General features: G+C 43.5%; 1 protein-coding gene and 1 long non-coding RNA gene across 2 annotated transcripts; both read right to left on the reverse strand.

The window, feature by feature from the left end:
* Positions 1-594: 594 nt before the first annotated feature.
* slc24a3 (solute carrier family 24 member 3) lies at positions 595-99473 on the reverse strand. The gene is made up of 17 exons (XM_042323571.1): positions 98975-99473; positions 45027-45155; positions 10165-10241; positions 9251-9325; positions 9009-9093; positions 6718-6821; positions 6505-6579; positions 5969-5994; positions 5807-5860; positions 5560-5687; positions 5310-5470; positions 3982-4255; positions 3583-3749; positions 3309-3423; positions 2684-2796; positions 1818-1883; positions 595-1674 (listed from the first exon to the last, which is right to left on the reverse strand). Exons 1-17 carry the CDS (start codon positions 99165-99167, stop codon positions 1525-1527), a joined length of 1992 nt encoding a protein of 663 aa, XP_042179505.1. The 5' UTR covers positions 99168-99473; the 3' UTR covers positions 595-1524.
* Positions 99474-115924: 16451 nt separating this feature from the next.
* On the reverse strand, positions 115925-118854 carry LOC112253422. The gene is made up of 3 exons (XR_002954009.2): positions 118629-118854; positions 116743-117018; positions 115925-116649 (listed from the first exon to the last, which is right to left on the reverse strand). It is a non-coding gene; the product is annotated as an uncharacterized LOC112253422 (long non-coding RNA).
* Between the last annotated feature and the right edge of the window lie 25325 nt (positions 118855-144179).

Raw genomic sequence — 144179 nt, forward strand, 5'->3', positions numbered from 1 at the left:
TAAACAGGAAGTCCTTCCAGGCAATGTACATTTGGTAAAAGTTACTTTGAATAGGAGAAAGTCTGTAGGAATCCAATAGTGTGCTGTTGTTCATGGTTGTGCCCCTAGGTAGCAGCACATCTCATTCTCTTGAGCTACATGAGTGGGAAAAAAGGAGTTCACTCTTTTTCACAATCGCTTGCTTCATTTTACCAGGAGATTGTCCTAACAATCAGCAAGTAGGGACACTCATGGCCATTGAAACAGAGTCTCCCACCTTGGATAGGTACCACAAATAATATACCTCAGTGTAAATAAATTCTCACTGAAGAGGTTTGACTTGCTAAGGAACAATACATTTTCTTCCATAAATTGTTACCATCTCAATTAAGTCCATCACAAAGTAAATGTTCAGAATAACTTAAGTAGAAATTCCTCACTTGCAAGAGTCAAAAGAGTGTTGAAAGGATGTTTTTCCTAAAAGTGACTTTTGACTTGAGTCTCACAACATGCCAAGAAGTATTGGTGTCACTAAGCTCTGCAGACAGTATCTCCAAAAAGAACTAATCTTTGAGACCAATATGGGTTGGTTTGGATTTAAAATGCAGACCCCCCTCCAAATATGCATAAATAATGTTCAATAAGTTAATAAATAAAATATCTGTCGTCTGGGTGTATTTACAAAGGGTAAGAATGTACAAAAGCCCTAATTCAACACATTTCATTATATTTTAGAGATATCTTTCACTTTCCAACAGTATAGCATATCTGACCTCATATTGCTGTTGCCTATTCCAACCAAATGCACTCCATTTATCCTGTCCTCTCCTGAAATCGACCCTATACATTAAATCAAAAGGGACAGAATCAATAAAAGCTGCTTAAGCGATGTTAAAAAGTATCTTTGTGTACATACTGCTGCTCAACAACAGTGTCTGTGTGTGTGTGTAGATTGGGGGGGGGGGTAATGCCCACAGATCATGATGAGAAGTCTGGGGTGTCATCCAGCTAAATGTCCTCTGTCAACTATTTACATCAAGTCACCTGGCACTTTCACCTTAAATGATTTCCATTGACATGATCAACCATGAGAATCATTGCTAATATTGTTCAAAGAACAACACTATTCCAGTAGACTATCAATTTTCTTCAGGCCGGCTATCCTCTAAGCCAGTTAGCAGCTATTAAACACATTACATTCTAAAATATAATCAAGATCACACTGTAGAATATAACGCAGTTTCAATCACCTTTACAAAAAAAAATCCCAAACAAAAACAATCTTCACATCAAAGCAGGCAGTAGTCGACGAGTCCTCGTGAGAGCTTTTTACAAGTCAGTTTGTGCTCCCGCATGTGTGTGCCCAATCATCTCCTCTCCTGTTTAAAAACAACCCCACACACCAGGGCTGCTCCATATTACACTGACCATAAAGAAAAGAGACGAAATTCAAAAACGAATGCTTTGAACAATAAAAAAAAAAAGATCTGAGCCGCAGACAGACAGGGGGCGACAGAGAGGAGAAAGAGGAGAGAAAAGCGAGCCTCAGCGGTCTCTGCAGGTGGGCAGGTTGACGAAAGTGAAGATGTTGTACTCTATGAGGATGGAGAAGCAGAGAAAGATGGAGTACATGAACAGACACACCAGGCCCAGACGACGGTCCAGTTTCCACCCGTTCAGATGTACCCCCAGGACCTGAGAGAGAGAGAGAGAGTTGGGAAGAGATGAAGAAATTATATCTATAGTTGCTCAATTTAAATTCAATTGTGCATAAACTGTATAAAATACAAAACACAAGTACATTTGAGTGTTTTAAAAAGTACTAAAAGGTCACTCACCGTGAGGAACACAGACCCCAACAGAAGTCCCACAGAGAAGATGAGCCCTTTGCTGTTCAGTTGAATCTAAGAGAAGAACGGGTTAAACAGAAGAGGATAGACCACGGGGTTGGGAACTGATTTACAACACTTTTGCACCAGTGTAAAGTGTACACCTGCTATTTCCAAAAGAGAATAACAGTTTGAAAACCAACACCAACTTTACACGACCAAACTGATGCATTAGAAGGACGCCATCTCTTTTGAATTCGAGCCCTTCTGAAATGAATACAGTACATCAGCTGTTCTCTGTGTATCCTCTTCTACACCCTCAATACACAGCTCGATTCTTTAACACACAGTCAAAGCCTTCATTCAGAATAATCATGTCACACTCCAAAAGCAGCAAAGCTGTATGTAGGCATTCCTTCACAGCACCCCCACGTGTGTTTGATCTAGTGGGGTTATGGGCTGCAGGTGCACTCAGCTCTATATTTGACTTGAACTGCCGGCAGCTACTTTTCTCCTCCCTCTTTCAGCTGTTAGGACCATCTCCCTCCCATGCCAAGCTGGAAGATATGTTTATCTACAGAGATCACAAATAACACATGCTCCAATGGCTATGTTAGCATGACATGACTAATATTGTATATAAACCTACATACCATTGGTACCATGTGACATGAGCAGAGAGGGCTCTGGACAGAAGATCAATTGTGTCATCTCTCACATGATAAAGCAACATCAAAATGACCTTTTCAGAATAGGCCGAGCATGTCTAAGTGTCATAGGGGTTGTACATGCCAGTTTTGATTGTGTATTGCTAGTAGAGGTTTACTAAAGACCGTACACAGTCAGGGTTAGGAGAAATGGTGTTTGCTACTTACGTAGGAGCCGTAGTTGATGGCTAGGGTCTGCAGGGCCCAGGGTAGTCCCAGTCCAATAAGGATATCAAACACATTACTGCCTATAGAGTTAGACACAGCCATGTCCCCGAGACCTGAGAGAGAGAGAAAGAGAGAGATGAGTCATAGGCCGAGAAATATAAATCAAAAGACAGAAGGAGGGAGAGGGAGGCAGAGAGAGAGAGAGAGATGTTGGTAAACATCTGTAACATCAATAAAGAATTCCAACTTGCTGAGGTATTCAGGTTGCCACAAACAACAAACACAACAACAACAAACAGACTGTCAGGGAATGTGGTTCCCATTTCCCCCTCTCAGACAGACTGATGAATATTTGACAGGGGGAGTGGGAATTAACACAGATTTAAAAAATGGAGGAAGGAACCACACTGTGTTTTCTTCTGTCACTGCCACACGACTCTGTCACAGAGGTTGGGAGGGGACCTGGGTGACACCCAGACTGCCTCATCCCTTCTCTCTTTCCCCTCTCTCTGTTGACCAGGTACACAGACCGTATGGAGCTGTTTGATTCCTGGGTGTTGGTTCATGGGGCAGGTGAGCAGCAATGCAAACAGCCTGGTAGAGAAAGTACTCTGTGCGTCCTCACCTTGCCGTGCCACTATAAGACTGGCCATGCAATCAGGGACGCTGGTGCCAGCTGCCAGGAAGGTGATTCCCATGATAACATCAGGGATACCCAGAGTAAACCCGATCACTGTCACCTGAAGGGAATAGACACACATCAGTCTGTCTGTCTGTCTGTCTGTCTGTCTGTCTGTCTGTCTGTCTGTCTGTCTGTCTGTCTGTCTGTCTGTCTGTCTGTCTGTCTGTCTGTCTGTCTGTCTGTCTGTCTGTGTCTGTGTCTGTGTCTGTGTCCTCACCATCCAGACCATGACATAGGAAAAGCCAGCAATCCAGAGGGTGGAGTTGACGAAGGAGACCATGAACCATCTCTCCCAGCGAGGGGTGGCACAGTTAGGCACCGTGAAGAACAAGAGCAGGCACAGAGGCCAGGCCAACAGCCACTTGATCTTATTACAGCACCCAGCTAGAGAGAGAGAGAGAGAGAGAGAGAGAGAGAGAGAGAGAAAGATAGAGAAAGGAAGAAGAGATGTAGTTTCAATGTGTTCTTTGCTTAGATTACATTGTGTGATGCTTTTATTGAGGAAATGTAAAAATACCTGTAGGTGGGTGTGAATGTGGCTGACCAACATAATAAAGAGAGCTCAGAGAGACTGAAAATGGTTTGAAACCCTTTAATGTTATTTAAAAAATTATACCTGGGGCATGAAAGGGTACGAAAGGTCCCTCCCCTTCTTCCTCCTCCTCCTCTTCGTCATCATTCTCATTATTCTCATTGTCTTCGTTCTCGTTTTCCGTCTCGTTGCCAGACTCCACCCCTCCCCTGTCGTCCTCTCCATGGTGACCACGGCGACCATTGACGCCCCTTTCGGGCCCGCCCAGTCCATTCTCCAGGCCCCGCCTACCGCCGACTTTCACCGTGACCTCCGAGTCTCCGTTCGTGAACGGCCGTGTGCTAATCAGACGCTGTCTCTGCACAAATGCATGCACACGTCATAGCTAAGGCCCTGTGTTTTGGTTAATCATGTCACATGACCTGGATTTTAAACTTTATTTAAATCTTTTTCATCAAACTATCCCCTTTTCTTTTAATGTCAGATAGCACCACCAGCACCACCCTCAGAAAATTGCTTTCAGTTTTTGGTCTAATTCCCATTTCTGGAAAAGGCTTAAAATAATTGTTAAAATCCATGTCATATGACATGACTTACCAAAAAACAGGTCTCTAGTCATAGCCTATACTGTACAAACACATGCCATTTTCTGAACATGTTTGTACAGCACAAGTATGCTGTAAGAATATCATTTCTTCATACCCACACAGCAAATAGAAATACCCACGTGTGCAGAAGGCCATGGGAAAGTGTGTGTGTGTGTGTGTTTGTGTCTGTGTGGTCCTACCTCAGTGATGAGCATGCATGAGGCCATGGTGAGGTGTGTGTGTGTGTGTGTGGTCCTACCTCAGTGATGAGCATGCATGAGGCCATGGTGAGGTGTGTTTGTGTGTGTGTGTGTGTGTGTTCCTACCTCAGTGATGAGCATGTGAGGCCATGGTGAGGCGGGTGTGTGTGTGTGTGGTCCTACCTCAGTGATGAGCATACATGAGGCCATGGTGAGGTGTGTGTGTGTGTGTGTGTGTGTGTGTGGTCCTACCTCAGTGATGAGCATACATGAGGCCATGGTGAGGTGTGTGTGTGTGTGTGTGTGTGTGTGTGTGGTCCTACCTCAGTGATGAGCATGCATGAGGCCATGGTGAGGTGTGCTTGTGTTTATGTGTGTGTGTGTGTGTGTGTGTCTGTGTGGTCCTACCTCAGTGATGAGCATGCATGAGGCCATGGTGAGGTGTGTGTGTGTGTGTGTGTGTGTGTGTGGTCCTACCTCAGTGATGAGCATGCATGAGGCCAAGGTGAGGTGTGTGTGTGTGTGTGTGTGGTCCTACCTCAGTGATGAGCATGCATGAGGCCATGGTGTGGTGTGCTTGTGTTTATGTGTGTGTGTGTGTGTGTGTGTGTCTGTGTGGTCCTACCTCAGTGATGAGCATGCGTGAGGCCATGGTGAGGCGGGTGCGAGGGGAGAAGTGGCTGGTGATCATGATCCTCATGCCGGCATCAGAGAAGGACAGCTGGTGGGGGTAGGCTGATAGCAACTCATCTACCATCAACACTGACTGCTTTCTGTGTAAGTTAGCTACAAGAGAGCGTGAGAGAAAGAGAGAGAGAGACATGATGCAAACACACACACACAGACACACGTATGACAGAACAGGCAGACCATACCTTTCTTCAGCAGGACAGAGCTGGCATCACAGTTGTCATCCAGGTCGGCGTTACTGGCTGTGCCGTTCCCCAGGCTGGACGAGTTCTTCTTCCGCCTCTCCAGGAAGCGCACAATGTTCGAGTTAAACCTATACACAGAAACGAACAACGCAACAGTTAAACCTAGACAAAGAGGGACAGAACAAGGACGTGGATCCGACTTCATTGTTTTGAAGTGTGCACCGATGGTTTCAGACACAAGACTTACTTCATTATCAAAATGTAGCCGAAATACATCAGAACCAGTGTCAGAGACTCCCACCTGGAACAAACATCAAGAGGGATTCAATTGAAGCAGATTTTTAACAGCTATACAATACAACACATAACATATGTACTGTATACACAAGAAAGGGAAAGCAATATTTACCACGAAACCTTTTCATCATATATGAACTGTAAGGAGAAAAAGAAGAATGATACTGAACACTTGGAAGAATGCCTGGAAGTACGGTAAAAAAACATTGTGGTTCACCATTCTCTGATGTAAACAGCACTGTATGGATCCACTGTAGTTGCACCCTCTGATCAACAGGATGCAACATACTAAAATCCAAATCCTACTCTGGGATTGCGACCCGGAGGCTCCGTATGGAGGGTATGACACAATTACGGAGCCTCTGGAGGCCCAATTGAGCTCCGTACCGCATTGCCGTGCACCTCCCAAATTTTGTAACAATGCGGAGGGCTCCATATAGTTCCGCATTGACATGATTGGTTGATGGTAGGTGGGGGCGGGATGTCCTGTGTAAACATAAACTCGCTTCCTTGACAACTTCCTTCACAACAGCTCTGCTCTACGAAGCGCAAGGAGTAGGAATGGTCTGACTTCTGCAGATGTCGGATTGACCATGCAGAGCCATGAAGGCTCACTTCACTGGTTTGCAATGGTCAGGCACCACTCACCACTATGAGAGCAGCGATGGACAGGGTGTAGTACACGGAGTCTCTCAGAAGAGACCAACGAGACAGATGCACCGCCTGAGAGTGGGAAAGAGAGAGAGAGAAAAAAGATAAAGAGAATGGGAGAGAGTGGAATAGACAACATTTTAACCCGGGGTATTCATCCCTTCCAGTGTATGTGTGTATACCTGAGCAAGTCAAGGTACAGAAACCTACCTGGCCAGCAAATATTCCACACACTCCGATAATGCAGAGGATATTGAAGACGGCGGAGCCCACAATCGTGCCCACCCCCACATCCCCTTTAGTGATAAACACACCTGCACAGGGACAGAAAGAAAGAGAACAGAAGTTATACAATGGTTGGTAATGGAGTATAAAAATGGAGTGTTACAAGCTTGTACATGTAAAGTATTGACATGGCCAACATAGTGTCCCTTGACTTTTTCTATATTTTGTTACGTTACAGCCTTATTCTAAAATGGATTAAATAAAACAATTTGCAATCAGCAATCTACACACAATGACCCACAATGACAAAGCGAAAACAGATTTTTAGACATTTTGGAAAAATGTATTCAAAACAAAAAAACAGAAATACCTTATTTACATAAGTATTCAGAACCATTGCTATGGGACTTGAAATTCAGCTAAGGTGCACCCTGTTTCCATTGATCATCCTTTTTTTAATACTACTTTTCGCTGCAACTCCCGTACAGACTCGGGAGAGGCTAAGGTCGAGAGCCACGCAGCCTCTGAAACATGACCCTGCCAAGCCACACTGCTTCTTGACACACTGCTCTCTTAACCCGGAAGCCAGGCACACCAATTTGTCAGAGGAAACACCGTCCAACTGATGACGGTGTCAGCGTGCATGTGCCCGGCCCGCCACAGGGACAAGGACATCCCGGCCGGCCAAACCCTCCCCTAACCCGGATGACGCTGGGCCAATTGTGCACCGCCTGATCGTCTCCCAGTCGCGGCCGGTTGCGACACAGCCCGGGCTCAAACCCAGATCTGTAGTGATGCCTCTAGCACTGTGATGCAGTGCCTTAGACCGCTGTGCCCCTCGGGAGGCCCTTCCATTGATCATCCTTGAGATGTTTCTACAACTTGATTGGAGTCCATCTGTGGTAAATTCAATTAATTGGACATGATTTGGAAAGGCACACACCTGTCCATATAAGGTCCCACAGTTGACAGTGCATGTCAGAGCAAAAACCAAGACATGAGGATGAAGGAATTGTCCGTAGAGCTCCGACACAGGATTGTGTCGAGGCAGAGATCTGGGGAAGGGTACCAAAACATGTCTGCAACATTGAAGGTCCCAAAGAACACAGTGGCCTCCATCATTCTTAAATTAAAGAAGTTTGGAACCACCAACACCCTTCCTAGAGCTGTCCGCCCGGCCAAACTGAGCAATCAGGGGAGAAGGGCCTTGGTCAGGGAGGTGACCAAGAACCCGATGGTCACTGACAGAGCTCTAGAGTTCCTCTGTTGAAATGGGAGAACAACCATCTATGCAGCACTGCACCAATTAGGCCTTTATGGTAGAGTGGCCAGACGGAAGCCACTCCTCAGTAAAAGGCACATGACAACCCACTTGGAGTTTACCAAAAGGCACCTAAAGACTCTCAGACCATGAGAAACAAGATTCTCTGGTCTGATGAAACAAAGATTGAACTCTTTGGCCTGAATGCCAAGCGTCACGTCTGGAGGAAACCTGGCACCATCCCTACGGTGAAGCATGGGGGTGGTAGATGTGGGGATGTTTTTCAGCGGCAGGGACTAGGAGACTAGTCAGGATCGAGGGAAATATGAACAGAGCAAAGTACAGAGAGATCCTTGATGAAAACCTTCTCCAGAACGCTCAGGACCTCAGACTGGGGTGAAGTTTCACCTTCCAACAGGACAACAACCCTAAGCACACAGCCAAGACAATGCAGGAGTGGCTTCGGGACAAGTCTCTGAATGTCCTTGAGTGGCCCAGCCAGAGCCCGGAATTGAACCCGATCGAACATCTCTGGAGAGACTTGAAAATAGCTGTGCAGCGACGCTCCCCATCCAACCTCACAGAGCTCGAAAGGATCTGCAGAGAAACACCCCAAACACAGGTGTGCCAAGCTTGTAGCGTCATACCCAAGAAGAATCAAGGCTGTAATTGCTGTCAAAGGTGCTTCAACAAAGTACTGCGTAAAGAGTCTGAATACTTATGTAAATGTGATATTTCAGGTTTTTGTAATAAAATAAATTAGCAGAAAAAAAGTCATTATGGGATATTGTGTTCGAGATGGATGAGATTTTTTAGAAATCAATTTTAGAATAAGGCTGTGATCTAATAAAATGTAGAAAAAGTTAAGGGTTCTGAATACTTTCCTGAAGGTACTGCATATCACTATCACTCTTTAAAACATACTGGGACTGCTGATAAAGTAAAACATAAAAAAAGTATGTGTGTGTCCAATGAAAGATGTGGATGTGTCCATCTACGTGTCTGTACGTCTCACCGATGACAGAGGTGAAGAGTTCAGGAGCTGAGCTGCCGGCCGCCATGAAGGTTGCACCTGCCACATCCTCACTAAGATGAAGACGCTGAGATAGCCAGAGCGACAGAGGCAGAGAGAGATAGAGAGAGAGAAAGAGAGTGAGTATAGGGGGAGTAGAAAGCACATCTTGAATTGTGTGCTTAAAATTAATTCCAGTTGAATTGACCCCGACCCTGTTACAGAATAGTGTGTTACATTCTTACCTCGCATATCTTCTCCAGAGACGGAACAAAGTAGTCATCACACACTAGGGCCAGTGCATAGAACATGTACATTGCCTATAGAGGAATTACACATAACAAATCGTCAGAACATGCATGCACATATAAGAACAAACAAATCTCAGCAGTGTTCTGGAACCTTTCAGATCCCCATGTGATGCAGTGATAGTGTCCCAATGTGTCAGTTTTTTCTGAGGAGGTATCCTAAGCTGAGACTCTCTGTGCCAGTGGCCTCATATGCCAGCTAAGTCTCTATACAACATCTGGCACCCAAGACTGCCAGAGAGACGCTGCCCTCTTTATGATGGCTAGGCAACTTTGCCGTGGTGTAAATGATTTAAGCACAAATACTTTAAAGTACTACTTAAGTCGTTTTTTGGTGTATCTTTTACTAAAGACAATTATGTACTTTTTTACTCCATACATTTTTCCTTACACCCAAAAGTACTAGTTACATTTCGAATGCTTAGCAGGACAAAACATTTGTCCAATTCACACACTTATCAAGAGAACGTCCCTGGTCATCCATACTGTCACTGATCTGGCGGACTCACTAAACACGAATGCTTCGTTTAAAAATGATGTCCGAGTGTTGGAGTGTTGGAGTGTGCCCGTGGCTATCCATATAATAATAAAACAAGAAAATAGTGACGTCTGTTTTGCTTAATATAAGGAATGTTAAATTATTTATACTTTTACTTTTGATACTTAAGTATATTTTCCTTAAGTAGTATTTTACTGGGTGACTCACTTTTACTTGAGTCAATTTTTATTAAGGTATCTTTACTTTTATGACAACTGGGTATGTTTTCCACCTCTGCAACTGTGTTAAAGACGCAATCCTGCTTGTCAATGCATTGCATCACACGGTCAATGGCAGGGGGGGTTACACTCACAAATAGGACATGTAAGGCCACCGCTCCCTCAGTGCGCTCCTTGTTGGTGAACAGGTCTGTGGGGAACTCATGTAGTGCTGGAGAGAAAACACACACAATATTACTGTGAAAACACTGTCTCATTTAATGCAGCAGAAACTTGTGCAGTGGCACTATCATACACAGTCCATTTGAGTGACAGGACCTAAAAATAGCATTGCCATGAGTGTGTGTGTACACGCACACATGCCAGGGCGTGTTTGTTTGTGTGTATTTGTAAGGAGAGCCGTGTGTGTGAATGTATGTGCGTGTTGATGGCTGCACAATGTGCAGTGACATTCTCCCTCTGAACACCCAAGAGGTTGTGTGAGTCAGCGAGCTTCAGCCTGCCCTCAGTGCCCGAACAAAACCATTTCAGCTCATAAGAACTGACAAGGCCCGAAAGAGAGAGAGAGAGAGAGAGAGAGAGAGAGAGAGAGAGAGAGAGAAAAGAAGGGGTGAGGATGTGTGAATTGTGTAGGGTTGTAAGACACATCGTTGTGTTCGATTTTAATGACCTCGTCCCTTAGAAAGTGTATAATATCTATCTCCCTACCTCCTTCCAATTTTACATTCCCATTTTAATCATTTAACAGATACTATTGTCCAGAGTGGCTTTCAAATAGTGTGTTCCAGTAAGCTGAATCAACTACATAGTACGATCATGGTTAGAAAACCTGGCTTCAAAACCCTCAATCCATCCCTTCCTCCCACCATCCTTTTAGTACAGTACAGAGATATTCTCCCAGTAGGCACTACTGTACCATTCAGTTGGCAGGTCAGCAACACACTGGAATGTATTTCACACTGTGGCTCTGCAGCCAAAGCAACCAGTGGTAGGGCTAGTGCCCACTCTGTGCCCAGTGCTGCCCACTCTCATACAGGGCAATCACTCAGGGAGCCACTCACCCAACCAACCCTGCTGCCAACAGCGCAACTAGCAAGTATGGCTTCACTAAACAAAGCTCCACACACAGGCACACACACGGTGCGAATAATTACAAATACCTCAACCAGACTCCAACCAACAACAAACAAATAAAGACATCAACAAACACCAAAACAACAGTTGGCTAGACACGTAGGTAAAGAAGATGGCTCCCTTACCCAATTTTGTGTTGGAGTTCACTTCAGCTTAGTTCAGTGATTCTTGGTAAAAAATAAAATACAATTATTGGTCACATACACATTAAGCTGATGTAATTGCGAAATGCTTGTGTTTCTATCTCTAACAGTGCAGTAATATCTAACAATACACACAAATCTGAAATAAATGAATAGAATTAAGAATATATAAATATTTGGACGCGCAATGTCGGAGTGGCATAGACTAAAATACAGTAGAATAGAATACAGTATATACATATGAGATGAGTAATTCAAAATATGTAAACATTACTAAAGTGGCCAGTGATTTCAAGTCTATGTATATAGGGCAGCAGCCTCTAGGGTCTAGTGATGGCTATTTAACTGTCTGATGGCCTTGAGATTGAAACACAGCTTCTGTCTCTCGATCCCAGCTTTAATGCATCTGTAGTGACCTCGCCTTCTGGATGATAGCGGGGTGAACAGGCAGTGGCTCGGGGGGTTGTTGTCCTTGATGATCCTTTTGGCCTTCCTGTGACATTGGGTGCTGTAGGTGTCCTGGAGGACAGGTAGTGTGCCCCTGTGATGCATTGGTCAAACCGCACCACCCTCTGGATAGTCCTACGGTTGCGGGCGGTGCAGTTGCCGTTCCAGGCGGTGATACAATTGTGCATCTATAGAAGTTTGTGAGGGTTTTAGGTGCCAATCCAAATTTCTTCAGCCTCCTGAGGTTGAAGAGGCGCTTCTTCACCACACTGTCTGTGTGGGTGGACTATTTCAGTTTGTCTGTGATGTGTACTCAGAGAAACTTGAAGCTTTCCACCTTCTCCACTGCGGTCCCGTCAATGTGGATAGGGGCGTGCTCCCTCTGCTGTTTCCTGAAGTCCACGATCAGCTCCTTTGTTTTGTTTACATTGAGTGAGAGGTTATTTTCCTGTGACCACACTCCCAGGGCCCTCACCTCCTCCCTGTAGGCTGCCTCGTCATTATTGTTAATCATGCCTACTACTGTTGTGTCCTCTGCAAACTTGTTGATTGAGTTGGAGGTGTGTGCGTGGCCACGCAGTCATGGGTGAACAGGGAGTACAGTGTTGAGGATCAGTGAAGTGGAGGTTTTGTTTCCTACCTCCACCACCCAGGGGGGGCCTGTAAGGAAGTTCAGGACCCAGTTGCACAGGGCGGGGTTCAGACCTAGAGCCCCGAGCTTAACGATGAGCTTGGAGGGTACTTTGGTGTTGAATGCTGAACTGTAGTCAATGAACAGCATTCTTACATAGGTATTCCTCTTGTCCAGATGGGATAGGGCAGTGTACAGTGCAATGGCGATTGCATCATCTGTGAATCAATTAGGGTGGTAAGCAAATTGAAATGGGTCTAGGGTGTCAGGTAAGGTAGAGCTGCTATGATCCTTGACTAGTCTCTCAAAGCACTTCATGATGTCAGAAGTGAGTGCTACAGGGCGATAGGCATTTAGTTCAATTACCTTTGCTTTCTTGGGTACAGGAACAATGGCAGACATCTTGAAGCATTTGGGTACAGCAGACTGGGATACGGAGAGATTGAATATGTCCATAACACACCAGCCAGCTGGTCTGCACATGCTCTGGGGAAGCGGCTAGGGATACAGTCTGGACCTTCGAGGGTTAACACTGTCATGACGTTGGCCCGGGGGTAGGTTTATGACAGTCATAAATACCTCTTCCCCCTTTTCCCTCTCTCTACCCTACTGATGTGAAATTTGAAAACCCCTTGGTTAACATAGAGATTCTGGGAACATCAGAAGGTGGGGGGAAATGAACTATATTCTGGTAATCCGACCAATTGAACATATGCGGTGGTACTTAATGAATATGATGTCAGTTCGGTTGTCCTCTGAGAAATTCTTCTCAAAGATAAGATGTCATAAACTCTACAGTGGAAAGTCTGCACATTATAGTTATCGGATTCACATGGAATTGTTGTTCAATTTAAATGTTTGAATATAAAATTATTGGTGAAGAGATGAAATGTAATTTTAGCTTCCAAATGAGAGATTTGGGTTTTCATAAGGTTAGGGCTCTGCTCAATCAGTGGCCCGCCCCTGTGAAGAGACATGGGCTGTAGACTGTGAAACACGCCCTTCTCCCTCCACTATATAAGCCCTTGACGACAATATAATCTCCCGTTCCAAGTACGTGAGGTCTGCAGTCTCTGCGTTAAAAGGACTAACATGTCAACTACAGAACTAAGCCAACCTCAGCGTGCGCTTTGGTTGCGAATGGTATAAACTTTGAACTCTTATTCACTACAGAAGTGATGATACCTCCTAGCCGTTGAGTTAGCAACAGTAGCTGCAAATGTGGTCTAGGAAAGAACAGACAGAGTAGCCCATCTATCACACAACGACGTTACTACAGAGTATCCAATTGACCACCAGAGACATTCTTTAAAGGACAAAGGACTCGGTTTGGCAACAAGGCCTTCCATCTACCACCAACCTACCGAAGCGCAGCTCAGAGTAAATATTTATTGCATTTTCCTTTTCCAAATGGGCGGTAATTTAGAATGCATAAGATACTGTATTTACAATAGCACAGCTTCTCCCTTTGTCTCTTAGTCTTTCCACTCTTTCACTCAAACCCAGCCCCTTTTCTTTTGTGTAACCAGCTGTCACATCTGTTCCACCCGCCAGGGACGTTTTCCTTTATGACGTTATTTGTAATCAAGGTATGATTCATTCTTTGTATATGTAATTCTGTATGATTAGTTAGGTATTTAGTAAATAAATAATTGAACCCAATTTTGCATTGCTGATTCAACTTGTTAGCCAGGGTTCGTGAAGATAACCAAGAATTGACATCTTTCAGATGAGACTGAATTAAGGTGACGATTAATATTGACTGCTATTGATGTAAAATATTACTAGGTCTTTAAGAGTTTATTCGGAAGATAACAGCTCTATAAATATTATTTTGTGGTGCCCCGACTCTCTAGTTAATTACATTTACATAATTAGCTCAATCAGGTAATATTAATTACAGAGAAAGGATTTTATAGAATAGCATGTCATATCACTTAATCCGGCATAGCCAAAGACACGACAACACACTTAAATGTCTTAATCACGTCAGCCATGGAGAAGGAGAGCCCACAGTCCTTGGTAGCTGGCCGCGTCGGTGGCACTGTTTTATCCTCAAGGTGGGGCGAAAAAGGTGTTTAGCTTATCTGGAAGCAAGATGTCGGTTTCTGTGACGTGCCTGGTTTTCCTGTCTGTAGACCCTGCCACATACATCTCATGTCTGAGCCGTTGAATTGCGACTCCACTTTGTCTCTGTATTGACGTTTTGCCTTTTTGATTGCCTTACGGAGGGAATAACTACACTGTTTGTATTTGGCATTATCTCCAGTCACCTTGCCATGGTTAAATGTGGTGGTAGTGGCCAGGGTTAGGGTCAATTCTGTCCATGAATCAACTGAATAAATCCCTCATTGAAAAGAGATAGCCCAGACAGATTGTACCATGTTTTGGGGCATCTTTGACCTTAATTCTCCCTAGTCTTACCACTCCATACAGAGGATCTTTGCACTTTATTTTGAAGCCGTATGAAAGCATACGCATACATATTTTACACACAAGGTTTGAGTCCTAAATTAAAAATCACATAGAACCAATACATTTTTATTTCCATAAAACTTACGCATCCGTTTCCCAGTTAGGATTAAGCCCTAAGCGGTGTGAGGGTGCAGGGCTGGAGAAGAGAGCGCGTGTGGAGGGCTGGAGAGGAGAGGGGGCTAGTCTGACAGGTCATGCCCACAGAGACTCATCTCTGCTCAGCCTGGCACCGGGAAAGAACACCCCTGCAGGAAGGACAAAGCTCCACATACATTACAGTAACCGCTGACCGAGACCCCACCCCATGTAGAAAAAGTTATTGTTACCATGGAGATGAGGCATCTCATACACACACCCCGCGAGTAATCTCATCATAGATTCTGTAAATATTCTGATGCCACAGTAATAGCTTTCAGTGTCCTGGCCCTTATTTAGACATCCTCGAGTTTAAATCCCTACGCTAAAGTCTACTCAATGTCCTGTCTGACGGCTCAAAACAATATGCTTTCGGCTGCATTAACCATTGCTGGAAATACATAACCGATTCTATTGTACCTACTGCAACAGTCTGGCTAAGTGCGTAGTGCCATACTGGAAAAAGCTTGATCCTCTGGTATGGCTAGGGAGAATGACATGGTATTAGGACAACACAAAGTGCTGTAAGGGGTGATAGAGGAGCTACGGCTGTTGTATCTGCTCTTAAAAACCGTCAGAGAGGTAAGATACGATTTGGTTTTACTCGAAAGCACGTTACACATAGTAGCTAGCACGAGATAAACGCACACGCTCCACAGACTCTCTCATACAACATGATGGTTACTATAACCAAGGGTCAAAGAGCAATCGATTCCAATGTTAAAAGTCATCTGGAAAGCTTTTTCATTTGGACACATAATTCCAATCCAATACATTAAGGCTTCAGAGGTGGTTGTAGTTATTGTATAGTTTAAGACTGTTGAACACCTCTTTGGTTTATTGCATTGTCAAGCTAGAAGTCAAACCTTTCAGCTCCTCAATCGATTTCTTCTGAAGGTTTCAGGCATGGTTAAATATATACTGAACAAAAATATAAAACGGAACATTTCAAAGATTTTACTGAGTTACAGTTCATATGAGGAAATCAGTCAATTGAAATCATTTCATTAGGCCCCAGTCTATGGATTTCACATGACTGGGAAAATGGATATGCATCATTTGGTCACAGATACCTTAAAAGAAATGGGCCTCACAATGGGCATCAGGATCTCGTCACGGTATTTCTGTGCATTCAAATTGCCATCAATTACAATGCAATTGTTTTCGTTGTCCATAGCTTATGCCTGCCCATACCATAACCCCACCGCCACCATGGGGCACTCTGTTCACAACGTTAACATCAGCAAACTGCTCGCCCACATGACCCCATTTACATTGTCTGCGGTTGTGAGGCAATTGGATGTACAGCCAATTTCTCTAAAACGATTTTGGAGGCGGCTTATGGTAGAGAAATTAACATTAAAGTCTCTGGCAACAGCTCTGGAGGACATTCCTGCAGTCAGCATTCCAATTGCACGCTCCCTCAAAATATGAGACATCTGTGGCATTGTGTTGTGTGATAAAACTGCACATTTTAGAGTGGCCTTTTACTGTCCCCAGCACAAGGTGCACCTGTGTCAGCTTCTTGATATGCCACACCTGTCAGGTGGATGGATTGTCTTGGCAAAAGAGAAATGCTCACTAAGAGGGATTTAAACAAATTTGTGCACATAATTTGAGAGAAATAAGCCTTCTGTGCTTATGGAACATTTTGGGGATCTTTTAGTTCAGCTCATGAAACATGGGACCAACACTTTATATGTTGCGTTTATATTTTTGTTCAGTGTAAGTAAAAAAAAAAGAAGCCAACACCTCTGATAGGGCTTTGTGGTTTGTTGTGTGAGAGGGGTTTTAAATCAGTGATAACTTTGCTCCATGGGACAGTATGTGAAGTTAAGATAACCTGTCACTTCTGTGTGGCATCACAGTGTGGATGGTGCGCACACACACACACACACACACACACACACACACACACACACACACACACACACACACACACACACACACACACACCTCAAATCCCTGACTTTGAAATCTGGACTGGATCAGGCAGGATTGAACTGAGCTGTGAGCTGTGATGGCTTGCTGGGGGCAGAGGGCTGCTGAGGAACAACAGAGACTTCACTACTCTCTCTCTCTTCTTACATAAGCATCACAATCATTACATAAGGCGGTGTGTTGGAGAGAGATAGAGAGACGAGTCCTCCAAATTCTCTGCATCATTACAGAGATCTCAGGAGGTTTGAACAGTAGAAAAGACCACATTGAAGGTTTTCACCTGGTGGTGTGGTTTGTTTACTTTCGCGATGGGAATATAGAGGTGCATTGTTAGAGAGAGAACAGAGCTAGCTGTCTTCCGTGTCACACAGAACGCATACACACCTATTTATAGTTTATATCCTTTGGGGGAAGCACATTGGATTGCACATGCTTTGTTTTAAATGTGCTATATGAATACAGATTGTGCCTGCAAGCCCAAATTACTCACACACACACGTGCCAGTGTACGGTGGATCAGGTGTATGCATATGTGTGCATGTTGTATTAGCGGTGTCATGCAGTGTTGTATGTGGCTTTTGAAGTTCATCTTTAATATGAATTTTAAAAATCCAGCAGCTTTAGAAGCACAAATCCAGCACTCATCTATGAAACACTATTGTTTCTGACCTCTATGGACACCCACTGAGTGCTGTGTGGTCCTTATGCTCCCAGATGGGACAAAAGCGACCACCAATAAAGAAATAGCCAAGGTAGTTGAACTAAGGCAGCCGTGCCATACACACCTAAATGAACAGTCACCCTCGAAAAGGGATCAAAGCCTCCCACCTTTTGCATTTTCCATCTCTCCATAGCGCTCCTGAAAACATGTGTACACGGAAACATGTGGTTGCATTTCATTTTCACCACGTGCTTCAAAACAACTGGGTGGCATTACCTAATGTGTCGGACATTCATCTAATTGTGCAGAAACGGGAAGAGGATGGGGGGGAAAGAAAAAGGGGAAAGAGTGAGTGAGTTTAGTGATGGTATGCTTTCCAGTTGTGACATTAGGATTTGAGTCTGATCATCCCTCAGGAATGGAAAGGAATTAAATGAGAGTAAAGGGTAGAGGAGAGGGTCAGCCACACAGGTTGAATATCCCCCGGCTCTACCACTCTGCAAAGTGCTCCTATGAATGTCTCCAGCTATGAGCTGCAATTAGCACCAGGGGTGGCTCTGAGAGAGGGTGAGATGGGTCATCTTAGCCCAGCTCTGAGCTCCTCTGGCTGGGTTATTGACCTCGCACAGCCCTGCTCACTAACTCAGACATCCAGAGCCCCAGATCATGCCAAAACCACCACTCCTCAATTAGCTCCTGTCAATCATTTAGTCACTCATTAAATGGAGTGGGCACGAAAGTGTGAAACAATGGATGGTCATCTCTCGTGTGAGATTTTCAAATAATATAACCCATGTTTTCCTGGAACTAATTAAAGCAAGTGTGATTCAATGGATTAGTTTTTCTATTAATTGTTTTGTTTTGTTTGCATATGCTTCAACATGTATTTCCTCATTGAGGTTAATACCATTCGTGATCTAATATAATGTATGCCAGGCTCAACAACATATTTATCTAACGTTCCACACTCATTATGATTCACTTCTCCACGTCTCCCTTAATGGAACAACTAACATCTAAATTAGAGTATTGCGTCATACGACTTGTAACGCAACCATACCCCGAGAGTTCAATCTCTGTCAATTATCAGCGTATCCGTGGCGACAGGTTTAAGGCTCCAGCCCGCTCCTGCGCCACAGCCTGAAATAGGCACTTCTCCTCGTCGGAAGTTACAGCGTTCCGGTCTCCAAGGAGGCTTGTTCCCTAGAGACGTCATATTCATGGAAACGCGTCTATTTCCGACTCAGAGAAGAGAGAACATAAATCATGCAACACAAGGATCAGGTCAGCAGCAGCGCATCAGGAGGGTGTGTGTGTGTGTGCGTGCGTGTATGAGGAGCAAGAGAGTGTGAGGGAGCGAGAGAGAGCAAGAGGGCGAGTGTGAGACACCGACAGATAGTCAGAGAGAGAAAGAGAGAGAGAGAAAGGGATTGAGTCTGTATCTGTGTGCACGGGCTTGTGTGCGTGAGGAAACAGGTCGACTGTGTGAGGGAAAGAAACGCGTTTGGTCAGGGGGACCAGCAACCAACGAAAGGTTACATGGTAATGCTGCCATTTAACCAGAGCGCCAGCCAACGTGCGCAGAAAGAAATCATGGTGCTGAGATCGCGCCACTGACCTAGGCCACAGGAACACAGTAGAAGAGTACAGTTTCACAAAGAAAGTCACTGCTAAATGCATTGTTCCCAGGCAGGGCACACAGGCCCCTGACAAAACATTCTAGGACGCAAACACTATAGATTTTCGAGTGCTAATTGCAGGATTGTATTGTCCTTATTAGGATACATTGCTTGTGGTTTACTGCAGGTGAGTGACGTCACCAGCTCACTCGTGGTCTCTCTTGTCTAAGTAATGATAGAGGAAACGCTGCTCTATGATCTAACTATCTAAATTCAGATTACATCCCACGGTGTTATGCCACAATGTAGGATCAAGATGTAGGATCAAGGGTGTCTAAATGAAAGTGTGTAAATTATGAACAGATGACATGAATCCCTCTGTAAACCAGTAAGCCCTATACAGCTCTAGTAACTCTCAGAAGAGTGCAGCTTATAAGAGAATACAAAAATGCCGTTGTGGTGAATAATATAACATAAAAGATTACAAGAGCCATCCTATGAAAAACGGCTTACCCTGAAAGTACAATTAAAATATAGTAAGTTTGCATAGCTATTTGATTGATACAACAGAAATATATCACAGAGCTGGAAATCAGAAGCCAAATCCTAACCATAACTGGTGGGAAAAACACAAATCTTCAATAGCCTACTCCTAAATTGCTCCCCCTAAAGGCCCCAGTGGAGTGTAGGGACTTTTAAGGGGACACAGATTTTGGGTGGGGATATGCTACTTTACTGTACTGTGTCTGAGTTGTTTTGAGGGATTGGAGGAATCACGTGACAGTCCTAGTGCTTAATTGCAAACACATTTAAGGAAGTAGAATGCTTGTAAAGAAAAGGTTATGTGCCAGAGTGGTATGTGGAGAGAGAGAGCGAGAGAGAGAGAGAGAGAGAGAGAGAGAGAGAGAGAGAGAAACAGACAGGCAGAGGGAGAGAAACATGTACCATTATGCGTCTGTAGCAGAGTTGTTATTCTGATGAGATTGTGTGTTGCGCTAACTTCTATAAATGAGCATCAGAAAACATCCAACAATACACACAAACATCTTAGCAAATTTCAGCCTGGTCTCATAGACTAGACATAACATAGGAAATGAAAATCAGGGACACTCAAATTAGTATGATATGCTAAGTTTGGTATAGCTACATAAAACAGATCGTTACTTTAGGCAAAAGCGTAAAAGGAGGGTTGTTGGTTGGGGTGGGCATATAATGTGAATCACATCACGGGCAACTTTTGTATTTTAGCACCTTTGCAACTATTACTACTTTTTAGCTACTTTGCAACTACTTAACATGGTTAGTTAAATGGTTAGGGACTAATCATTAAATGGTTAACCCTAATCTTAACCCTAACCTCCAGCGTTGCTAACGTTAGCCACCTTGCTAACGTTAGCCACCTTGCTAACGTTAGCCACCTTGCACTCTCAATACAGTGCCACTGACACGGCCTGCAACGAAAACATGCGGTCTCTCCTTCACTGCAGCCGAAGTGAGTAAGACATTTAAACGTGTTAACCCTCGCAAGGCTGCAGGCCCAGACGGCATCCCCAGCCGCGCCCTCAGAGCATGCGCAGACCAGCTGGCCGGTGTGTTTACGGACATATTCAATCAATCCCTATACCAGTCTGCTGTTCCCACATGCTTCAAGAGGGCCACCATTGTTCCTGTTCCCAAGAAAGCTAAGGTAACTGAGCTAAACGACTACCGCCCGTAGCACTCACATCCGTCATCATGAAGTGCTTTGAGAGACTAGTCAAGGACCATATCACCTCCACCCTACCTGACACCCTTGACCCACTCCAATTTGCTTACCGCCCAAATAGGTCCACAGACGATGCAATCTCAACCACACTGCACACTGCCCTAACCCATCTGGACAAGAGGAATACCTATGTGAGAATGCTGTTCATCGACTACAGCTCGGCATTCAACACCATAGTACCCTCCAAGCTCGTCATCAAGCTCGAGACCCTGGGTCTCGACCCCGCCCTGTGCAACTGGGTACTGGACTTCCTGACGGGCCGCCCCCAGGTGGTGAGGGTAGGCAACAACATCTCCTCCCCGCTGATCCTCAACACTGGGGCCCCACAAGGGTGCGTTCTGAGCCCTCTCCTGTACTCCCTGTTCACCGACGACTGCGTGGCCATGCACGCCTCCAACTCAATCATCAAGTTTGCGGACGACACAACAGTGGTAGGCTTGATTACCAACAACGACGAGACGGCCTACAGGGAGGAGGTGAGGGCCCTCGGAGTGTGGTGTCAGGAAAATAACCTCACACTCAACGTCAACAAAACTAAGGAGATGATTGTGGACTTCAGGAAACAGCAGAGGGAACACCCCCCCATCCACATCGATGGAACAGTAGTGGAGAGGGTAGCAAGTTTTAAGCTCCTCGGCATACACATCACAGACAAACTGAATTGGTCCACTCACACAGACAGCATCGTGAGGAAGGCGCAGCAGCGCCTCTTCAACCTCAGGAAGAAATTCGGCTTGTCACCAAAAGCACTCACAAACTTCTACAGATGCACAATCGAGAGCATCCTGGCGGGCTGTATCACCGCCTGGTATGGCAACTGCACCGCCCTCAACCGTAAGGCTCTCCAGAGGGTAGTGAGGTCTGCACAACGCATTACCGGGGGCAAACTACCTGCCCACCAGGACACCTACACCACCCGATGCTACAGGAAGGCCATAAAGATCATCAAGGACATCAACCACCCAAGCCACTGCCTGTTCACCCCGCTGTCATCCAGAAGGCGAGGTCAGTACAGGTGCATCAAAGCTGGGACCGAGAGACTCAAAAACAGCTTCTATCTCAAGGCCATCAGACTGTTAAACAGCCACCACTAACATTGAGTGGCTACTGCCAACACACTGTCAATGACACTGACTCTACTCCAGCCACTTTAATCATGGGAATTGATGGGAAATGATGTAAATATATCACTAGCCACTTTAAACAATGCTACCTTATATAATGTTACTTACCCTACATTATTCATCTCATATGCATACGTAGATACTGTACCCTATATCATCGACTGCATCCTTATGTAATACATGTATCACTAGCCACTTTAACTATGCCACTTGGTTTACATACTCATCTCATATGTATATACTGTACTCGATATCATCTACTGTATCTTGCCTATGCTGCTCTGTACCATCACTCATTCATATATCCTTATGTACATATTCCTTATCCCCTTACACTGTGTATAAGACAGTAGTTTTTTTGGAATTGTTAGTTAGATTACTTGTTCGTTATTACTGCATTGTCGGAACTAGAAGCACAAGCATTTCGCTACACTCGCATTAACATCTGCTAACCATGTGTATGTGACAAATAAAATTTGATTTTGATTTGATTTGATTTAACGTTAGCCACCTTGCTAACGTTAGCCACCTTGCTAACGTTAGCCACCTTGCTAACGTTAGCCACCTTGCTAACGTTAGCCACCTTGCTAACGTTAGCCACCTTGCTAACGTTAGCCACCTTGCTAACCAAGACCAACTGAAATTTGTAACATATCATACGTATTGCAAATTCGTTACACATTGTATTTCGTAACATATCATACAAATTGTAATTAACATTATCATACGAAATGGATGATGGACATCCACAAATGAATACATACCATACTAAATGCAACATATCACACTGGATATTGATTGACTATGTTATGTCTACACCTGAGTCCACGTTGCATATTTCCTGTGAGAGAGTAACTAATAGAAATCTCTCACTGTCTCCTGACCTCTTCTATTTTCTCTCAACCAGGTGGCCCATTAGAGAGAGGTGGGAGCATCAATGAGGAAAACAACAAGATCAATCCCTGCAGTTTAAACATAGCACGCATAGCCTGTCGTAAAATTAGCAACACATGTATGCATGCACACACACTCATGACATGATGTAATCAGCTCAAAATTGGTCTGGCTTGTTTGAAAGCCACTTAAGAGCATTACATGTCATTTTTTTATTAAGAGGCTGTAGTTCCCTTCTGGGCAAGGGGCATGGGTCGTGGAGAGCTATGTTGGTTTTCACAGGGACATTTCCAACGGATGGATAGATGTTAGACACACACATACGTAACAGCATGCATGGCACATAACGCTGAGCTATTAACCAAAATGTATTTTATTTTTTAAAATGTTATTAACAACTAATTGACAGACGTCTGTTCAATTACTTGAATTCCATTCAGTTCATTTTTTTGTGAGCCCAACACTCCACTTCTCTGGAGAGAAATCAGATCATTCATGAGCGAAATCAAGTCAACTGTGGGACGTTGGGCTGAAGGGAGTTGTAGTTTTCATTAAGTAAATGTTCAACAAGGTTCAGCACAGAAACATGGTAATGAAATATAATGACCAATAATCCATTGCGCCTGTTCATTCTAGCTCAGACAGAAATGGATACACTTTTGCGCCTGCTACATTAGGTTAGAAACACACAGACCGCATGAAAGAGGAATGCACACAACACAATGGATGAGAGAGAGGGATAGCGACAGTTCGTGAAAGTATGCCTCATCTACTTTGAAGAACTAGCAAAATTATTTTTTCAGATAGCTCTACAGCATACTTAAGCAGCAGTGGTCGGAGATGTTTAAGATGAGGGAGGACAATCTTTTTTTTAATGAGTGGCCATATTTATATTACAGCATATTGGATGACTGTCATTCATATTCCATTCACCCAATTCAATGTAATATCGATAGGTTTAGACTACTACAAGACACTCACATTTTTCCTATACCCATCATGAGGTTGCTACAACCTAGCCTATTAGTGAAAGTTTAAAAGTAGGTGCACAGGTTGAGAAAAAATGTGAGTAATCAAGGTGACAGTAACACATTCAATACTGCCTTGCACACTTTTGCCTGTATCTAGCTGATCTAGGATGCCATCATTAGTCCAACAGTTGTAAACAAGAGTTTCTATTGGACAAATTCGGGTATGTTTATCCCCGTTTTGTTCTGTTTAATAAATGGTTTTCAACAGACTTGGTGGCATGAATACACCCCTGATCACACGCAAACACAGTTCACTTTCATAGCAGCCACATACAAACAGCATCATCACTTTGCTTGTTGCATACTTTGTTCTACTCACTCTCCTCCTCTCACCTTTCCCCTTTGCTTGTGGACTTTAGAGCATAACACATCAGCTGTCCGTGACCAGGCAAAAAAAAACTTTCCAAACCTTCATACCATAACCGCTAACCGCTACACACAGCCTACATTGGTGTCACCATATAAGCTAACATCATAGCTACTAGAATTAACACGTTAGTAAACCTGCTACAATCATGCAGTAGTTTAGCAGTTTAGCACTTACACCAGCCCACTGGCGGCAATAAATTAATAAAACCAAAATCTTACCTTGACTTGGAAGAGTTCCAGTGCTGGATAGCTATAGCCAGCTAGCTTACATAGCATCCTGCTCTGTTTCAGCCATGTGTTTGAGTAGGCTAAACTAACTAGTTGCATTTTTTAAAGAAATTAATATGTTCAAAACTGTTCAACTACTGTCTTTCGAGTCAACTACTCACCACATTGTATAAACTGCAGTGCTAGCTAGCTTATGCTTATGCTTTTCTGATCCTTTTAATACGTGGACAATGTCAGTTCATTGTCAGTTCAAGAGCTCTGATAGGTTGGAGGACGTCCTCTGGAAGTTGTCAATTACTGTGTAAGTCTATGGAAGGGGGTGAGAACCATGAGCCTCCTAGGTTTTGTATTGAAGTCAATGTACCCAGAGGAGGACTGAAACTAGCTGTCCTTCAGCTACAACATGGTGCTACCCTACAGTGTGCTGTTGAGGCTACTGTAACCTTCATTGCAAAACAGTGTGTTTTAATCAAATATTTGGTGACGTGAATATGTTTAATATAGTTTGATCTAAAAAGGATAACTTTAATATTTCATTATTTTTATTTTTATGAAATTCACTGAGGTGGATGGTCCTCCCCTTCCTCCTCTGAGGAGCCTCCACTGTTAAGCTGGCTAGCCTAACTAAAGCTAGGATGACTAACGACAGTACAGTATGGGGAGCATAGAGATAACGTTGTCTGGCTGGCTGCTCAAATCAAAGTTTATTTGTCACGTGCGCCGAATACAACAGGTGTAAACCTTACAGTGAAATGCTTACTTACAGGCTCTAACCAATGGTGCGAAAAAAAGGTGTGTGTGTGTGTGTGTGTAGGTAAGTAAAGAAATAAAACAACAGTAAAAAGACATTTGAAAATAACAGTAGCAAGGCTATATACAGACACCTGTTAGTCAGGCTTATTGAGGTAGTATGTACATGTAAGTATTGTTAAAGCGACTATGCATATATGATGAACAGAGAGTAGCAGAAGCGTAAAAAGAGAGGTTGGCGGGTGGTGGGACACAATGCAGATACCCCGGTTAGCCAATGTGCGGGAGCACTAGTTGGTCGGGCCAATTTAGGTTTTATGTACATGAATGTATAGTTAAAGTGACTATGCATATAAGATAAACAGAGAGAAGCAGCACATAAAAGAGGGGTGGGGGGGGGTACACAATGCAAAACTGTTGAGAAGCCTTTTTGTCCTAGACTTGGCGCTCTGGTACCGCTTGCCATGCGGTAGTAGAGAGAACAGTATGACTGGGGTGGCTGGGGTCTTTGACAATTTTTAGGGCCTTCCTCTGACTCCGCCTGGTGTAGAGGTCCTGGATGGCAGGCAGCTTTGCCCCAGTGATGTACTGGGCCGTACGCACTACTCTTTGTAGTGCCTTGCGGTCAGAGGCCGAGCAATTGCCGTACCAGGCAGTGATGCAACCGGTCAGGATGCTCTCGATGTTGCAGCTGTAGAAACTTTTGAGGATCTCAGGACCCATGCCAAATCTTTTTGGTTTCCTGAGGGGGAATAGGCTTTGTCGTGCCCTCTTCACGACTGTCTTATTGTGTTTGGACCAATCTAGTTTGTTGTTGATGTGGACACCAAGGAATTTGAAGCTCTCAACCTGCTCCACTACAGCCCCGTCGATGAGAATGGGGACGTGCTCGGTGCTCCCTTTCCTGTAGTCCACAATCATCTCCTTAGTCTTGGTTACGTTGAGGGATAGGTTGTTATTCTGGCACCACCTCGCCAGGTCTCTGACCCCCTCCCTATAGGCTGTCTCGTCGTTGTCGGTGATCAGACCAGTTTGAGGGTACTATGTGTCGTCAGCAAACTTAATGATGGTGTTGGAGTTCTGCCTGGCCATGCAGTCGTGGGTGAACAGGGAGTACAGGAGGGAACTGAGCACGCACCCCGGGGGATCTCCAGTGTTGAGGATCAGGAAGTCCAGGATCCAGTTGCAGAGGGAGGTGTTTAGTCCCAGGATCCTTAGCTTGGTGATGAGCTTTGCGGGTACTATGGTGTTGAACGCTGCGCTGTAGTCAATTAACAGCATTCTCACATAGGTGTTCCTTTTGTCCAGGTGGGAAAGGGCAGTGTGGAGTGAAATGCCATACAACTCTCCTTCCGTGGCCTCCAACTGCTCTTATACGCAAGTAAAACTAAATGCATGCTATTCAATCGATCACTGCCCGCACCTGCTCGCCCATCCAGCATCACTACTCTGGACGGCTCTGACTTAGAATATGTGGACAACTACAAATACCTGGGTGTCTGGTTAGACTGCAAACTCTCCTTCCAGACTCACATTAAGCATCTCCAATCCAAAATTAAATCTAGAATCGGCTTCCTATATCGCAACAAAGCATCCTTCACTCATGCTGCCAAACATACCCTCGTAAAACTGACCATCTTACTGATCCTCGACTTCGGTGATGTCATCTATAAAATAGCCTCCAACACTCTACTCAACAAACTGGATGCAGTCTATCACAGTGCATCTGTTTTGTCACCAAAGCCCCATACACTACCCACAATTGCGACCTGTACGCTCTCGTTGGTTGGCCCTCGCTTCATACTCGTCACCAAATCCACTGGCTACAGGTTATCTACAAGTCTCTGCTAGGTAAAGCCCCGCCTTATCTCAGCTCACTGGTCACCATAGCAGCACCCACTCGTAGCACGCGCTCCAGCAGGTATATCTCACTGGTCACCCCCAAAGCCAATTCCTCCTTTGGTCGTCTTTCCTTCCAGTTCTCTACTGCCCATGACCAGAACGAATTGCAAAAATCTCTGAAGCTGGAGACTCACATCTCCCTCACTAGCTTTAAGCACCAACTGTCAGAGCGGCTTACAGATCACTGCACCTGTACATAGCCCATCTGTTAACAGCCCATCTATCTACCTACCTCATCCCCATACTGGTATTTATTTATTTTGCTCCTTTGCACCCCAGTATCTCCACCTGCACATTCATCTTCTGCCGATCTACCATTCCAGTGTTAATTGCTATATTGTAATTACTTCGCCACCATGGCCTATTTATTTCCTTAACTTACCTCATTGCACTCACTGTACATAAACTTTTTGTTTTCTTTTGTTTTACTGTATTATTGACTGTATGTTTTGTTTATTCCATGTGTAACTCTGTGTTGTTGTATGTGTCGAATTGCTACGCTTTATCTTGGCCAGGTGGCAGTTGCAAATGAGAACTTGTTCTCAACTAGCCTACCTAGTTAAATAAAGGTGAAATAAAAAATAAATAAAAATAGAGATGGCATCATCTGTGGATCTGTTTGGGCGGTATGCAAATTGAAGTGGGTCTAGGGATAATTTCTGGGATAATGGTGTTGATGTGAGCCATTACCAGCCTTTCAAAGCACTTCATGGCTACGGACATGAGTGCTACGGGTCTGTAGTCATTTAGTCAGGTTGCCTTTGTGTTCTTGGGCACAGGGACTATGGTGGTCTGCTTTATACATGTTGGTATTACAGACTCAATCAGGGACATGTTGAAAATGTCAGTGAAGACACCTGCCAGTTGGTCAGCACATGCCCGGAGCAAACGTCCTGTTTAAAGGTCTTACTCACATCGGCTACAGAGAGCGTGATCACACATTTGTCCAGAACAGCTGATGCTCTCATGCGTGCCTCAGTGTTGCTTGCCTCGAAGCGAGCATAGAAGTGATTTAGCTCATCTGGTAGGCTCGTGTAATAGTTTGCAAGTCCTGCCACATCCGATGAGCGTCTTAGCCCTGTATTGACGCTTTGCCTGTTTGATGGTTCGTCGCAGGGCATAGCGGGATTTCTTGTAAGCTTCCGGGTTAGATAGAGTCCCTCACCTTGAAAGCGGCAGCTCTACCCTTTAGCTCAGTGCGAATGTTGCCTATAATCCATGGCTTCCGGTTGGGGTATGTACGTACAGTCACTGTGGGGACGACGTCCTCAATGCACTTATTGATAAAGCCAGTGACTGATGTGGTGTATTCCTCAATGCCATCGGAAGAATCTCGGAACATGTTCCAGTCTGTGATAGCAAAGCAGTCCTGTAGTTTAACATCTGCTTCATCTGACCACTTTTTTATAGACCGAGTCACTGGTGCTTCCTGCTTTAATTTTAGCTTCTAAGCAGGAATCAGGAGGATAGAGTTGTGGTCGGATTTACCAAATGGAGGACGAGGTAGAGCTTTGTACGCGTCTCTGTGTGTGGAGTACAGGTTATCTAGAATTTTTTCCCCTCTGGTTGCACATTTAACATGTTGATAGAGAAATGGTAGCACTGATTTAAGTTTCCCTGCATTAAAGTCTCCGGCTACTAGGAGCGCCGCCTCTGGGTGAGTGGTTTCCTGTTTGCTTATTTCCTTATACAGCTGACCGAGTGCGGTCTTAGTGCCAGCATCTGTCTGTGGTTGTAAATAAACAGCCACGTAAAGTATAGCTGAGAACTCTCTAGGTAAGTAGTGTGGCCTGCAGTTTATCAGAATATACTCAACTTCAGGCGAGCAAAATCTAGAGACTTCCTTAGATTTCGTGCACCAGGTGTTGTTTACAATATGCACAGACCGCCCCCCCCCCTCGTCTTACCGGAGTGTGCTGTTCTATCCTGCCGGTGCAGCGTGTATCCCGCTAGCTGAATATCTATGTCGTCATTCAGCCACGATTCCGTGAAGCATAGGAAATTACAGTTTTTGATGTCCCGTTGGTAGGATATTCGTGATCTTACCTCGTCTAGTTTATTGTCCAATGATTGCAAGTTGGCGAGTAATATTGACGGTAACGGCAGCTTTCCTAGTTGTCTTCTGAGGGTCCGGACGAGGCATCCGGCTCTTCGTCCTCTGCGTCGCTTCCTTTGGCAAATAATTGGGATGTCTGCCCTGTGGGGTGTTTGGAGAATATCGTGTGAGTCCTGCTTGCTGCTGTTGTTGTTGTTGTTGAAGAAATCTTTGTCTAATCCGAGGTGAGTGATCACTGTCCTGATATCCAGAAGCTCTTTTCTTCCATAAGATACGGTTGCAGAAACCTTATGTACAAAATCATTTACAAATAACGCAAAAAACACCACATAATAGCACAATTGGTTAGGAGACCGTAAAACGGCGGCCATCTCCTCCGGCGCCATTTTGTATGGCCTGGGCAGAGATGAGATGACTATATAAGAACTGAAAATGAATAAAGCCATCAAATAAAAAGTAATATACACAACTGAAATATTTTTTCATAGTAATTTCATATGTTTTATTGATGTTTACCCAATGTGAAACGAGACAAGTGAATATTTTAAATGTTTTGGCAATTGAATGTTCACTGTTTTGGGCTTGGAATTTCCATTAAAAAGCCAAAAAATATATTTTTCAATTAATTTTTAAAACAATTATCAAAACCAAAATCAATTTTGTATAATCGAACATGAACCGGACCGAACTCAAAAAGCACTAATCACTCAGCACTAGCTAGCACAGAGTAAAGCACACGCACACACGCAAGCACACACAAACACACACACAAACACACACACACACACACACACACACACACACACACACACACACACACACACACACACACACACACACACACACACACACACACACACGGGAAGCAGAAAGAAGTGTCCTCATAAGACTCAGTTCATAATTCAGAGAAGTGTTAATAATTAAGCAGTGTTCTCGTTTTAAATCATGTAGCTACAGTCCAACACTCCACTACACCTGAGCCCTTGCAGCTCTCACCATACTGGCAAGAGAGATCATTATGTGCTATGCAGAGTCAGCCCATGAAGTGTGTGTGTGTGTGTGTGCAAAAGAGCCATCATCACTGTGCGTGCGTGTGTGTGCGTGTGCGTGTGTGTGTTTGCGCGTGTGTGTGCGAGCGTGTGTGAGCGTGTGTGTGAGCGCGTGTGTGCTTGCGTGAGCGTGTCTGTGTGTGCGTGTGCGAGCGTGTGTGTGCATGTGTGTGAGCGTGTGTGTGCTTGCGTGAGCGTGTGTGTGAGTGCGTGCGTGTGTGAGCGTGTGTGTGCTTGCGTGCGTGTGCATGTGTGTGTGTGTGAGTGTGTGTGCGTGTGTGAGTGCATGTGCGTGTGTGTGTGAGTGTGCGTGCCTGCCAAAAAAAGTGCAAAGTAGCTGGCAAGGTATTGCTCTGTGTCAGCTGCTGAAGAAAACGTATCTCTATGAACTCTGTTTTCAGTTTCCAGACATCAGTAACTTTTTAAATATTTGCTTCTTTTCTCACTTACATGTGTGTGTGCGCACCCTATAGCATTTTCACTCATACATTTCACAAGTGTGTAGTTACATTAGATCTATATTGTCAGATAAACATATACATAAAACTAAATCAAAGGGGCACCCGAGTGGCTCAAGTCTATGGCACTGCATATCAGTTCTAGAGGCATCATTAGAGACCCTGGTTCAATCCCGGGCTGTATCATAACCAGCCGTGATTGGGAGTCCCCATGGGGTGGCGCACAATTGGCCCAGCGTTGTCCGGGACAGAGGAGGGTTTAGCCGGAGTAGGCCATCATTGTAAAATAAGAATTTGTTCTTAACTGACTTGCCTAGTTAAATAAAGGTTCAATTTAAAACATATATACATCTAATATGCCTTTTATTCCATAGGATTAGATTACCTTCCAGTCCCTCTTTACTCCTCTGTCCTCGCTCTCAATGATGACATCATCCCTAGCGTGTGTTGCGTAATCACAGTGATCTGATCAGACTGCTAGGCACAGACTGCTCAAACAGAGCTGCAATCATGATGACATCTTACCAGAACTGGTTGTCTTGGTAACATACATTCAATGAATGAACGCACTGGCGATTTTGAGGATGGAATCTTATAAGGGCGACTGAAGGCTACATTTGCTACTTTAAGTTTGGCTTGGGGGAGAGTGAGAGAGCGGGAGAGAGAAAGGGTGGGAGACAGAAAGAGGAGAGAGCAAGAGCGAGACTAATACAGAGAGTACAGCATAAGAGTACAGTCTTCAAATGCTCAGATCCCTTTTCCTTTTTTCTTGGGTCCTCTACCCTCTCCAGTTCTACCTCCCTTCTGCCGTTGTGAGTTGCTGAAAGGAAAACATCCCCTGCGGGCCAGCATGGAGGTGGAATGTAGAGAGGAGAGGCCCGGCAAGAGGTAGTGAATGCCTGGGTGCATGAGTATCACAGCTGGCACACTGCAGTGGTGTGAGGGTCATGTCCGTTAACTTATGTGCCAGCGCACACGTGCATGAGCACACGCACATGCACACATGCACGCATAAACACACACACACACATCCTGGCAGGAGACAAGGGACATGGCAGGTTGCCATGGTAACTGGAGGGGCACTGAGGGGTTGTTCAGTGCATCGGCCAGGCTGCCCGTGTGCATACCTTAGATCAGTCACATATACAGACCAATAATTAAAAAACTCAAGTCCTCAAAAGAGAGAGAGGGAGAGAGGAGGAGAAAAAAGAGAGTGTAGGTCATCCTGTCAAGAACATGAGGTGTTAAAGTTCAACAGAAAGAAATCCTGACTGAGTGTGGAGAGATGCAGAAGAATGGATTAGCAGGGAGACGTAATGTTCCTCAGTGCAGGAACAGGTGTGTGTGTGTGTGTGTGTGTGTGTGTGTGTGTGTGTGTGCGCGCGCGCGCTGTGGCGGTCATGACATTTTGTCAGCCAGAAACTGTCAAGCAAATTACTGCCGGTCTCACGGTAATTGACCGTTAATTAACATAAACATGTTTAGCATCTCCTGGCTTCCACGCATAGCCTATAAGCTACTGATGTGGACCTTTGGAACATCTACATTTTAAAAAGTCTAATGAATCCATTTAAAGGGTAACTCTCAACCCCAAATTCAGCCTTTGCCCAACCCCCCTGTAGTTGTACCTGATCCCAAACCCTTTCTCACTAAAGCATACTTACCCGCTCTGACAATAAAATTGTGTGCATCGCAAGCACACAATATACTCTTATAACCTCCCCCCGGCCGATTATAAGAGTATATTTAGCCTGGTTCCTCTCTAGGTTTCTTCCTAGGTTCCTGCCTTTCTAGGGAGCCACCGTGCTTCTACTTCTGCATTGCTTGGATTTCTGTATAAGCACTTTGTTGATGTAAAAAGGGATTTAAAAATACATTTGATTGATTGATTGATTGAAATATGGCTCTGGACAGTTCGCTCACAGTGGCGCCAAGTTCCTGACATCTATTGACACTTGCAGTACCCGTGGAAAAAGAGCTACTGCGTAAATACTTCAATGTGGGTTGGATTGAATTGAGCTCCTAATCTTCATTTTCAAGGTGATGATTGCACTTTTCTTCCCAACACATTACCGATGTGTGTGAAACTGTAAGCAACTTTGAATTTGGTCTATGTAGAAATGTGCCTTAAAGCCTTTTGAATTTTGTGGAACGTCAGGTGTTTAGTCAAGGAAGCATCATCCAAAATATAATGGCACACTCCTCGTACTAAGACCATTGCCAAATAAGGTGCGCTATCTCCTGATTTAATAGTAAGCCTTGAGGTGGTACGACACAGCACATCTAGAAGGGAGTGAATTCTCCATTGAGATGATGTAGAGGGACCTTCTCAAAGTGCCTCTACATCAACATTTCAATGACTGCGTTGAATCTCTAGGTGCAAAAAGTGCTAGATTTACTACTAAAAGACCAAAATATATACATTTTGCAACGAAGTGTCAAAATAAAGATCAGAATTGACGTGTTTGACTATAACTAAGCCTAAAACATCCGGTTTTCATTTTTATTTTCATGATTACTCTTTACTATAAACGGTGGTTAGAGACCTGAATTCTGATTGTGTGACAGCTGTACTATATCAGACCATATACCACGGGTATGACAAACCGTTTATTTTTACTGCTCTAATTACATTGGTAACCAGATTATAATAGCAATTAGGCACCTCGGGAGTTTGTGGTATATGGCCAATAAACCATGGCTAAGGCCGGTATTCAGGCACTCAGGGTTGCGTCGTGCGTAAGAACAGTCCTTAGCAGTGGTATATTGGCCATATTTATTTATTTAACCATTTACCACATCTCCTCGTACCTTACTGCTTTAATGTAGCCTACACCATCATAATAAAGCCATTGTTTATTTTAGGCAGGTCTAATCTTGTTTTTACATATCCTAAATAATATGTATGAAATTAGTTTTGATTTAGAATGGGACATTATCACCCACATGTCGGAACAGGGCCAGGGGAAAAAATACGTCATCCGTATGTATGCATGCACTTGAATAGCGAATGGAGGACCCTTTTCCCGCGGTTCATTTTCATGTCAGGCAGGTAGGCTACTCCGGCTGTAAAGCGAAGCAATGTGCTTAATATATGGAGAGTTTATCAATAAATATAGTAGGCCTAGCCTATAGAAAGCTGATGGGATCCTCTTTTTTAAGAGGCCATCTAAACTCTTGCATAGCCTAGGCTATATAAAAATGTTGCGCAACATAGGCTTGCTTTTCGGAACACATTTCATTACATGCATCAACCAGCTATGAGGAGCTGGCTCTCACTGCGCAACAGGTGATCCTATTCCGCTCAAACTGAATGTCAGGGATCTCATGATGTGTTCGATTTGATTTTCAATTACATTTGCCTTGATGCCAGAGTGATTAGAGGGACAACTGAGCGCTTAGAGGGACAATGGAGCGCTGAGTACAAGCCCTTTAGCGACTTGCATTTAGCAAGTTTGGTAGGCTACTAATGACCATCAGAGGCATCACACTGTTTAGTGTGTTTTGCACCTGACGGAGCTGTTTCGGTTGTTTCTTTTGTTCCTTGTTGTATTTAGTGTTCAGTTTATTAAAATAATGATGAACACTTACCACGCTGCATCTTGGTCCTCACCTTCTTCCACCAACGGTCGTTACAGTTCATTTAAGGTGTGGTGAGGTGTGTTGGGATGTCAATCAGTGTTTTTGGTTGTTTATACTCGTTTTATAAGCTCAAGGCAAGGAAAAACAATATGTATTTTTTTTTACCTGTACCTGAATGTATTTTTTTCTGTTCTGTGTTTATTTGTTGCAATAAAACACACACACACTAGCTAGCTAGCTGCTGCTACCGAGTGGCCCAGCCCCGAAGCTAGCCTTGAGCCAGGCCCATCTCCCGGCCTGCTCAGTGGACCCAATGGACCCAATGATCACTCGGCTACACAGTTGATGCCTCTCTTCACTAACACGACTAGAAGCCACTACATCACCAGATTCCTGCCGTAAGCTCTGGACCTTTGCATCGGATCATCGCTGCTAGCTAGCTGCTACCGAGTGGCTATAGTGGCTAACACCCTTGTCACAAAGCTAGCACCAGTTAGCCTCAAGCCAGGCGCATCTCCCGGCTAGCAAACAAAATTACTCCATCTACAATACCTCTTTTGCCAATTGGCCTGGACCCTTTCTCAACACGGAGCCCCGCCGGTCCGTCACGACTGGTCTGCCGACGTAATTCTGTTCGATGTGCCCTTAACCGGCCTTTGCCGGATGTCGGTGAAGATGCGTCTGCTAGTCCCGTCCTGCTAACTTTATGAACGCCGTGTCTCCCGCTTGCTAGCGTACTAACGACTTCCTAACGGCTTCTCTGTTTCATCTATTGCTGTTCACTGGACCCTATGATCACTTGGCAACATAGCTGATGCCTGCTGGAGTGTTCATTAATCACGGTACTCCATTTGATTTATTTAGTTTATCTGTCGGCCCCAGCCTCGAACTCAGGCCCTGTGTGTAATTAACTGACCCTCTTTGCACATTCATCGTCATTTTACCTGTTGTTGTTGTCTTAGCTGTTGTTGTCTTACCCTTTGTTGACTTAGCTAGCTCTCCCAATCGACACCTGTGATTGCTTTATGTCTCTCTCTAATGTCAATATGCATTGTATACTGTTGTTTAGGATAGCTATCATTGTTTTAGTTTACTGTGGAGGCCCTAGTCCCACTCAACATGCCTCAGATAGCTCTTTTGTCCCACCTCCCACACATGCGGTGCACTCACCTAGCATAACTAGTGCCTCCAGAGATGCAACCTCTCTTATCGTCAATCAATGCCTAGGTTTACCTCCACTGTACCCGCACCCTACCATACCCCTGTCTGTACATTATGCCCTGAATCTATCCTACCACGCCCAGAAATCTGCTCCTTTTATTCTCTGTCCCCAACACACTGAACAGTTTTGATAGCCTTTAGCCGTACCCTCATCCTACTCCTCTTCTGTTCCTCGGGTGATGTAGAGGTTAACCCAGGCCGTGTGTGTCCCCAGGTGCTCTCATTTGTTGACTTCTGTAACCGTAAAAGCCTTTGTTTCACGCATGTTAACATCAGAAGCCTCCTCCCTAAGTTTGTTTTACTCACTGATTTAGCACACTCCGCCAACCCTGATGTCCTTACCGTGTCTGAATCCTGGCTTAGTAAGGCACAACATTTTCCGTCAAGATAGAACTGCCAATGTCACGCCCTGACATTAGACAGCCTTTTTATTTCTCTATTTGGTTAGGTCGGGTGTGATTTGGGTGGGCATTCTAGTTTTTCTATTTCTTTGATGGCCGGGTATGGTTCCCAATCAGAGGCAGCTGTCTATCGTTGTCTCTGATTGGGGATCATACTTAGGCAGCCTTTTTTCCACCTTTAGCTTGTGGGATTTTGCTTGTGTGTAGTTGCTTTCTGCACTGCATGTAGCTTTACGTTCGTGTTTGTATTTTGGTGTTTTTTCGGTGTCATTTAAAAGAAAAGAAAAATGTACGCCTACCATGCTGCACCTTGGTCCAATCCATCTTTAACTTCTTCGAGATAGGGGGCGCTCTTTTAATTTTTGGATAAAAAACGTTCCCGTTTTAAACAAGATATTTTGTCACGAAAAGATGCTCGACTATGCATGTAATTGACAGCTTTGGAAAGAAAAAACTCTGACGTTATCAAAACTGCAAAGATATTATCTGTGAGTGCCCCAGAACTAATGCTACAGGCGAAACCAAGATGAAATTTCATACAGGAAATGGTCCAGATTTTGAATGCCCTGTGTTCCAATGTCTCCTTATATGGCTGTGAATGCGCCAGGAATGAGCCTGCACTTTCTGTCATTTCCCCAAGGTGTCTGCAGCATTGTGACGTATTTGTAGGCATATCATTGGAAGAATGACCATAAGAGACTACATTTACCAGGTGTCCGCCCGGTGTCCTCCGTCGAAATTATTGCGTAATCTCCAGCTCCATGCGCGTTCCATTTTCTTCAAAGGAGAAAGTCAACTGCCACGAATGATTTATCATCGATAGATATGTGAAAAACACCTTGAGGATTGATTCTAAACAACGTTTGCCATGTTTCTGTCGATATTATGGAGTTAATTTGGAAAAAAGTTTGCGTTGTAATGACTTAATTTTCGTTTTTTTCTTACCCAAACGTGATGAATAAAACGGAGCGATTTGTCCTACACAAATTAGCTTTTTGAAAAACTGAACATTTGCTATCTAACTGAGAGTTTCCTCATTGAAAAAATCTGAAGTTCTTCAAAGGTAAATGATTTTATTTGAATGCTTTTCTTGTTTTTGTGAAAATGTTGCATGCTGAATGCTAGGCTTAATGGTATGCTAGCTATCAATACTCTTTCACAAATGCTTGTTTAGCTATGGTTGAAAAGCATATTTTGAAAATCTGAGATGACAGTGTTGTTAACAAAAGGCTAAGCTTGAGAGCTAATATATTTATTTCATTTGCGATTTTCATGAATAGTTAACGTTGCGTTATGGTAATGAGCTTGAGGCTATAAATAGGATCCCGGATACGGGATTGCTCGTCGCAACAGGTTAAGCCAGGCTTCAGACCAGAGGCTACTCCCCGCACTTGCTTTAAGGAGCGTGTGACCGTTCAGGCACCATGTTATGCGGTGATACGCACTGTATCTCCTGTGCGCATTCACAGCCGCTGCGCTTGGTGCCAGCTCCTCGCACTTGCCGTGCGAAAGTGAGCATACCGCCAGGACGGGTTGTGCTGGCTCAGCGCTCCTGGTCTCCAGTACGCCTCCTCGGTCCAGGATATCCTGCGCCGGCTCTACACACTGTGTCGCCAGTGCACCTTCACAACTCAGTGTGTCCTGTGTCAGCGCCCCGCACTTGCCGGGCTAAAGTGAGTATCTATCCAGGACGCGTTGTGCCAGCTCTACGCTCCAGACCTCCAGTGCGCCTCCTCGGTCCAGGATATCCTGCGTCGGCTCTATGCACTGTGTCGCCAGTGCGCCTTCGCAGCCCAGTGCATCCTGTGCCAGCGCCCCGCACTTGCCGGGTTAAAGTGAACATCCAGCCAGGACGCGTTGTGCCAGCTCTACGCTCCAGACCTCCAGTGCGCCTCCACGGTCCAGGATATCCTGCGCCGGCTCTACGCACTGTCGCCAGTGAGCCTTCACAGCCCAGTATGTCCTGTGCCAGCGCCGCGCACTTGCCGGGCTAAAGTGAGCACCCAGCCAGGACTCGTTGTGCCAGCTCTATGCTCCAGACCTCTAGTGCGCCTCCAAGGTCCAGTATATCCTGTGCCTGCTCCACGCCGAAGCCTCCAGTGATGTTCCATGGCCCGAAGCCTCCAGTGATGTTCCATGGCCCGAAGCCTCCAGTGATGATCCATGGCCCGGAGCCTCCAGTGATGATCCATGGCCCGAAGCCTCCAGTGATGATCCATGGCCCGGAGCCTCCAGTGATGATCCATGGCCCAGAGCCTCCAGTGATGATTCATTGCCTAAAGCCTCCAGAGACGTTCCAAGGTCCAGAGTCTCTAGCGTTGGTCTGCGGTCCAGAGTCTCCAGCGACGGTCTGCGGTCCAGAGTCTCCAGCGACAGTCTGCGGTCCAGAGTCTCCAGCGACAGTCTGCGGTCCAGAGTCTCCAGCGACGGTCTGCGGTCCAGAGTCTCCAGCGACGGTCTGCGGTCCAGAGTCTCCAGTGACAGTCTGCGGTCCAGAGTCTCCAGCGACAGTCTGCGGTCCAGAGTCTCCAAATCAAATCAAATCAAATCAAATTTATTTATATAGCCCTTCGTACATCAGCTGATATCTCAAAGTGCTGTACAGAAACCCAGCCTAAAACCCCAAACAGCAAGCAATGCAGGTGTAGAAGCACGGTGGCTAGGAAAACTCCCTAGAAAGGCCAAAACCTAGGAAGAAACCTAGAGAGGAACCAGGCTATGTGGGGTGGCCAGTCCTCTTCTGGCTGTGCCGGGTGGAGATTATAACAGAACATGGCCAAGATGTTCATAAATGACCAGCATGGTCGAATAATAATAAGGCAGAACAGTTGAAACTGGAGCAGCAGCACAGTCAGGTGGAAGTTGAAACTGGAGCAGCAGCAGTCCAGCGACAGTCTGCGGTCCAGAGTCTCCAGCGACGGTCTGCGGTCCAGAGCCTCCAGCGACGGTCAGCGGGCTCCGGTCTGCGGTCCAGAGCCTCCAGCGACGGTCGGCGGGCTCCGGTCTGCGGGCTCCGGTCTGCGGTCCAGAGCCTCCTGCGTGGGTTCCCAGTCTAGAGCCTCCAGCGACGGTCGGCGGGCTCCGGTCTGCGGTCCAGAGCCTCCGGCGACGATCTACAGTCCGGAGTCCCCGACGACGATCTACGGCCTAATAAGTCTCTCACTGTTGCCGCCTGTTATAGACCGCCCTCAGCTCCCAGCTGTGCTCTGGACATCATATGTGAATTGGTTGCCCCCATCTATCTTCAGAGTTCATTCTGTTAGGTGACCTAAACTGGGATATGGCTAACACCCCGGCCCTCCTACAATCTAAACTAGGTGACCTCAATCTCACACCAATTATCAAGGAACCCACCAGGTACAACCCTCAATCCGTAAACATGGGCACCCTCATAGATATTATCCTGACCAACTTGCCCTCCAAATACACCTCTGCTGTTTTCAATCAGGATTTCAACGATCACTGCCTCATTGACTGCATCCGTTATGGGTCCCCGGTCAAACGACCACACACGACCATCACTGTCAAACGCTCTCTAAAACACCTCTACAAGCAGGCCTTTCTAATCGACCTGGCCCGGGTATCCTGAAAGGATATTGACCTCATCCCGTCAGTAGAGGATGCCTGGTTGTTCTTTAAAAGTAATTTCTCACCATCTTAAATAGGCATGTCCCTTTCAAAAAATGTAGAACTAAGAAGATATAGCCAGCCCTTGGTTCACTCCAGACCTGCCTGCCTTCGACCAGCACAAAAACATCCTGTGGCGTACAGCACTAGCATTGAATAGTCCCCGCGATATGCAACTTTTCAGGGAAGTCAGGAACCAATACACACAGTCAGTTAAGAAAGCAAAGGCTAGCTTTTTCAAACAGAAATTTGCATTCTGTAGCTCTAACTCCAAAACGTTTTGGGACACTGTAAAGTCCAAGGAAAATAAGAGCACCTCCTCCCAGCTGCCCACTGCACTGAGGCTAGGAACCACTGTTACTACTGCTAAATCCACGATAATCGAGAATTTTAATAACATTTCTCTACGGCTGTCCATGCTTTCCTCCTGGCTACCCCAACCCGGCTAACAGCTCCGCAACCCCCCCAGCTACTTGCCCAAGCCTTCCCAGCTTCTCCTTCACCCAAATCCAGATAGCAGATGTTCTGAAAGAGCTGCAAAACCTGGACTAGTACAAATCAGCTGGGCTAGACAATCAGCTGGGCGACCCTCTCTTTCTAAAATTATCCGCCCCTATTATTGCAACCCCTATTACTAGTCTGTTCAACCTCTCTTTTGTATCATTCAAGATTCCTAAAGATTGGAAAGCTGCCGTGTCATATCGGAGGGCCTGTTGTCCGGTCCTCTGGCAGTCTCTATGGGGGTACCACAGGGTTAAATTCTCTGGCCGACTCTCGTCTATATATATATATATCAACGATGTCGCTCTTGCTGCGGGTGATTCCTTGATCCACCTCTATGCAGACGACACCATTCTGTATACTTTTGGCCCTTCTTTGAACACTGTGTTAACAAAGCTCTAAACAAGCTTCAATGCCATACAACACTCCTTCCTTGGCCTCCAAATGCTCTTAGACACTAGTAAAACTAATGGCGTGCTTTTTAACTGATCGCTGCCTGCACCCGCCGCCCGACTAGCACTACTCTGGACGGTTCTGACTTAGAATATGTGGACAACTACAAATACCTAGGTGTCTGGCTAGACTGCAAACTCTCCTTCCAGACTCATATTAAACATCTCCAATCCAAAATAAAATCTAGAATCGGCTTCCTATTTCGCAACAAATCTCCTTCACTCATGCTGCCAAACATACCCTCATAAAACTGACTATACTATCGATCCTCGACTTCGGCAATGTAATTTACAAAATAGCCTCCAACACTGTACTTAGCAAACTGGATGCAATCTATCACAGTGCCATCTGTTTTGTCACCAAAGCCCCATATACCACCCACCACTGTGACTGGCATGCTCTCGTCGGCTGGCCCTCGCTACATATTCGTCACCAGACCCACTGGCTCCAGGTCATCTATAAGTCTTCGCTAGGTAAAGCTCCACCTTATCTCAGCTCACTGGTCACCATAACAACACCCACCCGTAGCACGTGCTCCAGCAGGTATACAGCAGGTATATTTCACTGGTCATCCCCAAAGCCAACACCTCCTTCCAGTTCTCTGCTGCCAATGACTGGAACAAATTGCAAAAATCACTCAAGTTGGAGACTTATATCTCCCTCACTAACTTTAAGCATCAGCTATCTGAGCAGCTTACTTATCGCTGCAGCTGTACACAGCCCATCTGTAAATAGCCCATCCAACTACCTACCTCATCCCCATATTGATTTTATTTACTTTTTTTTGCTCTTTTGCTCACCATTATTTCACTCCAGTATCTATCACTCCAGTGTTAATTTGCTAAATTGTAATTACTTCGCTACTATGGCCTATTTATTGCCTTACCCCCTTACGCCATTTGCACACACTGTATATAGATTTTTCTATTGTGTTAATGACTGTACTTTTGTTTATCCCATGTGTAACTCTGTGTTGTTGTTGTTTGTCGCACTGCTTTGCTTTATCTTGGCCAGGTCGCAGTTTTAAATGAGAACTTGTTCACTACTGGCCTACCTGGTTAAATAAAGGTGATTTAAAAAAAAATAAAACACACACACACCCCTCAGATGCTAATGAAGTGATACATCTCATGATAGTTAGCGTTGCTTCCCGTCACTGTGCTGAGTAATATGACATTTAAGCCTCCTGTCTGTTGTTGACATGCAGCTGATTTGAAACAGATGAGTCCCTATGAATATTGAATTAATTTTCGCAACAGGAATACAGCTGACACCTAATTTTTTTTTGCCACTTTTAGTTTGCTGAGTGACAGTGTCATGAAGCAAATACACCAGAAATGCTGACAAAATCCCTGATTATAACACTGAAAATAAACCCAAATTCTGAATCAGGTGCAGAGTAACACAAATCTCCCTGTAATCCTTCTTGTCCACATGGGTCAATAGAAACAAGACCTGAATGATTAGCAGGTTCAATTCCCCAGTCAGCATGGACACAGCTGACCCACAGGTTAAACTCACACACGGGCAGTCATGCAGGCAGGCAGAGTGTGCATAAGTGTGTTTGTATGTGTGTTACTGCACATTGTGTCATTTTGTGTCCTTCTGCTCCATTCATCTTAGCCTCGATCCTGACTAGTGTCCCAGTCCCTGCCGCTGAAAAACACCCCCACAGCATGCTACCATGACCATGCTTCAAAGTAGGGATGGTGCCAGGTTTCCTCCAGATATGACGCTTGGCATTCAGGGCAAAGAGTTCAATCTTGGATTCATCAGACAAGAGAATCTTGATTCTCATGGTCTGCGAGTATTTAGGTGCCTTTTGGCAAACTCCAAGTGGGCTGTCATGTGCCTTTTACTGAGGACAGGCTGGCCACTTTACCATAAAGGCCTGATTGGTGGAGTGCTGCAGAGATGGTTGTCCTCCTGGAAGGTTCTCCCATCTCTACAGAGGAACTCTGGAGCTCCGTCAGAGTGACCATCGGATTCCTGGTCACCTCCCTGACCAAGAAACCCCCGACTCCCCCGATTGCTTAATTTGGTCAGGTGGCCAGCTGTGTAGATTGCTGAGGAATTGTTATTATTTAATCCATTTTAGAATAAGGCTGTAACGTAACAAAATGTGGAAAAGGTCAAGGGGTCTTAGTACTTTATGAAGGCACTGTAGCCTGGTCTACTGGCCCAAGTTGAGAGATGTGCAAGGAAGTTGGATTGGAGGAGGAGTGGAAAGGAGAGAGAGAGAGCAATAGAGAGAAAAGGGGGGAAGGGGGAGAACGATCAAGAGGGAGTGAGAGATGAGACAGGCTCTTGTGCAGAAAAGCAGGAATAATCCCCATTAAAATAATTACAGCGTTTCAGGAGGCAAAGCGATTAAGCGGAAAACAGGCTATTAAGTATTTCTGTCTAAATATAACTCCCATATAACTCACTCAGAGAGGGCAGGGTTTGGGAGCAGGCAATACACTCCTAGAAAAGAAACGTGCCAACTAGAACTTAAAAGGGTTCTTCAGCTGTCCCCATAGGATAACCCTTTCCCCAGAGGTTCTACATGGAACCCAAAATAGTTCTTCCTGGAACCAAAAAGGGCCCTTCAAAGGGTTATCCTATGGGGACAGCCGAAGAACCCGTTGGAAGCCTTTTTATCTCAGAGTGTAGGGTAAAGAGTTGCGTATGCGCATCTGTGTGAGTGAGTGATTGAGTGTGTTTGACTTAGGTGTGTGTTTGGTTGGTGTCTGTGTGTGTGTTGCTTCTAGGACAGGGGCGAGATTTGGGAGGTGGTGTGTTAACAGTGAGATCAAGAGAATGCTTGGCAGGAACGCAGTCTCGTTAAACCCCAGGATTCCACATGGAAAACCCTCACACACAAGGGCCCAGAAAAACACACAAGTGCCCAGAAAAACACACACGCCCACGGAAAAAACACACACGCCAACTCACCCACGGGCAATGCAAACACACCAAGTGCCATTAAAGCTCAAACAGCAATAATATTGATAGAATAATGTGTAAAAATAGGGAAGGCAGAATTATCGTTTAAATCGTATAACTGTCAATTATGGACAATAATCAAACTAAAAAAATTGAATAGTCAATCATCTTCATACATTCAGGTTAGGAGAAATGGGGATTCAACATTATATTCAAGTAGATATAGTTTACCCTTACCCTATAGTATTTTTGCTTTACATGAAGTGGGAAAAGTTTATGAGCAGAACGACAGTCAGCTTCATTTCCAAAAGTGGTCAAATCTATTGTTTAAGATTGGGGTGTCACCCCTGTGTTGTAGCTAATATTTAAATATGCATTAGAATTGTAACGTCTGCTTCCAGCTCACACTCCCAAACACATAGATCCCCTGAACGCAGCTCACGCTCCAGATCCCAATCACGTGAATTCTGATCACCTGTTCATACACCTGTATGTCATTATCACACACTATTTAGTTCAGTTCTTTGCACCCCATCATTGTGAGGTATTGTTTGTTTTGTGACACACTTCTAGTCGGAGTGCTGGGTTTCCTGTAATTTAATCCTCCCATGTATGATAGTTTTGCCTGCCTCACTAATGATGTCTTTTGCCTATTCTCTCCCTGTACTTTAGCCTATCGGATTTCCTGTTATCAACCTATTACCTGATCTCCCAGACGACGTTACTAGCCTTTTCCCTGCCTGTACTGTTGCCTTTTTGGACCCCCTGTTTATGACCTTCTGCCTGCCCCTGGACCCAGCTACCTGCCTCCTCCTGTGGTCCTTTACAAATAAACACCTGCTGCGCCCTGCGTGTGAAAACAGCTCTCTCTCCCATCGTGTTTATTACAATATTGCATTACAAGCTCAAACATTTTTCCAACATTACAATTATGACATTAACCATGGTAATTTGCATGACAATGAATCATTACCAAACATTCCCTAATCACAGCACTACCTAAAACACTATCCCCGTCTGCCATGTGTATCTGAATTCTCAACTGGTACTTTCTTTTCTTTCATCTGTACTCCAGTCTTCCCTACAGTATATCCTCCAGGAATCCCTCCGGTCTTCCCCATAGGAGTGCCATGTACACTCATTCTGAAGCTTCAATTTGAATCTTCAACAGAATCTCTCACTTCCTGCTATCTGAGCAATTGGTTTTACAGAGACGGGGAAAACGACACCAAACACATTTCAGCCACTGCAGGAAAACACAGGTTGCAATATAGCAGGCATGTCTGTAAACATACACTTTGTAATTGTGGGAATAGGAGATGTGTGTGTTGTGTGTGTGTGTGTATCAGACTTCCCCACCGTATTAGGTTTTAGGACAAGACCTACCTGGAATCTTACCTGTTGGCTAAATAGTTACACCAATCTGGCAAAAAAACATGAATCTCAACTTCCAAATCGAGGCCTGACCTACCTGGCTCAGTGCAGTTTTTGGACGGGGGGCCCAACAGAGGGTCTGTCTCGTTGTCCCAGGATTCCTGTAGTAGCCTTCGAGTCGCCCACCCGGCACCCTCCTCAGTAGTAATGCTTGAGAGGTCATATCCTGGGATGGAACAAGAGAATATTGTTAAGAGTTAAAATCACACTCTGTTAGGTGCGTATACCATAAAAGAGTGGGCCACCAACAAAAAATGTTAACAGTGGAGCGAATACATCCCATAATATTCACATACTGTACAAATATATTTTGACTTCCATGACATATATGTGGATATATCTGTCGGTCGTGTGAGGCTAGATTGTAGCTAGCAGTGCAGAGTTCATGGAATGTGTTCTTCAGAATGTAAGAATGTCACATAGGATGCAGAGCTCAGCCCCATTCCCATTATTAGATACCAGCGCTCCGAAAATCTGGTAAGTCGGAATAAGATGAGATCATTAGGAGCATCCCTACGGCAACACGGTCTGCGGTGGCGTGCTCCGGAGGCCCTGGGGTGATCATTCTGGCGGCTCAGTCATCTGGGTCACCATGTCCTCAGGCCACCGCCTCCAACTCAATGCAGCTCCCAAGATGCAACAGGGCCTGACATTAGGATTTGGCAATGCCTGCTAATAATAGCCCTTACTATATTTATCAAAACAGGGATTAAAAACAAATCACAGCTTCGCTCGCCTGTCCACATGTTGAGGAGCAGGCAGATAGGATGATAACATGTGGACGCTGACCCGAGAACCAAGAATGGGTCCATGTTGTGTGACTGTAATCATAGACATTAATACAGATCCTTGAAATAAATAGAATGTCTGTCCTTGTGTTTGTTTGTGCAACCTGCACAAGACTGCAGACAATTTTGTCTTGTCTTTGTAGGACAATCTTCTATTTATGATCTGAAGTGTTTATTTCAACCTTGGTGTATCAGAAAGGCCAACTGTGTGTGTCTTTCTCCCCCCCATACCAAAACACTGGAGTGGCTCTCTCTGGGGCTCTCTGATGACGCGTGTCCCAGGCAGGTAGCCTAGCAGTTAGAGCGTTGGGACAGTAACCGAAAGGTTGCTTGTTTGAATCCCCGAGCTAGCAAGGTGGAAAAAAATCTGTCATTCTGAAAATGAACCCCCACAACAACTGCTCCCCGGGCGACGTTGACGTTGATTAAGGCAGCCCCCCGCACCTCTCTGATTCAGAGAGGGTTAAATGTGTAAGACAGATGCAATGCATTCAGCTGTGCAACTGACTAGGTATCCCCTTTCCTTCTCATTAAGCTGTGGGAGCACTGAGCAGACTCTACATGTTAGGGGACAGAGGCCTTCTCCATGCAGGGCCGGCGCCAGAACAAATTCGTTGGATTGGCCATTGATTACCATAGGCAGGCAAATCTTTTCATAGGATCTCCTATGCATTCATTTTTTATGGGTGTTATAGTAAAGACCATAGGCAGCTCATGAGTTTCAAGTTTGGGGAAGCTTACAACTTATCCTACCATTTCTACCGATCTGTGTGCCAGTTGATTATTTTTATTTGATTATTTAGTGGAACAGTTTTATTTCAATAATATCATTTAGGTTTCTCAAAATTATTGTCACATTGGGCTTCCGGTGACACAACTTAGGAAATGGCTGCCTAGTTTTTCATACTGCACATCGGTTGGGTATTTCACCCCCTAAATTCAAGTATTTACTCTGAGCATTATAATAACTTTCGCAAAATGGAAAAGGTCACGGAGCTACAACAACAGCCCGTAACAAGACAGCAGAAGATATAATCGTCGACGAACCAGAAATGGCTAATGCTAGCGCAAATAAGATAGCAGCAGCAAAAGAACCCTCATTTCATGAGGTGATGAAGGAGGAATTGCGCGAGGCGCTCACAGGCTTATGAGAGGAACTTCAAGAAGATGTAAGAAAATAACTAAATGAGTTCAAGAAGGACATTAACCAGAACCTGGAAGAAAACTAATTAGAACTTCACAGCAAGAATGGGGGACGCAGAACAGCACATTGGGGAAACGGACACATGGATCTCCGCAGTCAAGGAAATACTTGAACAGTCACTGAAAAGCCAACACGCACTACAGACAAAAGTGACAGAACTCGAAGGTTTCTCACGTCGAAACAACATTAGACTTTATAACGTAGTAGAGGGCGCAGAAAAAGACTCTATGCCCAACTTCGTGGAGGGTCTATTCAAGGGCATACTTGAAGACGACACTGACCTGGGAATCGAGAGAGCACACCGAGCTCTGGCCTCAAAACCCTCCAGCGGCGCCCCACCAAGATCCATAGTAGTACAGTTCCTAAAATTCTCAGTCAAAGAGAAAGTCTTACATGCAACCTGGAAAAAGCCTGTTAACCTCCAAGGCCAACAAGTGTTCTTTGATCATGACTACGCGGGAGAGATACCGAAAAGAAGGAAAGAATACACCCCTAACTCTACACCTTGAAAGCACTTAAAGAGAAGGGTATTCGCTTCCAAACACCATACCCGGCAAAAATGCAGGTATTTCTGGAAAATGGCCCGGTTACATACGAGCATGCAGACGAGGCGGCTGAGGACCTGAAGTCAAGGGGCTTCCCAGTGGAGTACACCGCCAGGAGAAAGGTGACATCACCAATGGAAAGACTCGAGCAGGCTCTCCCATGGATCATTGTTGACAAGCAGGGTCATGGAGAAAGAGGGAAACCCTCTCGGCGAGAGGACGTTCACATCCGAGAGAGACTCAGGCATTTCCAACGGGAAGATGTAAGACACTGAATCGGATTTAACAGAATTAATAGTTACCGCGAGCTGTTAAGACTTTGGGTTGTTACGGTTGACATTGCAATAGGTAAAATATCTCCCCTATTTTCCCCCAATGCTGAAGAAGGGTGAGTAGCCAAAAGCATGTGTTCTTTACGAACACACTAAGTAGTGTCACGTTAATAGCATATATATTATCTAAGGATTAATGACACATTGACAACGGGGCGACAGAAGGGCATATCGAGGGGAGGATTCATGATATGCAAGCATGACCGATATAGTTTTCACTTGTAATTAACCGATGTGTATAAGCGACGAAATAGGCGCCCTTATTATTTTCGGTTCAACCAGGTCTTGTTTATGACTACGTCACGCATTTTCATATCTGAGCGAGGGGCCCATCCTGCGGACAGGCTCATCCCCTCAAACCCCAGAGGCAAGAGACAGTCCTCTGACATGGGAGTCCAAATACCAAAGTATTTTCCCACTTTGGTTTACTTTATTATCGTTCTTGATTTTTCGTTCATTTTTAGGTTCATGATAAGCAGGCAGATATGGTGCACAGGGTTTTTTATTTATATCGATGCATCATGGGGAATTTAAGGTCAGAAGTGTCAATGTAAACGGACTGGGGAGTGCCATCAAGAGAAGTAAGGTCATCAGTCTCAATGTAAACGGACTGGGGAGTGCCATCAAGAGAAGTAAGGTCATAAGTCTCAATGTAAACAGACTGGGGAGTGCCATCAAGAGAAGTAAGGTCATAAGTCTCAATGTAAACGGACTGGGGAGTGCCATCAAGAGAAGTAAGGTCATAAGTCTCAATGTAAACGGACTGGGGAGTGCCATCAAGAGAAGTAAGGTCATAAGTCTCAATGTAAACGGACTGGGGAGTGCCATCAAGAGAAGTAAGGTCATCAGTCTCAATGTAAACGGACTGGGGAGTGCCATCAAGAGAAGTAAGGTCATCAGTCTCAATGTAAACGGACTGGGGAGTGCCATCAAGAGAAGTAAGGTCATAAGTCTCAATGTAAACGGACTGGGGAGTGCCATCAAGAGAAGTAAGGTCATAAGTCTCAATGTAAACGGACTGGGGAGTGCCATCAAGAGAAGTAAGGTCATCAGTCTCAATGTAAACGGACTGGGGAGTGACATCAAGAGAAGTAAGGTAATAGCAAAGATGAAACGGGAGAGAGTTGACATACTATTCTGGAAGGAAACTCACTTATCCACACCTGAACACGAGAAACTCACTTATCCACACCTGAACACGAGAAACTCACTTATCCACACCTGAACACGAGAAACTCAAGATAATGGGATATAGGAATACTTTTTTTTCTTCTTACAAAATGGGTAGAAGGGGAGTTGCAATATTGATCCCAAATTCAGTTAATTTTGAGTTTATGTCAGAAATAAAAGACAAGGAGGGTAGATTTATACTTGTTAAATGTAAACTGGATAACAAGGAAGTTACATTATTTAATGTATACGCACCCCCAGGGAGTGACATGGTCTTCTACAGGAAGGTGTTTGATTTAATTGCCACAGAAACCACTGGCACTCTTATCTGTGGAGGGGACTTTAACACAATTCTAAACTCAAAATTGGACAGCACAAACCAAAATAGGAAAATGAGCCTAGTTGCCAAAAAGATGAATAGGATATTGCCGAATCTAGGACTGCTCGATGTATGGCGTGACACCCACAGGACCGATAAGGAATATACTTTTTACTCAGCCCGCCACACTGAATACTCCAGGTTAGACTACTTTTTACTCAGCCCGCCACACTGAATACTCCAAGTTAGACTACTTTTTACTCAGCCCGCCACACTGAATACTCCATGTTAGACTACTTTTTACTCAGCCCGCCACACTGAATACTCCAGGTTAGACTACTTTTTACTCAGCCCGCCACACTGAATACTCCAGGTTAGACTACTTTTTACTCAGCCCGCCACACTGAATACTCCAGGTTAGACTACTTTTTACTCAGCCCGCCACACTGAATACTCCAGGTTAGACTACTTGTTACTCAGCCCGCCACACTGAATACTCCAGGTTAGACTACTTTTTACTCAGCCCGCCACACTGAATACTCCAGGTTAGACTACTTTTTACTCAGCCCGCCACACTGGATACTCCAGGTTAGACTACGTTTTACTCAGCCCGCCACACTGGATACTCCAGGTTAGACTACTTTTTACTCAGCCCGCCACACTGAATACTCCAGATTAGACTACTTTTTACTCAGCCCGCCACACTGAATACTCCAGGTTAGACTACTTTTTTATGTACAGTGCAGATAGACACAGGCTTAAGGATTGTAGGATCGGGCAGAGCGACTTATCAGATCATAATGGAGTTTACCTAACTCTACACCTTGATAGCAAACCAAGAAATACCATATGGAGACTTAATACAAGCAGACTGAATGATCCAGCATTCAAGGAATCAATAAAGACAGAATTGAACATCTATCTGCAGAATAATAATAATGGGGAAGTATCTCCTGCTATATTGTGGGATGCAGCTAAGGCGGTTATTAGAGGGAAGATCATAGCCACATCATCTCTCAAGAAAAATATTAAAGCACAGAAACTGCTGAAATTACAGGAAACCCTAAGAAACTTAGAACGATCTCATAGTCAATACAGAGACGCTCTTATATTACGAGAGATTCAAAAGGTAAAACAGGAAATTGACCAGATTAATAGAGAAGAAGTAGAGAAAAAGCTTAGGTTCCTGAAACAACGATATTATGAAGCAGGCTTAAAGGCAACCAAATTACTAGCATGGAGACTCAGGAAACAACAAGCACAGAATACCATTTTCAAAATAAAAGACACCAAAACAAAAAAGATCACATGCAAATTAGATGAAATACAGAATGCATTTGAATCATATTACACAAATCTGTACAAGCAACCAGAGAAGGCAGATGCACAGACAATAGAGCACTTTTTGAACTCACTTGATCTCCCCTCAATTGGGACAGAGCAAAATGATAGACTAACTTCAGAAATATCCACCGAAGAAATTAATAAAGCAATATCTCAACAAAAAGTCAACAAGTCTCCCGGCACTGATGGCTTCCCTTCAGAATGGTTCAAGACCTTCAGAGAACAACTAACACCTCTACTTAAGGCCTGTTTTAACTGGACTCTGAGGGAGGGGATCTCCCACCGTCATGGAGAGAGGCCATCATATCAGTAATCCCAGAAGAGTGTAAAGATAAGAAAGAATGCAGTTCATATAGACCTATCGCAATTCTTAACACAGATTATAAACTATATGCATCAATAATAGTCAAAAGAATGGAGAACATAATCCCAGAATTGATTGACGGAGATCAAACTGGTTTCATACAAAATACAAAATAGGCAGACACAGGACAATATAGAGCAGAAAAAGCATTTGATTCAGTGTGATGGGATTACTACATTTGTTTCACAGTGATCAAAACATTACTCGCTAGAATAAAGAATAAGACAAGTGCAATATTAATCAGCCTAGATGCAGAAAAAGCATTTGAATGGGATAAACGGATATCAAGGTTTTCTCGAACAGTAAGAGACCAAGAACTAGATATACAACATTACAGTTACCAAAAACTGTGGGGGTATGGCCATTAAATACCAAACCTAAAAGATTTATTATGACCTGGACAGGTGGAATTCACTTCCCTTAGATCTTAGTAGTAGAATTGAAACAATCAAAAGAACATCCTGCCAAGGTTACTGTATTTGTTCCAATCACTGCCCTTAGAAACACCGCCTAAACAGTTTAGGGAATGGGATAAACGGATATCAAGGTTTATCTCGAACAGTAAGAGACCAAGAACTAGATATACATTACAGTTACCAAAAACTGTGGGATACCAAACCTAAAAGATTATTAGTCACCTCTGGTGTGTTGGTGCAATTCAGAATACGAATCCAAATGGAAAGACATCGAGACTACTTTGACAGAGATACCCATACAGTCAGTTTAGGGATATAAGTACATGGTAAAAGAAATATACAATAGACAAAATCAGTGGATTTATTTCTCTCTGAAAACATGGTTTAGGGGAGTTAATTAAGCAAAATAATTTAGACAGAGAGATCAAACTGCTGAGTTGGCCTGCATACGACCCCAGCTTCATCTCTGCAATTCAGGACAGCAGGACGCAGAAAGGCATCACATCATTCAGTACAATTATAAGGAATGGGAACCTAGATAACTTCCAGGACCTAAGTGAAAAACATGGCTTGGATAAACAAGATTTCTACAGATACCTACAAGTTCGACACTATTTCTTAAGGGAGATAAAAGTGACTGACCCTCGAGCATCTCCAAAATTAATCAAAGTATTCACTAACGCATACAACTTGGGGAGTAACAAAAAAACTATTTCAAATCTCTACTTGGGTATTCAATACTCAAAGAAACATTCTACAAACTATATTAAAAAGAAATGGGAGGAGGAACTTAACATTGAAATAACTGATGAAACATGGTTGAACATATTAGAGACTCAACAAAGCTCCACCAATTCAAGGTCATGGAGAGAATTCTGTTGGAAGAATGTTATACGTTTCAGTCAAAACAGACTGGCTCACTACACCCTTTTTGGAGAGAATGCGGTCTATTGAGGGCGGACCACTCTCATATCTTTTGGCCCCGCAATCGAAACTTACTGGGGAGAAATAAGATCTAACATTGGAAAAATAATGGGATTTGACATAGGACAAAAATTCATTTCTTTGTACATGGGTGAAATACCTGATAACTTACACAATAGAGAAAAGTACCTCTTGAAGGTCCTACTGGCAGCCAGTAAAAAGGCTATCACTAGGAAATGGCTACATAAAGACCCTCCCACAGTGACACAATGGATAGACATTGTAGAAGAAATACACCACATGGAGGGTATGACCTTTGCTTTAAGAACTCAACAGGAGAGAGGTCAAGAATACTGGGAAAAATGGGTTTCGTACTTGGAAAAGGTCTAATTCAAAGATGTCAATGTAACTAATATGATGATATGATGATGAAGGTATGAAGTACACTGTAACTGACAGATCTTTTTTGTTGTTGTTCTTTTATTTGACTTTATTTGTACTTTCTTTGTGTTCCTACAATAAAAACAAAGTATAAAAAAATATATATATATTGTCACATTGTTAATCATAAAAATCTGAAGTAAAATGATACAAATTGAAAAGTTAAAATTCAATGAAGTCGAGAGCACCAGCCTCTGCCACATTGACACATTGATAAACAGATCCATTGGTGGCTAAAGAAATGAGCCAATACAGCAGTAAGCCTACAACTTAATCTTCAATAAAGTAAAATACATTGGTCTAAAGCCAGGAAAAAAACTGTTCAAAATATCCTGATGAAAATTCTGGTTCTTTCAATCACATTCATCTCTATACTCTGCCTGTCTGCCTCCCTTTCTATCTCTTGACTTGAGCTATTGTCGGTGAAGTGCACCATTGTATCAAATAATTAACTGGATTCAGCCTGAAGCCGTCGCTATAGAGTACCACAGTATGAGTAATAATAATCATAAAACCTAGAGGTCAAATAGGGAAATAGTTCAAATTGTTTTTCCACCATTCATTTTTCCCATAGGGGATTTTAGAAACACATATTAAGGGCTGTGTTTGGTGTAGGTTTACCCTGGTGTGACGTTTCCATAACCATGTAAATCTCTCTTAAGACAAGGTGACTTTGATCAATATATTTGCCTGTATTTACCCCCCTAAAATGAAATACTAAATTTGCTGCTAATGTGGATATCATAAAGAACTACAAATGCCACAATCCTGACGAGACTGCCAAATCGAGGCAAAGGAAAGAATCTCAGGATTAACTATCTAATGTTAGCTAAATATAGTAATGAATACATTGGAAAATGTGTTTAAGTTGACAATTCTGTGAACCGTCTTGTGCAAGTTTTAAATTGACAATACCTGTTAGCAAAGGTGTCAGCTAGATGTGCAGAGGCTTGCAGGGATTTGTAGTTTTGCAGGATGTCTAGTTTCATTCTAATTAGCATTTTCAAATCAGAGTAAATACAGGCAAATATATTGATAAAGTCACCTTGTCCTAGAGAGATTTACATGGTCATCAAAACGTTATGTCAGGGTAAACCTACACCAAACACAGCCCTTATTTTAAGTGTTTCTAAAATCCCCTATGGGAAAAATTAATGGTGGAAAAACGATTGGAACCGTTTCCCCGTTTGACCGCTACTGTAGGTTTTATGACACCTCCACTGTGGGGCCCTATAGCGAACTTGCAACATTTTCTGAACTAGCCTATTCCGGGCCCTCTGAGTTTCCCTTGCCAGTGAGCTTGGGACAGACCGCTGTATATGAGTTATGACAATCAGAAATGACTCTTATTTATTTATTTTTGCACGCAGCAGACCAGGTAGGCCTACTTCTGTGCGTGCTCAGGTGTGCTCCCGCAATGTTGTCAGGACAAAGAAACCAGACACATGCTCATTGTGCACATGGAGCACACAAAACAAAAAACATTGCATTTTTAATGGTTATGAAACTAACCAAAACTTGTTTCTCACAAGTGTAGCAGGTTGTGAACTCCGCAAACAATGAAACGGAAAACGGAACGGCTTGTGGACTGTGGTGATTGGTGAATTCCCTCTTCTTTCCCCGTGTGCAAAGATCCCTAATAAACTTCCCCTTTGCGTGCCTGTTTTGTTACTGAACTTGGTGACATGGAATCCCCACACCCTTGATCTTGCTACACTATACTCACAACACATTATCTTCACACATATTTTAAATGCTTATCACTGACAACCGCAACTCAATCAGCTAGAACTAGTGCCACGAGCACTACTCAAATTGTGCGCTTCCAAATAGGCATACTATAGGCCTACACAATTGTGATTTGAAACAATCCACAGCAAAAAAAGAAGCTAATTATGCTCTGTGGCTAAGTCATGCTCCCTGGTGAAGTATTTTGAATGAGACCCATGAGGCGACGCACAATTGGCCCAGCGTGGTCCGAGTTAGGGGAGGGTTTGGCTGGCTGGAATGCCTTTGTCCAATCGCGCTGTAGTGACTCCTGTGGCAGGCCAGGCACATGCACGCTGACACGGTCACCAGGTGTATGGTGCTTCCTCTGACACAAAATGTTTTTTTTTTGTGGATGGGTACAATCGTATGTATAAAATGTATAATAGTACTATTGTTTTTTATATATAATGATTTATTTATTTATTTATTGAATATTCAAAACATACACTATACTTGCAGTGAAGCCGCTCAACAACTACATCATACCAGTCATCCAACAGATTCCCATTCAGAGCGACACACAGAAGCATCCTGATCTACCACCAGGCCAAAAACGTGAACCCGAACCCTCCAAGAACCCCCCATAGTTCCCCAATAGCTTTCTCTTAACCATTCGAGACCTCTCCCACAGTCCCACCCAGGAAGAAAAATAAAAATAGAATCAATTCCATTCCCCCAAGAACCCCCCAATGCACCAACAACCAAGAGAATGAACTAAAGAGAAAAAAGGAAAAGACTGAAGAAAACAGCAAACAATTTAAAAATAATAAAAAGACATTTAAACAAATGACATCAAGGACAATTAAAATCATAACAGCAATGCCAACTGTATATGTTTGTGTGCATGTCTGGCACTATTGCATGTATGTGTGTGTTCTTGTATGTGTTTATTTGAATATTTAAAATTACTAAATCGGGTAATTTTGTATACACTCATTTAAATTTACATCGGGCCGCTTCTTCGGGGATTCTGGTAAGATGCCGGCAAAGTCGGCTGAATTCCGTTAGACGGAAACGGCCCAATGTACTTGGGACGATTATGGGCAGTCATTCATTTTGATTCCGGGCCGAATCCGACACCTGATTCCTGGCCGATTCAATCAGTTCCGATCCCCTCAGAAGAGGGCCGCTTCTGGGTCGATTCCTCATTGCTAGCTGGGATGCATCTATCCAATGTTATGATTTGTTTTAAGAGATATTATACTTTAGTAATCCACAATGACCTGGTGATGACATTATCTTCCATATTCCTACAGATACCTTGAACTGGAGATTCCTTCAAAACGATTGCCTTATCGTGTAGGGAATGGCAAGGTTGGGTGACTAGGTGTCATACCCTGACCTTAGTATTCTTTGTTTTCTTTATTATTTTGGTTAGGTCAGGGTGTGACATGGGTGATGTATGTGTTTTTGTTCCTGTCTAGGGGTTTTGTATGTCTATGGGTGTTTACTAGTCTAGGAGTTATGTATGGCTATGGTTGCCTAGATTGGTTCTCAATTAGAGGCAGCTGTTTATCGTTGTCTCTGATTGTGAACCATATGCCTTGGGTATTTCGTGGGTTATTGTCTATGTGTTAGTTGCCTGTGTCTGCACTTATAATATATAGCGTCACGTTTGTTTTGTATAGTTTGTTTAGTGTTCTTCGTTTCAATAAATAGAAGAATGTATTCACATCACGCTGCGCCTTGGTCTCCTCCATTCAACGAAAGTGACAGAATAACCCACCAAACAAGGATCAAGCAGCATGAAAGGGAGGAAAGCGCTTTGTGGAAGAATGGACCCGGGAGAAGGATGAGTGGGTAACAACCTGGGAGGAGATAGAGAGGTGGTCGATCGATGCGGGGAGAGTACCAGAGCCCGCGTGGGATTCGATGGAACAGTGCGAGGAGGGATACAGGAGAATGGAGGAACGGCGATGATATAAGGGTACACGGCTAGCACGGAAGCCCGAGAAGCAGCCCCAAGATTGTTTTGGGGGGGCACACGAGGAGATTGGCTGAGTCAGGTAGGAGACCAAACCCAACTCCTCGTGCTTACCGTGGGGAGCGTGTTACTGGTCTGGCACCTTGTTATGCGGTGGAACGCACAGTGTCTCCAGTGCGCATTTCTAGCCTGGTGCGCTCTATTCCAGCTCCTCGCATTTTCCGGGCTAGAATGGGCATCCAGCCAGGAAGGAGGGTACCGGCTCAGCGCTCCTGGTCTCCAGTATACCTCCATGGACCAGGATATCCTGCGCCGGCTCTGCGTACTGTGAGTCTGCAAAGCCCTGTGCGTCCTGTGCCAGCGCCATGCATTTGCAGGGCAAGTATAAACATCCAGCCAGGACGGGTTGTGTCAGCTCTACACTCCAGGCTTCCTGTGCGTTCCTCCTCCCTGCACTCGCCCTGAGGTGCGTGTCCTCAGCCCGGTACCACCAGTGCCGGTACCACGCCTCCAGTTCGTCTCCAGGGTCCAGTTCGCCCTGTTCCTCCTCCCCGCACTCGCCCTGAGGTGCGTGTCCTCAGCCCGGTACCACCAGTGCCGGTACCACGCACCAGGCCTCCAGTTCGTCTCCAGGGTCCAGTTCGCCCTGTTCCTCCTCCCCGCACTCGCCCTGAGGTGCGTGTCCTCAGCCCGGTACCGCCAGTGCCGGTACCACGCACCAGGCCTCCAGGTGCAGGGTCCTCGCCTGTTCCTCCTCCAGCACTCGCCCTGAGGTGCGTGAGCCCAGTACCGCCAGTCCACCAGCACCAGGCCTACAGGTACGCCAGTCCAGAGCATCCGGTGACAGTCCAGTCCAGAGCGTCTGGCTACAACCAGTCCAGAGCATCCGGGACAGTCTACAGACCGGAACCTCCTACGACGGGCCGCAGTCCGGAACCTTCTACGACGGGCCGCAGTCCGGAACCTACCACGACGGGTCGCAGCCCGGAACCTACCACGACGGGTCGCAGTCCGGAACCTCCTACGACGGCCACAGTCCGGAACCTACCACGACGGGTCGCAGTCCGGATCCGCCAGAGTCTCCCCATTTAGGCAGCCATATTCCTTGGGTATTTCGTGGGTTATTGTCTGTGTCTGCACTTAACATATATAGCTTCACATTCGTTTTGTTGTTTTGTATAGTTTGTTTCAATAAATAGAAGAATGCAGGAATCCATGTGCAGGAGACCTTCACCTCCTGCTTCTTTGAAGAGGCTGCTGTTCCCTGGCAACACCATAGACTACACTATGCACAACCAAAGGCTCTTTTAAGAGCCATCCACATTGCAATCAGAGTATTGTTCCATTTACTTAGCTATGTCAACTGCAGTTATTCAACTCCCAATTTCTCTCCCTTTGATTTCTACTTCTCAGGTGAGGGTGTTGTTCAGGTAAGTCACTTATGTAGTTAAGGGTGATGTCTGTACAAAAACAAACCGTCCTCTTTTAAGAGTCAACCATATTGAAAAAAAGGAACAATTAGACACCCTATAACCCACACATACACACTTGTGTATCAATCTGATTGATGGACTGAGTTGTGTATTAAGCAGGCTCAGGTGCATAACTGTGGCTCCTTCCAAATTAGGCAAGAGGACCAACACTTCATCACTAAGAAGACACTTCATTATTTCCAGTTATATACCTACGCTATACTGTTTGTCCTCATGTGTCTGTGCATGTTTTTCAGTGTAAAGCACACTGCAGCCAGTGTGGGCGCCAGATGAGGCCACACACACACACACACACACACACACACACACCGATTCCTGTTGAACATTGTCTTTAACGACCTTATTTTCTCAATAAGTCTCTCGTTCACTTCATCCCTCTCCCCCCTTCTCCCTAAAGCCTCTAGGTTATATCAGCTGTGTCAGTGAACACCTCCCGCATCTGAACTGGCTACATAGAAGGCACAGCATGATCAGAAGTGAAAGGTCACTTGGTCTGGTCAACAGGAAGTATTATTAAAGTGTTGTGATGAACTGAGAGAACATTAAGTTTAGCTGCACTGTAACTCATCAATCATATGCTGTCTTCCCTGCTCCTGTTCTTAGCACTTTCCCTTGGTCTTCTCACACTTCTCTCCTCACCTCCTTTCTCCTTATGTTTTAATAATGCACACCAGGCCTGCATTGAAGATTGAACTTGGATTTATATTTTTTTGATGATTATTTCATTTTTAAACCTTTAACTAAGAATGCAAGTATTATGTTTTTATAACACTTGGATAATGAACTTTTCAATCAAGCGTTTGACATTCTCTGCTGGTTGAAATGAAGTCTCTCTTTTGATTACACCTATCCTGTGTCCTCAGATTTGTTATTTTATTTAACCTTTATTTAACCAGGAAGGGCTAATTGAGATGTGAAATCTCTTTTTTAAGAGTGTCCTGGCCAAGATGGGCAGCACCAATTACAGACAGACAACATGCAAAACTACAAGTAATCTAGTAAAAACCATAGAATTCACAAGAGTATAACAAAATCATTAAACAGCAAATTAAAAACATTAACAGGTCAGGGAATCAAAATCCTTCATCAGTGATTTTAAAACACCAATCGGGACAAGTTCTTCCAGTTTAAAAGTATTTTGTAAGGCGTTCCAAGACGATGGCGCCGAGTACATAATAGCCCTTTTACCAAATTCAGTTCCGACATTTGGAGCAGTTAGTAGGATAAAGTCCTGCAAACGAAGAGAGTACCCACCACATTTCTGAACAATGCATATGTCCAAATAAAATGGTAATAAAACCAAAATTGCTATGTAAATAAAAGTATACCAGTGCCTGAGCCTACGAGTGACTAGAGAAGGCCAGCCAACCCTGGTACACAAAGTGCAGTGGTGCGTAAGGGTTTTGCAGATTAAAATAAATCTCAAAGCGCCATGGTAGTGAGATGAACCGGTTTTAGAGTATTTACATGATGCATAGAAAGTGTAGTGTACTGTTTTAAAAAAAAATCTGTTTCTGTATATATTCATTACAAATCAGCCTTTAACTAGTTAAATCATGTTTCTAGTCTATTGCGGTGACAATGTGTAAACATTGATGTCCCAGGACCAGGATTGGTCCAGTAAACACTGTTGAAGTGTATAATTGTAATCCGTATAATTATTAGCCTCATATACATTGTCCACTGGCATTGTTTTTAAATTGAGAACAATAGTCAAAAGTTTGGACACACCTACTCATTCCAGGGTTTTTCTTTATTTACTATTTTCTACATTGTAGAATAATAGTGAAAACATCCAAACTATGAAATCGTGTAGTAACCAAAAAATTATTCAAAGTAGCCACCCTTTGCCTTGATGACAGCTTTGCACACTCTTGGCATTCTCTCAACCAGCTTCATGAGGTAGTCACCTGGAATGCATTTCAATTAACAGGTGTGCCTTGTTAAAGTTAATTTGTGGAATTTCTTTCCTTCTTAACACGTTTGAGACAATCAATTGTTTTGTGACCAGGTAGGGTATACAGAAGATGGTATTTAACCAAACTCCATATTATGGCAAGAACAACTCAAATAAGTAAAGAGAAACAACAGTCAATCATTACTTTAAGACATGAAGGTCAGTCAATCCAAAAGAACTTTGAAAGTTTATTCAAGTGCAGTCACAAAAACCATCAAGCCTATGATGAAACTGGCTCTCATGAGGACCGCCATAGAAAAGGAAAACCCAGAGTTACCTCTGCTGCAGAGGATAGGTTCATTAGAGTTACCAGCCTCAGAAATTGCAGCCCAAATAAATGCTTCAGAGTTCAAGTAACAGACATCTCAACATCAACTGTTTCGAGGAGACTGCATGAATCAGGCCTTGATTGTCGAAGTGCTGCAAAGAAACCACTACTAAAGGACACCAATAAGAAGAAGAGACTTGCTTGGGCCAAGAATCACAAGCAATTAAAAAAAAAAAATGTATTTCACCTTTATTTAACCAGGTTGGCTAGTTGAGAACAAGTTCTCATTTGCAACTGCGACCTGGCCAAGATAAAGCATAGCAGTGTGAGCAGACAACACAGAGTTACACATGGAGTAAACAATTAACAGGTCAATAACACAGTAGAAAACAAAGGGGGAGTCTATATACAATGTGTGCAAAAGGCATGAGGAGGTAGGCGAATAATTACAATTTTGCAGATTAACACTGGAGTGATAAATGATCAGATGGTCATGTACAGGTAGAGATATTGGTGTGCAAAAGAGCAGAAAAGTAAATAAATAAAAACAGTATGGGGATGAGGTAGATGAAAATGGGTGGGCTATTTACCAATAGACTATGTACAGCTGCAGCGATCGGTTAGCTGCTCAGATAGCTGATGTTTGAAGTTGGTGAGGAGATAAAAGTCTCCAACTTCAGCGATTTTTGCAATTCGTTCCAGTCACAGGCAGCAGAGTACTGGAACGAAAGGCGGCCAAATGAGGTGTTGGCTTTAGGGATGATCAGTGAGATACACCTGCTGGAGCGCGTGCTACGGATGGGTGTTGCCATCGTGACCAGTGAACTGAGATAAGGCGGAGCTTTACCTAGCATGGACTTGTAGATGACCTGGAGCCAGTGGGTCTGGCGACGAATATGTAGCGAGGGCCAGCCGACTAGAGCATACAAGTCGCAGTGGTGGGTGGTATAAGGTGCTTTAGTGACAAAAAGGATGGCACTGTGATAGACTGCATCCAGTTTGCTGAGTAGGGTGTTGGAAGCTATTTTGTAGATGACATCGCCGAAGTCGAGGATCGGTAGGATAGTCAGTTTTACAAGGGTAAGCTTGGCGGCGTGAGTGAAGGAGGCTTTGTTGCGGAATAGAAAGCCGACTCTTGATTTGATTTTCGATTGGAGATGTTTGATATGAGTCTGGAAGGAGAGTTTGCAGTCTAGCCAGACACCTAGGTACTTATAGATGTCCACATATTCCAGGTCGGAACCATCCAGGGTGGTGATGCTAGTCGGGCATGCGGGTGCAGGCAGCGATCGGTTGAAAAGCATGCATTTGGTTTTACTAGCGTTTAAGAGCAGTTGGAGGCCACGGAAGGAGTGTTGTATGGCATTGAAGCTTGTTTGGAGGTTAGATAGCACAGTGTCCAATGACGGGCCGAAGGTATATAGAATGGTGTCGTCTGCGTAGAGGTGGATCAGGGAATCGCCCGCAGCAAGAGCAACATCATTGATATATACAGAGAAAAGAGTCGGCCCGAGAATTGAACCCTGTGGCACCCCCATAGAGACTGCCAGAGGACCGGACAGCATGCCCTCCGATTTGACACACTGAACTCTGTCTGCAAAGTAATTGGTGAACCAGGCAAGGCAGTCATCCGAAAAACCGAGGCTACTGAGTCTGCCGATAAGAATATGGTGATTGACAGAGTCGAAAGCCTTGGCAAGGTCGATGAAGACGGCTGCACAGTACTGTCTTTTATCGATGGCGGTTATGATATCGTTTAGTACCTTGAGTGTGGCTGAGGTGCACCCGTGACCGGCTCGGAAACCAGATTGCACAGCGGAGAAGGTACGGTGGGATTCGAGATGGTCAGTGACCTGTTTGTTGACTTGGCTTTCGAAGACCTTAGATAGGCAGGGCAGGATGGATATGGGTCTGTAACAGTTTGGGTCCAGGGTGTCTCCCCCTTTGAAGAGGGGGATGACTGCGGCAGCTTTCCAATCCTTGGGGATCTCAGACGATATGAAAGAGAGGTTGAACAGGCTGGTAATAGGGGTTGCGACAATGGTGGCGGATAGTTTCAGAAATAGAGGGTCCAGATTGTCAAGCCCAGCTGATTTGTACGGGTCCAGGTTTTGCAGCTCTTTCAGAACATCTGCTATCTGGATTTGGGTAAAGGAGAACCTGGAGAGGCTTGGGCGAGGAGCTGCGGGGGGGCGGAGCTGTTGGCCGAGGTTGGAGTAGCCAGGCGGAAGGCATGGCCAGCCGGTTGAGAAATGCTTATTGAAGCTTTCGATAATCATGGATTTATCGGTGGTGACCGTGTTACCTAGCCTCAGTGCAGTGGGCAGCTGGGAGGAGGTGCTCTTGTTCTCCATGGACTTCACAGTGTCCCAGAACGTTTTGGAGTTGGAGCTACAGGATGCAAACTTCTGCCTGAAGAAGCTGGCCTTAGCTTTCCTGACTGCGTGTATTGGTTCCGGACTTCCCTGAACAGTTGCATATCACGGGGACTATTCGATGCTATTGCAGTCCGCCACAGGATGTTTTTGTGCTGGTCGAGGGCAGTCAGGTCTGGGGTGAACCAAGGGCTGTATCTGTTCTTAGTTCTGCATTTTTTGAACGGAGCATGCTTATCTAAAATGGTGAGGAAGTTACTTTTAAAGAATGACCAGGCATCCTCAACTGACGGGATGAGGTCAATATCCTTCCAGGATACCCGGGCCAGGTCGATTAGAAAGGCCTGCTCACAGAAGTGTTTTAGGGAGCGTTTGACAGTGATGAGGGGTGGTCGTTTGACTGCGGCTCCGTAGCGGATACAGGCAATGAGGCAGTGATCGCTGAGATCCTGGTTGAAGACAGCGGAGGTGTATTTGGAGGGCCAGTTTGTCAGGATGACGTCTATGAGGGTGCCTTTGTTTACAGAGTTAGGGTTGTACCTGGTGGGTTCCTTGATGATTTGTGTGAGATTGAGGGCATCTAGCTTAGATTGTAGGACTGGCGGGGTGTTAAGCATATCCCAGTTTAGGTCACCTAACAGAACAAACTCTGAAGCTAGATGGGGGGCGATCAATTCACAAATGGTGTCCAGGGCACAGCTGGGAGCTGAGGGGGGTCGGTAGCAGGCGGCAACAGTGAGAGACTTATTTCTGGAGAGAATAATTTTCAAAATTAGTAGTTTGAACTGTTTGGGTATGGACCTGGAAAGTATGACATTACTTTGCAGGCTCTCTCTGCAATAGACTGCAACTCCTCCCCCTTTGGCAGTTCTATCTTGACGGAAGTTGTTATAGTTGGGTATGGAAATCTCTGAATTTTTGGTGGCCTTCCTGAGCCAGGATTCAGACACAGCAAGGACATCAGGGTTAGCAGAGTGTGCTAAAGCAGTGAGTAAAACAAACTTAGGGAGGAGGCTTCTGATGTTGACATGCATGAAACCAAGGCTTTTTCGATCACAGAAGTCAACAAATGAGGGTGCCTGGGGACATGCAGGGCCTGGGTTTACCTCCACATCACCCGCGGAACAGAGAAGGAGTAGTATGAGGGTGCGGCTAAAGGCTATCAAAACTGGTCGCCTAGAGCGTTGGGGACAGAGAATAAGAGGAGCAGGTTTCTGGGCATGGTAGAATATATTCAGGGCATAATGCGCAGACAGGGGTATGGTGGGGTGCGGGTACAGCGGAGGTAAGCCCAGGCACTGGGTGATGATGAGAGAGGTTGTATCTCTGGACATGCTGGTTGTAATGGGTGAGGTCACCGCATGTATGGGAGGTGGGACAAAGGAGTTATCAGGGGCATGAAGAGTGGAACTAGGGGCTCCATTGTGAACTAAAACAATGATAACTAACCTGAACAACAGTATACAAGGCATATTGACATTTGAGAGAGACATACAGCGAGGCATACAGTAATCACCGGTGTTGAATTGGGAAAGCTAGCTAAAACAGTAGGTGAGACAACAGCTAATCAGCTAGCACAACAACAGCAGGTAAAATGGCGTTGACTAGGCAACGGGGCCAACAGATAAAACAAACAAGCAGAATGGAGTACCGTGATTAATGGACAGTTCGGCGTGCATCAGCTATGTAGCCAAGAGATCAGTGTCCAGGGGGCAGCGGTGGATGGGGGAGGGAAGCTGGACTGGCGAGTGTTATCTAAAAAAAAAACTAACAATGACTGAATAGCTTGTAGCTAGTTAGCTGGTTAGCTTCTGGAGGTTCTTGAGTGTGTTCTAAAAAGTAAAAAATAATAGCGATTCCGTATCACATTGGGTGAGGCAGGTTTCCGGAAGGTATAAACAAATTAAAAATCAAAAAGAGATAGAAAGTAAATATGGGTCCAGTGAGTGTTTGGGACGCGGCGATTCAGACGGTTAGCAGGCCTGTGCTAACAAGCTAACAGTTCATAGGCCCGGGCTAAACAAGGTAGCAGTTAGCGGACCGGAGCTAGACAAGCTAGCAGTTAGCAGGCCGAATTAGCAAGCAGGGAGATAGCGAGGGCTAGAGAGTTAGCCTTTGGTGGACGTCGCGATGGGGTGAGTCTGTTTATTCCTCTTCATGCGGTGACATCGATAGACCGGTCGTGGGCCCGGGTATTGTAGCCCAGGAGTATGCTACGGTGGTAGCACAGGTGTGCTGGCCGGGCTAGCTTCAAGCTAAGTGGGTGGAAACGCTAGCCAGGAGTAATCATCCGGGGTTGCGGTTTAGCTAGATAGCTAGTTGTGAAGATCCAGCTGAAAAATGTTCCGTTTGCGGTGGGAATCCGGGGATGAATCCGGGGATGAAAAATAAATAGGTCCGTTATGCTCTGGTTAGAGTCGCGTTGTTCGAACTGGCGAGAGCTTGCCGAGCTAAATGTTAGCTGATGACCGGTTAGCTGAAGACCGCTAGCATAGCTGGTGGTTAGCTGGCTAGCTTCAGTTGAGGGATTCCGGTTCCGAAGTAAATATAAATACTTTAGGAAAAATAGCTACATTGGGTGAGGCGGGTTGCAGGAGAGTATTTGGAAGCTTAGGTTTAGCAAAATGTTTTTAAAGAGATATGCGAAGAAAAATACGTAAAAAAACGAAAAAGAAACTATATATACAAGGGACATGACACGACAGGACGACTTACTGCTACACCATCTTGGAAGAGATAGCAGTAAGTCGTCCTGTCGTGTCGTGTCCCTTGTATATATCGTTTCTTTTTCGTTTTTTTACATATGGACTTTAGACCAGTGGAAATCCGTCTTTTGGTCTGATGAGTCCAAATTTTAGATTTTTGGTTCCAACTGCCGTGTCTTTGTGAGACGATGAGTAGGTTAACAGATGATCTCCACATGTGCGGTACCCACCGTGAAGCATGGAAGAGGAGGTGTGATGTGTGAGGGTGTTTTGCTGGTGACACTGTCTGATTTATTTAGAATTTAAGGCACACTTAACCGGCATGGTTCCCACAGCATTCTGCAGCAATAAGCCATCCCACCTGGTTTGCACTTAGTGGGACTATCATTTGTTTTTCAGCCGGACAATGACCCAACAAACCTCCAGGCTGTGTAAGGGCTATTTGACCAAGAAGAAGAGTGATGGAGTGCTGCATCAGATGACCTGGCCTCCACTATCACCCGACCTCAACCAAATTGAGATGGTTTGGGATGAGTTGGACCACAGAGTGAAGGAAAAGCAGCCAACAAGTGCTCAGCATATGTGGAAACAACTTCAAGACTGTTGGAAAAGCATTCCAGCTCACGCTGGTTGAGAGAATGCCAAAAGTCTGCAAAGCTGCTATCAAGGCAAAGGGTGGCTACTTTGAAGAATATGAAACACATTTTGATTTGATTACTACATGATTCCATATGTACAATTTCATAGTTTAGATGTCTGTTTTCTCAGGAGTCCCTAAAACATTAAAACAACCCAAATTACAATTTTAAACTCATGTTACAATGCCCATAAAGCTAGCTGGCTAATGTTAGCTAGTCAGCTAGCTTGCAAAATAGCCATTTTCACTTCCATAATTTCATATGCATAATTGTTTGTCTCTACATTAACTAACATATTCTCAACTGTAAATGTTTTACATGATTCCTAATGACATTATAATTACTAACATTTGCTTCCATCCTAGTATTTTTGTCAGCCATCTTTGCTGAAGAAAGTCTCCAGCGTTGGGTTACCTAGCGTCAAATTCATCATGGGAACCACTCGATTTGATTGGTCATTGCCCAGCTGTCGCCGCTGGTGATTTGCAGAAAGTTGGGAAATACTGAACTTTTTCACCGCCTCCCACGCCACGTTCGTGCTACCCAACGGTCTCCCGCCCACTTCACTTCTCACCGTTTTCCAGTGTTTCACCACGTGCTTGTGCACACGAAGGGATAGGTCTGCATATTATGCCCATAAAAACGCTTTGTCTTATTCTTGACAGATTTTGGTGAGAGTGAGCCCTCTCGCTTCAACCTCTTCCTCTGCTTAAAATATGTCACTGGAGAAAGCATTAGAGCGGGCAAAACAGCGCCCCTCTATAAGTAGCCCATGCATCTGATTCAGTCTGGCCAGAAATAGTATGACATGCCATACTCATTTGGTCCAGACCGCATCAGATACTTGGTCTACACATACTGAGACAGAGGGGTGCTGTTTTGCTCGCTCTGATGATTTATCTGAGATTGATGCGTCTTTCTGTCCGTGCATCTCTGTCAAATAAATTATCAATATTTGTATTTGGATGGGCAAGGTGGTATGGTAGGGTGGGCAAGGCCCACCCATAAAGCTGTACCTGTCTCCATGACTGGACACAACCACAGGTAACAGGAACACAACTATTCAAACACAGCAGACACCAGAGGATTCTGATAGGTTCCTGCTGCTTTCTGGAAGGATGCATACACACACACGCACACGCACACACTCAGGCACAAACGCACACAAAACACTACATCTTGTGCTTTTCTGTTGTGAGTACATGCATTACCTGTTCAATGAGCCATAATGCACCCGGGAGCTGGAGTTACTATGGTGATGTGACTTAATTGCCAATGCTGGGACCAGGGAGAGTAGATGACATAACACACACACAGACTTTAACAATGTAGTGACCACGTCGTCCCTTACATCCAGTAGTCCAGTAACAGATTTTGTGGTGTGTCTGGGCCGGAGTAAATGCATACGGATGTAATCCCTGGGCAAGTTTGAAATAAATCTCCATGTCAGACACGTCAGGCTCACAAGCCTGCTGGAAGAGGCTCCCTCATTCCCTCCTCTCACAGGAAACCTCATCTATACTGGTTTTTGTGGTCCCAGTTTGCAGCTGCATACATAGCGGCTGAGTTGAGCGTATTCATACTGCAGATCACATCTTAACAGAGAAAAATAAGGCCTCGATTTCACTCAAATCATATCATGAAGCTGGTTGAGCGAATACAAAGTTGTCATCAATGCAAAGGGTGGCTACTTTGAAAAATGTAAAATATATTTGAATTTGTTTAACACTTTTTTGGTTACTACATGATTCCATGTGTGTTATTTCATAGTATTGATGTCTTCACTATTATTCTACAATGTAACAACTAGTCAAAATAAAGAAAAACCCCTGAATGAGTAGGTGTCCAAACCTTTGACTGGCACAGTATACTCCATATAATCACACGTTTCATTTTGGTATGAAATGACCATTTCCTTCTCCTCTGAGTGGGCACAATGTTGGGTTTGATGTGGGTTGTTCTTGTGTGTGACTGCCATTCAATCACAACAAACCAAGGGCAGTAGTGAGTAGTGACAGCAAGGTCAACGAAGCTAGCTTTGCTATGGAGAGAAGTTTTGAATTTGGAGACTTCTCCCTTCCTGACTGACTCACCATCTCAAGATGGTTAGCTAATTCAGTCTATGTGTAGGCTGAAGCCGGCGCTAACCTTGTGTTTAGCAAAGCTGACAGCAGTTAGCTAGCATTGCTTGGGGATAGCTGCAGCTGGCTAGCCCATCTAGCTAACTGATATTTCTCTGTCAACTCACAGTTTTGCCAACATGGCAAGAACCAGTGTCTGGAATGTGCTTCATGAGACACTCGTTCTACAACGACTTGCTACAAAAGTAGCTTGCAACTTAGTTTCAGAGTTTCATCACGTCATGCAAAGACCATGGAACCGATGTCAACTGCGAGTTGAATGCCTCGTCTTCAGTCAGCTCAGCTGTCCTACAACACAATATTCAATAACTTTTTGTGATGGGACGATTGATACAGGAGTGCCGATGCAGTGTTTAAAGCACTACTGATCCGACAAAATGTACAAATGCTTGTTTCAAAGAACATTATCACGTAATCAATGACATCCGAAGCTTCATTGTATCACATGGTGTTTCAAACTGTGTTTTGCAAAATGCGAGATCCCACTGAATTCGCAGTGGTTCCAGTGCTTTCAAACACCAACCTCGACTGGACACCGTACTTAGGCCTACAATGTACAGTAGTTAGGATTGTTCCATGTAGCCTCACCTGAATGGTACCTAAGCAGGTAGATTAGAGGACAATAGAACACTCACTGACGACAGAGAATGGGGTCAAATTCCAGTGAAGGCATATTTCGAAAACAATTTTATGTGACGCTTTCTGAATATTGTTGTTCAAACAATTCATCTTATTTATACGGAACAAAAATATAAATGTAACATGCAACAATTTCAAATATTTAAAAAGTTCATAAGGAAATCAGTCAATAAAAATACATTCATTAGGCTCTAAATCTATGAATTTCACATGACTGGGAATACAGATAAGCATCTGTTGGTCACAAATACCTTTAAAAAAAAGGTAGGGGAGTGGATCAGAAAACCAGTCAGTATCTGGTGTGACCACCATTTGTCTCATGCAGAGTGACATCTCCTTTGAATAGAGTTGATCGGGCTGTTGATTGTGGCCGGTGGAATGTTGTCCCACTCCTCTTCAATGGCTGTGCGAAGTTGCTGGATATTGTTGCTGTCTTACAAGTCGATCCAGAGCATCCCAAATATGCTCAATGGGTGACATTACTTGTGAGCAGTCTATGGAGGAACTGGGACATTTTTAGCTTCCAGGAATTGTGTAGAGATCCTTGCAACATGGGGCCGTGCATCATCTTGCTGAAACGCGAGGTGATGGCGGCGGATGAATGGCCTCAGGATTTCATCACGGTATGCCAATTGTAAGCTCCCTCAAAACTTGAGTCATCTGTGGCATTGTGATGTGTGACAAAACAGCACATTTTAGAGTGGCCTATTATTGTCCCCAGCACAATGTGCACCTGTATAATGATCATGCTGTTTAATCAGCTTCTTGATATGCCACACCTGTCAGGTGGATGGATTATCTTGGCAAAAGAGAAATGATAACTAACAGGGATGTAAACAAATGTGTGCACAACATTTTAGAGAAATAGGCATATGGAAGTTTTCTGGGATCTTTTCTTTCAGCTCATGAAACATGGGACCAACACTTTACATGCTGCGTTTTTATTTTTGTTCAGTGTATATAGGTTAAGCTTCGGTCTTAAAGCATCCTAAATAATGCGGTAGATTCAGTTTTACTGAATGAAGGGATTCACAGCAAAAAGGGAAGCATGATGTACGGTGCAAAACTGTAATGGTAGCTGATTGTTGGCTATTGACACCCACGACTAACAGCTGCGCCACAGAGATTTGATGAATATTGTGGGAAAAAACTGTATATGAACACTAATGTGCATTGTGTTAAAAGCTCAGAGTAATGACCTGTTTTTGGCACAATTTGGTGAAAGCCCCAAAGGCTTCAGAAAGTTTCCAATCACTACTAATTTTTTCTTGCCTCTCCGTATGCTAGTATAACCTAAATGTAGTACCTTCACCAACAACACTGGTCTCAGGTTTGACAGTTGACAGCCCGCAGAAGTAGTAGTTAGTGTCGAATGTAATCCATATGCTGACCATCTTCCCGAGATTGTTGAACAACTTTATGGAAGCCTATTTTCACTAGAGTATTTACCGTGCATCTGTGGCAGACCACCAGTCTTCGGCATGCCAGGGGGAGTAACCACACCGTATTGTCCGTGCATGACATTTCTCCTTTGGATCGGCCACCATGTGTTAATGGGCAAAAAGCGGGCATGTGTGTTGACATAATCTTGACGAACTCACTTACAAAACTCAGTTTTGGATGAGATTGACTTATTGACCCACATTATCCTACTTTTTAGTCAATTTTGACATTTGAATAAATGTTTATAGGCAGTTTTCAAACAGTGAAGTTGCTTTTTTGGTTCAGTGGAATATTTTTTGGTATTTTGTGGAATGTTTTTTTGCATTGATTACCACCAGCTATGTGGCTCATTGTAATTATTACATTGGTAGGTCCCAGGGAGGGGCTGAGTAAATATAAGCGCCAGTCTTGGGCAGATTTGTCTTGGTAATGTTGGAGAGGGTGGCTGACCTGAGCCTGGTATACCACAACCTAAGTCTTAATGGAGAGGGCTGCTGACCTGAGCCTGGTATACCACAACCTAAGTCTTAATGGAATGGACAGGTGTCCCTGCTCCTAGGCATTTTATAAATATCATTTTGTAAATATTGTCAATTGCACCTGTAGACCGCCATCTTCAATAGCCAATAAAAGCAGAACTTATGCACTGGATTCTGCCTGCCTCCTCCAACATTTCTACTCTTCCAACTGTTACAAGGAACCGGCTTTAGAGTGTATTAAAGTAAGGAGGTGACCAAATCAATACACGTGGTGCTACATTTGCCTGTTCACTGACATAATGTAAGGATGTGCTAAACCTACAGGTCTTTTCCAACAGGAATCTGGGCTAACTGTGTGTGTGTGTACTATTTATGACAGCAGGCAAGCTGTATGTGTTCTCCCTCTGTGCTTCACAACCATTGTCTGACTAATTGTCTCACTTTGTGCGTGCAAACCACACACACACACACACACACAATAATGTCCCAGATCTCTAGAGTCCCCACCCAGTCCTATAGGTTTAGACTGACCCCATAATGTCTTCGTGGGGGTATAATTGGCGGTCCATCTATCCCTCCTGCATCCTGTCCTGCCATGCTTAATCAGGTAGTTTATCTTCATTAGTAACCCAGGCATGTGTGTCTTCATCTGGGCCACATCTGGGCTAGTTAGAGAAGAGCTGCATTCACATCCCTGGAGAGTGGAGAATCAAGGAAGAGGCACGTGCCACTGCATGTCGCCTACTACATGTCTCTGATGTATGCTACAACATGTTGAGAACAGCCTCAATTCGTGGAGGCATGGATACAAGGTGTCGAAAGGGTTCCACAGGGATGCTGGCCCATGTTGACTCCAATGCTTCCCAAAGTTGTGTCACGTTGGCTGGATGTCCTTTGGATTGTGGACTATTCTTGATACACACGGGAAACAGTTGAATGTGAAAAACCCAGCAGCATTGCAGTTCTTGACACAAACCGGTGCGCCTGGCACCTACTACCATATCCCTTTCAAAGGCACTCTTTTGTCTTGCCCATTCACCCTCTGGATGGCACACATACACAACCCACGTCTCAGTTGTCTCAAGGCTGACTCCTGTCTCATCCCCTTCATCTACACTGATTGAAGTGGATTTAACAAGTGACATCAATAAGGGATCATAGCTTTCAGCTGTCATGGTGAGAGCAGGTGTTCATAATGTTTTGTACACTCAGTGTAAGCCTTTGCTATTTGTCTGTATTGGGTAAATCCATTTGAATGCAATCACTTTTAGACAGCATCTCTTTTGATTTAAACAAAACTCTCCATACATGTTTGCCCATGGAAGAAGTGGTCAGAAAATGACTTTTTGGACCTGAATGCCAAATCATTATTTTTTATTAAAAAATGTATTTTTTATTTGACCTTTATTTAACTAGGCAAATCAGTTAAGAACAAATTCTTATTTTCAATGAAGGTCTAGGAACAGTGGGTTAACTGCCTTGTTCAGGGACAGAACGACAATTATTAGTAGATAAAAGGTGCTCCATGTTGACTAATTTTGCATAACCCACCATACCATGAGACATCCATGTCTTCCTCACTGGAAAATATAAAACGGTTGAGTTTGATATTATTTAAAAGCTTACAAACAGTTGGGAAAACGTTTTTATCATTTCTTAAATATATATATTTTTCATATAAAACCTCTGAAATTTAACCTTTAACAGCAATTATCTAGAAATGTGTTGCATCACAATCAGGCCAATCTGATATCGTGTATGACTAACATACAAATGGAGACAGATCCACTGATCCCCTCCGAGATTTAATAGTGGGGGACAGAAATCTTGCTTGTTTGTAGGTGACCAAATACTTATTTTCCACCATAATTTGCAAATAAATTCATTAAAAAATCCTACAATGTGATTTTCTGGATTTTTTTTCTCATTTTGTCTGTCATAGTTGAAATGTACCTATGATGAAAATTACAGGCCTCTCTCATCTTTTTAAGTGGGAGAACTTGCACAACTGGTGGCTGACTAAATACTTTTTTGCCCCACTGTATATGAGGTAGATATGTACGTGAAGCAGGGTAAAGGGACTAGACTTCAGGATAGATAAGAGTAAAAAAAGGCAACAGTAAACATGTAGTCACCCACGAATGATGCAGCGCCAATCAATGTAATTTTGTGAATGTTGGCAAGAATCATCATTCACCCATGTTTTATGAAATTCGTGACAGTGGATGTCTGAGATATCACGTGTGACTAACATACGTACAGTTTATTACTATAGCACCCCCCCATTGGTCGAATCAGTGTCATTTTGGAAATGCCGGATCTCTATGGCAAGACGCATCATTCACCCAAGTGTCGTCAAAATCGGGACAGTGGTGTCTGAGATATCACGTGGGTTAGCGAGACTCGTATCCATGAGCATGTGTGCCAAATTTCAGAACTGAGTCAAACAGATCAAAAGATAAACTTGTGACCGACATAGCGGCACCATTTGGTTGATATACATTTTTCTTGCATATGTAGTGTCGACTGTATTTGCAACATGTGTACCAAATTGTGTTGCAATACGAATATCCTTGACTGATTTATATGCATTTTTGTGCCAGACCATGCCCACGTGAATGTTTATTGATCAATAACGGCCATGTTGTTTAAGGTACTAGTTTAGAAAATATTGCAGATTGGTCAAGTGTTTTTCACAAAAATCTATCATGGGAGACCATATTGGTCCCTGAGGCAAATTTGTTCTTTGTGTGAAGAGGGACGTATATAGCGAATTTCATGACTTTTGGTCAAATGGGGTGAGAGGCGTGACCTTTCAAGTTTGCATTTTCAATCTTGTTATAGCGCCACCATCAGGCAAATCAGTGTAATTTTGTAAATGCCGGATTTCTATGGCAAGTCGCAATCATTCATCCAAGTTTCATCAAAATTGTGCAAGTGCCGTCTGATATATTGCGTGTGACTAACGTGCGTACTAACATACGGATGGACAGACACAGATCCACAGTCCCCTCCCCGATTTCATCGTGGGGGACAAATATTTAATGACGTTGAATCAACGTGGAAAACTTATTGGATTTTTTAAAAATCATCAATATAAGGGAATTTCATATTTTCTTCACAACGTTTGACCTAAATCCAATGACATGTATATCAAAACAAGACGTTGAACTGACGTCTGTGCCGAGTGGGACGTCTCTAGGAATTGTTAGCAGCTGCTGGTCACGATTTCTCCATAAATAAATCAATATGGCATTAAGTGGGATGAATGACACTGGATAAAAATAACGCCAACATCCATCTAGGCCACCTCACCCACAAATGAGGTCATTACGGGTGGCCGAGGATGGGCCCGAACAGAATAATTAAAAACACACCCAGTCAACAGTGGGTAAAAAAAAAATAAAAGGCCCATCTGAGGGCATCAGTAATTGGCCATTTATGAGTTTGACAGCTCATTAATGGTTTGTTAATAAGCTTTTTAGCTGAAGGTGTCAGCAGCCCTCCCACTGTGTGTGTGTGTGAGAGTGTGTTGTCAGTTTGAAGGGTTTCTAATGGTCTTCTATCTCTCCATCAGAAGCTCAAGACAGGCAGGCTTTGAGGAGCTGCTTCCCACAGTGGGAGAAGAGTTTTGTAGGTTATAGTGCTCTGTGAAGTCCCCAATCTCTCTCTCCTGTGGAGCTCATGGCAGGCCAGGCAAGCAGCATCTCACATATGGAGGTATCTGCAGGCATATGCTCAAATTCGCACACAAACAAACACTGTTGCTGCCTCAACCTCATCGGCTCTCTCAGACACATACAAACGCATTCACAATCCTCGACAGCTCTAGAGACGAGCGGGCCTTTAACAGGCCTTTTAAGGTATCGGCCTCAGCCAACTTACAAGCAGTATCACAGCTTCCAAGCAGGTTTGTTTTCTCCGCATTCTGTTCTCTGGCAATAGCACTAATCAAATTAGATGTCCACAAGCAATCAAGATGATGTCAGATGATTTTATTCAAGGAGAGAGCAGACACCAGAGCAGTGAGATGGTTGTTTGAGTTTGACCGTTGATGAGTTGGACTGTTGCCTTGACCATTTAGAGTGACCCCTTTTTTTTATGTTACTGGCCCTGTACATCCACAATGCATGTGTGTGTGTGTGTGTGAGAAAGAGAGAGAGGTGAAGTCACCTCTTCTGCAATTACAAAAATACCCCACTGTCGGTTGTCACATTGGGACTTAAACATTAACAACTAATCACACAACCAATGGGATGTGACATGTCCAGGTCACAACAGTGATAAAGAATTTCACACCCCTCTTCCCAGGTAGAGTTATGGCTACTTGACCTCACAGAATGACACCACACCACAGCACAGCTAATGCTTACCCCCACACACACACCTCTAACCAATTCTGACATTTGATAGCTTGAAATTAATTGGTGTAATCAAATCAATCAAACTTTGTCACATGCACCGAATACAAGTGTAGACCTTACCGTGAAATGCTTACTTACAAGCCCTTAACCAACAGTGCAGTTCAAGAAGAGTTAAGAAAATATTTACCAAATAAACTAAAGTAAAAAACTATAAAAAGTAACAATAATGAGGCTATATACAGGGGGTACCGGTTCCTGAGTCAGTGTGTGGGGTACAGGTTAGAGGTCATTTCTACATTTGTATTGCTGTATTAAATCTTGTATTTTAAATCTTTTAAATTAATTTTTTATCTTATTAACACTTTGTTTTAGCTAGCTATTTGTGGAGGTAGCTATCAAGTAAACACAATGAAGTGACTATGCAGAGATAACAAACAGTGAGTAGCAGCAGTGTACAAAACAAATGGAGGTGAAGGGTCAATGTAATAGTCCGGTGACCATTTGATTAGTTGTTCAGCAGTCTTATGGCTTGGGGGTAGAAGCTGTTAAGGAACCTTTTGGTCCTAGACTTGGCACTCCGGTACTGCTTGCCGTGTGGTAGCAGAGAAAACAGTCTATGACTTGGGTGACTGGAGTCTGGCAATTTTATGGGCTTTCCTCTGACACCGCCTATTATATAGGTACTGGATTGTAGGAAGCTTGGTCCCAGTGATGAACTGGGCCGTACGCACTACCCTCTATAGAGCCTTATGGTCAAATGCCGAGCAGTTGCCATAGCAGGCGGTGACGCAACCGGCCAGGATGCTCTCTATGGTGCAGCTGTAGAACTTCTTGAGGATCTGGGGACACATGCTATATCTTTTCAGTCTCCTGAGGGGGAAAAGGTTTTGTCGTGCCCTCTTCACAACTGTCTTGATATGTTTGGACCATGATAGATCGTTGGTGATGTGGACACCAAGGAACTTGAAACTCTCAAACCCGCACCACTACAGCCCCGTTGATGTTTGCGCCGCCTTTTCCTGTAGTCGACAATCAGTTCCTTTGTCTTGCTCACATTGAGGGAGAGGTTGTTGTCCTGGCACCACACTGCCAATTCTCTGACCTCCTCCCTATAGGCTGTCTCATCGTTGTCGGTGATCAGGCCTACCACTGTTGTGTTGTCAGCAAACTTAATGATTGTGTTGGAGTTGTGTTTGACCACACAAACGTGGGTGAACATGGAGTACAGGAGGGGACTAACTACACACCCTTGAGGGGCCACGTTGAGTATCAGCGTGGCAGACGTGTTGTTGCCTACCCTTACCACCTGGGGGCGGCCCGTCAGGAAGTCCAGGATCCAGGTCCTTAGCTTAGTGATGAGCTTTGTGGGCACTATGGTGTTGAACGCTGAGCTGTAGTCAATGAACAGCATTCTCACATAGGTGTTCCTTTTGTCCAGGTGGGAAAGGGCAGTGTGGATTGCGATTGAGATTGCGTCATCTGTGGATCTGTTGGGGCGGTATGCGTATTGGAGTGGGTCTAGGGCAGGGCTGCCCAAGTCCTGGTAATCCATCTGGCCCTGTGGCTTTGTGAATGTTGACCTGTTTAAAGGTCTTGCTCACATCGACTACCAAGAGCATTATCCCACAGCTGGTGCTCTCGTGCATGCTTCAGTGTTGCTTGCCTCGAAGCAAGCATAAAAGGCATTTAGCTCATCTGGTAGGCTCCCGTCACTGGGCAGCTCGCATCTGGGTTTCCCTTTGTAGTCCGTAATAGTTTTCAAGCCCTGCCACATCCGATGAGGGTCAGAACCGGTGTAGTAGGATTCAATCTTAATCCTGTATTGACGCTTTGCTTGTTTGATGGTTCGACTGAGGGCATAGCAGGATTTCTTATAGGTGTCCGGATTAGTGTCCCGCTCCTTGAAACCGGCAGCTCTAGCCTTTAGCTCGATGCGGATGTTGCCTGTAATCCGGTCACTGTGGGGACGACGTCGTCGATGCACTTATTTATGAAGCCGGTGACTGAGGTGGTATACTCCTCAATGCCATTTGATGAATCCCGGAACATACTCCAGTCTGTGCTAGCAAAACAATCCTGTAGCGTAGCATCCGCATCATCTGACCACTTCCGTATTGAGCGAGTCACTGGTACTTCCTGCTTTAGTTTTTGCTTGTAAGCAGGAATCAGGAGGATAGAATTATGGTCAGATTTTCCAAATGGGGGGAGGTGGAGAGCTTTGTATGCATCTGTGTGTGGAGTAAAGGTGGTCGAGATTTGTTTTCCCTCTGGTTGCACAAGTGACTTGCTGGTACAACCATTTTGTGAGCATTTTCTTGGTTGCTTATGGCCTTATATAGTTGGTTGATTGCGGTCTTAGTGCCAGCATCGGTCTGTGATGGTAAATAGACGGCTACGAATAATATAGATGAGAACTCTCTTGGTAGATAGTGTGGTCTACAGCTTTTCATAAGGTACTCTACCTCAGGTGAGCAATACCTCGCATTTGACATCGCGCACCAGCTGTTATAGACAAAAAGATACACAACCCCACCCCTCGTCTTACCAGAGGTAGCTTCTCTGTTCTGCTGGTGCATGGAAAATCCCTCTAGCTCTATATTATCCATGTCGTCGTTCAGCCACGACTCGGTGAAACACAAGATATTACAGTTCTTAATGTCCCGTTGGTAGGATAATCGGAGGTCATCAATTTTATTTTCCAATGATTGCATGTTAGCAAGCAAAATTGATGGCAGTGGGAGTTTACTTTCTCACCTACGGAGTCTCAAAAGGCAGCCCGATCTGTGTCCTCTTTTCCTCCATCTTCTCTTCACGCAAATGACGGGGATCTGGGCCTGTTCCCGGGAGAGCAGTAGATCTTTTTCGTCGGACTCGTTAAAGGAAAAAGCTTCTTCCAGTTAGTAGTGAGTAATCCCAGTTCTGATGTCCAGAAGTTATTTTCGGACATAAGAGGCGGTAGCAGCAACATTATGTACAACACAAGTAAAAAATAAGTTGCAAACAATGCAAAAAAAATAACAAAATAGCATAATAATTGGTTACAGGCATGTAAAACGTCTGCCATCCTCTTCGGGGCCATCTTATCCGTCTGCATCTAAAAGTGGATTCTAATAATAAGGAGCAGTCTGAAGATAAGCTTAATGTAGTCATTGCGTGCTAGGAATATGGGACCAAATACTTAACTTTTTCACAAGTACCAACACACGGGTGTGATCCTTCTACAGTTGTCCCTGTAGCATAAGATCAAACCGGTGTGATTAGAAAGTTTATTTAGAACGGCCAGTTTCGAATGATGCAACAATCAGCATTTGAGCCGGCCACACTTTTTTTCAGAAACATTTTGCACAAACACAGTCCTTACAAAGTTATGTCCAGAATGTGAGCAGTTTATTTTTGGATGCAATGTTCAGACATTCACAAAGGTTTCTACAGCTTAACACAATAATCCAAACCGGAAAAATGTAGGCTACATTTGTCCTAGCGCTAACTGAGGAAAGATTGAGGTAAAGCAATAGGTCATATGTGTAACTCTCGCTGACAAACTACAATATGAATTAGCTAATATAAATGACTATTTAGAGTTAATCACATCATGGGTGAACTCGCCATTGATCAAAATAATTGATTAAAACACTCTAGAAATGTAAAGTAATCCGACGATGGGTAGTTTCTGTGCGCTGCCATGTTTTTTTTCCCTCACAGAAGCCAAAGATAATAAGAGGAGACAAGATGAGTTTGGTCTGTTTACAGTCTGCATGTTCAAGGGGGTGTCGTCCACCATCGTTCACATCCCACCATTTCATTTCTGGAAGTCCTCAAAAAATGAGTGAACCCTTACTCACCTCATTTTGTTATAACATCTTTGGTCCAACAGACGATTACGTGAAACCCAGAATGCATTGTATGTCAACAAACATGACTACACACAGCTGGAATTAGCTTAGCTCATCATAATCAGTACAATCTTCAAAAAAGTATTTTACACACATAATATGTGCCCATTACAATCTATGCAATAATCGTAATGCATGCAAACAATTGGGAAGTGCTTGGGGAATTTTGTCCGGGTCAGAAATGTCCCAAAAAATGAATTGTCCGCAAAAATAAAAATGACTATTTTTACGTGAATGAATGAGGAGGCAGAACACACCTCAATTCAAACTGTTCTTAGAAAATAAAAACTTGTTAGAACATCATTTGAAATTGAAAACAGCCTATAAATAAAAACAGGCTAAGTGCCTTGGTTTGAGGGCAGCGCGGATTAAATGTACTGTTGAGTAACAATCACATTCTGGAATTGAGAGAACGTTCTAACATCACGTGCATAAAAAAACTCACCCACGAAAGGGTTAATACACGTAAAACTGTTCACCCTTAAATTAAAGCTGACAGTCTGCACTTTAACCTCTGTATCAATTCAAATCCAAAGTGCTGGAGTACAGAGCCCCCCAAAATTGTCACGGTCCCAATACTTTTGGAGATCACTGTACATGCGCACACACAACTTCATTTTCCCTCCAAGAGACTCTGAGCAGACGATTGATGTGCTCTGAGTAATTAAAAAGCTAATGGGTTCCTCTAGCCCTGGAAGTGCAGGTGAAGAGAGCTCTGATTGTGTTTGCTTTGTTCAAGTGAACAAAGGCTCCGGGCTAATCTCTGTTGGAGAGCTCCGGCTATTTCATACACAGTGAGAGACTTATCACAGCCGTGAATAGGATGACGGATAGCAGGGCGTGATGATGATGGGGAGATAAGCGTCTGTTGGCTCAGGCTGTATACAATATGAACACCCCCTCCCTCTCCCTCTCCCTCCCACACAGTGAACATTCCCTCTCTGTGAGTGTGGTACCTGGTGTGTGCGTCATCCAGTCACAGTGGACTCAGTGAGTTCCACACAGATGGGACCTTCCTGCCAGTACAATACAGCAGGGGTACTTAAGTATTATTTGAGAAGGTCCGGTCACACATTTCCTAGGTGGATAAGGTCTGGATGGATATGGTCATTTATTGCTGTAGTAACAAACCCCATCTCGCAGCCCAATGCGACCAAAAATGGTTCACACCCTTCTTGTTGGCGGAGAGAACATTTTGCAGTTTTAAAAGCAAATGTCCTGCAATTCTACACATTTTCCAGGTCTTATGTGTGTTTATGTGATACCAGGAGTCGAAGCCCAACCGAGTTTTGAAAATATTAAATAATGTTGTCCGTATTGACCGCGTTCTGGGTCTGGATCCGGACCGCCAGTTGAGTATGGGGGGTATACAGTATATTTGCCATTTCATTTTGATGTTGTTTGGGAAACTCTTTCCTAATATTCCCTTCCAATACAGTGCCTCTCCAATGGTCGATGTTATGAATTCTAAAATGTCATGGATTGCCTGAAAGCTCATTCTCCAAATGGCCAAATCTGACAGGAGTAAATGACGTAAAGTGCATGTGCGCTAGTGTGTAACAGTATGAGTATCTCTGTGTGTGTCGAGGGCACAACAGAGCCTTGCACGTCTGACCCCAGGCATGTAGTCAGGGAGCTTGTTACATTACTCACATTGCTGTAAGTGTGTGTGTGTGTATGTGTGTGTGTGCACTCAACACATCTTTACACAATTACAGTCCCGGTCTGTTTCTCCTCCTCTAGCGTCAGAGCTATTCAAACCAGCTGCCTGCCACCCATCTCTACTTCCCCTCAGACATAAAACGAGTTCAGTGCTCTTACAAGGTTAAAAGGTCAAGTTTTAGAGTTGTGACTGTTTCGGTAAAGCTGTTATGACTGCTTTATGGTGAGTCCTGGGGTCCCGTAGAAAATAAAATGTTGAAACTACCCGTAGAAAATTGCATGCCATTATGAAACTGGATAAACATGTAGTTTGGGTGGCAATGACATCATGTGAATCTGGGCTGTATCTGGGCAGACTCTGCCCTACATAATGGATCATGGAGGCTCGGTACTGTAAGCCCCGAGTCTTTACTCCTCTGAAGTGTGGGGCGCCGCCTCCCTTCCTGTGTTCTCCTATGGCCCATTGGATGAGGTAGACACCCATAGAGAGGGATAACAGGACTCGTCAATTACCTGGTTAATGAGGACATTTATGGGACTTAAATATATATATTTTTATTTGTATTTAACCTTTATTTAACTAGACATGTCAGTTAAGAACAAATGTATATTTACAATGATGGCTTAGGAACAGTGGGTTAACTGTCTTGTTCAGCGGCAGAACGACAGATTTTTACCTTGTCAGCTCGGGGATTTAATCTAGCAACCTTTCGGTTACTTGCCCAACATTCTAACCACTAGGCTACCTGTTGCCCCACCTGGTATATAGGGATGTGGGATGGACCTCACAGCCAACAAACCACCATCCCTCTCAAGAATTACCGGTGCGAGGTACAAGCCCACTACTCGCCCCATCAATGGTTGATGTGAAAGGGGGGGGGAAGAGGAGATGAAGGCAGAGGAGCATTCTGTACTCTTCAGGTACAGAACGCTCTCCCCCACCTCCTATCCCTGTCTCCTCCCGTCCTCCATTCTTCTCCAGGTCCTGTGGGTTCCCAGAATACATGAAGTGCTAATCTGGGCGGGGGTGATGAATTAGGCAGGGTGTATTTGGGGAGCTGGAATAGTGTTTAATCACAGCCAGAGCTAATACTGTACTGCAGAGCATGAATAGTCTCACTGACCCCTGCTCCTATCAGCACATCCATCAGCAGTTTTCACTGGGAGGACAGACACACTGCTCCACTCGCCAATGCTGGGAATGAAATATCTACTGCCTGTGTGTGTTAGTGCTGAGCGATTAGTGATTAGAGGTCGTTTGGTTTGATTATTAAACAATTACAGTTTTCAATTTCAATATTATCATTTTGTTTTACATTAAATGCATCATGAAATGATGATATTCAAATGTTTTTAGAGCTTTTTAAATGGAAATTCCAAAGCCAAAAATTGTGAACATTCGATTGCCAAAACATTTAAAATATTCCATTGTCTCGGTCAGGTCCACATTGGGTGGACATCAAAAGAAAAATAGGAAATTATGAAATAAAACAATTTTAATTGTGTAATTATTTGTTTGTATTGGATGACTTTATTAGGTTTCATTCCTTTTTAAAGTAATCATCTAATCTCTGCTCAGGTAGAAGCAACCAGCCAGGCCATCTGACGTTGTCTCTGTGCTCCCCATACTGTACTGTCTTTAGTCATTCTATTTAGCTAGCCAGCCTAAGTATGCTGCAGAGCTGTCTGATAAAATCCTTTTTTTAGTTCTTCAAAGTAGATACGGTACACTTTCCTGAATTGTCTCTGTCCCTCTTGTCGTTATCTTCTGTACATTCTGCTCTCATGTGGTCTGTGTGTATCTAACCTAACGTAGCAGGCGTAAAAGTGTGTCCGTCCAGAGATCTGTATATAATGATGAGATGCTCATGATGTCCCAAAGGCGGGAAGGCAGGCGACAAGCTTATGTCCAAAATAAGCCAAAAGAAAAGCATTTAGCATATGCTTATTTTGGACATAGTTTGGTGAGTGAAACCTCTCGCTTCGCCTCCTCATCTCTGATCCTTCTCTGAGCCAGAAAATAGTGGAGCAATGGATTGTGGTCAATGTAGTTAAATACTGAACTAGGTTGAATATCTGCTTAATGAAAACTACAACTCCCTTCAGCAAAGCGCCCCACATAGTTCTTGACTTGATTTTTCAGATTTCTCTCGTGAATTATTTGATTTCTCTCTAGAGACAAAGCACGTTGGGCACAAAAAAACTAGAACAAAATGGATTCAAGTATTTGAACCGACGTCTGTCGGTCAATTAGCTGATGAATAACTGAAAAACCAAAATGTTGGTTAATCGCTCAACACTAGTGTGTGTGGTCTACTCGCGCAGTGACAGAAATGAATGCTCTCCTCCATAACATTTTTTTTAGGTAAGATTTACAGAAATGTGACTACCATTTCAAATCAGCCGAATTCCCTGACTTCGACCAAACGCAGGCCTCAGAGTCAACTACTTTTACACAATGAACATTGTACACATCAACTCCCAGAAGTATTCATTATTTCATATCGGGGACTGAATTAGTAATAGTCTGGGACTTCCATTGAATCAACAGCCTTCGTATAGTAATGACATTGGAGCTGACTGAACGTAATCAGACAGGATGGGTATATACCTAAAAGGAGTGAGGGTGCATGTGTTCGTGTGCATGTGAGAGATCAAGAAAAGGGGAGGGCACTATGAAACGAACAATGAACAAGCCGACACAGATACCATAGAATGTGGCCATAAAACATATTTTCCCCTCACATAGTCAAATAGCTCAGTGGTGGTCATGCAGTCCAACCGGTCATAAACCCATTAACCATCACTAAATTCAATGGACGCCAAGGTAACCAGCATGACAGTCTAGAGACAGACAACCTGTTTCCCTGGGTGTCAATGAGGTTTACAACAGACCTCTTCCAGATGGACTGGAAAAGTGCTGCACTAGATGGGAGTATGTGTATGATGTCTGTTTGAGAGAAAGAGAGACAGCAGGTGTGTTTGGGCCCCTAGCTATAATAATACTCATTATTCTATGACAAAAGCATGAGTGGTCCCACTCACACATACATACAACGGGAGTCTCCACTATGTCACACCGTCAGCTAGTTTTCAGCTGACAGCACGGTGTAGCAGTAAAAGCAGACACAGGAGGACTACATAGAATACACACAATCCCTCTATTACCCCCTACCTACATACATACTTAGCTCTTATTCTCTTCAACTGTTTACTTGTTTCAATATTCCTGTAATGGAACAACACTATAACCTTATGTCAAACCCAACTAAGGAAGTCCCTATGCTATAATTGGAATATGTTGTGGATGGTAGGATATCTGAGAAGTTGTTTGTAGATCATCATTGTTTTGTAATCTAGTCAACGTACTGGCCCATCTACTCTACAGGTTCCATGAATGTAGCTTACTCCATACTTAGGGTATGGAGTTCTTCCTGAACTGACCTGACTAGGAAACACTTTTTCCGGGTCAGGTCAGGTTAGCCCGGTCAACCACACTGACCGCTGCGCTCACCATTCACAAAATAAAATAAATACATTTACTCAATAAACTTTTAAAAATGATATTTCTCAAAAGCATTTGTATATTTTCCCATAAAATAATCTGTACTCTTCATAATAATGTTGCTACCCCACTGCAGTTCCTCCGACATTGAATACCACTGGTCTGTTGTGTAGCAAGGCACCACCTAGGTTTAACCCATAGACTTTCTATGAAAGGTCTGGTTTAAAATACAGCCATATATCTAAACACTTTGTCTGTCACACTGTGCACCCACAGAGCCATATAAAACTAGGTAAAATAATGAAGTGCTTTACTGAGAGAGAGAGAGAGAGAGAGAGAGAGAGAGAGAGAGAGGTTACTCTGTGTGATGACTGATGAATGAGGTAGTCAAGATATAGTGGGAGCAAAGATACCGCTCCCTTCACTAGGGACCTTGTGGATTTCATTCTCAAGCACACATCTCCACCTACATCCACCCACACCTACACACCCCCACAGTCGTTCCCATTATCTGCTAAGAATTCAGTTTTCTGATAATTATTCCCTATTGGAATTTGGTTTTAGTAACTTGAATCTGGGCCCGGCTCCTATATGAGTGTGTCAGTCTCTGTAGGTATTCTTGCTAGCTAGCCGCCTTTGTTTCCGAGCCAGAGGCTATACTGTATCAGATGTATTTGCTGATAGAAAGACATAGCACTCTAACAAGACATTCTTCCCTCTGCCATGTTTCAAAGATAGATAATCATTGGCTGTTATTATTTGTAGTATGGGGATTGGAGTACGTGTACAATATCTCTGTGTGTGTGTATGTGTGTGTGTGCGTGTGTGAGAGAGAGTGAGTACAGCCCAGGCAGCTCTCTTCTTTGATTGAGGAGATAAAAGGTGCCGTTCATTCCACTGGTTGTTATATCAGTATATAAAGCCTGATGGTGGGAACCTCTCTAAAAATCAGCTTACAATTCCCAATATTAAACCTTAACTGTTAAGAAATGGAGAAAACGCAATAAATTAGAGCAGCGTCTCTAGGGGCAACTTTACCCTAGTCTGTCACTCTCTCCCACCAGGTACACTCAAATAGATTTGATGTAAATCATCTGTCTATCACATACCCTAAGATGGCGGCGCTGAGGGCACCCGTTTTGCCGGTTCCTGCTCAACATAGCTTTGTTATGGCTATTTGTGTGTTAATTATTACTTTGTTTGCAAAGAATGTTCGTGCCATAATTTCCTACGACCGACAAACACTTCTGGATCATGACTCAGAAGCTAGACACTTCTCTCAGCCCCGGGGGGAGGGGTATGTTTCCTCAAACAATTCCTGGTGGACCGAAGTTGAAAACATTGCAAGCTCCTGTTCACCCGACCTGGAGTTTCTGATGCTGCGATGCCAACCCCACTATATGCCGAGGGAATTCACATGTGTTATTATCACAGCTATGTACAACACCAAGGCGGCACTCAGCGAACTGTACAAGATTATTAGCCAGCAAGAATCCTCACCCAGAAGAGGTCTATTGTCGCAGGTGACTTTAACCAAGCCTGTCTAAAACAAATTTCCCCAAAATATCACTAACATATATCCTGCCCCACAAGAGGATCCAGTGTGCTTGACCATGTATACACAAACATCTGTCACGTACAAAGCCACCCCTCGCACCCACTTCGGCCAATCAGATCACATATCTGTTCCTACTCCCTGCCTACAAGCAACAACTCAAGAGGGAATCACCAACAGAGAACAATGAGGCGCTGGACAGAGGAGGCAGACAATGCTGGAGGATTGTTTTGAGAATACTGATTGGAATATGTTCAAAGATTCCTCCATCCAGGACTCCACCATCAACATTGGTGGACCGTCAGTTACAGGCTTCATTAGGAAATGTGTTGATGATGTACTACAATAACAATCCGGACATACCCCAACCAAAAACCATGAATGAATGGAGATATTCATACAATGTTGAGAGCCCGTACAGCAGCATTCAATGTCAGCAGAATGAACCTCGACAACTCGGTGGCGTGTGGCGAATACAAGGCAAGCAGATACGAGCTCCGCAAATCCATTAGGGATGCAAAAACACAACACAGACTCAAACTTAAATTGATGTTCGATAACTCAGACTGGCGTCACGTGGAAAGGACTACAGACTATCAATCACAGACTACAAAGGCAAATCCAGCCGAGCTTAACACATTCTACGCTTGCTTCGAAGCAGCCAATACCGAGCCATCCAGGAAGACTCACTGCTCCGGACGACCAGTCTCCGAGGCTGACTGAGGAAAACTCTCAAAAGATACCCAGATGGCATCCCTGGCCACGTCCTCAGAGTGTGTGCTGACCAGATGGCATCCCTGGCCACGTCCTCAGAGTGTGTGCTGACCAGATGGCATATCTGGCCACGTCCTCAGAGTGTGTGCTGACCAGATGGCGTGTGTCTTCATCTTTAACCTGTCCCTGTCCCAGGCTCTAGTCCCCACCTGCTTTAAGGAGACCACCATTGTCCCAGTGCCCAAGAAAAACAAGGTGACATTCCCAAATGTGTCCTCAGTCCTCTGCTGTGCTCCCTGTTCACCCACGACTGTGTGACTTTGCACAGCACCAATTCCATCATCTAGTTTGCTGACGACACCAAGGTTGTCGGCCTGATAACCAACAACGACGAGTCAGCCAATAGGGAGAATGTAAGTGAACTGGCATTGTGGTGTTGACTTCAGGAAGCAAAGGAAGGAACATGTCAAGAGGGCTCTACCACCTAAGGCATCTGAAGAAATTCAGCATGCTTCCCCGGGTCCTCTCCAAATACTACCGCTGCACCATCGGGAGCGTCCCGTCTGGTTGCATCATGGCCTGGTATGGGAATTGCTCCGTCCAGGATGGCAAGGTCCTCACTGAGACTGTGCTCCCACCCATCCAGGACATCTACTCGAAACGGTGCCTGAGGAAGGCACGCAGCATCATCAAGGACCCCACACACCCCAGCCACAAGCTGTTTGGAAGACGGTATCTGAGCATGAGGTCTGATAGAAACTGTCTCTGAGCCATCAGATTGCTGAACACTTGAACTGGACTGACCACACACACACACACACACACACACACTTCTTATACTGCTCAATTTATACACTGCCCCCCTATCCCCAATACATGTGTAAATATTGGACTATGAATTGTGTATTTCTGTATTATACTTATGCTAAAATGTTTATTCTACTGAGCCATTTACTTTGTTCGTATTCTCATCTTTTGAACAAAAATAATCTTATTGTTGTTGCATTGTTGAGAAGGAACCTGCACGTAAGCATTTCGTTGGACAATGTATACCATGTGTATCCCGTACATACAACTAAGAAAAACAGCCTCCACTTTACTGATGAAGTGGATTGAAGGTTGGAGAGTGCGAAAGAGGGGTAGTGAGAAAGCATAAGAGAGCGATAGATAAACGAAAGAAGGAGAGCGCATTAGAGAGAGGGAGGGGAAAGATGAAAAGTAAGAGAGACTGACAGAAATTGCAAGCGAAGGAAGGTGATAGTGTTTTAGAGAGAGATGAAGACAGACGGACCGAGTGATGGAGGGAAAAATACGTTGTGTTCTCTCAGTCAGACTGGCGCAGAGCGGAGCCCCGCTCTCTGTTCAAACCGGCTGACCCAGATACAGCCGAATTAGTGACAGCCTCAAAGAGCAGAGAGAGAAAGTGTGTTCGTGTAAGACAGGAAGTGAGAGGAAGAAAAAGAGAGAAGGGGGGCAAAGAGAAAGAGGGAGATGGAAAGGGAGACAGAAAGAGAGAGAGTGCAAGTGAAAGAGAGCAAACGTCACTTTGCCTCAGACTCGCTGCTGATGACAAGTTGCTGTCTACATCTCCATTCTCCACCAAGATCTTCGCCTCTCTCATTTCCTCTTCATCGCTAACCCTTATTTCACAATCATACAGTTCTCATTTCCTCTTCATCTCTACCCCTTATTCACCATCATACCTCTCTCATTTCCTCTTCATCTCTACCCCTTATTTCATCATCATACCTCTCTCATTTCCTCTTCATCTCTAACCCTTATTTCACCATCATACCTCTCTCATTTCCTCTTCATCTCTACCCCTTATTTCATCATCATACCTCTCTCATTTCCTCTTCATCTCTAACCCTTATTTCACAATCATACAGTTCTCATTTCCTCTTCATCTCTACCCCTTATTTCATCATCATACCTCTCATTTCCTCTTCATCTCTACCCCTTATTCACCATCATACCTCTCATTTCCTCTTCATCTCTACCCCTTATTTCATCATCATACCTCTCTCATTTCCTCTTCATCTCTAACCCTTATTTCACAATCATACAGTTCTCATTTCCTCTTCATCTCTACCCCTTATTTCATCATCATACCTCTCATTTCCTCTTCATCTCTACCCCTTATTTCATCATCATACCTCTCTCATTTCCTCTTCATCTCTAACCCTTATTCACCATCATACAGTTCTCATTCCCTCTTCATCTCTACCCCTTATTTCACCATCATACCTCTCATTTCCTCTTCATCTCTACCCCTTATTTCATCATCCTCTCTCATTTCCTCTTCATCTCTACCCCTTATTTCACCATTCTCTCTCATTTCCTCTTCATCTCTACCCCTTATTTCACCATTCTCTCTCATTTCCTCTTCATCTCTACCCCTTATTTCACAATCATACAGTTCTCATTTCCTCTTCATCTCTACCGCTTATTTCACCATCCTCTCTCATTTCCTCTTCATCTCTACCCCTTATTTCACCATTCTCTCTCATATCCTCTTCATCTCTATCCCTTATTTCACCATTCTCTCTCATTTCCTCTTCATCTCTACCCCTTATTTCACCATCCTCTCTCATTTCCTCTTCATCTCTACCCCTTATTTCACCATCCTCTCTCATTTCCTCTTCATCTCTACCCCTTATTTCATCATCCTCTCATCTCTATCCCTTATTTCACCATTCTCTCTCATTTCCTCTTCATCTTTACCCCTTATTTCACCATCCTCTCTCATTTCCTCTTCATCTCTACCCCTTATTTCACCATCCCCTCTCATTTCCTCTTCATCTCTACCCCTTATTTCACCATCCTCTCTCATTTCCTCTTCATCTTTACCCCTTATTTCCCTCTCACTATCATACCTCCTCCCTTTCCGTTTCCATCTCTACACCACTATCTCCCAACTACCTTCTCAATTCCAGCCGCTCTCTGCCCCTTTCCTTTCCTCTGTCCACTCTCTCTCCAACTCCTCCAACCATCTCAACTCCATTTTTCTCTTGCTCTCTCATTCCCAATCTACCTCTATACCTACGTCACACTCTCTTTAGTCTGTGTTCTCAATCAATAACAACACCATGGTCCAAATCTATAAAGTACTCCTTTGCTCCGCTCTGTTTTTTAGTGTTCTGCCATCGCTGCCACAACACAACCATGTTACACAATGAGATTATCTAGCAGACAATAGGAAAAGCACATCAGTGCCCAGATGACACTCCATACATTGCCTGTGTTCATTTGTCTCAGCGGCATCTACGTAGATATCATGTCTTTCAGGGATCACTCACCAACCCATAGGGCGTAATGGTCTGACTTAGGTAAAGTGTCAAGGCCAATCATTTTAAATGGCAGGAGATTTTTTTTAAACGCTAAAACATGTTTGCTCATATTAATAACCATGGCTTTCTCTAAGGGTTCTATTTTAACAAACCTAACGCAATAATAAATCTAAGCGCTGGTGGTAACGCTATACTGTAGGTTCGGGGTTGTCATAACTATTTTTGCTATTTTCACAACCACAATTATGGGCGCAGTTGCTGGCGGTGGCGCAAAAGGATTGGGTTTTGATAAATAAACAAGTTGTGGGTGTGTCAAGGCTTGGCTCCTCATTAGCCAATCAGAACATGCCCCTGGCTAAGTATGTGGTTAATTCAAGTTGTCTATTTATGATGGGAGGGCTGCCGTCTTATCGGCTCTTAACTTGTTTGGGATAGGGGGCAGCATTTTCACTTTTGGATGAATAGCGTGTCCAGAGTGAACTGCCTCCTACTCAGTCGCAGATGCTAATATATGCATATTATTATTAGTATTGGATAGAAAACACTCTGAAGTTTCTACAACTGTTTGAATGATGTCTGTGAGTATAACAGAACTAATACGGCAGGCAAAAACCTGAGAGAAAATCCAAACAGGAAGTGGAAATCTGAGGTTTGTAGTTTTTGAACTCACCCCTATCGAATACACAGTGGGATATGGGTTATTTTGCACTTCCTACGGCTTCCACTAGATGTCAACCGTGTTTAGAACGTTGTTTCAGGCTGCTCATGTGAAGGGGGGCCGGATGGGAGCTGTTTGACTAAGGGGTCTGCCTACAGCCTCGTTCTCAGTCACGCGCTTTCACTTGAGAAGTAGCTCTCGTTCCATTGCTTTTCTACAGACAATAGAATTCTCCGGTTGGAACATTATTGAACTTTTATGATAAAAACATCCTAAAGATGGATTCTATACTTAGTTTGACAAGTTTCTTCGACCTGTAATATAACTTTTTGAACATTTCGTCCGAATGGACCAGATCACACTTTTGGATTTGTTTACCAAACGCCCTAACAAAAGAAGCTATTGGACATAAATGTACATAAATTATGGACATTATCAAACAAATCAAGCATTTATTGTGGAACTGCGATTCCTGGGAGTGCATTCTGATGAAGATCATCAAAGATCATCAAAGGAATATTTATAATGCTATTTATGAATAATGTTGACTACCCAACATGGCGGATATTTCTCTGGCTGGTTTGAGCTCTGAGCGCCGTTCTCAGATTATGCTTTTTCCATAAAGTTTTTTTGAAATCTGACACAGCGGTTGCATCAAGGAGAAGTTTATCTAAAGTTCCATGTATAGTAGTTGTATTATCAACATTTATTATGAGTATTTCTGTGAATTCATGTAGCTCTCTGCAATATCACTGCATGTTTTGGAACTACTGAACGTAACACGCCAATGTAAAATAAGATTTTTGGATATAAATATGAACTTTACCGAACAAAACATACATGTATTGTGTAACATGAAGTCCTATGATTGTCATCTGATGAAGATCATCAAAGGTTAGTGATTCATTTTATCTCTATTTGTGCTTTTTGTGACTCCTCTCTTTGGATGGAAAAATGGCTGGGTTGAGTTGGTGGTGACCTAACATAATCGTTTGTGGAGCTTTCGCTGTAAAGCATTTTTGAAATCAGACACTGTGGCTGGATTAAAGAGAATGGTATCTTTAGAATGGTGCCTAATACTTGTATGTTTGAGAAATTTAATTTATAAGATTTCTGTTGATTTGTATTTGGCTCCCTGCAATTTCATTGGCTGTTGGCGAGGGGTTCCACTAGCGGAACGTCCTAGACAGGTTAACCAATCATGCTATTTTGTTTGTTTTCCCGTGTTTGTAACTTGTTTTGTACAAAATGTTGCTGCTACCGTCTCTTATGACCGAAAACAGCTGCTGGACAGAACTGCGATTGCTCACCTCAAACTGGACAAAGAGTTCTTCTTAAATGAGTCGAACGGGAGGGATATACTACTACAGTCACCGACCAGAGAATGATTTATTTCAGATTTGATTTCTTTCATCACATTCCCAGTGGGTCAGAGGTTTACATACACTCAATTAGTATTTGGTAGCATTGCCTTTCAATTGTTTAACTTGGGTTAAATATTTTGGGAAGCCTTCCACAAGCTTCCCATAATAAGTTGGGTGAATAATGGCCCATTCCTCCTGACAGAGCTGGTGTAACTGAGTCAGGTTTGTAGGCCTCCTTGCTCACACACGCTTTTTCAGTTCTGCACAAAAATGTTCTATAGGATTGAGGTCAGGGCTTTCTGATGGCCACTCCAATACCTTGACTTTGTTGTCCTTAAGCCATTTTGCCACAACTTTGGAAGGATGCTTTGGGTCATTGTCCATTTGGAAGACCCATTGTGACCAATCTTTAACTGCCTGACTGATGTCTTGAGATGCTGCTTCAATATATCCACATCATTTTCCTACCTCATGAAGCCATATATTTTGTGAAGTGCACCAGTCCCTCCTGCAGAAAAGCAACCCCACAACATGATGCTGCCACCCCCGTGCTTCACTGTTGGGATGGTGTCCTTCGGCTTGCAAGCCTCCCACTTTTTCCTTCAAACATAACGATGGTCATTATGGCCAAACAGTTCTATTTTTGTTTCATCAGACCAGAGGATATTTCTCCAAAAAGTATGATCTTTGTCCCCATGTGCAGTTGCAAAACCATAGTCTGTCTTTTTTTATGTTGGTTATGGAGCAGTGGCTTCTTCCTTGCTTAGCGGCCTTTCAGGTTATGTCGATATAGGACTTGTTTTACTGTGGATATAGATACATTTGTTCCTGTTTCCTCTCGCATCTTTACATGGCCCTTTGCTGTTGTTCTGGGATCAATTTGCACTTTTCGCACCAAAGTACGTTCATCTCTAGGAGACACCACACGTCTTCTTCCTGAGCGGAATAACGGCTGCATGGTGTTTATACTTGCGTACTATTGTTTATACAGATGAACGTGGTACCTTCAGGTGTTTGGAAATTGCTCCCAAGGATGAACCAGACTTGTGGAGGTCTACAATTTATTTTCTGGGGTCTTGGCTGATTTCTTTTGATTTTCCCATGATGTCAAGCAAAGAGGCACTGAGTTTGAAGGTAGGCCTTGAAATACATCCACAGGTACACCTCCAATTGACTCAAATGATGTCAATTAGCCTATCAGAAGCTTCTAAAGCCATGACATCCTTTTCTGTAATTTTCCAAGCTGTTTAAAGGCACAGTCAACTTAGTGTATGTAAACTTCTGACCCACTGGAATTGTGATACAGTGAATTATAAGTGAAATAATCTGTCTGTAAACAATTGTTGGAAAAACTACTTGTGTCATACACAAAGTAATGTCCGAACCGACTTGCCAATGAGAAGTTTGTAGAGTGGTTGAAAAGGGAGTTTTAATGACTCCAACCTAAGTGTATGTAAACTTCCGCCTTAAACTGTACCTAGAGAGTTTTCATCTGGATTTTTCCAGAGTTTTCATCTGGATTTTTGAGAACATCAGCCGTTCCGGACGACTGTGTGATCACGCTCTCCGCAGCCGATGTGAGTAAGACCTTCAAAACAGGTCAACATTCACAAGGCCGCAGGACCAGACGGATTACCAGGACGTGTACTCCGAGCATGCGCTGACCAACTGGCAAGTGTCTTTACTGACATTTTCAACCTGTCCCTGTCTGAGTCTGTAATACCACCATGTTTCAAGCAGACCACCATAGTCCCTGTGCCCAAGAACACTAAGGTAACCTGCCTAAATGACTACTGACCAGTAGCACTCACGTCTGTAGCCATGAAATGATTTGAAAGACGGGTCATGGCTCACATCAACACCATTATCCCAGAAACCCTAAACCCACTCCAATTTGCATACCACACCAACAGATCCACAGATGATGCAATCTCTATTGCACTCCACACTGCCCTGTCACACCTGGACAAACGGAACGCCTATGTGAGAATGCTATTCATTGACTACAGCACACCCAAGCATACCAAGACAGTCATGAAGAGGGTACGACAAAACCTATTCCTCCTCAGGAGACTGAAAAGATTTGGCATGGGTCCTCAGATCCTCAAAACGTTTTACAGCTGCACCATCAAGAGCATCCTGACTGGTTGCATCACTGCCTGGTATGACAACTGTTCGGCCTCCGACCGCAAGGCACTACAGAGGGTAGTGCGTACGGCCCAGTACATCAATGGGGCCAAGCTTCCTGCCATCTAGGGCCTCTATACCACGCAGTGTCAGAGGAAGGCCCTAAAAATTGTCAAAGACTCCAGCCACCCTAGTCATAGACTGTTCTCTCTGCTACTGCACTGTTCTCCGAAGTGCCAAGTCTAGGTCCTAGAGGCTTCTAAACAACTTCTACCTCCAAGCCATAAGACTCCTGAACAGCTAATCAAATGGCTACCCAGACTATTTGCATTGACTCTGTACCGGTACTCCCTGTATATAGCCCCGCTATTGTCATTTACTGCTGCTCTTTAATTATTTGTTATTCTTATCTCTTACTTTTTTTTCTCCTCTGTATTTTCTTAAAACTGCATTTCTTGTAAGTAAGCATTTCTCTGTAAGGTGTAAACCTGTTGTATTCGGCACGTGACAACATTTGATTTGTATTTATTTTATGTATTGCCATGTCATCAACTCCAATTTGAATGTTAGTCTAGCTCACTAAATAGCCTGCCCCATTTGCTAAATATGTTCAACTTGTTTGCAGTCCGCATTGTTTTAATTGCGTTGCTTCAATATGGAAATACATTGTTAAACTGATATAGTGGCTAGGCCTACTGTAAATTGCAGGCTGGACATTGCTGTGGGCGTATAATACAGACAAGGCAACTTAGACTATGGAGGGTTTTACGCACATCCTCACTTTTCACAGGAGCTGGATAAAGATCCAAAATAAAGAGAAAAGTGAATGTCCACTCACCGTTATAGTGCGAAAACGTGTTGTGTTTTATAAACACTCAATGAACCATCTTACAGATCAAATTTGCACTTCTCCAGCAATAGCAGACGGATTTGCATTGCATTCAAGCCATGTAGCCAACGTTCTCACCACAAACCCAAGGACGGTGAATCTTTCTAATTAGTTTGGTTTTTAATCAAGTTAAACAAAAAATGATCAATCAATCTGCTTTTTAAACCAACAATGATAATTCTAAATAGGATTGGGTCAGAAGCATGATATCATAAATCACTTCTCATTCCATGGCACTGTGTGTGTAAAGTATGTCACGCTGCTTGCTTAGCTGGTACCACTTCCTCCCGATTCGGCCCATACCTGGCTTAAACTCTGGACCTCTGTCTCACAAAGTCACGTGACCGCCCTCCTCAAGCGTCTTAGCCAATTGTGCCACCTCAAAAGCTAGCTAATGAGGCGCCGCAAGCGGAACACTTAGGGCTGAGGAGTAACACACATCCCCGTGTGCTACATGTGCACATATAAGCCTAAATGTCTTTATTCATAACATATGCTTGTCTATAGAAACTACAAGGCTCCTGTCAATTGTGTCGTTGCCTATGTGTGAGGCAGTTTTTTTTTAAATGGTCGTCGACATGGCATTATAAGAGAATTGAATAGTTTTTAGGAGCGCGTGTTAGTGGTGCGCAGGTCAGTTTTTTGTTCACCCGCACACACCCGCAACTGCTAATAACCCATCCGCAACTGCCCGACTAGACGAGATGTGATAAAGTGAAAATCTGGGTCCCGTACCAGACCCAAACCCGCTAATATAGAAAATGTGCTGTAGGCTGGTCAGAGACTTTTTTTTTTACTGGGGGTGCATGATTTTTCTAACCTAATTTAGATGTAGCCTATGTTTCTGCTTATAATTTCAGACATTTTGGTAGGCTATTTGTTAGTCAACTTGTCAATAATTAGATACATGCAGCTTCTCTCCTGTCATTACTAGAATACTAAATAAACCCTTGATCACCAGAATGTCATAAATTGATAGAATGAATGCTTTAATATAGTTTTCATCAGTACAGAGAAAATCCAATAAAATAAAATAAATAATAACAGGAAAGATTTTCTTTGCAAAATGTCCAAATTACATCAGTTTGGCCGGTTGTAAGGAAATAGGAAGCTGTGAAAACGACCCAACATTTAGGCCTATGTTTCTGATAAGATTTCAGTTTGGCTTGGATTCATTTTATGTGGTTGTAAAATACTATCAGCTTTTATGATGCTGATAAAGATAGCACCTCTACAGACAATATCTAATTACATTCCCATTCTCTCAAGAAGCTGACTGAAAGAAATCATATTTCTCCAATCCTTTTCCCTTGTCAAAATATTGGTTCCATTTGGTCTATAAATTACTGAAAGAAATGTTTTATTCTGCAGGAGGTAATATTAAGGCTATGTGAGAGGATATAGACCTACAGTCAGAGTCAACATTTCTGTTTCCATTTAACCATCATCTGAACAGTAGGCTACAGTTCCGTTGATGGGCCATAGGTCTTTATCTTGTGACTGTTGAATTTGCTAACCGCCTCAATCTTCACACATAACATTGACGCCACTGCTATCATCCTTTTACCACTTCACCAAATCATTCCCAAACATTACTTTTCTGGCCCTCCCTTCTTTCCAATTTCAACTCTCCCGTTTGCAGCTTTTTTCTTATTGAATTAAACTTACCACAGAGACATTGTCCTTTTCGGCATGCGTGGTTCGACTTCTACTTTTTCTGCACATTCCCAAAAGCATTTGGCGATTGCTGTGTAGGCTATTTGGCGCACATACGTTTATGCGTACACACTAATGCCAGATAGCCTAAAATAATGAAATAAAAACCTCAATGTAGCCTATAAATATCATACATTTATGGATTTAAGGTATTGTTCTCTATTCAACCCGTTCGCCTTTCATCCATACAATATTTCTGTAGGGACTGTAGGAAGTGCTGGTTGAGTCAACCCGAATAGCACTAGCACAAATATGTCTTTGGTAGCCTGATCGTTTGAGGGTCGCTCTGTGAAAATTGGGATGGATAGCCTACTCGAACAAGCTAAATGAAGTATGCAGGTATGTGAATTGTGAATAATGAAAAAGCAGGAGGGCAAAGACCTCCAAATGATTTCAAAGCCCTTAGTAGACCATTTAAAACATCTTGATTCATAGGCTAGTTGGCTAATGGCCAGGATAAAACGATACACCTAAGTGACTCTGCTAAACTAGCCTTGATTAAGGGGAGGGAAGGCGAAATAGGCGGAAACCAAGTATTTTTTATTTTGGGGGGAAATTCAGACACAAAATGCACATCTCTTCCATGGGCAGAATCAAGGCTAGGTAGGCTGTGCTTCCACTCTCAAAACCCATTCCATTATCAACTGCATTACTGTTAAGACCGGCTTTTTGTGGGTCTTCAAACTTCCCATTACCCTGCATGAAATTGTCACTTTTGCGCTTGTTAAGGACACACCTCAAATATTGCCACCCCTTCCACCTCAGCGCAATTGAGCTGACGTTAGACAGGTGAATTGCCAAACCTGGCATTAGGTCTGGAAAATGCCAATGCGCCAGTTTTTACATAACGAAATTGCAAACTAATGTGCGTTTGACACTTGCGCCACCTTACCGCCAGACAAAAATAGAACCCTAAGTGTAATTATTATATTGCTTTGTTTAAAAAAAGGGCCTGAATGGAAAGACATAGGAGCAGATTGAGGAGGAACAGAGGGAGGGACGTGAAGGGGTTGATGCTATATGGGAGACAGAGTAAACAGTGCACACAGGCAGGCACACATGCACAATTTGTTGGTGTGGGTTCATGATGACTGACGGTCAGCCCTGGAAAACATCACAATACTCTGAGGAAGGGAATCAGCACCATCTGACAACACAATCAATGATCAAGCTTACAGTCCCTGACACCGCCATCTTATCAGTAGAGGAAAAAAACAACATCCCTACAGGTGCTTGACAACATACAGTTGAAGTCGGAAGTTTACATACACTGGTTGGAGTCGTTAAAACTCGTTTTTCAACCACTCTACAAATTTCTTGTTAACAAACTATAGTTTTGGCAAGTCGGTTAGGACATCTACTTTGTGCAAGATACAAGTAATTTTTCAAACAAATGTTTGCAGACAGATTATTTGACTTATAATTCACTGTATCACAATTCCAGTGGGTCAGAAAGTTTACATATACTAAGTTGACTGTGCCTCTAAACAGCTTGGAAAATGTTGTCATGGCTTTAGAAGCTTCTGATAGGCTAATTGACATAATTTGAGTCAATTGGAGGTGTACCTGTGGATGTATTTCAAGGCCTACCTTCAAACTCCTCTCTTGTACTTGACTGATAAATTAAGGTCACTAATTGCGGAACTACAAGAGAGGAGTGAAAACCCACAGACACTGCCGTCCACGGAATGAGTTTGACACCTTTGTTTTAACTTAACTTCTAGCCTAGTTAATGTTAGCCACAACAAATTGGAATTCGTAACGTAGCATTAATTTAGCAAATTTGTAACATTTATCCAATTTCAGTTCTTGCACCACACGTGGGTGGCAGGTACCCTAGTGGTTACAGCGTTGGACTAGTACTAAAAGGTCACACTCCGACCTGGTCTCAGAGCATTTCATATTATTCTGTATGTAAATCCGGAATACCCATTTACAATATAGTATACCATACAATATATTATGTTTCGTATGGTATGTATTTATTTGTTGATGTCCATCACCCATTTCGTATGATATGTTACAAATTACAATTCATATTATATGTTACGAATTTTAGCTAGGTGGCTAATATTATTTAGCTGGTTAATTTTAGCTAGGCTAGGGGTTAGGTTAGGGTTAAGTTTAGGAGTTAGGTTAAACGGTTACAGTTAGGGCTAAAGTTGGGGAAATGTTAATTTACTACAAAGTAGTAATTAGCAGAAAATGTGCTAAAATTGCCTGTAACGAGATTTGAACTCACAACCTTTGGGCAACTAGACTTCGTGCTATACGCCCGACCAACCACCCCTTCTTTCGTTTTTGCCTTAAGTAACCATACCAAATGTAACACATACTAGTTCGTGTCCCTGATGTACCTTTCCTATATTACGTCTAGAATGAGACCACGCTGCACACTCACTATGAAGTGCCTACTAAAACTGATATTATTGAACAAAGTTCTAACATCACTGCCTATATGTCCATTCTTAGGAGCCTCATACAATAGTGAAACTCAATACAAACACTCTCCCAAACGATTGCAAATAGGCAACTGTTCAACAAACCATTCGGGCAACAAGTATCTCACCTGCTTTCTCCGCCAAACACGAGAGCCCCATTACAAGCACGAGCAGCACCCCAATGAAGCACATCTGCACACCGAGCAAATCCTTTCGCTTTTTCCGCCGAGCTTTGGTTTTCTGCTGGTTCAGCATCACTTGAAGCGGCCCACACCGCACCCGGACGGTCCCGGGCATCATGCCAACAGCCATCCCATCCATGGATACGTTTTTACGGCGACAAGGCTTCTGGGGTACCGGAAAGTGAACGTGGAGGGAAGCCGGAAGAAAGGGGGTTTCGGAAAGTTACACAACGAAAGAGATGGGCGAAAGAAAATGTTGTTCTATCCTGCGTCGGTTGCGATGTTGTCTTCTATATTACTTCGGACCGAAGTGTTGTTGTGCGTTGTGGATGTTGCGAGAGGACGGAGCACTCCATGGATGCTTCAGTTTGGTGCCAGTTCTCGCAGGACACAGTCTGCAGCGAGGCTGGTGATGTTGAAGAGAGAGCGCAAAAAAGAGAGGGGAGGAGTGTGTGTGTGTGTGTGAGAGAGAGAGACAGAGAGAGATTGTAAAGCTATAGCCAGCATAATTAGCCTATGGATTACATTTTTTATGATTTAATGTTGAATTCAGGTTAATTGATAACACAATCAAATGTAAATCAACACTGGACGTTGAACTTGCGTATGTGCTCAGTGGGATACATTTTTGAAGCAGCAGGCGTTATTTTGAACAAAAAAATACTCGCTCATCGTTGCCCTCTCCTGGATGCAGTAGGCCCATATTCCATCGTTTCTTTCAGATAGCCTATTGCAGTAAATCCGTTTGACAATGGATGGCAATTTGGACATTGTAAATCCTTTGCATGAGAATGGCAGGCACCCATAAGTGTGCGCACACACACACACACACACACACACACTGTGGGTGAATGTCAATCTTAACACTCATGCACCGCACCACTCTCCTCTCCATTATCTCATAATCACAGGTTGACCTCTTCTAACCCGGTGAGACCCAGCATACACCCACTCCACTCTGCTTTTGATGCATTCCACTCATCAGCGGGTTCATGTTCAGTATCAGCCTCCATTCAGTATGTAGTATAACGTAGTCAGCCTCAATAGACTGAACAACAGGTTGATCACACACACTCCAGTTGATTGGGGTCAAAGGTAACACCCTCTGTTCCTCCCAAGCCAGAAACATCCATAGTGCATTTTAAGCACTTACATGAATCACAGGATGGAGGTGTCCTCAGGCCCACCTATCCCATAATGCCCTCTGATTGAGTGTTAGCCAATGAGTTGCCAGATTAGAGCTATCGCCCCTTGGTCCGTACTCGCACAATCTCACTCACACATACACACTCATATGCCCAAACAAACGCACACACACTTCAGGATTGAACATAATCCTGTTCCAGAGCGCATCACAGCAGGGATTCAGGACATTGGAAAATTGAATCAAATGGATTATGATGAGGAAACTGATTTTTGATTCAGTGCCGTTTCTACTGCCTTAGTGGGAAGGAGGAAGACTGGTTTAAACACGCAATGAACCTGAGATTCAAGAGTTTTGCTAGGTAACATGCTGACCACACCGGTCACGTTGCGTGCGTGAGCATTGCAAAATAAATTTACACATACATGTTATTCAATCATTGCCCCCACACTGCTCACACGCACCAACGAGTCTCTGCGTTGCCAAGCGCTAAAATAGAAGTCAGTTCTATTTGTGACGCTTAACGCGGTGCAAGTCCTGCCTCTCCCATCTCCTCATTGGTTTATAGAAGCAGATACCCACGTGCCATTTCGTCATTGGTTATACCCACGTGGGTGATTGAAAGACGAACTGAGGTCGGTCGTCGTCATGGTAATACTATGAAAGTTAAATGACAATCGCCATATAAAGTCCAAAGAAGAAAAAGCCTGGAAGGAGGAGAGATGACTAGAAGCGATTTGGTTGACCGTTTTATGTGTGGATTAATTGTCGGAGTAACAACTCAACGTTTATATCCCACAAGAAATTAGATAGCAACAGCTAGCTATCTAGCTAAATTGCCATAAATGTTTAATTATTTTCGACCTGTCACCAAATTAATATAATTGTAGAGTTTGTTTTGATATTTCAACCTGCGTGTCGTGATTGCGTTTGGAGTGGGGGGACAAAATCTATTTGCGCACGATGGCACATGTTGTCGCACGCACCTGGTTTGGGTATGGTGATAGCCTCACTGGGAATTAAATGCTAGCCCAAGCAGACCTAGGGGTATCTTCAACATTACCTCTTATTTTCACACGTTTATCCCTCTTATTCTCTTTCCATGCCTCTAATCCTCTTGTGTATTCATTTACTCATGCACTTCCCCTCCCTCTCTTTCAGCCATGCTGTACATTTTTTAATCTCTAGTGTGTGATCTCTTTCTCCCTTTCTCTCTTTCTCTCTCTGGCGTGATTTGTCCCTGTCCAGTCTTTGATGTGCTGTTAGTCTTGTAACTCTGTGTGAAGCTGGTTTCAGTTCAATTGAGCTCTGCTTTCTCCTTCTTTTGATCAATAGAGATGGACGTTTTGTTTACCCAGTTAAAAGGCTTCAAACTGTATCGGAGTGGCCAGCTGTGTAAGTGAACGCATCGCTCAGATGCACCACTTAATGCATCACTCAGTGGCAGCCATGCAATTTCAGGCAGCCTCAGGTACAGTAGATATTGTTATTAATGAAAGACATTTATCTCCACATTTGTATGGCGCCTCCGTAGATACACATTGACCTCTCCAAACATAACATACCACTTCAAGAGAGAGTTTACCCAAATGTTATAATGGTATAACCTTGTGGTTATGGAGGAAGAGAGACAGTTACAAATGATTAGCATTTAGCATTATAATGAGATAGAGACTCAGGTTTCAGGTTGTTTGGGATTCCGAGTGGCGCAGCAGTCTAAAGCACTGGATCTCAGATCCCAGTCTGTATCACAACCAGCAGTGATCGGGAGTCCCATAGAGCGGCTCACAATTGGCCCAGCATCGTCCGGGTTTGGCCGGGATAGGCCGTCATTGTAAATAAGAATTTATTCTTAACTGACTTGTCTGGTTAAATAAAAAGTATATTGCTGATTTATGTGGGAGATTGTTGTTGTATGATGAAGAGGAAGTAATCAGGGACAAGCTTGAGTGCCACATTTACCCATCATGCACTGCTTTATGCCACATTTACCAATTTACAAAAAAAAACTCTAGCACTTCCCAGTAATGGTTCAACTTCTTCAAATGGTTTAGTAGCTCATAAAATCTCTCCTCTTCAGGTAGGTTTCAGCCTCTATCACTTGGATATTGGTCCCTATAAAGGCAATACCCTGTGTACTATTAGTGCCTGCATCACTGAGCAGTGATTTGTCTCAGCTATTGATGAAGTGAACCTCTCCCATTGATTCTGTAGGGCTTTAGATCAGCATAGGTTGCAGTGAAGCATTTCGAGGTGTGTGTGTGTGAGAGAGAGAGCGAGCGAGTGAAAGAGGGTTTGTGGTGATATTGTTCCATACTACTGGATTGGAGAGTTTTGCTGATGTTAGTTGGTGCCCGATTGATGACATCTGGTTGACATCAGATTTATAACCCCGTACAGTCTTATGTGAATGTCACAGTGTTTGACCCCACACACCTGTTTAATCACACTTTGCTAAGCATAGTCTAGCCCTGTAGTATGATGTTTTGAGGCAGGCCCACAATCCCCTTTGTCCGTCTGTTCTTCATGGAGACATGAGACAGTGTGACCTTGACATTGTAGTCTAATATTAGGGAGGGTAATAACGTTCTCTGTCTGTCTTTCATGCCTCTCAACAGTTTCATTCAAAGACAGTCTGCAGCAGTGCCTGTTGCTTGGTTGGCTCCCAAACATGTTACCCGCTGTGACTAATCTAAAACCATGTACCGTGTGTGTGCATTTGAAGATGCCTGATTTGATTCATGTAAGAGAGAGAATGGCTTGATGTGCTAATATTGATCGTCTCCAACTATAGAAGCAGTAGTGACAATCACCTCTACAGTATCTTTCTCATACCTGTTCATTAATTTAACAATTTCTACAAGATGCTGTGTACTGAATTTGTATTATCTAAAACAGACCTACATTCAATGAGTATACATTAAGAACACCTGCTCTTTCCATGACATAGACTGACCAGGTGAATCCAAGTGAAAGCTATAATCTCTTGATGTCACTTGTTAAATCCACTTCAATCAGTGTAGATGAAGGGGAGGAGACAGGTTAAAAAGGATTTTTAAACCTTGAGACAATTGAGTCATGGATTGTTTTTGTGCCATTCAGAGGGTGAATGGGCAAGACTAAATGTGCCTTTGAACGAGGTATGCTAGCAGGTGCCAGGTGCAGCCTACACACTTCTATGCATTGTTCTTCTACAATTGAGAATCAACTATCAGAAACAGAAAGGGCAGACAGCTATGTACGTCATACATATAATTCTGTGTATTAAATGGATCTATGGTAAAGCCATGAAATGGCATCTATGCTCTCCATGTCCACATGACAGTGCCACCTCAGGGATTAAATTAATAAGAGGCGTATAATGACTTGATACCCATGTCATACAGGGCCGGATTAACGAACGGGCACTCAGGGCACGACCTCCCCGACCTCCAGGGGGTCGGTGGGCCCCCAGATGACATATGATAGAAACATTTGTAGAATTGCAGTAAATTAGATTTAAAACGGCAACATTTTCTCTCAGCCTCATGGCAAAATGTGAACAAAAGCATGAGATGAGCTATAAAACGGCAAACAAAAATAGCAAAAAGTGTAGAATTGCAGGAAATTTTCTTTAAAAACTGCAACATCTCTTAGAATCATGACAAAATATGTATAATAGCACTATAAAACTTCACATTTCTTCTCTCTGCACCATGGCAAAATGTGTTTAAATGCAGGAAATTAGCTGATTTTTCCAGCCCCTTCGTCATATAGTGTAAGTGAAAGACTGTCCTCGCTATCCTTTGCCTCCCCTGAATACCAATGTCTCCTGCTTTATCAGAACAGTCAGATACAGTTGAAGTCAGAAGTTTACATACACTAGGTTGGAGTCGTTAACTCGTTTTTCAACCACTTCACAAATGTCTTGTGAAAACAAACTATAGTTTTAGCAAGTTGGTTAGGACATCTACTTTGTGCATGACACAAGTAATTTTTCCAACAATTGTTTACAGACAGCTTATTTCACTTATAATTCATGGTATCACATTTACAGTGTGTCAGAAGTTTACATGTACTAAGTTGACTGTGCCTTTAAACAGCTTAGAAAATTCCATGTCATGGCTTTAGAAGCTTCTGATAGGCTAATTGACATCATTTGAGTCAATTGGAGGTGTACCTGTGGATGTATTTCAAGGCCTACATTCAAACTCAGTGCCTCTTTGCTTGACATCATGGGAAAATCAAAAAGAAATCAGCCAAGACCTCAGAAAAGAAATTGTAGACCACAGCTCAGGAAGGAGACACGTTCTGTCTCCTAGAGATAAATGTACTTTGGTGCGGAAAGTGCAAATTGATCCCAGAACAACAGCAAAGGACCTTGTGAAGATGCTGGAGGAAACCGGTACAAAAGTATCTATATCCACAGTAAAACAAGTCCTATATAGACATAACTTGAAAGGCTGCTGAGCAAGGAAGAAGCCACTGCTCCAAAACTGCCACAAAAAAGCCAGACTACAGTTTGCAACTGCACATGGGGACAAAGATTGTACTTTTTGGAGAAATATCCTCTGGTCTGATGAAACAAAAATAGCACTGTTTGGCCATAATGACCATCGTTATATTTGGAGGAAAACGGGAGGCTTGCAAGCCCAAGAATACCATCCCAACTGTGAAGCACGGGCGTGGCAGCATCATGTTGTGGGGGTGCTTTGCTGCAGAAGGGACTGGTGCACTTCACAAATGAGATGGCATCATGAGGCAGGAAAGTTATGTGGATATATTGAAGCAACATCTCAAGACATCAGTGAGGAAGTTACAGCTTGGTCATAAATGGGTCTTCCAAATGGACAATGACCCCAAGCATTCTTCCAAAGTTGTGGGGAAAATGGCTTAAGGACAACAAAGTCAAGGTATTGGAGTGGCCCTCACAAAGCCCTGTCCTCAATCCCATAGAAATGTTCTGGGCAGAACTGAAAAAGCGTGTGTGAGCAAGCAGGCCTACAAACCTGACTCAGTTACACCATCTCTGTCAGGAGGAATGGGACAAAATTCACCCAACTTATTGTGGGAAGCTTGTGGAAGGCTACCCAAAATGTATTTTTTTATTTTACTAGGCAAGTCAGTTAAGAACAATTTCTTATTTTCAATGACAGCCTAGGAACAGTGGGTTAACTGCCTGTTCAGGGGCAGAATGACAGACTTGTACCTTGTCAACTCGGGGATTTGAACTTGCAACCTTCCGATTACTAGTCCAATGCTCTAACCACTAGGCTACCCTGCCACCCCAAATTAAACAATTTAAAGGCAATGCTACCAAATACAGTCAATTAGTATGTAAACTTCTGATCCACTGGGAATGTGATGAAAGACTAAGCTTAAAGAAGTCATTCTCTCTACTATTATTCTGACATTTTACATTCTTAAAGTAAAGTGGTGATCCTAACTGACCTAATACAGGGAATATTTACGAGGATTAAATGTCAGGAATTGTGAAATACTGAGTTTTAATGTATTTAAACTTCCGACTTCAACTGTAAGTAACTGGAGTGACTAGCTAGCTTCTTGCTTCAGAAGGTTGAACGGTCGACTTGAGTGTGTTATGAAGTTGGGGATGCTGGTTCGAATGCACATACACATTTTTGGCAGGTGTCCCTGAAAGAAAACAGGCTGTAAAACGTTGTCTTCAACAACAGCGGTGCTCATTGTCTGACTAATCCTGTTGTGCTATAGCGTATTATGTTCAAATGTTTTTACAGGTTCCTGCTATTTTTCACACACACACACACACTCCCATCGTCACCCAAAAGCCGCTACCTGTTCCCTTCTAGGACTGGGTGTTCTCTCTTCTGTCTTGGTAAGAGAACATCCCCTTCTTTAGAGAACAGAATGCCTCAGCCATACTGCGCTCTAATAAAGGCTTCTCCACAACTTACCAAAACACTTGCATGCATGCACAAACACACACAGAGCATATCCATCTGCCCAACAAGATCTCATAGTTTCCCTTCAAAAATTTACAAATTATGGATAAATGTCTATTTAATGCATTCATTCTGTGTGGTTACACTGTTAATTCTGCGTGGCTACAGAGTTAATTCCGCTTGGTTACACGGTTAAAACAGAAACAACTCAAATGGTTAAGTTTGGGTATTCATTTCGGGTGGTTAAGGTTAGGACTATGAAGGGAAGGGCTTAAAACAAAATCATTGAAAACTGCTGTTTCCATCAACTACCATCAAGTATTCTCGAGGCTTGCTAGAGCATTGTGAACTGCAGTGGTCTAAGCAGCGTGCTCTGGCTCCAGGCATCACAAGTTTGCACCCAGTGCTGGGCAATTGTTTTTAATTTTTGTTGTTAGCGCATAGGAAGGTATTTATCGACATTCTCAGGACCTTTTCAAACCTCCGAAATCACGGTTTATTTCAAGTGATCAGGCTGCATCTGACACCATACAGGATTGATTACGCTGAGAGCACAAAACAACAAAGATTTTACACAGTATCACTCAATGCCTCTGTCTAACATTTGTTCCAGACACATATAGTTTATCCTAATCAATCCAAAGTGTATCATATTGCTCCTTTCTTTTCTGTGAATATCACTGAGACAGTGAGTGAGGATAGTAATGTGTGTGTGTGTATCGGTCTGTCCTACTAATCAATAACCCTGGTCACTGTGTCCCAGTCTCTCCTGCTCCGCTGCGACACTTATGGTAGGCTTTCCCTATGGGGATTTCCAAAATACTACCTCTTATCTATTTAAAGTGGAACTGAAAGCGTTCTTAACTACTTCGCAGATATGAAACCTCATAATACAATCACAATATCAGTCAAAAATATCAAATTCAGTTTATGCTACAAAACCAACTGTACAAGAGGTTTGAAATATAGCTTCTACCTGACTCAAAATTCCATGACGTACAATAAGGCATTGAACTGCATCCATCTATTCTGCCAACAATGTATGATTTATATAACTCACCAATACATTTCTTGGTTCAAAAAGGTTTGCTATCAGGTTGTAAATCACAGCTGGTCTGGTACATTGTTTGCTGCCTCCACCCATTTGGGATGCACTGTTTCAGTTTCAATATTTTGGACAAAAATGGACGCATGTAACTAAGGCTGGGATTGTCAATACAATCAAACTAGCAAGGACAATGATCAATTGTCAGTCATAATGTGGCTAATAGGCTAGCATATCTATTTATGTAGCTATTTATTTAGAAAACTAAAAACACAGAGCCTAACATTAGCTAGCTGCTGGGAGGATGTCATGTCATTGAAGGTGTGGGTGAGTGACTGACTTTTTCCCCTCATATCATTTTGTGGCCTCAGTTAGATGCAGGTGTCATTTCGTTAGCTAGCAAGAAATGAGAATCACTTCACTAGCTAATTAGTTATGCTGAACTTGAACAACTGTTATCCAGTTAGCATATCTCTTGCGTTTGTAAATTCACTCTGGCTATCTCCTCCGATTTCAGAGTGTGCCAGAGCACAGAATAACTGCTCAATTTACGAATGCACAACACTTTGGCAAAAAAGTAATTCAATTGTTGACAGCAGCACAGTTAGTCACTCACTAACGCTCTAGATAACATGCAAATAGATCTGCTGAGGTGAGTAAAGTGGTCAGACTGAGTGAGGTGTTCTCTCATTTATGTCTGGAAGTAGATAGCAAGCTAGCCAACTTTAGCTAGTTAGCTTGGGTGCTTGACTGCCATTGTTGTGAGGAACGCTTGGACCAAACCTACTCCGTGTCCAGTGTCAATAGTGCAGTGTGCGCTCTGAATGCTCCAAATTTACGAACAGACATCAGAGCGTACTCAGACACACTGGGGGCAATTTACGAACACACCCTTAGTTGTCAATCAAATGTATTTGGCATCGATGAAATGGGCGGTCAGGCAGGCAAGTTCCCATTCAGTTGTCAAAATGTGGGTTGGGACAAGCATGCATTGGTAGGAAAGCAGCAGAAGGACGAGCAGTCTACTATTCTCCAACATTTATCAGTGCAATTTTGACGGCCAACTAGCTGAAAGTTTGAGAAGGTTAATCGAATGTTCCCTTGTTAGATTTTAGCTCATCCCGCTATGGCTAGCATTAGTTGTTGATCTTGTTGTTGATGTGCATAACTGAGGGCGAGAGAGCTGCCCATTTCATGTTTTGTTAGCAAATATTTACATATTTGCAGAAATCCATTCAGGTTTATTTTGTATCTTTTGGTGAATGTGTTCTAATGATCTAACGTTTCACTTTTGCTACTGCCTGTAAACACACAGTCCAGTTCAAAGTGAATGATGGCATTCCGAGTGGCAAAGGCTTATTTGCATAAAGGCTTACTGTAAATCTCTGATTGGCTATGGCACACCGGTCTGCGTAGACTCAGATCCTGGACGAGACAGATGTTTTATTTACTGCAGTGTCTATTAATTGTCCAAACGCATGACCGATTTCCCACTCTAATGTTTTTATTTTTTTAGAATGGCGCCAGAGGAGATGGCTGCCGTTTTACGGTCTCCTAACCAACTGTGCTATTGTGTGTTTTTTTTGTGTTATTTGTAACCTATTTTGTACATAATGTCTCTGCCACAGTCTAGCAGCTTCTGGATATCACAACTTACCTCTATCATGACGTTGGCCTGGGGGGTTGGTTTATGACAGTCATACATACCTCTTCCCCCCCTTTTTCCTCTCTCTACCCTACTAAGGCTACATTTGCAGAAACCCTTGGTTAACATAGAGATTCTGGGAACATCAGAATGTGAGGGGAAATTAACTATATTCTGGTAATCCGAACAATTGAACATATGCGGTGGTACTTTTTATTTATTTATTTTACCTTATTTAACTAGGCAAGTCAGTTAAGAACAAATTCTTATTTTCAATGATGGCCTAGGAACAGTGGGTTAACTGCCTGTTCAGGGGCAGAACAACAGATTTGTACCGTGTCAGCTCGGGGGTTCAAACTTGCAACCTTCCAGTTACTAGTCCAACGCTCTAACCACTAGGCTACCCTGCCGCCCCAATGAATATTAATGAATATTATGTCAGTTCGGTTGTCATCTGAGACATTCTCATCAATGATAAGATGACAAACTCTACAGTGGAAAGTCTACACATCAGAGTTATCAGGTTCACATGGAATTGTTGTTCAATTGAAATGTTTGAATATGAAATTATTTGATGGGATGAAATGTGATTTTAGCTTCTAAAATGTGACATTTGGGTTTTCATAAGATAGGGCTGCTCAATCAGTGGCACTCCCCTGTGAAGGGACAAGGGCTATAAAACTTTTCAAACACACCCTCTTCTCCCTTCCTATATAAGCCCTTGACGACAACATAACTTCCTGTTCCGATAAGGTAGGATGACGATCCTATGTCAGAATGGTTCAGATAACTACAGAACGAAGCCAACCTCAGCATGAGCTTTGGTTGCGAATGGTATGAACTCTTATTGACGACAGAAGTGATACCTCCTAACCATTGAGTTAGCGACCACAGCTGCAAAAGCAGGTTAGGAAGGAACAGAGTATCCCATCTACCACACAACGACGTTACCACAACGTATCCAATTGACAACCAGAGACATTCTTCAAAGGACAGAGGACTCGGTTGCGCAACACGGCCTTCCATCTACCATCAACCTACTGATGCTCAGCTCAGAGTAAATATTTATTGCATTTTCCTTTTCCAAATGGGCGGTAATTTAGAATGCTCAAGATACTGTATTTACGATAGCACAGCTTCACTTTTGTTCCTGTCTTCCCGCTCCTTCACTCAACCCAGCCCTTTTCCTTTGTGTAACAAGCCGTCATATCTGTTCCGCCCGCTAGGGACGTTTTCCTTTATGACGTAATTTGTAATCAAGTTATGATTAATTATGTGTGTGTGATTAGTTAGGTATTTAGTAAATAAATGATTAAACCCAATTTTGTATTGCTGATTCAAATTGTTAGCCAGGGTTCTTGCAGATAACCAATAATTTTCAACTTTCAGATGAGACTGAAGTAAGATGAAGATTAATGTTGACTGCTATTGATGTAAAATATTACTAGTTCTTTAAGAGTTTATTCGGAAGATAACAGCTCTATAAATATTATTTTGTGGTGCCCGACTCTGAGCTAATCATGTAAATGTAATTAACTAATCAGGTGATATTAATTACGGAGAAATTATTTTATAGAATAGCATGTCTTATCAATTATTCCGGCATAGCCAAAGACACGACACCTCTTACTGGGAAAAAAAAAAATTCTTTAACAAGTCGGACATGAAGGATTTACGTCAGACACCTGTCAAGGCCCTTATCCCCGTGATTCGCATGAGAAAGAGACTGAGATGTCAGGGTCCCTTGTTAGGATCTGACGGCGAGTGGGTAATCTGCCTCTACCATCAGTACTATTAGCCAACGCACAATCATAGGATAACAAAATAGGCGAACTACGATCACAAATACTGTAATATCTTAAATTTCACAGAGTCTGAACGACGACATGAATAACATACAGCTGATGGGTTTTATGCTGCATCGGCAAGATGGAACAGCCACCTCAGGTAAAACAAGGGGTGGTGGTCTGGTACACAAAATCTAATAGTAAGGAAGTCTCAAGGGTTATCTTGCCTGACGTACAGTATCTCATGATAAGCTGTAGACCACACTATTTACCAAGAGAGTTTATCTATATACTTTGTAGCTGTCTATTTACCACCACAAACCGATGCTAGTACTAAGACCTCACTCAATGAGCTGTATACGGCCATAAGCAAAAAGGAAAACGCTCATCCAGAGGCGGCGCTCTTAGTGGCCGGGGACTTTAACTTAAATTAAACTTGAAACTTAAATCCGTTTGACCTAATTTCTACCCGAATGTTAAACGTGCAACCAGATGGAAAAAAAAACTCTAGACTACCTTTACTCCACACACAGCGACACGTACAATGCTCTCTCTCATCCTCCATTTGGCAAATCTGACCATAATTCTATCCTCCTGATTCGTGCTTACAAGCAAAAACTAAAGCAGGAAGCACCATTGTCTATATAAAAAGTGGTCAGATGAAGCAGATGCTAAACTACAGGACTGTTTTGCTAGCACAGACTGGAAAATGTTCCAGGATTCTTCAGATGACATTGAGGAGTACACCACATCAGTCACTGGCTTCAATAAGTGCATCGATGACGTTGTCCCCACAGTGACTGTATGTACATACGCCAAACAGAAGCCATGGATTAGAGACAACATTCGCACTGAACTAAATGGTAGAGCTGTCGCTTTCAAGGAGCGGGACTCTAACCCGGAAGCTTATAAGAAATCCCGCTATCCCATCATACAGGCAAAGTGTCAACATAGGACTAAGATTGAATCGTACTACACCGGCTCCGACACTCGTCAGGTGTGGCAGGGCTTGCAAACTATTACAGATTACAAAGGGAAGCACGGCCACGAACTGCCCAGTGACACGAGCCTACAAGACGTGTTAAATTACTTTTTATGCTCACTTCGAGGCAAGCAACACTGAAGCATGCATGAGAGCATCAGCTGTTCTGGATGACTGTGTGATCATGCTCTCCGTAGCCTAAGTGAGTAAGATCTTTTAAAAGGTCAACATTCACAAGGCCGCAGGGCCAGACAGATTACCAGGATGTGTACTCCACGCATGCGCTGACCAACTGGCAAGTGTCTTCACTGACATTTTCAACCCGTTCCTGTCTGAGTCTGTAATAACAACATGTTTCAAGCAAACCACCATAGTCCCTGTGTCCAAGAACACTCAGGTAACCTGCCTAAATGACTATAGACCCATAGCACTCATGTCTCTAGCCATGAAATGCTTTGAAAGGCTGGTCATGGCTCACATCAACACCATCATCCCAGAAACCCTAGAGCCACTCCAATTTGCATACCGCCCCAACAGATCCACAGATGATGCAATCTCTATTGCACTCCACACTGCCCTTTCCCACCTGGACAAAAGGAACACCTGTGTGAGAATGGTATTCATTGACTACAGCTCAGCATTCAACACCATAGTGCCCTCAAAGGTCATCACTAATCTAAGGACCCTGGGACTAAACACCTTCCTCTGCAACTGGATCCTGGACTCCCTGATTGGCCTCCCCAGGTGGTAAGGGTAGGTAACAACACATTTGCCACGCTGATCCTCAACACAGGGGCCCCTCGGGTGCATGCTCAATCCCCTCCTGTACTCCCTCATGACTGCATGGCCAGGCACGACTCCAACACTATCATTAAGTTTGCAGACGACACAATAGTGGTAGGTCTGATCACCGACAACAATGAGATAACCTATAGGGACGAGATCAGAGACCTGGCCATGTGGTGCCAGGACAACAACTTCTCCCTCAATGTGATCAAGACAAAGGAGATGATTGTGGACTACAGGAAAAGGAAGACTGAGCACACCCCCATTCTCATCAACGGGCCTGTAGTGGAGCAGGTTGAGAGCTTCACGCTCCTTGGTATCCACATCACCAACGAACTATCATGGTCCAAACACACCAAGACTGTCGTGAAGAAGGCACGACAAAGGAGACTGAAAATATGTGGCATGGGTCCTCAGATCCTCAAAAAGTTATATAGCTGCACCATCGAGAGCTGGTTGCATCACTGCCTGATATATGGCAACTTCTAGACCTCCGACTGCAAGGCACTACAGAGGGTAGTGCGTACTGCCATGTACATCACTGGGGCCAAGCTTCCTGCTATCCAGGACCTCTATACCAGGCGGTGTCAGAGGAAGGCCCTAAAAATGGTTAAAGACTCCAGCCACCCTAGTCATAAACTGTTCTTTCTGCTACCGCACAGCAAGCGGTGCTGGAGCGCCAAGTCTAGGTACAAAAGGCTTGTTAACAATTTCTACCCCCAAACTACAAGACTCATGAACAGCCTATCAAATGTCAACCCAAACGATTTTATGCTGCTGCTACTCTGTTATCTAGGCATAGTCACTCTACCTACATGTGCCCCCGCACATTGACTCTGTACCGGTACCCCCTGTATATAGCCTCGCTACTGTTATTTTACTGCTGTTATTTTTCTTAACTATATTGTTGGTTAAGATCTTGTAAGTAATCATTTCACTATAAGGTCTAAACCTGTTGTATTCGGCGCATGTGACAAATACAATTTGATTTGATTCCCAAACTTTCTATGAATTTATGAAAACGTGAAAAGGACCATATCTACTGTAAGTGTTCGCTTGTCAGAAAATGTTTTTTAAAAAGTTGTCATTCTTCCTGGGGGTGTTGATGAACAGATTTGAATAAGATTTCATGTTGCTTAAACACTGTCAGTTCCACTTTAAGGAATGCTCTGTTGTCTACGGTGCCTCTATATCATCTAGGGATAGGTTACCAATGTCAGTCCAAGGTCATAGAGAGGAAAATGGTGAAGGGAAAAAGAGTAACTGGGGAGCCAGGGCAAGAAAGAGGGGGGTGGGGGTGAGAGACGAGAAAGAGCAATGGACAGGGAGGTAGAGGGAAGAGATGGGATGTGAGGTGAGTAGATAATAGAGAAGAAGAGGAGTTAGGAAAGAGGGATGGAGATGAAGAGGGGGAGACAGTCCATCTGTAGTTAGCAACGTAAAACTATACCTCCAAAATCACTTTGTTGTCACGCCTAAACCTGGTTGTCGATGAGACTAATCTGTAGTAGACACCTGGTATCAGAACAGCAGAATGGATGGATGGAAAAAGAGGGATTAGGAAAGATATGAATAAATGAAGTAGTCTACTGTCAGCACAATCTGTTGTGAGGATGAGTGTCTTCTCCTCTCTTGTCACGCTGTGCGTGCACAAACACGCACACGCACAAATGTGTGTGTTTGTGTGTGTCCGTGCAAGTGTGAGTGACCTGAAAGGGAATCAATGGAGAGAGACACTGGGGAACACAAGAAGCTGAAGGATCACCTCATTCACTCAAACTCTTCTCATCTTTCTTTTTATCGCTTCCATCCATCACCTATAGTAAAGAGAATAAAAAAACAGAGTGGACATGTGACCTCAACTCTCTTATTCAAAGAGCCATTAATGGTAACTTTAAGCCCTGTGTAGTATCATTTATTCATTTTGTGTTTAGAGAGAACACCTAATGAGGAAAATCCCTCAAATCTTGCCAGAAGCACTAAACTGAATTAATGCCTAGGTTTACTGATCTTAGACAGACACTGAGATCTAACACACTTTTACAAACATGCACAGGCATTCACACACATTAATTCAGGCATTCACACACAACATGCAAACACAGACACAAATACAAACATAACAAATAGAAAGAGAGGGAAAGAGATGAGGGAGGGAGGTAGACAGAGCTGGACAATAACAGAAAGAGAAAAATATAAACAGAGAAAGATGTTTGTATAGTAACATCATTAAAAGCACAAACTATTTAATTGTCTAAAAACTTAGAACCAAGAGAGACGGAGAGAGATTGATGAGACAGATCTTCTGCTGCATGGAGCACTAGTCCAGTACAGAAGGGGCATGTCCCTATGGCTTTGTGTCTGGGGCAACCTGTCGGTCACCGGTGGGTCAGTGATGATATAATTTCTCCAGTGGGAATTCTGGGAAATTAGGAAAATGTCTGAGTCCTTTGCCTCATCCCTTCCATTGCAATGTATATTTCCCATATCCATTCACAGAAAGTAAATACGACATGACGTTTCAGATAGCGACCATTTGTAGCCTTTCGAGCGAAGACACAACACTCAGATTATTCAAAAGGCAAAGTGTTAACAAACTTATTGTAACAGTCTCAAAATAAGTGATTTATCTGTCCATTATGAAGAGACACGCTGACAGATAAATCACTGGACACCAGCTGTAGCCTATGAGTGGGAGGCGCTTAAAATGGTCTTTACCACTCCAAATACAGGTTGTCTGGAAGTTGAACATCACTAGTTGTTCAGCCGCTGTGCTTGACCAAGATAAGGCAAAGCAGTGACTGTCATGCATGGGGGGTAGGGGCAGTATGTACTGTGCGGGTGTGTGTGTGTGCAGGGGCCTTTGATATCTGTCCCCAAGTCACCATAATCCTCTTCCATAAATCCCACTGTGGACAGACCCATCTCCTAATCCCTATAAGACTCCACATCAGTACAGTACATGCATGCACACACAAATTAACTTTCACAGCATGCTTATATAGTTTTTTACAATCACTTTGGCACTAATTTCAGAACCTTGTGGTCATTTTTCAACTCTAGACACAACTCAAAACGGTCATCACTTGTAACACCGGCTGTCCAATGTTCAAACATTGCATTGTGCATTCATATCTTTAAAGGAACTTTGCACTTTCATAATCATTGGTTCAAATAACTAATTTATCATGAAATACCATAGTAACATTTAGATCACCCACACACAAGATACTGATAGTTTCACTGTAGTTGTTCATACAATCATCAAATATTGTATTACATGTTTCATTATGCTACTACTGTAACGGTTTTCCTCCTCTTCTGAGGAGGAGTAGGAAAGATCGGACCAATATGCATCGTGGTAAGTGTTCATCATTTTATTAAACTGAACTGAACACTACAATACAAAGTAAACAAAAATAACAACCGAAACAGTTCCGTCTGGTAACTAATACAAAGACAGAAAACATCTACCCACTACCCATAGTGGGAAAACAGGCTGCCTAAGTATGGTTCTCAATCAGAGACAATGATTGACAACTGCCTCTGATTGGGAACCATACCAGGCCAAAACCAGAAATACAAAACATAGAACAAAAACATAGAATGCCCACCCCCAACTCACGCCCTGACCAAACTAAAATAGATACATAAAAAAGGAAAAAGCAAAACAGAGTATTGATTACTATACTTCTATATTTCCATCAACCCTGTCTTGTGGATTTGGCCACAGGTTCTCATCCACATCACAATGAATATTTTCATTAGCCAAACAACTCGAGAAGAATCTTCGGGCATGGCGAATCCAGGCCTGACACTGGTCTGCTGTGATGTCATTGCATGCGTCATCCATGGCCTGGAGAAGGGTGGCTTGTTCGTGAGGGCGCCTATCATATACAGTACATTCCATCTCCATGTGGAGAAAAATTACTCCATCAGGTTAAGGAAAGAGTATGGGGGTAAGTACAGGGTGGTAAATTGTGGATGGGCCTGAAACCATGCTTGCACCATTTGAACATGGTTGAACCTGACATTATCACACACAATGACATAGGTCACGCCATTAGCTTTACAGACCTGATTTAGCTCATCAAGGAGGGTTACAAGGAGAGCTGCATTATATGATCCGATACGAGGTTTGCGTCCCACCACACCATCTTCTGATATAGTCTCACAGATGGTGATGTTTGCCCCACATTGTCCAGGTACTTGGATGGTTGCCCGCTGGCCAATGAAATTCTGGCCTTTCCTCGTCTTGGCCAGGTTGAAGCCTGCCTCATCCAAAAAGAGGAATTTGTGGTTTTCATCAGCATCCAACTCCGTCACCCTCTAAAAATACATTTTGGAAAGAGAATTACTGATTACAATGATGTAGAATTTGGGGGGAATTTTTCACAATAAGCACCTTGAAACTGAACATACCTGAACGTACTCAGTTGCTTCACTCGGTCTGCATTTCTTTCAAAAGGCACACAGTATAGCTGTTTAAGAGACACCTGGTGCCTTTTCAGCATGTGGGCAATAATCAGCAAACTTATGGCTTCCACATTGTTCAACATGTCGTCATTGTCCAAGATGTGCTGCTGAATTTCTGTAAGGCGAATATCATTTCTGGCCCGAACCAAATTGACCACAGCCCGCTCTTGTTGGTCATTCAGAATTTTGACTCTGCCTCCACTATTTGGACTAGTCTCAATTCTGAAGGGGAAATTACAGTAAAAACACATTTAGTCACATCCCCTACTACAGTGGGGGAAAAAAGTATTTAGTCAGCCACCAATTGTGCAAGTTCTCCACTTAAAAAGATGAGAGCGGCCTGTAATTTTCATCATAGGTACACTTCAACTATGACAGACAAAATGAGGGGAAAAAAATCCAGGAAATCACATTCTAGGATTTTTTAATGAACTTATTTGCAAATTATGGTGGAAAATAAGTATTTGGTCACATACAAACAAGCTAGATTTCTGGCTCTCACAGACCTGTAACACCCGTCCACAACCTCAAACAGTCACACTCCAAACTCCACTATGGCCAAGACCAAAGAGCTGTAAAAGGACACCAGAAACAAAATTGTAGACCTGCACCAGGCTGGGAAGACTGAATCTGCAATAGGTAAGCAGCTTGGTTTGAAGAAATCACCTGTGGGAGCAATTATTAGGAAATGGAAGACATATAAAACCACTGATAATCTCCCTCGATCTGGGGCTCCACACAAGATCTCACCCTGTGGGGTCAAAATGATCACAAGAACAGTGAGCAAAAATCCCAGAACCACACGGGGGGACCTAGTGAATGACCTGCAGAGAGCTGGGACCAAAGTAACAAAGCCTACCATCAGTAACACATTACTCCGCTAGGGACTCAAATCCTGCAGTGCCAGACGTGTCCCCCTGCTTAAGCCAGTACATGTCCAGGCCCGTCTGAAGTTTGCTAGAGAGCATTTGGATGATCCAGAAGAAGATTGGGAGAATGTCATATGGTCAGATGAAACCAAAATATAACTTTTTGGTAAAAACTCAACTCGTCGTGTTTGGAGGACAAAGAATGCTGAGTTGCATCCAAAGAACACCATACCTAGTGTGAAGCATGGGGGTGGAAACACCATGCTTTGTGGCTGTTTTTCTGCAAAGGGACCAGGACGACTGATCCGTGTAAAGGAAAGAATGAATGGGGCCATGTATCGTGAGATTTTGAGTGAAAACCTCCTTCCATCAGCAAGGGCATTGAAGATGAAACGTGGCTGGGTCTTTCAGCATGACAATGATCCCAAACACACCGCCCGGGCAACGAAGGAGTGGCTTCGTAAGAAGCATTTCAAGGTCCTAGAGTGGCCTAGCCAGTCTCCAGATCTCAACCCCATAGAAAATCTTTGGAGGGAGTTGAAAGTCCGTGTTGCCCAGCAACAGCCCCAAAACATCACTGCTCTAGAGGAGATCTGCATGGAGGAATGGGTCAAAATACCAGCAACAGTGTGTGAACCTTGTGAAGACTTACAGAAAACGTTTGACCTCTGTCATTGCCAACAAAGGTTGTATAACAAAGTATTGAGAAACTTTTGTTATTGACCAAATACTTATTTTCCACCATTATTTGCAAATGGATTTTTTTTCTCATTTTGTATGTCATAGTTGAAGTGTACCTATGATGAAAAATTACAGGCCTCGTCTTTAAGTGGGAGAACTTGCACAATTGGTGGCTGACTAAATACTTTTTTGCCCGACTGTATGTGGTACACATTGGCATGCAGTATACAGTAATTTGACAATTGAGAGTAGCCTAATGTTTAGCGATTGCTGAAGACTTACCAGTTCTCATTGCAGAAAGTTCTGATGATTGAGGCCATGGTTGATATTCTGAGGTTTGGTTGAATCATTGTCATGCCATGATTTACGTCATGGTCTACAACTATTGCTCGGATTTCATTGGACACTCTTTGCTGTTGTTACAGCTGTCTTGGTCCGTGGTCTTTTCCTCTACCACGTTCCCCCACACCTCTCAAATGAGGCCCACGACCGCCTCTCAGAAGGGGTGCTTGTCCTGTTGAAAAACCAATGATAGTCCCACTAAGCCCAAAGCGAGCTGACATTGTTTTATGCTCCATATACAGTTGAAGTCAGAAGTTTACATACACTTAGGTTGGAGTTGTTAACTCGTTTTTCAACCACTCCACACATTTTTTGTTAACAAACTATAGTTTTGGCAAGTCGATTAGGACATCTACTTTGTGCATGACACAAGTAATTTTTCCAACAATTGTTTACAGACAGATTATTTCACTTCTAATTCTCTGTATCCCAATTCCAGTGGGTCAGAAGTTTACATACCCTAAGTTGACTGTGCCTTTAAACGGCTTTAGAAGCTTCTGATAGGCTAATTAACATAATTTGAGTCAATTAGAGGTGTACCTGTGGATGTATTTCAAGACCTACCTTCAAACTCAGTGCATCTTTGCTTGACATCATGGGAAAATCAAAAGAATTCAGCCAAGAACCCAGAAAGAAAATTGTAGACCTCGACAAGTCTGGTTCATCCTTGGGAGGAATTTCCAAATGCCCGAAGGTAGCACGTTCATCTGTACAAACAATAGTACGCAAGTATAAACACCATGGAACCCCGCAGCCGTCATACCGCTCAGGAAGGAGACGTGTTCTGTATCCAAGAGATGAACGTACTTTGGTGCGAAAAGTGCAAATCAATCCTAGAACAACAGCAAAGGACCTTGTGAAGATCCTGGAGGAAACAGATAAAGGTATCTATATCCACAATAAAATAAGTCCTATATCGACAACTTGAAAGGCCGCTCAGCATGGAAGAAGCCACTGCTCCAAAACCGCCATAAATCCAGACTATGGTTTGCAACTGCACATGGGGACAAAGATCGTACGTATGTTTGGAGGAAAAAGGGTGAGGTTTGCAAGCCGAAGAACACCATCCCAACCGTGAAGCACGGGGGTGGCAGCATCATGTTGTGAGGGTGCTTTGCTGCAGGAGGGACTGGTGCACTTCACAAAATAGATGTCATCATGAGGGAGGAAAATTATGTGGATATTGAAGCAACATCTCTAGACATGAGTCAGGAAGTTAAATCTTGGTCGCAAATGGGTCTTCCTAATGGACAATGACCCCAAGCATACTTCCAAAGTTATGGCAAAATGACTTAAGGACAACCAAAGTCAAGGTATTGGATTGGCCATCAATCCTATAGAAAATGTGAGGGCAGAACTGAAAAAGTGTGTGCGAGCAAGGAGGCCTACAAAGCTAACTCAGTTACACCAGCTCTGTCAGGAGCTTCTGACCCACTGGGAATGTGATGAAAGAAATAAAAGCTAAAATAAATCATTCACTCTGCTATTATTCTGACAAGGCAGGACATTTTTACTAGGATTAAATGTTAGGAATTGTGAAAAATTGAGTTTAAATGTATTTGGCTAAGGTGTATGTAAACATCTGACTGTAGCTGTACCATAATATTTGCACTGTTAAAGCATTCTGTAGCTGTAACTTTGTAAACCTCCAATTGACCTAATATTCAACCCACTAAAGCCTCCCAACATATCTAGGCCTGTTGTCACTAAGACCATCAGAACATCTTATTGAATCATGTTGCACCTTTGCGTCCTAAGGCAAGCATTTAGCCGCTAATTGGCGTAAGCCAGAGGGAAATACGGGCAGTCCCATGACAACATAAATATCTATGAGGGTGCTTTTTAATAAATTCTTCATGAACACATACCACGCTGTGCATTGGTCCTCCGATCCTTCATACTCCTCAGACGACGAACGTTACAACCACGCTGCACTTTGGTCCGATGATTCCTCTTCTTCAGACGATGAATACCTTTACAATAACACAAATCCACATTATATCAATTCAAATACAGACACGTAGCAAATACATTTTTTTACATTTTGTTTTGTATATGTTTTAATGACTAAATAGTTTTCCAAATCAAATAAAACAATTAAGAAAAGGGGCGTTTTCTGTACAATTTTGCTTGTATACTTTGTATTTTGGCGAATATAGTACGACATCCGGGAACTTTTGGCATACTAACTATATCCATACTATGACTAATAAGCATACTACATTCTCAATTTACTTCACAAATAGTATGGTTAGAATGAGTATTCGAACACAGCCAAGTTGTTCATGAAACGTAATCTCAATGACGAACGAACAGGTCAAAATAATTGACTTTCAAAGGGCTCACCATTTCGGTGGCAGAGCAGAGGGAAGGCCCCGCCCGATCGTAGCTATGCTAACTCACTACAAAATTAAAATTGCCTTGTTACAACAGGTTAGGGAATTGAAGAACACCCCGTTCTCTATTAATGAACAATTCCCCCATGAAATAGTGGAGAGACGACGTGCCCTGTACCCCATTTTGAAAAGGCTCCGAGCAGAGAAGCAGAATGTTCGTCGAGTGGTCGATAAATTATATGTAAACAACCAAATGTTCAAGGACTTGGAAATTTCAATGTGGCTGTGAGTGATAGCTACCTCCTGTTGAATTAGTCACCGATACGCATTTGTACCGCATTACTCAGTACAATTATGGATTCATTTATTTTTACTCATGCAGTATGGAACTATGGACTATGTGGACTTAAAATAAAGGTTGGACTTATGATAATGCAGAATGGGTACGATGAAGTTATTTTTTTTATTGAGGCAATGTGGAACTTTGGACTATATGGACATAATATCAGGTTTTGATTTAGGGGAAGGCCGAAGATGGTTAATATCTGTATGATATGGCCTAATTGTAGAGGTTGGGTATATTATGACTTAAAAGCTGTTATATAGTGCAGCCCTTGTTCGTGGATGTGAATCTGAACGGTTGCCTTTTAAGAAAACGTAATAAATATAAATAGATCTAATGTAGGTCTAGGATAAAGGATTATACATTAAAAAGCTGCATAGGGTCTATTGGAGTAGGCCTATATACAATCCTAAAAAAATTGGTGTCATAACACTTTTACATTTAAAAAATACATCTCAATATAAAAAAGTATTATTGTTCCGATTCACACCGGCAAATGGGTTATAGTTAATGGTAGAACAAACACAACTTGTTTATGGAAGTACTTCTCTAAGCGAGAGGTAAATTACATATTTCTACAAACTATTTATGCTACCTTTTTAAATTCTTGATCCTAATGATATAGGCCTAGGTGTAAAACAGCCGAGGTGTTAGAGCAACGACCCTGGAATAAAAACAAATAGTGTATGGGTGGAGAGGGTAGGTTTTATAGGTTTTTCTTGCTCTGGATTGTCAGTACTGCATGTATTATTGGCCATCATGCCATAGTCGATTGTAAGTTAAACTTGTGTATTCCTTTATGGGTAGTGTGATGCCTAATACCCTGACTGATTCAGGAATCTGTTATTCAATTATTGCACCCACTGCTCGCTTGCTCGCGCCAACGAGTGTCTGCGTTGCCAAGGGCTAAAATAGAAGTCAATCCTATTTCTGACGCAGATCGCGCTGCAAGTCCTGCCTTTCCCATCTCCTCATTGGTTTATAGAAGCAGGTACCCACGTGCGATCTGCTCGTTAGTTATACCCACGTGGGTGTTTGAAAGATCAACTGTGTTGCTGGTTGTCATGGTAATACTATGAAAGTGTAGATGCCAATCACCATATAAGTTCAAAGATGAAAAAGTGTGGAAGGAGGAGAGATGACTAGAAACAATTCGGTTGACCGTTTTATGTGTGGATTAATTTTCGGAGTAGAGGACCTTGTGCATTTCAGGTAAAATAACAACTCAATGTTTATATCCCAGGACAAATTATCTAGCAACAGCAAGCTAGCTAAATAGGACAAATTAGCTAGCAAGTGCAAGCTATCTAGCTAAATTGCCACACGTTTAATGCTTTTCGACCAATCCCCAAATTAATGTCCTTGGTTCAGAGTTTGTTTTGATATTTTAACCTGCGTGTTGTGATCGCGTTTGGTGTCAGGGGACAAAATAAATTCACGCACGATGGCGCACGCGCGCAGCCAGCCGGTTTCGGTTCCGTGTAAGACACATTTTTACTTGCAGTAATTAGCAGCTGTTAGATTCTATGTTCCTTTTTCCTTCGTCAGAATAAAACAGGATATAATGAGGACTACATGAAACATATCTTGAATATTATGGACATAAAGACCTGGTCTTGTGAAATAGAAATATATATATCTATTTCTGTTGTTTCCTCTTCATTCTTTCTTCATTATTCAAAAAATTTAATCCAATGACATGAGCAGGCTGGGATGACATGCTTATAGCCTTGCTAGGACTTTCTAAATATGAGAATGCATTTATAAGATTGTGCTGTTATTATTTCGATTAGTACTATCTATTATTGTTACTACTATTTTTCTGACTGTTTTCCATGTTATTTGGTTGATTCTCTTAAACACAGAACACTAAAACAAAAATGACAAAGAATGACACAAAACGAAACAATCCTGTCTGGTGACATGCGCAAAGACAAAACATTCACCCACGAAACACAGGTGGGAAAAGGCTACCCAAGTATGATTCTCAATCAGAGACCACTAACGACACCTGCCTCTGATTGAGAACCATACCAGGCCAAACGCAAAACACAACATAGAACAACGAACATAGACAACCCACCCCAACTCACGCCCTGACCAACCTAAAACAAAGACATAACAAAAGAACTAAGGTCAGAACGTGACAGTGTTAAGTGTTCATGCTTTCTTTATTAAAACTAAACAAAATAACAAAAGGGAATAACCGAAACAGTCCTGAAAGGTGCAAAACACTAAACAGAAATTAACTACCCACAAAACCCTGTGGGGAAAAAGCTACCTAAGTATAGTTAAGTATAGTATAGTATAGTATAGTATAGTATAGTTGGTGGTTGAAGATATCCCTCTAGTGGTGTGGGGGCTGTGCTTTGGCAAAGTGGGTGGAGGTTATATCCTTCCTGTTTGGCCCTATCTGGGGGTGTCCTCGGATGGGGCCACAGTGTCTCCTGACCCCTCCTGTCTCAGCCTCCAGTATTTATGCTGCAGTAGTTAATGTGTCGGGGGCCTAGGGTCAGTTTGTTATATCTGGAGTACCTCTCCTGTCCTATTCGGTGTCCTGTGTGAATCTAAGTGTGCGTTCTCTAATTCTCTCTTTCTCTCTCGGAGGACCTGAGCCCTAGGACCATGCCCCAGGACTACCTGACATGATGACTCCTTGCTGTCACCAGTCCACCTGGCCGTGCTGCTGCTCCAGTTTCAACTGTTCTGCCTTATTATTATTCGACCATGCTGGTCATTTATGAACATTTGAACATCTTGGCCATGTTCTGTTATAATCTCCACCCGGCAGTCAGAAGAGGACTGGCCACCCCACATATGCTCTCTCTAATTCTCTCTTTCTTTCTCTCTCTCGGAGGACCTGAGCCCTAGGACCATGCCCCAGGACTACCTGACATGATGACTCCTTGCTGTCCCCAGTCCACCTGACCGTGCTGCTGCTCCAGTTTCAACTGTTCTGCCTTATTATACGACCATGCTGGTCATTTATGAACATTTGAACATCTTGGCCATGTTCTGTTATAATCTCCACCCGGCACAGCCAGAAGAGGACTGGCCACCCCACATAGCCTGGTTCCTCTCTAGGTTTCTTCCTAGGTTTTGGCCTTTCTAGGGAGTTTTTCCTAGCCACCGTGCTTCTACACCTGCATTGCTTGCTGTTTGGGGTTTTAGGCTGGGTTTCTGTACAGCACTTTGAGATATCAGCTGATGTATGAAGGGCTATATAAATAAATTTGATTTGATTTGAGTTCCCAATCAGAGACAATGATAGACAGCTGTCCCTGACTGAGAACCATAACCGGTCAAAACAAAGAAATACAAAAACATAGAAAAAGGAACATAGAATGCCCACCCAAATCACACCCTGACCAAACCAAAATAGAGACATAAAAAGCTTTAACGTCAGGGCGTGACAATTATTTTATTTTTTCTCTCTTATTTCTTTGTGGAATCCCTCTGGCTGTTCTGTTTGTTTTGCATGTTGCTGTTTAATAAAAAAATAACAAAAAAATACTAGAAAATGTTTTTATTTATTTATATATTTTAAAAAACAAGCAATGAACACTATTTCTGTACTTTTAGGGTCCATTATGCAATTCTTCAGAAAATGGGTATGGCTTCACGTTTTCAGATTTGAAGAAAATTATGGAAAATATGCAGCCGAAGTCTGAAGAGAGTGGATACAAATTAGTTTATTTAACTAATTATGACAAATGTTAAGAAAATGTAATAAAGTAATGGCTTTTCAAATAAGTTATGTTGGCTGACAATATGTTAGCTACGCTATCCTTATGAACCGCATAGCATAACATTACAGTAGTATGTACCGGGTATGTTAGCTACCTACTGTAACATTAGTTGGCTACTAGTACATCGAACTTGACATTATATTTACTTTATGCTATCTAACTAACTACCCAATGTTTATTGACTTGATTTTTCACATCATTCATAGCTTAGCTAAGTGGTATAGTCTATGTGCGTTCTCAATGGACATTCGGGTGCTTTCGTAAATTCGCTCTGGCTATCTACTCCGTTTTCAGAGCAGTCTCATCTAATTGTAGCAGAGCAGAATAACTGATGAATTTATGATCTCTCAACGTCCGTTGAATATGGCCGGTGTCAATAAACATTGGCAAAAAAGCATACTTAAATTGTTGCCAGCAGCACAGTCACCAACACTCTGGATAACATGAAAAATGCCCAACCAGCTCTGCTAGGGCGAGTAAAAAGGTCAGTGAGGTGTTCTCTCATTTGTGTCTGGAAGTAGCTAGCAAGCTAGCCAATGTTAGATTGACTGCCATTGTAAGGTCAACTTAAAATAAAGACAAACCCTGGAATGAGTAGGTGTGTGCAAACTTTTGACTGGTACTGTATGTAAATTAGTTATTTTGCATTTAATTTTCAATGATTAGCTAAAATGACTCAACAAGTTTTCACTTTGTCATTATGGGGGATAAGTCAAGAGGTGTTAATACTTTCTAAAGGCACTGTATTAGAATGAGCTATGTGAAGAATACAGTATATGAATACACAGTGTGAAAAACTGTGTTTAATGTCTCTATATACACAGAAAAAAATATAAAACGCAACATGAAAAGTGTTGTTCCCATGTTTCATGAGCTGAAATAAAAGATCAGAACTTTTCCATATGCACAAAAAGCCTTTCTCTCAAATGGTGCACACAAATTTGTATACATCCCATAAGTCCCCCCCAACATAATTTTAGAGAATTTGGCCGTACGTCTAACCGGCCTCACAACTGCAGACCACGTGTAACCATGACATCCCAGGACCTCTACATCCGGCTTCCTCACCTGCAGGATCGTCTGAGATCTGCCACCTGGACAAACTGTGGGTTTACATGTCTGAAGAATTTCTGCACAAACTGTCTCAAACAGTCCTCACCAGGTTCTTGACCTGACTGCAGTTCCGCATCATTGGGCAAATTCTCACCTTCGATGGAAACTGGCATGCTGAAGAAGTGTGCTCTTCACAGCTGAATCCTTGTTGCATTGCATTTTAACAATGGCAGTTTGAATGCACCGTGATGAGATCCTGAGGCCCATAGTGGTGCAATTCTTCTGCCGCCATCACCTCATGTTTCAGCATGATAATGCACAGCCCCATGTTGCAAGCATCTGTACACAATTCCTGGAAGCTGAAACTGTCCCAGTTCTTCCATGGCCTGCATAATCACAAGACATGTTACCCATTGAGCATGTTTGGGATGCTCTGGATCGACGTGTAGGACACGTGTGCGACAGCGTGTTCCAGTTCCCGCCAATATCCAGCAACGTAGCACAGCCATTAAAGAGACGTGGGAAATCATTCCACAGGCCACAATCAACAGCCTGATCAACTCTATGCGAAGGAGATATTTACTGACTGGTGTTCTAAAAGGTATCTGTGACCAACAGTATTCCCAGTCATGTGAAATCCATAGAATTAGTTGAATTTAATACATTTATTTCAGTTGACTGGTTTCCTTATGAACTGTAAAATCTTTGAAATTGTTGCATGTTGTGTTAATATTTTGTTCAGTATACATGAGATAGCAGCATTGGTTGTGTGTCTAGCCATTTTATTAGATGTTCAGGAGTCTTATGGCTTGGGTAACAACTTTTTAGAAGCCTCTTGGACTTAGACTTGGTGCTCCGGTACCACTTGCCATGCTGTAGCAGAGAGAACAGTCTATGACTAGGGTGGCTGGAGTCTTTGTAAATTTTTAGGGCCTACCTCTTACACTGCCTGGTACAGAGGTCCTGGATGGCAGGATGCTTGGCCCCGGTGATGTACTGGGCCATACACACTACCCTTTGTAGTGCCTTGCAGTCTGAGGCCAAGCATTTGCCATACCAGGCAGTGATGCAACCCATTAGGATGCTCTCTGGAGCAGGTTTTCATCAAGGACCTGTCTGTACTTTGCTTTGTTCATCTTTGCCTCGATCCTGACTAGTCTCCCAGTGCCTGCCACTGAAAAACATCCCCACAGCATATTCTGCCACCACCATATGCTTCACCATAGGGATGGTGCTAGGTTTTGCCCAGATGTGACGCTTGGCATTCAGGCCAAAGAGTTCAATCTTGGTTTCATCAGACCAGTGAATTGTGTTTCTCACAGAGGATCTCTAGAGCTCTGTCAGATTGACCATTGGGTTCTTGGTCACCTCCCTGACCAAGGTCATTCTCCCCCGATTGCTCAGTTTGGCCGGTCGGCCAGTTCTACGAAGAGTCATAGTGGTTCCAAACTTCTTCCATTTAAGAATGATGGAGGCCACTGTGTTCTCGGGGACCTTTACTGCTGCAGAAAGGTTTTGGTACCCTTCTCCAGATCTGTGCCTCGACACAATTCTGTCTCAGAGCTCTACGGATAATTCCTTTGACCTCATGGCTTGGTTTTTGCTCAGACATGCACTGTCAGCTGTGGGAACTTATATAGACAGGTGTGTTCCTTTCCAAATCATGTCCAATAAATTGAATTAACACAGCTGGACTCCAATCAAGTTGTAGAAACATCTCAAGGATGATCAATGGAAACAGGATGCACCTGAGCTCAATTTTGAGTGTCATAGCAAAGGGTCTGAAAGCTTATGTAAACTCAGCAGAAAAAGAAACATTCCTTTTTCAGGACCCTGTCTTTCAAAGATAATTCGTAAAAATCCAAATAACTTCACAGATCTTCATTGTAAAGGGTTTAAATACTGTTTCCCATGCTTGTTCAATGAACCATAAACAATAAATGAACATGCACCTGTGGAACAGTCATTAAGACAGCTTACAGAGAGTAGGCAACTAAGGTCACAGTTATGAAAACTTTCCACTGACTCTGAAAAACACAAAAAGAAAGATGCCCAGGGTCCATGCCCCTCTGCTTCCTCATGCTGCAAGGGGGGGCATAAGGACTGCAGATGTGGCCAGGGCAATAAATTGCAATGTCCGTACTGCGAGAAGCCTAAGACAGCGCTACAGGGAGACAGGGCGGACTGCTGATCGTCCTTGCAGTGGCAGACCACGTGTAACAACACCTGCACAGGATTGGTACATCACACCTGCGGGACAGGTACAGGATGGCAACAACAATTGCCCAAGTTACACCAAGAACGCACAATCTCTCCATCAGTGCTCAGACTGTCCGCAATAGGTTGAGAGAGGCTGGACCGAGGGCTTGTAGGCCTGTTGTAAGGCATGACCTCACCAGACATCACTGGCAACAATGTCGCCTATGGGCACAAACCCACCGTCGCTGGACCAGACAGGACTGGCGCTCTTGAGTGATGGTCCGATTCACGTTTATCGTCGAAGGAATGAGTGTTACACCGAGGCCTGTACTCTGGAGCGGGATTGATTTGGAGGTGGAGGGTCCGTCATGATCTGTGGCGGTGTGTCACAGCATCATCGGACAGAGCTTGTTGACATTGCAGGCAATCTCAACACTGTGCATTACAGGGAAGAAGACATCCTCCTCCCTCATGTGGTACCCTTCCAACAGGCTCATCCTGACATGACCCTCCAGCATGACAATGCCACCAGCCATACTGCTCGTTCTGTGCGTGATTTCTTGCAAGACCGGAATGTCAGTGTTCTGCCATGGCTAGCGAAGAGCTCAGATCTCAATCTCATTGAGCACATCTGGGACCTGTTGGATCGGAGGGTGAGAGCTAGGGCTAATACCCCCAGAAATGTCCGGGAACTTGCAGGTGCCTTGGTGGAAGAGTGGGGTAACATCTCACAGCAAGAACGGGCAAATCTGGTGCAGTCCATGAGGAGGTGATGCACTGCAGTACTTAATGCAGCTGGTGGCCATACCAGATACTGACTTACTTTTGATTTTGACCCATTATTCCATTTCTGTTAGTCACATGTCTGTGGAACTTGTTTAGTTTGTCTGTTTTTGAATCTTGTTATGTTCATACAAATTTTTACAGATGTTAAGTTTGCTGAAAATAAATGCAGTTGACAGTGAGAGGACATTTTATTTTTTTGCTCAGTTTTTTGAATTAGCAAAAAATTCTAAACCTCTTTTCACTTTGTTGTTATGGGGTATTGTGTGTAGATTGCTGAGGATTTAAAAATGTAATCCATTTTCGAATAAGGCTGTGACGTAGAAAGTCAAGGGGTCTGAATACTTTCCGAAGGCAGTGTATGTAGCGTTTACCGTGAATACAATCTACATGAATGCAGAAACATTGCATTTAAAAGCTGCAATGCCTATAACCTGCAGTCGGATTGCATCCCAGCCTTAGATCTGGCATTCAGGCAATGGAAAGTTGTGTTGGATAACAGAACATTCTATGCACAATCCCTCTGATAGGCCCCGATTGGTCGATCCACTGCCACAGCCAATGGGTTCAATAAAAAAGGAATCCATGCCTGCACTGCATAACAATCCTAGCTGTGTGCCAGAGAAAATCTCTCTCTCCCTCTCTTTCTCTCTTTAACCATTGTGTTTGTAGACCAATATTTCATGTCAAAGTGGAGCCAGAGACATTGTGTACAAGGGTTCCTCTGCTCTCGATGCTCCCTCACCCTGGACCTGGGCTATTGGTTAAAGCTGTAGAGAGATAAGCACCAGGCATTCTGACTGGGCCGTTCATCCAGAACACACACACTCACCAACATACTGTACAGGTGACTATCACATCTTACCATACAGACGCAACACAGGAGGACACTAATGATAAAGACACGGGAAAGCCTGTTTGAAGCAGAAGCACAGTGAATGGGTGGATAGAGTCAAGGACGGATGGACTACCTGCTCTTACAGTCTCACGTCAGAATTAGACATTTATTCATGTTTCTCAAACGTCAAATTTCAAAGTTGTTCCAAAAGTCACATTTCGAAGTGATTTAAGGTTAAGTTCAGGCATTAGTATTTTACTGCAGTGGGCTAAATCACAGTCACACAGAGTATTTCTTGGTAGCCTTAAACAAATCTAATTTGAAACAAAAATATACACCTCATACACCTGTAAAAGAAGACACCATGTCAGATATAGAGTTGAAATGTATTCAATTCTGAGTTTGCATTCTAATATTACACTTTATATACACCACAGAAAACTGTAAAATAACAAAACAATTTCTCACTTATTTAACCAGGAAAGTCAGTTAAGAACAAATTATTATTAACAATGATGGCTTAGGCTTAACTGCCTTGTCCAGGGCTAGAACGACAGATTTTTACCTTGCCAGCTCAGGGATTCGATCTAGCAACCTTTTGGTTATTGGGCCAATGCTCTAACCACTGGGCTACCTGTCCCTCACAAAATACTGGATTTTCGGGCAGATATTTTTAAATAAAGTTGATTTATTATGAAAAATATGAATAACATTCCACCCATGAGGCCACTAGGTCATTTGACTGCAGAAAAGGGCCAGCTCCATATTTTTAAGGTTAGGCATTAACACCGAATAGTAAGGTAAGGGTTAAGGTTTGGGATAGACTTAAAACAAAAATATAAAAAATAACTTATCACTGGATCTTAACTTGCAACCTTTGGAATCAGAGTTAGTTGCTTACGCTCATCTGCCATCCCCATCCACAACACCTATGCAAAACCAAAACTTGAAGGTACCAGCGCTCACTGTTGCCCCTAGTGGACGGTTTTCACATCATCTCCTGATGTCCTCAGACATGGATGGACGTTGAATACTGACTTGTATCACAGGTGACCTAGCTGGGATGGATGGTAATCCAGCAATTTAGAGAAATGTTTTACTCCTGGTGTGACATTTTACTCTTAGACCTGTCAGTGTGTGTGTGACAGACACACACCCTTTGTGGTTCTGTCTATGTGTATATGAATGCACTCTGTGTGGTAACATTTTAGCATTCCACAGCCAACCAGTGAAGCATAGCATTGCTAACCTCAATCCAAACCTAACGTTTGGAGAAATTAGACTTAAACTTTCATGAGAGCAGCAGAAATATTTATAACCGAGTTGAAATTTGAAACCTCCCTTTTGAAGAAACACAGATGTATTATTCATTAACCTAAATTCTGAGATGTATTCTGGGAAATGTTTCCAATTATGGAAAGTGATAAATTGGGAGGGAATTAGAGGGTAGAGGACAGATCCATGTAATGGCGCAATTCCACTAGATAAACCGGGCCGGGCCATGCCGGAACCAGCAAGAACTAGCCTTGTTGGTTCTTTGTAGTTTTCCATTTGCCGTGGAACTGGAAACAGGATTAGGTTTAATTAGCGGGAAAAACTGCTAAAGTCCGCAACCAATGATGAAATTCGACAGTGACATTGTTGTGATCCTCGGTGACTGGCATTTTTGGGAGGGAAATGTGCTGGTAGAGTTAGCCAGGCTATTTTGTGCCATCCTTTTCAATTTGGTTTGTGGGCAGCAATTGAGACTAAACAGAATATAGGAGACAGCTGAAAAGAAACTGAGATATACACGACATATCGTCATGCGAGGAGAGGATTTCTTCAGCTGGTTCAAACATGCGTGGGAAGAAACACTTGAGGTATGTGTATCTGTTTTGTGAATTGTTCAAATCTTAGTTGGAATGAAGACAGCGGTTACTGTTGCTTGCAATTGGGTGCAGTCCTGCGATACTGTATTAGTCTTGCAGTATTACTCTTGTAGTATGCTATGTGTGATAGGCCCCTAGGAGGTATGGACAATCTATTTAGCTACATAATGTCTATCTATCTTTTGGGATAGATATACATTGTACCAGTGGAGGCTGCTGAGGGGAGGTCAGCTCATAATAATGAATGAAACAGAGCAAATGGAATGGCATCAAACACATGGAAACCATGTTTGACGTATTTGATACCATTCTACTTATTCCACTCCAGCCATTACCACGTGCATCGTCCTCCCCAATTAAGGTGCCACCAACCTCCTGTGCTTTGTACATACCTAGGCCTAACGCTACATCATACACTACATACTGCAAGAGTAATATTGCCTACTGCACCTTATTGCAAGTGTAACAGCTAGCTGTCCTCATTCAATACTGCAAGAAGAATTTAGCTGAACATTCTGATGAGAACTTCCTGACCTTAGCAGATGATAATTATTCAACAATATTATCTCCACCTATTCTGTGGTGAGTTGATGTATGTTCTATTGACTGGAGTGGCCAGCTCACATTCTATTGGTCACCTGGGTCCAGACGGTCTGATCGGGTGTGCATTACCATCTGGATGGTAATTGTAATTGCACTCAGGAAGTCTGTGAGTGGGGGGGTAGGTGCCAAGGTAGAAACTGCAGACAAAGTATTATTTCCCTAAGGAACATAACAATATCATGAAACTATATAAAAGAAATCTGCAATATACTGTATTGTATGTGTTTCAGATCTATGTTGCAGAGCCGCAGGCGAGCACCCACTGTCTGGAGCCGATTCCAGTCAACTGAGTGGTGGTACAACTGTGTTCCAGAATTTACAGACACCTAATGGATTGATAACTTCTGCTTGTCGGCAGAGATTTTACAGTTCCTCTGCAACAGGCTGAGTCCTGTTAATGTAAGCACAGTGAGTGATGGACAACTAGGTACATCAACGTGGATTACACAGGATTGCTAAAACGAAGGCGGATGCTCTCTGGTGTGTAAGGTAGCCAAAAGAAAGAGAAAATTACCACAAGACAAATAAACAATGTTTAATAACAGATTCTCTTTTTTCTTTCTTTGTGATTTTCTCCCTCCCCTCACAGATACCCAGCCCCACCAACACCCTTTGGACAACAAAGCACCTGGACCAACAACAGAACTACTAGCATGATAGACCGAGCCTGGTCCCTTAGCTCAGTGGTTCTCTCCCTTTTTTGGTTACTGTACCCCCTATCACATGACTTTACCTTTGGGTATTAATACAGTACTACTTTAAAGTCCCTTATGCTAATTTTACCATTAGACCTATGTTCTTATTCAGTTCGCTTTTTTTTACCCTGTAAACACACTGCTACACAATTGTATCTTCAATTTCCGACCAATGTTTTGTTTAGGTAAACATGTTTAAGTGTATTGCTACAAAATGTGCATTCTTTTCATTGTTTAACAGTAGGCTAATTTCAATGAACAGTAATTGAAAGCCACATTCACAATGCTTTTGGTGGAGGGAATAATTGTTTTATTTTACATAGAACTTCAGCTAGCTTAGTCCAGTTTAGTCTAGTGACATGCCTGCTGTGTCACGCCCTGGTCATAGAGAGGGTTTTATTCTCTATTTTGGTTAGGCCAGGGTGTGACTAGGGTGGGCATTCTAGTTTCTTTAGTTCTATGTTTTCTATTTCTTTGTGTTTGGCCGGGTGTGGTTCTCAGAGGCAGCTGTCTATCGTTGTCTCTGATTGAGAATCATACTTAGGCAGCTTTTTCCCACCTGTGTTTTGTGGGTAGTTGTTTTCTGTTTCTGCACCTGACAGAGCTGCTCTTTGTTATTTTGTTCTAGTGTTCAGATTTTAATAAACATCATGAACACGTACCACGCTGCGCTTTGGTCCACTCCCTCTTCTTCAGACGAGCGTTACATGCTGCTGGTATCTAATGTCCTTTTATGGCCTGGACAAACTGTCCAAAATACAGTTAGGAAGCTGTTCTTAATCAAGGTGGTATCTCAGTCACCCTGACTGACCTGTCTGATGCACTGGCTGCTGCTTCATCTTCACGCAGCAAACATGAGGGCAGCCAGTGAGTGCAGTTTTGTTCGCCAACCATGTATTAAACGTCATCCAGCAAAGGACAGTGTGGGGCCAACCAGAAACACTAATTATGCAAATAAAAGGTTTTGGGTCAGAATATGATTAATTGCATCAGTGTGACAGTTTTACATATACACAGTGCCTTTTAGAAAGTATTCAAACCCCTTGAGTTACTCCACATTTTGTTGTTACAGCTTGAATATTTTTCTCACCCATCTACACACAATACTCAATGACAAAGTAAAAACATATTTTTCGAAATGTGTGCAAATTTATTAAATTAAATACAGAAATCTCATTTACTTAAGTATTTATACCCCTGAGCCAATACTTTGTAGAAGCACCGTTGGTGGCGATTACAGCTGTGAATATTTTTGGGGTAAGTCTAAGAGCTTTGCATTGTAAAATATTTTTCCATTATTCTTCAAGCTCTGTCAATTTGAGTGTTGATAATTGCTAGACAGCCATTTTCAAGTCTTGCAATAGATTTTCAATCTGATTTACGTCAAAACTAACTAGGCCACTCAGGAACGTTCAATCTCGCCTTTATTAGGATAAGGTAAGACCCAGATGCAGACCTTGTCGAAGTAACAATGTTTATTACAGCAACAGAGGCAAAGGTACAGGACTTCAGGCAGGCTTAGATGAGACAGAGGTCGGAAATCCAGATAGGGGCAAAGGTACAGGACGGTAGGCAGGCTCAGGGGCAGGCAGAGTGGTCAGGTGGGCGGGGTCAGGGTCAGGAGAGGCAAGGGTCAAAAACCAGGAGGGTGAGAAAAAGAGAGGCTGGGAAAAGACAGGAGCTGACAGGGCAAACAAGACCAACTGGCAAAAGACAGAACGATGGGCGACACCTGGAGGGGGATGGAGACAATCACAAAGACAGGTGAAACAGATCAGGGTGTGACAGTAGCCCCCTCTAGGGGTGCCACCTGGCGTCCTACCTGGGCACACACCTGATAGACCAGTGTGCAGGCGGTGGAAGTCGTCTAGGATGTCTCTAGCGGGGATCCAGCACCTCTCCGCCGGGCCATAACCCTCCCAGTCAACCAGGTACTGGAGACCCCTGCCCCGTGGTCGAACTCAGGTGTCTCACCGTGTACGCCGGATGGCCATCAACGACACAGAGAGGAGCGGTGGGCCTGGAAATGGAAGACAAGGGACTGTGAGATACGGGCTTGATACGGGACACATGAAAGGTGGGGTGTATATGAAGGGTACATGGCAACAGAAGAGGAATAGCACAGGGGCTAATGACCATGGAGATGGGGAAAGGTCCGATAAACTGGGGGGACAGTTTGCTGACAGGGGGGAAGCCAGACCCTTGACAAAATCCAGGAAGCTGTAACACCAGGGACAATGGGGCACAGGCAGAGGTTAGAGGGGACCAGCCGGAACTTGCCGAGGAGTCTTGTTCTGTGCACAAACTGTGCAAGCGGCGACGAATGTGGACACGTCTGGGACCATGGTAGGCCACTAAAAGAGCTGTCACACAAAGGCCAGGGTCTGACGGGTGCCTGGGTGGCAGGCCAGGGTGGAGGAGTGGGCCAACTCCAGGACCGTGGACGGTGTCGGGAATGAACATCCGGTTATCAGATTGGGAACGCTAAACCTCACAGACCTGCATCCCTATTCCCCAGCTGAGTGCTGTCGCCAGGCCTGAGGTGGAAAGGATAGTAATAGTCGTGGGGATATAGCGGTGGGACTGCATCCGGCTTGACATTCTTGGATCCCGGCCAGTACGAGAGGGAGAAGTTGAACCTTGTGAAAAGCAGGGCCCATCTGGCTTGCCTGGAGTTGAGGCGTTGGTGATGCAGAGATACTCCAGGCTCTTGTGGTCAGTCCACACGATGAACGGATGTTCCGCCCCCTCCAGCCAGTGCCTCCATTCCTCCAACGCCATCTTCACCGCAAGAAGCTCTCAATTCACCACAATGTAGTTATTTTCTGTGGCGTTGAGGAGATGGGAGAAGGCGCATGGATGTAGCTTGAGGTCAAGGGCAGAATGCTGGGACAGGAAAGCCCCCACTCCAACGTTCGAAGCATCTGCCTCCACCACGAACTGACGAGATGGGTCCAAATGAACCAGGATGGGAGCTGTGGTGAAGCGATGTTTGAGGTCCCGGGAAACGCCGGTCCCGCAGCTGGGGAACACATGAATGGAACCTTGGGCAAGGTGAGTGCTGACAGGGGGGAAGCCAAGGTGCTGTAACCCCAGATAAAGTGGCGATAGAAATTGGCGAACCTCAGGAAACGTTGCAGCTCGAACCTGGACGTAGACTGACGCCAATCCATCACTGCTCTCACCTTCCCAGGATCCATCGGGACACTCCCAGCAGAGATGATGTAACCTAGAAAGGGGATGGTGGAGCGATGGAACTTGCACTTCTCCGCCATCACAAACAGCTGATTCTCCCGTAGAAGTTTTCAGGACCTACCAGACGTGGATTATGTGTTCATGAAGAGAGCGGGAGAAGACAAGGATGTCATCAATGTAGATGAAGATGAACCGGTTCAACATGTCGTGGAGAACATCATTCACCAGAGCCTGGAACACAGCAGGGGCATTGTTGAGGCCAAAAGGCATGACCAGATACTTGTAGTGGCCACTGGCCATGTTGAAGGCGGTCTTCCACTCCTCCCCCTCTTGTATCCGCACCAGGTGGTTGGCATTTTGTAGATCCAGCTTGGAAAACACAGTGGCCCCCCTGGAGCGGCTCGAAGTTTGAGGAGATGAGTGGTAGTGGGTAACGGTTCTTAACCGTAATGTCGTTGTGTCCCCGGTAGTCAATGCACAGACGCAGGGTCTTGTCCTTTTTATCCACGAAGAAGAAGCCTGTGCCGGCGGGAGAGAAAGAGGGACGGATAAATCCAGCAGCTAGGGAGTCCCCAATGTAGGTCTCCATAGCCTTGGTCTCCGGTCCCGACGGAGTGCAGACATCTCCGGGGCGATGTGGTGCTAGGGAGAAGGTCAATCCCGCAGTCATAGGGTCGGTGCAGGGGACGCGACGTGGCCTGGACCTTGCTGAACACCTCCCGAAGGTCCTGGTACTCCGCGGGAATGGCGGAGAGGTACGGGGCACCTTCCGAGCCCCCGTGAAGACTTCCCGGGGCAGGTTGTGCTGACTTTAGGCAATGGGTGTGGCAAAATGGGCTCCAGCTCATGATGGAACCAGTAGACCAGTTAATGAGGGGATTGTGTCTTGGAGCCAGTAGAATCCCAATACCACGGGAATCAGAGGGGACTTGATGAGTAGGAACTGGATAGCCTCGCTATGGTTCCCTGACACCCGTAGGTGGATGGGAGTGGTGTTGTGGGTGACTCTGCCTATAGTGCGCCCGTCCAGCGCTCTAACGTCCATGGGAATGGAGAGGGGCTAATTGGGGATGTTTAGCTTGGACGCCAGAGTAGCATCCAAAAAACTATAATCGGCCTCCGAGCCAATGAGAAGAGAAATTAAGTCCCCCATCACCTGCGCCACATGCTTGGTGACCCTCTGCTTTACAGCAGAAAGAGACTGCTATGGCACCTGGCATCAGTAGCACAATATTGTGTAGAGCTTTGGCAAAGTTGGTGGGGTTATATCCTTCCTGTTTGGCCCTGTCTGGGGGTCTCATAGGATGGGGCCACAGTGTCTCCTGACCCCTTCTGTCTCAGCCTCCAGTATTTATGCTGCAGTAGTTTATGTGTCGGGGGGCTAGGGTCAGTTTGTTATATCTGGAGTACTTCTTCTGTCTTATCCGGTGTCCTGTGTGAATTTAAGTATGCTCTCTCTAATTCTCTCTTTCTCTCGGAGGACCTGAGCCCTAGGACCATGCGTCAGGACTACCTGGCATGATGACTCCTTGCTGTTCCAGTTTCAACTCTTCTGCCTGCGGCTATGGAACCCTAAACTGTTTATATTTACTCTTGAGGTGGTGTCCTGTTGCATCCTCTACAACTACTGTGGTTATTATTATTTGACCCTGCTGGTGATCTATGAACGTTTGAAAATCTTGGCCATGTTCTGTTATAATCTCCATCCGGCACAGCCAGAAGAGGACTGGCCACCCTCATAGCCTGGTAAGATTGCACACCCCTGTTGAAGACAGCTAAATTGTGTGATTAGGGCTAAACAAGTGACCATGACATTATATTGACATTGAACTGTTTACCAACCGAGAATGGACCCTTGGTGCCTCGGGGTGCAGGCTCAGGGGCTGAAGGAGCATTGACTGGGTCAATAGACCCTGGGTGGTGGGGTGCAGGGTAGAGGTCGACTGATTAATCGGCATGGCATATTAATTAGGGCCGATTTCAAGTTTTCATAACAATCGGTAATCAGCCTTTTTGGATGCCAATTATGGCCGATTACATTGCAATCCACGAGGAGACTACGTGGCAGGCTGACCACCTGTTACGCAAGTGCAGTGTCAAAAGGACCTTGTGGCTGCAAGGAGCCAAGGTAAGTTGCTAGCTAGCATTAAACTTATCTTATAAAAAACAATCAATCTTCACATAATCACTAGTTCACTACACATGGTTGATGATATTACTAGGTTAACTAGCTTGTCCTGCGTTGCATATAATCAATGCGATGCCTGTTAATTTATCATCAAATCACAGCCTACTTTAACTTCGCCAAACGGGTGATGATTTAACAAAGGCATATTCGCGATAAAAGCACAATTGTTGCACAAATGTACCTAACCATAAACATCAATGCCTTTCTTAAAATCAATACAGAGAAGTATATATTTTTTAAACATTCATATTTAGTTAAAAGAAATTAATGTTAGCATACAATATTAACTAGGTAAATTGTCACTTCTCTTGCATTCAGTGCAAGCAGAGTCAGGGAATGTGCAACAGTTTGAGCCGCCTAGATTGTTGCGAAAGGTGTGACTAAGTAATTTGCCAGAATTTTACATAATTATGACATAACATTGAAGGTTGTACAATGTAACAGCAATATTTAGACTTAGGGTTGCCACCCGTTCGATAAAATACGGAACGGTTCCATATTTCCCTGAAAGAATAAACGTTTGTTTTTCAAAATTATAGTTTCCGGATTTGACCATATTAATGACCAAAGGCTTCTATTTCTGTGTTTATTATATTATAATTAAGACTATCATTTGATATCTGATAGAGCAGTCTGAGTGGTGGTAGGCAGCAGCAGGCTTGTAAGCATTCATTCAAACAGCATTTTACTGCTTTTGCCAGCAGCTCTTAGCAATGCTTGAAGCACAGCGCTGTTTATGACTTCAAGCCTATCAACTCCCGAGATTAGGCTGGCAATACTAAAGTGCCTATAAGAACACCCAATAGTCAAAGGTATATGAAATACAAATGGTATAGAGAGAAATAGTCGACATGCCATAATTCCTATAATAACTACAACCTCGCTGGTTGAAAACTGTTTTCTGCCTCTCCCAAAAGATAGAATTGGTAGATAATTGGCCTTCTTTCTGGGACTCACCCACAAACAGGACCAAGCCTAGCCTGTTGAGGAGTGACGGACTCCATCCTAGCTGGAGGGGTGCTCTCATCGTATCTACGATCATAGACAGGGCTCTAACTCCCCTAGCTCCACATTGAAATAGGGTGCAGGCCAGGCAGCAGGCTGTTAGCCAGCCTGCCAGCTTAGCGGAGTCTGCCACTAGCACAGTCAGTGTAGTCAGCTCAGCTATCCCCATTGAGACAGTGTCTGTGCCTCGACTTAGGTTGGGCAAAACTAAACATGGTGGTGTTCGCCTTAGCAATCTCACTGCCATTATTGAAAGAGATTGTGATACCTCACATCTCAAAATAGGGATACTTAATGTTAGATCCCTCACTTCCAAGGCAGTTATAGTCAATGAACTAATCACTGATCTTGATGTGATTGGCCTGACTGAAACATGGCTTAAGCCTGATGAATTTACTGTGTTAAATGAGGCCTCACCTCCTTATAATCTGGACCTAGTTTTGTCCCATGGAATAAATGTTGTGGATCTTAATGTTTTTCCTCATAAGCCTGGATGATCGGACCACCATTTTATTACCTTTGCAATCGCAACAAATAATCTGCTCAGACCCCAACCAAGGATCATCAAAAGTCGTGCTATAAATTCTCAGACAACCCAAAGATTCCTTGATGTCCTTCCAGACTCCCTCTGCCTACCCAAGGACATCAGAGGACAAAAATCAGTTAACCACCTGAGGAACTCAATTTAACCTTGCGTAATACCCTAGATGCAGTCGCACCCCTAAAAACATTTGTCAAAAGAAAGTAGCTCCCTGGTATACAGAAAATACCTGGGTTCTGAAGCAAGCTTCTAGATAATTGGAACGGAAATGGCGCCACACCAAACTGGAAGTCTTCCGACTAGCTTGGAAAGACAGTACCATGCAGTATCGAAGAGCCCTCACTGCTGCTCGATCATCCTATTTTTACAACTTAATTGAGGAAAATAAGAACAATCCCAAACTAATTTTTGATACTGTCGCAAAGCTAACTAAAAAGCAGCATTCACCAAGAGAGGATGGCTTTCACTTTAGCAGTAATAAATTCATGAATTTCTTTGAGGAAAAGATCATGATCATTAGAAAGCAAATTAAAGACTCCTCTTTAAATCTGTGTATTCCTCCAAAGCTCAGTTGTCCTGAGTCTGCACAACTCTGCCAGGACCTAGGATCAAGGGAGACACTCAAGTGTTTTAGTACTATATCTCTTGACCCAATTATGAAAATAATCATGGCCTCTAAACCTTCAAGCTGCATACTGGACCCTATTCCAAGTAAACTACTGAAAGAGCTGCTTCCTATGCTTGGCCCTCCTATGTTGAACATAATAAACGGCTCTCTATCCACCAGATGTGTACCAAACTCAGTAAAAGTGGCAGTAATAAAGCCACTCTTGAAAAAGCCAAACCTTGACCCAGAAAATATAAAAACTATCGGCCTAAATTGAACATGTTTCATTATCTTTTGAGACTAGAAAGATTTTATGTATTATATTAAGTTAAAATAAAAGTGTTCATTGTTCATTCAGTATTGTTGTAATTGTCATTATTACAAATATATAAACTCGTCAAAAAAAGAAACATCCTCTCTCTGTCAACTGCGTTTAATTTCAGCAAACTTAAACATGTGTAAATATATGTATGAACATAAGATTCAACAACTGAGACATAAACTGAACAAGTTCCACAGACATGTGACTAACATAAATGGAATAATGTGTCCCTGAAAAAAGGGGGGGCAAAATCAAAAGTAACAGTCAGTATCTGGTGAGACCACCAGCAGTACTGCAGTGCATCTCCTCCTCATCGACTGCACAAGATTTTCCAGTTCTTGCTGTGAGATGTTACCCCACTCTTCCACCAAGATACATGCAAGCTCCCAGACATTTCTGGGGGGAATGGCCCTCGATCCAACAGGTCCCAGACGTGCTCAATGGGACTGAGATCCTGGCTCTTCCCTGGCCATGGCAGAACACTGACATTCCTGTCTTGCAGGAAATCACGCACAGACAAGCAGTATGTCTGGTGACATTGTCATGCCGGAAGGTCATGTCAGGATGAGCCTGCAGGAAGGGTACCACATGAGGGAGGAGGATGTCTTCCCTGTAACGCACAGCGTTGAGATTGTCTGCAATGACAACAAGCTCAGTACGATGATGCTGTGACACACCAGCCCAGATCATGACGGACCCTCCACCTCCAAATCAATCCCGCTTCAGAGTACAGGCCTCGGTGTAACGCTCATTCCTTCGATGATAAACGCGAATCTGACCATCATCCCTGATGAGACAAAACCGCGACTCGTCAGTGAAGAGTACTTTTTGCCAGTCCTGTCTGGTCCAGCGACGGTGGGTTTGTGCCCATAGGCAACATTTTTGCCAGTGATGTCTGGTGAGGACCTGCCTTACAACAGGCCTACAAGCCCTCAGTCCAGCCTCTCTCAGCCTATTGCGGACAGTCTGAGCACTGATGGAGGGATTGTGCGTTCTTGGTGTAACTTGGGCAGTTGTTGTTGCCATCCTGTACCTGTCCCGCAGAAACAGTTTTGTAAAGAGGAATGGTCCAAAATTGTTGTGACTTAGACGAAGATCAGATCTAATTTTATGACCAATTTATTCAGAAGTCCAGGTAATTCCAAAGGGTTCACATACTTTTTCTTGCCACTGTATAGGTTTAGCTGCAGCAATGCATGTGCAGGAAGTTGGAGCTCTGTTCTGACCTACTTTCAGATGGTGGTTTATGCAAGTCATCCTGGCTTAAAGATAGAACCCTGTCACCAAGTTCTGAGTGACAGGAGGGGAGAGAGAGAGTGAGAAAGAGAGAGAGTAGACGGGAGGAGAAGCTGACAGGGAGACAGTGCCTGGGGGAAGAGAGATGCTTGAGAGATTGAGACGGAGACAGAGAGACCGATAAACACAGAGAAAACGAGAGGAAAAGAGAAAGAGGGGGTAACGAGAGAGACAGAAGTAAATCTACTCGACACAACACCAGCACGAAAAACAACGCTAGACACTAAAAGTGAAGGAGAGAGAGAAACTTCCCATACAGCTACTACAAAACATCATTACCCAGGCCTCAATGGTATTTCATGGCTTTGTTCTCAGTTATACTGTATCTGGGCTGGGGAAGACTTTGCCGTGACACCAATGTCTGAGCCTGTCTAAATATAGCTTTTGGTGTTAAACTTCCTGCTTTCTGGGCCGTTTAAAGATCACATGGCAGAGTTAAGATAGTTCCATCAAGCATTAAGAGACATACAGCGTGCCATAGCTGCCCTCACCAGCCGTTATCACTGGGAAAAGGATGCTAAGGCCATTTCTCAGTAAACCAGCCCCTGATAAGATAAATCCCCCATGAGCTTCAGCCAACTAGGTCTCTGTGCTGAAACAGTGATGGAGAACTGAACACCATCCACAATGGAGCAGAATACAACTGACGACTGATGTTTCACCATCCATTTCACTGACCAAGTGGTGGTTTCGTTAGAAAGGAACTGCTCTCACAACACAAGATGTGACTAGAATAGCAATCAGAAAGATCATTAATGAATCAATTAATAAGGCATATCAGTGAACAGGTAAACTATGTTATGGGTTTAGCTGCAGCACTGCATGTGATTCAATCTGTGAATTTGAAACTGTGAAAACAGGTTGATATCTGGGAATTTTCCAGGCCTATCAGAAATATGAGGCGGCTCTGCATGGGGAAAGTGTTGATGGGCAAGTAACTCCTTATGTGTAGAGCATGATGACTCATGCAAACACACTTTGCTGGCATTATTACAGGCATTATTAAAAGTAGGATTGTCTGTTGAGCGCCTGATGTTCCTGTGGCGAGGAATGGGCAATGGCATGCTGGGAAGGAAGTTGTGTGCCTTGTCCTCCAGACTAATGCCGCCCACAACCTTTCCATCAGCCACATTCTGTACCCACTTCCCACACTCTAGAATTCTTCATTGAAACAAAAACAAAGCGGGCACCCCGCCTCCTCTGTTTTGGTAAAAAGCTGAGGGAGGGCCTGGAGAAATATAACCACTCAAATGTTTAGACAGACCTATGGATGCTATTACTGACCATCTGTCATATCATAGTTTTTACTATGTTTTGAGGCTATTGTGTTTGTTTATATTTACATATCTACTTATTTACAAACATTGATATATATATATATAATTTGGGTTCTGATGGAGCACGACAGTTGAACCAAGCTCAAGAGGAATTTACAAGTTGTATTCTTTAAAAAATCATTGGGTATATATTCTTAATTTAGAAGTCCAAAAATGGATGTTACAACTACAGATTCTAGCTTTGAAGGGGCAATAAGCAGTTGCTACATATGTTTTTGGACTTCTAAATTAATGATATATACCCATTGATTCTTGAAGAATATAACTTATAAATGAGCTTAGTTCAACTGTTGTACCCCATCAGAACCCAAAATATAAGCTTTATTCTTTACTCCCATGTTTGTAAACAAAGTAAATGTAAACAAATACTATATAGCATAAAACCATGGTTAAAACTATCATTTTGATATCATGATGGTTAAGTCCTTGCATCCATAGTTCTGTTTTTCAATTTGAGATGTGTTACATTTCTCCAGCCCCATCCGTCAGCTTTTTACCAAAAGAGTGGCGGGGAATCGGCTTTGTTATTG

This window comes from Oncorhynchus tshawytscha, linkage group LG06 (assembly GCF_018296145.1).
Source record: "Oncorhynchus tshawytscha isolate Ot180627B linkage group LG06, Otsh_v2.0, whole genome shotgun sequence".
In the NCBI taxonomy this organism is placed as follows: Eukaryota; Metazoa; Chordata; class Actinopteri; order Salmoniformes; family Salmonidae; genus Oncorhynchus; species Oncorhynchus tshawytscha.

Bases quoted from the DNA above. Each gene is read 5' to 3' on its own strand.
- slc24a3 (XM_042323571.1), bottom strand. From the start codon at position 99,167: ATGGATGGGATGGCTGTTGGCATGATGCCCGGGACCGTCCGGGTGCGG. The intron at 3,750-3,981 runs GTATAATTTTTT...CTCTCTCTCTAG, and splicing joins CGTACCCTTTCATGCCCCAG to CTGGGTGCTGTAATAAGATC. The intron at 1,884-2,683 runs GTAAGTAGCAAA...TTCTTCTCTTAG, and splicing joins CCATCAACTACGGCTCCTAC to ATTCAACTGAACAGCAAAGG.